Raw genomic sequence first — 144,179 nt, 5'->3', positions numbered from 1 at the left:
TTCATGTTATAATCTGGTGAAATTTGGTACACCCAGTTACACATTTGCTCTTTGAGGCAAAACATGGCAAAGAAGTCAAAATCCTCAGGCTCTGGAGACATTAAAAGACACTTACATGTTTAGGATGAAAGCTCAGACAGGCCTACAGACCGGGGACTCGATTTGAATGGCGCGGCAGGAGAGGTGATCCAGCGTCAGTTGTCCAACATGTCGGTGATGTTGACGAAGGTTCTTGCTGACATGGAGGATCTCACTGTAATACGTCGATCGATTACGGCGATGGAAATAAAATTCTCTGAGTTAGTTACAAGAGTGACTGATGTTGAGAAACGAATTGATTGTCTGGAATCTTTGGAGAGGGAAATAACTGCTAATCCGCCCACAACCAAAGTTGATTTGGAACATCTTCTTGAAAAGCTTGAAGATCTTGAGAATAGAAGCCGCAGGAATAACGTTCAAATTGTTGGAATTCCTGAGCATGAGGAGGGCAGAGATATGGTGAAATTCCTAGATGAGCTTTTCCCGAGTCCCAGAGTCCCAGCTCACAGATTTGCTGAGGGAGATAGGCCCCGATCGATTCTGGCCAGATTTCTGAGATCATCCGATAAAGATCTTATGTTGCACCAGGCGAGAAGCAAAGGGAAGCTTTCTTGGAAGAACCATAATATTTTCTTGTTCCCAGACTTTGCGAGTTCGAAGAGAGAAACGCGATCGGTTCAAGGAATGTAAGAAACTCTTACATCAGCGAAAGATCACTTTTGCTCCGATGTTTCCGGCCAAACTGAGAATAGAAACGAAGGACGGTCACAAAGTATTAACATGTCCCAATCAGGCGATGTCTTTTATTGAATCAATGGGTGAGTAAACCATTGGGTGTTTTTCATGGGTCGACTCGCTGTACTTACTCTGGCTTTTGAGGAAGCTGGGTGTCATTTTGGTTTCTTTTTTCTTTTTGCGTTGGCTCTGCCGAGTGGCTGGAGTTTGTTTTGTGAATAACACTTTTCCTTAAAGAAACTTTTGCATTGACAAAAGATTACTTTTGCATTGAAGTTCCTATCTACATGCTCACACAAATGATGTCTTTTATAAAGTTGACGGATTGTGTAAGTCATGGTATATACTTTTATGCGGCCTCTGAGTGAATTGACTCGACCATCCGGGGAACTGGGATGCTGGTTTTGTTTCTATTTGTATTGGTTCCGCCTAGCGGCTGGAGCTTGTTCTATTGAATAACACTCCTTTGGAACAGCTGTGGATTAATCTGTTCGTTCTTCGTGCTTATTCCTCCTGCTGGCTGGAGTTTGTTTTGTTGAGTATTTTTACGGGACATTGGAATGATTACGTCATCCGCTGAACTCATAACAGCTGGCTCACTGAACATTCGTTTGTCTGTCCGAGGAATCTGAACAGTTTTATATCAGCTGGAATATATTTTGTGGAAGATCACACCTTTGAGACAGTTCTGTGAATGAATCTACATGTTCTTTGTGTTCATTATTCCTATTGGCTGGGGTTTATTTTACAAAGTATTTTCTGTCTCAAATTTGTGAGGCAAAATTGAGCAATCCGATAGCAAAGTTGTCGTGGGGGCTCATGGGCATTCATGGACCTTTTGAGTTTAGAGGGATTGTCGCTGGTTGGTGCTTTCGTGCGCGGGGTTAATGCGCACGTTTTTCTTTTTCTCATTATATTGATTAATAAACATCTACAATTCAAATGTCTCAAACAGCCTAAAGATAAATTAGGGAGAGTCATTATTGTTTTCGCTGAAATTCAAGGACAAAGGTTGATTTTGGCTAATATTTATGCACCTAACGCTGATGATCAGGGCATTTTTATAGATCTTGAAGGGATGCTGCAAACCACTGGCACCCCTCATGATATAATATTGGGAGGAGACTTTAATCTTTTGATGGACTCAGTCCTTGATCACAGTGAAGCAAAAGTGTGTAAACCCCCTAGAGCAACATTGACGCTTCACAGGATGTGTAAAAATCTTGGTCTTATGGATATTTGGAGACTTTTGAACCCATCTGATAAGGACTATACATTTTTTTCATCAGTCCATTCTAGAATAGATTTTTTTTATATATCCAAATCTCTCATTTCATCTGTTGTTGATTGCTCAATTGGAAATATCTTAGTCTCAGACCATGCCCTGGTGAGTTTAGAGGTGTTGCCATATACAGAGAAAAAGAAATCATATAGTTGGCGCCTTAATGTGTCCCTTTTGCAAAATCCTGATTTCCAACAAATGTTAAAGACTGAAATCAATGTTAATATGGAGACCAACTGGTCCTCAGTATTCTCTGTGGGCGTGGCTTGGGAGGCACTTAAGGCTGCTCTTAGGGGTCAGATCATACAGTATGCCTCATTCACCAAAAAATCCAAAGCACGAGAACTTGTGGAGTTGGAAGGAAATATAAAAAATGCAGAGGCAGAGCTGAAGCGCCATTTGTCATCTGATGGCCTTAGAGAATTGATCCGATTGAAATACAGATATAATACTATTTTGTCACAGAAAGTGGAGTTTTGGCTATTCAGGGCAAGACAGTCATACTTTGAGTCGAGGGACAAATCAGGAAAACTTTTGGCTAGATATATATACCATTCCCTCAGTGAAATCTGCTGGTGGTGAAATATTTACCTCGGCCATTGATATTAATAATGCTTTTAAAGCAATCTACTCTGATCTCTATAGTTCCACGTCTTCGTCTACTGATGAAGATATAAGAAACTTTGTGGAACCATTAGATCTCCCTAAACTGACAACTGAGCAAAACAATTCTCTTGATTCTGAGATAACTTTGGAGGAGCTTGGTGAGGTTATTAAGGCCTTACCGGGGCCTGACGGCTTTGCCGCTGAGTTTTTCAAATCTTATGCTACAGAACTGGCTCCACTTTTATTAGAAGTTTATACGGAATCATTAAAGAATGGAAAGCTTCCACCAACCATGACACAATCCCGATCAGTCTGATTCTTAAAAAGGACAAAGATCCAAGCAAGTATAAGAGTTATCATCCAATTTCCCTGATCCTGCTAGACATAGAAATATTGTCAAAATTTTGGTTAACTGATTAAGTTATGGTATCTCTTATACATATAGATCAGGTGGGGTTTATTCGGGGCCGCAGCTCCTCTGTTAACATTAGGCATTTCATTAATATTATGTGGTCAGTTGCGAATGATCGGACTCTGGTCGCTGCCATCTCACTTGATGCCGAAAAGGTGTTTGATATGGTAGAATGGGATTATCTTTTTAGGATTTTGGAAATGTACAGGTTCGGGAATACTTTTATTGGGTGGATTAAGTTACTTTATAGACACCTGGTAGTGGCGGTTCAAACTAATGGATTAATTTCAGACAATTTTACTCTGGATAGGGGCACCCAGCTGGGTTGCCCTCTTTCCTCCTTATTGTTCTGTCTTGCCCTGGAACCATTAGCAGCCACGATAAGAAAGGAGGATGATTTTCCAGGGGTGGTGGCGGGAGGTGTGGCGCATAAGCTTTTGCTTTACACAGATGATTTTTTATTATTTGTCTCCAACCCTGCTAGATCTATGCCTTGCCTCCACAGAATTATTAATTCCTTTTCTAAATTCAGGATACAGAGGGAATTGGTCTAAATCTGAAGCTTTGTCTCTGACAGCGTACTGCCCAGTAACGGCTTTTCAGCTGGGCACTTTCCAGTGGCCCAAACAGGGCATTAAGCATTTGGGTATTTTATTCCCAGCAAATTTGTGTGAGTTAATTTTGACCCTTCAATAAAAAGGTTTTCGAGCGATGTGAGCAGGTGGACTTCATTACATTTATCTATGACTGGGAAGGTTAATGTTATTCAAATTAATGTATTCCAAAATTCATCTACCTGCTACAGTCTCTCCCTATAGATGTCCCCCTCTCTTATTTCAAGCAATTTGATAGCATAGCTAAGTCTTTCATTTGGAATGGTAAATGTCCCAGATTACACTTCAATAAGTTACATAGGCCGATTGACAAAGGTGGGCTAGGCATACCCAAGATTTTGTTTTATTATTATGCATTCGGTCTCAGATATTTGACTCATTGTTCACTTTCACCTGAGAGAGCCGGTGTTATGATAGGCAGACAGGCTATCCTTACAGGATGGAAGTCGGCTGGAGCACCCTCGTTTCGTGAGTGGTACGAGGAGATGGGCAGGGTAGCAGCATTGGAAGAGTTGTCATATAGAAGGCTAGGCAACATCGATTTGTTCATCAGGAGGTGGGGCGGCTATTTGGTCTTTTTGGAGGGCTCTCGGGGAGGGGCATTGGAGTGAGACATGTTGTTTTAAATGTGCGTGTTGTATACTTTTTAAGTTTTTATATATATATATACACATCTATATATATATATATATATATATATATATATATATTCTACAGTTTTATTGTCTGTTCGTGTGTCTTTGTCAATTGGCATTTGACCACTGGGGTATCTGTTTGTGTTGGGTGGGGGGTGGGGGGGTTAATGTTCGGGAGGAAGGGTTGTAAATAATATAATATGATTCCAAATATTCTGTTATTTTTTTTATTTATTTTTTACTATATATATATATATATATATATATATATATATATATATATATATATGTATGTTATATGGAATCAATAAAATCGGCAGACAGATCATTCTTAGGGGATGGAAGTCGGCTGGTGCACAGAGATGGGCAGGGTAGCAGCATTCGAGGAGATGTCATATTGAAGGCTAGGCAACTAAGATTTGTTCAATAAAAAAATAGGGCTGCTATTTGGCCTTTTTGGAGGACTCTCGGGGAGGGGCAGTGGAGAGAGAAGTGCAATTTCAAATGTGTGTGATTATTTTATATATTTCATTCCCATAGGTAGAATGGGGGAAAAAAAAAAAAAAAAAAAAATATATATATATATATATATATATATATATATTTTCAATCTCAAGTTGTGGGATATTTGTTTAGGGTCAGGGTGGGATATTTGTTTAGGGTCAGGGTGGGATTGGGAGGAGGGAAAGGGAATAATGGGGGTTATAGTTGATTCTATGAATATATGTTTTCCTTTTCTGTTTCAAATGTGTGAATAAATAATTTCTAAAGTTATTTATTACTACTATAATATAATTGCTTTGCCTAAAAACAAACATCAGAATTCAAGCAAACAGACTTCTACAGTTAAGGACAGATTATTATTGTCCCTCATATCTATAATCTTTGGAGACTGTCTACATTTCATGTTATTTCTAAAGACAGTTATTACCTTTATTAGAGAACTGCTTAGTGTAAAATAAACCTCAATTGTCTAGCAATACAGAATGTCACAGTAAAGGAAAGATTAGAATTGTTTTTGATAATCAAATTTATCATGTCCATGAATACGGCATTTGACGAACTTGTGTTTCCAAGCAACCAGCGTCATGGTTTACACAAAATCCACAACAGTTGCTGTGGCAAGCTACTTTGCATTAAAATAAATAAGGCGTAGATGCCGTACAGATGTTTACTTTAGTTTTTTTCCTTTGCTAGTCTTTCTGTCTTCTTGCTTCAGACCTTTTTCGCTTCTTCGGCAGTACAGCTACTTGAATCTCCGTTGTTAAGCACGATAATAAGTATGTTCCATTGTGTTCAGTTCGCTCTTCGCATCACCAGACAACAACACTGTGTGATACATAAGCATAGCCAATCGTATCTACATAGGTGGCAGCCAATGAGAGGGAGGATTCTCTTCTTCGACATTTAGCAAAACAGCGCAGGTCTTGTGATTTCAACATTCTTTAAAAATACTTTTTAAAGAAAACTTTTGAGTACAGTCTTCATCTAATGTGAGTGTACACCATTCAAATAAATCATCACAAAAAAACAAACAATTCATTCATTGTGTAAAACCTTTTTAATTAGCTCAATATTACCAAGTGCACCTTTAAGTCTTTACAATTTTAAAAGGTTTTGTCAAGACAACATTCCAAAATAATTGTAACTATACCTGTCCTGTCCTGTGCTGTGCTACAATACATATATGTTTAACTGTGTATAATACAGTATTCATATGTCATCTCTCAGTTTGATTGGCAAAGGTTTGGGCTCAGTGGTCATGTTACAGCACTAGGCCAATAGTCACACAGTCAGAGTATGGTTTTGGGGTTTAAAGTGCTAATTCACTATAAAAACAGCACTTGGTGAGAGGCAACAACTCATCTGGTGAGAAAATGAAGAGAACTGTGGAAAAACATGAAAAAAAAAAATGAAATTCAGGCAGGCTGTAGCAGGCCCAATAGTGTGGCTAAAACTCTCAAACACAGACACAGATGCAAACAGGAACATGCACCTCCCTTTGTACACAAATAAGTGGGCTTTGTAAACTACAAATAAAACCCTGGGCACTAATTTAGTGGAAACAGTGGTCTGTAAAGCAAGAGGAATACAAGAGAGAGGCAAGTCAAAGGAACAGAGCACAACTGCAGGCTTACAGAAGTATCCCATTTGTTTTCTCCGTAGTGTTTTGGAAACTTGTTTGGAAACAGTTATTATTTTTTGCAGCGTTCACCTTTAAGCGATCTTTACCAATAAAATTGTTACATTAGAAGCTGCATTTACTGTATGGCAAAATATTTTACATTCTACAAAACTACATGAAAGGTGCATGAGTATGCGTGGAAGCAATATGTGTGTTTTTTTTATCTGAACCCTTGTATGTTGTAAACATTAAAAATCAGAACCATTAATCAAAACTAGGGATGTGCAAAACTATTTGGATAAAAACAGTTATTCGGTGGGCTGTCTGAATGACAACTCCCTGTTAAAGCACCACCTTAATTTGCTATTTAAAATGAAAAAGCTAAAAATCTACATAAACTCAAGTCGACCTCACTGACTAGTCAGTTGTTGACCATCCTGACTAATCCCTACTAGAATCAGCTTTCAGATATGCACTTTGCAGAAGACTAGGAGGAAAGATGAAGAAAATGAGGTTTGTGGTCCACCTTAAATTGTATACACACATTTGTAAAGGATTCACCCAGTGTTCCATATATCTAAGACTCTAACTCAATTCTGTTGGGGATCAGACAAAATGTGACAGGACCAACTCATTGACATAATAATAAGCTAGATTTAATTCTGTCTTAAGGCCTTTGCACACCAGAGGCGACGCGATATTGCAAAACAAAATGTTGGAGAATGGCCCTTTCCAATAGGTGGCGCTAATCTTAACAGTTAAAACATATTACTAATTGAAACTATATTGATTATGTCTTATTGCCATATACTGTATACTTGTATTATACATTTGTTCAAAACCTTGCATGTTACAAATTAGATGTGATGACATCTAAACGCTCCAAAAGTCTATATAATTCACACTATACAAAGGCATTTTGATACAAAGACATAAATACAGATTGCACTTCAATTCACAGTAATAGTAATATTATTAATATTTGGCGAAGAAAAGCACAATGATGAGTTAGTTGTTGATTTGCTGCAGTGGTGTAGTCGGGGCTATACACCATATGTTTACTTTTTTCCCAGGTCTGTTTGCATATAACGACTTCTAAGGATTAATATTTGCGTATACCCTTGGTTTACCCTCTGTTTTGCTGCTTCAGAAGTTCATAATCTACTGTCGTTAGTTCCCTATCTGTCACTCACTCGACATTGTGTCGATGTAGTGACACTAGGGGTCACACTTGGGAGACTGAAACACCTCTGGTCTTTGATAAAAGGCCAATGAAAATTGGCGAGTGGCATTTGCATTTGCATACCACTCCCCCGGACATATGGGTATAAAAGGAGCTGGTATGCAACCACTCATTCAGATTTTCTCTTCGGAGCCGAACGGTTGATGTTCACTGAGCTGACTGTTCATTCACCTCTGCAGGATCTGATGGCGCATTTCAGCGGCTTCTCTCTCCTCTACACTGGTGCACTGCAAATAACCCTCCGGGGTGCTTCGGCAGAAATAACAGAGTATATTTCTCTAAAAGAGTATATTTCTCTAAAAGAGCGGCACACACGGAACGTCTTTTTAAAGATGTCTTTCCTGGTTTCGATCGTTGTCTCAACTTCTGATGGTCATGATCGCTGTCTTTCGTGTCTGGGCGCAACCCATGCGGCGACAGCATTCGTGGATGGATCATATTCTCATTGCGAGAACATGACCATGGCAACATTGCGGTCGTGGCTTGCTTTCGTAAGACAGCTCCCCACCTTGGTCATTCTACCTACGGGAATGAGGCCAGCACGGCTAGCACTGGGGGTGATTTGGGGACCCCAATGGGACCACCTCTGCCGGGTATCCCCCCACGGACCTCCCATTCCCCAGCACACTCATCTGCCCCGATCGGGCTTCCGGATGAGTCCGCCGGCTCATCTCACGGCGAGTTCAACCTCTTGTTCGGAGCCCACAAAGCTGATGAGCTTTCGAGTGCAGCATCGGAGAGCGGGCTCGTCCAGTCAGACACGGAAGCCTCAGCTGGGCTCCCCCCCTCGGGTTCGGTCGCCCAGTTGCAGGCTGACGCGGAAATGATGGACATGCTTTCCCGGGCAGCTGCGAGCATTGAGCTAGAGTGGAACCCTCCACTCTCCCCTGAACCCTCGCGGCTCAATGATTGGTTCCTGGGCTCGCGGTGCCACTCACAGCCACACCCCTCCCCAGTTCTTTTCTTCCCAGAAGTGCACGAGGAGCTGACAAGGTTGTGGGAGGCACCTTTTACTGCCTGGTCCTGATCTTTCAGCTCCCCCGCCCTCACTACCCTTGATGGTGGGGCGGCCAGGGGCTATTCGGCGATTCCCCCAGTGGATAAGGTGCTCGTGGTGCACCTATGCCCGCAGCTCCTGTCCAAGGCCTTAGGTTTATGTCATCCCTGACGGCCAAGGACTACAGTGCCGCTGGACAAGCCACCTCCGCCCTGCACGCCATGGCTCAAGTCCACCAAACCAAGGCGTTAAAGGAACTGCACGGGGGTAGTTCCGCCCCAGGATTGATGCAGGAGCTGCGCTCGGTGACCGACCTCGCTCTCCGGGCGACGAAGGTCACAGCGCGGTCTCTCAGGTGGGCAGTGTCCACCTTGGTGGTCCAGCAGTTCTCGGCAGTGAAGCAGCAGACGGAGGCTATCCGGCACATCCTGCCCCGGCACGGCTCAAGATCCTGCACCCCACCTGCTCGTCGCCAAGTGCGCCCCCCTGTGGTGACTGCACCGCCTCCGCCGCAGCCCACCCCTGCGGCACGGCCCTGGCGTGGAGCCCACCGGAAGCAGACGCCACCCATCTCACGGCCGGCCACCAAGAACCCGTGAAAGGCTTCGAAGCGCCCCTGAGACGGGCGACCCAGGGACGACGAAACCCACTGCTTTGGAGCTGGTAAACAGACCTTTCCATCCCCCAGTGGAGGGCCAAGATGAGAATCTTTTGTTGCCTTTTCATTTAATTTTGCCGCATGCCCAAGTGGCTCTGGTACCCAAGAGCTCAGCAAAAGAGCGGTTTCCTTGATCCCTGGGTCACATACCCGGTGTGCACGACCGTCATCATGACCACCATCCACCATTCCATTTTGGAAGGTTTGGCGCTCCAGCGGCGGTCTCCCCGTCTCTGCGTGCCCAGCTGTGGCACAAATCCACCCCCGATGTGACAGTCTCCACGGGTCACGAGGACAGGCCTCTTCCTCCCCCGTCCCAGGGTGTTCTTGGGGTGGTCACAAGGAGCCAGGTAAGTGCTTCGATGTCCCGAACTCAGCATGGCGTGGCACCTCAGGCTCCGCCCCGCCGGTACGTCCAACAAGATTGTCCCCTTGGTCCCCCTCACCCGGAGCTTGGCTTGCATTTTCCAACCTGTCGCGATGGCTGATCTGGACCATCCGACTCAGCTATGCGATTCAGTTCGCCAGGCGTCCGCCCAGGTTCAGCGGCATCCACTTCACCTCGGTGAAGTGCAAGAATGCTGCTACTTTGCATGCGGAGATCGCTACCCTCCTATGGAAGGATGCGATAGAGCATGTTCCTCCGGCCGAGATGAAGAAGGGGTTTTACAGCCCCTACTTCATTGTACCGAAAAATGGCGGTGGGTTGCGGCCAATCTTGGACCTGCGAGTACTGAACCGGGCTTTACACAGACTCCCGTTCAAGATGCTGATGCAAAAATGCATTCTAGCGAGCATCTGACATCAAGATTGGTTCGCGGCGGTAGACCTGAAGGACACGTACTTCCACGTCTCGATTCTACCTTGACACAAACCCTTCCTGAGGTTTGCATTTGAGGGTCAGGCGTATGAGTACAAGGTCCTCCCTTTCGGCCTGTCCTTGTCCCCTCGCGTCTTCATGAAGGTCGCAGAGGCAGCCCTTGCCACACTAAGGGAAGTGGGCATTTGCATCCTCAACTATCTCGATAATTGGCTAATCCTAGCTCACTCTCGGGACATGTTGTGTGCACACAGGGACCTGGTGCTCTCGCACCTCAGCCGATTAGGGCTTCGGGTCAACTGGGAAATGAGCAAGCTCCTCCTGGTTCAGAGCATCTCTTTTCTCGGCTTAGAATTGGACTCACGAACGAGTGCACACAGTCGTTGCTGACCTGTCTGAAGGCGTTCAGACAGAAGACAGCGGTTCCACTAAAACTGTTTCAGAGGCTCCTGGGGCATATGGCATCCTCAGGGTGGCCACTCCACTGGGGTTGATGCATATGAGACCGCTTCAGACTTGAGTCCCGAGATGGGCATGGCGCCACGGGACACATCGCATGGCCATCACACCGATCTGTCACCACCTCTTCAGCCCTTGGACCGACCTCACGGCAACGGTAGCATATGTCAACCATCAAGGCAGTCTGCCACAACTCGCCCACCGTCTCCTCCTCTGGAGTCAGCAGCACCTCAAGTCACTGTGAGCCACTCACATCCCGGGCGACCTCAACACTGCAGTGGATGCGGTGTCACGGCAGGTTACCCTCAGGGGAGAGTGGAGACTCCACTCTCAGGTGGTCCAGCTGATTTGGAGTCTATTCGGGCAGGCACAGGTAGACCTGTTCACCTCCCAAGAATCCTCCCACTGCCCGCTCTGGTACGCCCTGACCGAGGCACCTCTCGGTATAGACGCTCTGGCACACAGCTGGCCCCCTGGACTTCGCAAATATGCGTTTCCCCCAGTAAGTCTACTTGCACAGACCCTGTGCAAGGTCAGGGAGGATGAGGAGCAGGTCGCCCTGGTAGCACCCTACTGCCCCACCCAGATATGGTTCTCAGACCTCACGCTCCTCCGGCTTCGTCCCGTGTAGTGGCACGCACAAGCAGGTAAGTCCGGGACAGCTGGCCGGGTGTAATGCTTGCGCATAGTGCATTTCACCTCCCCTGAGCTGAAGACATGCGCTGTTGACTCCCAGTAGTGTTCACAAACTGTGTTCCCTGGATGATTTCTTCCGAGCCCAGTGGCAGACGAGTTTGCGGAGAAACTCGCAACCGGCTCAGTACACATGCTAACTAAGCCCTGTACTGGGGTAGGTGCTCCACATGTGGTGGTTCCCCATAGGTAACCCCATGCAACGTATATCTTCTGCTAATTCATTTCCCTGTTGGTAAACTGCGTCTTCCTTGGGCAGAAACTCCTCCCCCACAGGGTAGGACCTACCATGGGACTTCTCCACATGACATACTTCCGACAAAGCTCGGCAAGACCATGTGACGTATTTCCACTCAAAAAAAATTGCGTTCCGTATGAAATCAATACGCGATGCCTTTTGTCCCGTATTTTAGTCACACATCCAAGCTGTTGAGAATGTTTTCCAAATCGAGAGAAATGGACCTGAAACACACACACAGATGTTGCTTTACATGGACGCTACATTTGACAGAAACGGCTGGGGGAAAGATCAGTGACAATCAGTTGAATGTCTTCTGTCGTGTTTTCTGTCAGAAGCAATATCATTTTGTCAAAATCATATAGCATTCGAGTGCATGTTAATTGTTTCCCACCATTGGGATTTTAAAACACCAGTAAACGCACCTATTCATGACATGCCATTACATTTTATTGCATATGTCAGAGCTCGTTCTGGAAGAGAGAGAGAGGTAAGAAAAAGTGCATTACTGCATTTATTCAAAATACAAGTACAGTAGTACAGGTTTAGTTAAAACTCTTAACATGATTTTCTTACATTTCCCTTATGATAAACACTATTTACTGCCAAAACAACAACACTACTCAAATGAGAAGTACACTATTTTCATGTTAAGCCTTTTCTCTCCCTTTCTCTCTTCTTCCTGGCCATTGAATTAAAGCGTTTTCATTTTAAGTTTAGTAGGGGATGTTCACACTGAATGCGTTTTTGCATCCGTCCGAGCTGTTTTTCAATGTTAAGCAGTGTCTCATGCAGGAACGCCTGTAAATATGGGTAATTCCTACAATTCTTTGACATTTAAGTCCCCATTACAGGTGTGTGTGGAATTTACATTATATTGTTCAATTTCACCCTATTACAATTTTGATAGGCTTGTTAAAAAGTATAAAGACTTTTTATAATGTTACACAATTCTGTGGGCTTAAAAGGTGTCACTTCCTCATGTCCCAAAAACTTCATGTCAAACATCTGACAAATATAAATACTAAATCATTGGATTTCAATTTTTTCCCCACATACAGTTGAGTTTAGTGTTTCATTCTCTCGCTAACATGTATTCATTTGTGGTAAATGTGTCATTTTAACACTGATAGTGGAGGTTTTTTGTGTGTCCCTTGATTTATTGTGCACCCTGTTATGACATGATACCATGACCTTTCATTGAAGGTATATGTTAGGAAATGACATCACACAAATTGGAGGTGGACATCAGCCATTCTGCAAAATTACTTTGAGTTATTTGAAGTTTATAACTCTATTGTTTTATTTGTGTTTTCCTTTACTTTGTGGTGTTATTCATATGTGGTCAAGCATAATATGTCCACCCTATTATGGGAAGATATTTGGGAAATTAATATAATTGTAAAATACAGTTTTTATATTAACAGAAATAAAATCATAAATGGTTTACTAATAAGTTTCGTAGATATCAATCACAGACCATGTAGTGGCTCATTTATCCACTGAATGTCAACCCTGTTATTGTCCACCCTGATGCTGCCCATTTAACTGGTTGGACATCTGAATTGTTTAGTAAATTAGCTTGACTAGTATGACAAATACAATCTTTAATATGTCCCTGTAATGATTAAACTTTTAAATGTTTTATTCTTCAAAAGTTTCAAGCCAGAATGTCACCAAATTTTAGGAATGACTCATTTATGATATGTACAGAGTTGCAATTCCACAGCTCTCTATACGCAGATTACGCAGTCAGTAATCTTTACACTAACAGTAATGTACAGTCTATAGTAACAGACAACCCCCTATCTGTCAGCATGAACAAAAATAGAGAGATGTTAGTGAACCCAATAGCAGATTTTAATGATGAAGACAATCTACAAACAGAAATAGCACAAGACTTGATAAACAAAAGAACAACTTAGCTCAATGCCACTATGGACGAGACTAGACAAGGAATAACTAAACATGTCTAAATAGGAGCACAAATGAAGGTAGATGCAAAACAGCTGAACACAATGATGGAGGACAGGTGAGGATGATGACTGGGCATTTTGGAAAATGTAGTGCAGAAGGTGAATTCAAATTAAGAGTCTCTAGAAAACAGGGGAAAAAACAGAAGAGTTCGTGACAGAACCAACCCCCAAAAGGGGAGGATCCCAACGCCCAAATGAAGAGGATGGTACTGAGGAAGGGATATCAGGCGGGCGGACAAGAGACCATGGAGGATTGGGTGGACGATCAGCAGGCCAAGGTGGAGTCTGCAGACGATCAGGAGGCCAAGGAGGAGTGGGCAGAAAATTAGGAGGCCAAGGAGGAGCCTGCAGACGATCAGGAGGCCAGGGGGGTGACCACAGGGCAGGGACAGGAGGCCTGGGAGGTGGCCACAGGGCAAGGACAGGGTCAGGGATCCACAGTTGGTTCGGGGAGTTGAGTCTCAGGAGGCAGAGCCAAAAGTGGAGCATGCAGAGCCGCAAGAGCAGGGATTTGGGTTCCAAGAGGAGGAGCCAGAGGCGGAGTGGGCGGAGCCGTAGGAGGATCAGGGAATTCAGACTCAGGGGGAGGAGCCGTAGGTGAAGTGGGCAGAGCCACAGGAAGGGATTTGAGTCTCGAGAGGAGCTGGAGGAGGAGTGGGTGGAGCCACTGGAGGAGCTGCTGGAGGAGGAGCAGACGGAACTGCTGGAGTCATCATCTCTGGGGTCAGGAGTGCTGGCAGCAACTAGGAAATGGCCTCCGTGACCATGAACACAGGCAGTGATAGGGGAATGACCTCCGTGGTCATGAGCACAGGCAGTGCCTGGGGAGTAGGAGCCCTTCTTCTCTTCCAATTCTGGATGGCCATGAGCACAGCTGTGGGAGACACGGAAGGCGGAGCCGTGGGAGACACGGAAGGCGGAGCCATGGGAGGCTCGAGGGGCAGAGAAAGTGGTCTCCATTGAAGGGAGCTCAGAGACCACTGGAGCCATAGTGGCCCCCCCAAAAAAAATCCTCTAGGGCTGGAGCTGGCATGAAAGCTGGCTCTGGGACAGACAAGGCTTGCAACACTGGCTCGTTGGCCATGGCAGGCCTGGAGGGTGAGGTCGTGGAAGGCCTGGGGAAAGGAGCCGTGGAGGAGGAAGGAGCCATGGAGGGCTTGGAGGAAAGCTCCCTTATTCCTACCGTGAAGGCTGATCTGCTGAATAATAAAGCCATATCAAGAAACTGGGCCAGGGACCAGGGTCCAGGGGCTTTTGTCATAAGGCATAAGGGACCTTATGGGCTCGTTTAGTCCAAACCAAAAAAGTCCTTAAGAGCCACATCACTAAAGTCCACTAAGTCAGCCAACTCACAGAAATCAGCCACATAGTCCTCCAATTAACAATTCCCATGACGGAGATGCTGGAGCTGTTTTACTGCTGGGTTCATGTTGGGTCTAATCTTCTGTCAGCATGAACAAAGAGAGAGAGAGATGTAAGTGAACCCAATAGCAGTTTTTAATGATGAAGAAGACAATCTACAAACAGAAATAGCACAAGGCTTGATAAAAAAAATGAACAACTTAGCTCAATGCCACAATGAATGAGACTAGACAAGAAATAGCAGAACATGACGGTCTAAATAAAGGCACAAATGAAGGTAAATGCAGCTGAACACAATGGAGGACAGGTGAGGATGATGACTGGGCATCTTGGGAAATGTAGTGCAGAAGCTGAATTCAAAATAAGAGTCTCTAGAAGACAGGGAAAAACAGAACAGTCCGCGACACTATCTGTTCTATCATGTTGCAACGTAATAATGCTCAAGATGTGGCAAGGTGGGCTTCAGGATTTGTTTTATGTAACCCGGCAGCCACCTGCAGGATGTTTTGTAGGTAATCTGGAAGGTAAGTGTAATTATTTGCAAAATATACCCTCTCCAGATCTAACAGAATAGATGAGACACCCCTACTGCATGGTAACTCAGAATCAATGTAAACTGTTTTAAACTTAATTAACTAAAATATTTATTATACTTAAATGTTGTTTTTTTATTTGCTTTTTCTTTTCATAGGAGGGGGAAATTCAATTCTGTCAAATTCTCACATTCAGTCAAAAGTAATTAAAAAATTTTTTACACTAAATGAAATCAACAGCTTTGAGATTGTTTGAACTCCAGAATAAAGAAAAAAAAAATCTGTCACTCTTTGACTACACTGAAGAATCTCAAATGAAAATCAATTCAGTTCAAATTTGAGATATGAGGTGGACATGTTTTCTTTAGTGCTGGCTGGTAAGAGCAGGGGGGTCATTATACTGATAAATAAACATCTACAATTCAAATGTCTTAGATTAAAGATAAATTAGGGAATAAATTATTGTTTTAGGAGAAATTCAGGGGCAAAGGTTGATTTTGGCCAATATTTACGCACCTAACGTAGATGATCAGGGCAGATTTTATAGATCTTGAAGGGATGTTGCAAGTAGCTGGCACCCCTCATGATATAATATTGGGAGGAGACTTTAATCTTTTGATGGACTCAGTTCTTGATCATAGTGAAGCAAAAGTGTGTAAGCGCCCTAGAGCAACAGAGACACTTCACAGGATGTGTAAAAATCTTGGTCTTGCTGATATTTGGCAACTTTTGAACCAATCTTTTAGGGACTATACATTTTTTCATCAGTTCATAAGATTTATTCTAGAATAGATTTTTTTGTTTTATATCTAAGTCCCTCATTTCATCTGTTGTTGATTGCTCAATTGGAAACATTTTAGTCTCAGATCACGCCCTGGTGAGTTTAGAGATGTTGCCACATACAGAGAAAAAGAAATCATACAGCTGGCGCTTTAATGTATCCCTTTTGCAAAATCCTGATTTCCAACAAATGTTAAAGACTGAAATCAATGTTTATATGGAGACCAACTGGTCCTCAGTATCCTCTGTGGGTGTGGCCTGGGAGGCACTTAAGGCAGTTCTTAGGGGTTGGATCATACAGTATGCCTCATTCACAAAAAAATCCAAAGCACGAGAACTCGTGGAGTTGGAAGGGAATATTAAAAGTGCAGAGGCTGAGCTGAAGTGGCGAATGTCATCTAATGGCCTCAGAGAACTGACTCGAATGAAATACAGATATAATGCTATTTTGTAGCAGAAAGTGGAGTTTTGGTTATTCAGGGCAAGACAGTCATATTTTGAGTCGGGGGACAAAGCAGGGACGCTTTTGGCTAGATATATAAAGCAGAGAAAGTCTTTTTCTATCATTCTCTCATTGAAATCTGCTTGTGGTGAAATATTTACCTCAACCATTGATATTAATAATGCTTTCAAAGAATTCTATCTTGATCTCTATAGTTCCACATCTTCGTCTACTGATGAAGATATTAGAGACTTTGTGGAACCATTAAAACTCCCTAAACTGATGACAGAGCAAAAAAATTCTCTTGATTCTGAGATAACCTTGGAGGAGCTTGATGAGGTAATTAAGGCCTTGCCTACAGGCAAAGCTCCGGGGCCAGACGGTTTTGCTGCTGAATTATTTTTAGATCTTATGCTACAGAATTGGCTCCGCTTTTGTTAGAAGTTTATACGGAATCATTAAAGAATGGAAAGCTTCCTCCAACTATGACGCAAGCCCGGATCAGTCTGATTCTTAAAAAAGACAAAGATCCAAGCGAGTGTAAGAGTTACCATCCAATTTCCCTGATCCAGCTCGATGTGAAAATGTTGTCAAAAATTTTGGCTAATCGATTAAGTTATGACATCTCTTATACATACAGATCAGGTGGGGTTTATTTGGGGCCGCAGCTCTTCTGACAACATTAGGCATTTCATCAATATCATGTGGTCAGTGGCGAATGATCAGACTCCGGTCGCTGCCATCTCACTTGACGCTGAAAAGGCATTTGATATGGTAGAATGGGATTATCTTTTTATGATTTTGGAACCGTATGATTTCGGGAATACTTTTATTGCATGGATTAAATTACTTTATAAACACCCTGTAGTGGCAGTACAAACAAATGGACTAATTTCAGATTATTTTACTCTGAATAGGGGCATTCGGCAGGGTTGCCCTCTTTCCCCATTATTGTTCTGTCTTGCCTTGGAACCATTAGCAGCCGCAATAAGAAAGGAGGATAATTTTCCAGGGGTGGTGGTGGGAGATATGGTGCATAAACTTTTGCTTTATGCAGATGATATTTTATTATTCATCTCTGAACCTACTAGATCTATGCCTTGCCTCAACAGAATTATTAATTCCTTTTCTAAGTTTTCAGGATATAGGGTCAATTGGTCTAAATCCGAAGCTTTGGCTCTGACAGCGTACTGCTTTCCAGCCGGGCACTTTCCAGTGGTCCAATCAAGGCATTAAGTATTTGGGCATTTTATTCCCAGCAAAATTGTGTGATTTAATTAGAGTTAATTTTGACCCCTTAATAAAACGGTTTTCAAGTGATGTGGACAGGTGGGCTTCATTACATTTATCTATAATTGGGAAAGTTAATGTTATTAAAATGAACTGTATTCCAAAATTGAATTACTTGCTGCAGTCTCTCCCTGTAGGTGTCCCCCTCTCTTATTTCAAGCAATTTGATAGCATAGCGAAGTCCTTCATTTGGAATGGTAAGCATCCCAAATTACATTTCAATAAGTTACATAGGCCGATTGACAAAGGTGGGCTAGGCCTACCCAAGATTTTATTTTATTATTATGCTTTCAGTCTCAGACATTTGGCTCATTGGTCACTTCCACATGAGAGAGCCCCTCCTGGTTCTGTATAGAACAGGAAGTTCTGGCCCCTGTTTTGCCATTGCAGAGCCTCTCTTTCAAATTAATTGGAGAAGCTAAGTTACATCCTGTTATCTCACACTTGAACTCAGTATGGACAAAAGTGTCCAGACAGTTTAATTCAGACACTTTTTTAAATGTTGCCTCGAGCATGTGGCTGAACCCCAAATTATGCATCAACAAGTCCCCTTTTTGCTGGTCAGAGTGGATTGGGAGGGGGGTTACTACACTCGGTGACCTATATGAGAATGGAGTGTTGAGATCCTTTCAAACTTTGGTTCAACTTTTTGGGATTCCTAGATCTCAGTTCTATAAGTATTTACAGCTGTGCCACCTGCTCTGTACTGTTTTTGGGAGTGGTTTACACACCCCTAAAGCAGCAGATACTCTGGGAGTGGTGATTACTGCTTTTGGAAAAGGTCATGAGGCATCGGTGTATTACTCCCTGCTAATTCAGAGTCTGGGGGATGGAACTTCAACTTCTCTTAAGAGATTATGAGAGAAAGATCTAAACTTGGCATTAGAGGAGGGAGTGTGGGCTAGAATTCTAAAAAACTTCAAATCTGCATCTAGAGATGCAAGGGTTCGCCTTACGCAATTTAAGATTTTACATAGAGTCTATTGGACCCCTTCTAGATTGCAAAGGCTTGGTCTTAAAAACACACCCACCTGCTGGTGATGTCAATCAGAAGATGGAGACACAACCCATGTCTTTTGGGGATGTGTTAAAATTCAAGTATTTTGGTTGAGGGTCCAGAGTATTTTGAGCGATGTATTAGGTACTCAGATTTCATTTTGCCCCAGACTCTGTATTTTAGGTGATGGGGAGGTCATTGATTTAGGGGATAAGTACATGAAGAATTGGATCCTGGCTGGTGTTATGATAGGCAGACAGGTTATCCTTAGAGGATGGAAGTCAGCTGGAGCCCCCTCGTTTCGTGAGTGATACGAGGAGATGGGCAGGGTAGCGGCTTTGGAAGAGTTGTCATATAGAAGGCTAGGCAACATGGATATGTTCATCAGGAGGTAGGGCAGCTATTTGGCCTTTTTGGAGGGCTCTCTTGGAGGGGCTGTGGAGGGAGACATGTTGTTTTAAATGTGTGTGTTGTAGCCTTTTTGCTTTTGAACGTATACTTTCCATTATGTATTTCTAAATATTTTCTACTGTTTATTGTCTTTTTGTGTGTCTTTGTCAATTACGTTTGACCACTGGGGTATCTGTTTGTGTTGGGTGGGGGGGTTAATGTTTGGGAAGAAGGGTTGTAAATAATATAATGTGATTCTAAATATTTTGTTATTTTTTATTATTATTATTAATTATATATGTTATATGGAATCAATAAAACTGTTAATAATAATAAAATAAAAAGATATACAGGTATATATAATATTGTGAGTTTGGAGTGAAATAATAACCTGGACATTTCTTTGTGAGATTCAGCCCTACTTAACCTCAAATATTCAAATCTCAGTATTGCCTTAGAAGATATAATAAATGCGACCTCGTTGGGTTAAATGGTGTAGTGAAAAACATGATTTTTCTGTGAGGGACAATCACTTACTATATGGTGCATCTGCATTCTGCATATCATGAAACTTTTTAATTCCAAAAATTGACCTAAACATATGTGCTCTTAGGGCTGTGTACATCCATCAGTGTGATAGCTTGATTTAGCATATATACTTCACTACTACGAGGCAAAAGTCAATTTATTTTAATAAAGTATTTTGGAAAGGTTTGTAAAAGCACAATCCTAAAAAAACTTTTCTTAATATTTGGTGAATTGGGTTGGTTTTTAGTTGCGATAATGTTTTTTTAATTTTTAACAGCTTAGAAATGTGTTAAGTTTTAGGATTTGAGAGTGTCCATTAATGTTTATTTGAACTGGAGGATGGAATTTCAAGACATTTATGAACAAACTGGACTATAAAATCCCTTCCTTCTATAATGAGTTACTTATATAAAGTATTATATAAAGAATGCATAATAATAGAAAATACTGTTTATATTGCTAATTTTGAGTGTTAGTTTTAACCACATTAATTTGAAGGTAATAAAACTAGCCTACTGTTTGCTCCTGATGGAATATCTTGTGTTTTGGTTGTGTACAGTGCAAAATCACACAAAAATGTGTTTTCTGATAATGTACAGCTATCAGAGCTAAATTATATCCCATTGTAAACAACGATATTTTTCATTCAGAAAATAAATATTTTAAACTGTTAAAGCAAAAAAATAAAATAAAAGAAAAGAAAAGAAATACGACCAATTACAAAGCCACCATCTAATGATTCAGTGAAATCCTTCACCGGGACAATCGGATGCATCCACTGGTTTTTCACAAGTCACTAAGCATGTCTGGACAAACAAAATAAACACTGATAGTAAAATAAAATAAAAAAAAGTGAGTATTCAACTCCACTGATGGATAACTAGTTATCTCTCAGTTCAGCACGAGAATACAGGGGGAAAAAAGTCTGCAGTCTGCCTCCACACACACACACACAACCTATCTGCTGTACACACACTCTCAGCATAACACACCACACACAAAATGGTGCTGCACTATCCCAGAGACAAGAGTCCTTACAGAATAAAATTTGTAAATCCCCTACAAAATGCTTTAAAAGTTACTTAAAAAAGTGATACAAAGGCAAAGATGCCACAATACATATTTTATTAGAGATGTAAGAGAACTTGTGGAATATTTTTATCAAGTTGAATATAAATTAATCAAGTGTAATCAATGTAAATATAGTCATTTTATTCTACAATTATTTCTGATGGTCAAGCATGTATCTTACTGAGTGTGTCTGTGTAGAAGCCTGTGTGGGAATGGAATGTGCTCACATATGGTAAACTGCTCACATATGGTTAACTGAGTTTCCTGTTTTTGACACTAGAGAAAATATATTGTGAGGCCCCTCCACAATGTTTCCTGTCAACTTCTTAAAAAAAATAGACTGGAGTCACAGAACAAAATAATAGATAATAAGTGACATGTACGGAATGTATTAGCCACGACTTGGTAGATCATCTATAAGCGGGAAGAAACCCAGTTGCTGGAGTTCCTCTGCAGACGACTCAGCTTTTCTATCGCTGATAATAAAGTCTATCTTCTGGCATCAAAACCCCAAGACTTTGAGAGTGATTCTTCACAAAGACGGCAGAAGCCACCACAAATTGGCGACCCCGGCAGGACTGGAAAGGAGCAGAAGTGTGGAAGACCACAACGGGCTGGCTGGTCGAGCAACACAAACAGGTGGCCACCTAAAGGTAAGCATTTTTTGCTTATATAATTAGTTTGTGTTGTTTCCCAGAGTTTGCCTGTGGTAGTAAGGACTCTCAAAAAGCTCCTCCAAACTTAAAGAGAAAAAAGAATAAAAAGGGGTTTCGATTCCAGAAGAAATAATTTCATGCAATGATCTGTTAAATTACTGTTAAGAGGGCCTTGATGGATAACAGTAAGGTGGCTGTGGCTCAGGTGGTAGAGCAGGTTGTCCACTTATCATAGGGTTGGTGGTTTGATTCCTAGCCCACATGACTCCACATGCTGAAGTGTCCTTGGGCAAGACACTGAACCCCAGGTTGCTCCCAATGGCAGGCTAGTGCCTTGCATGGCAGCTCTGCCGTCATTGGTGTGTGTGAGAATGGGTGAATGTGTCACAGTGTAAAGCACTTTGGAACCACTAAGGTTAAAAAAGCACTATATAAATGCAGACCATTTACCATAAAAGCAGATCAAGTATAAGGAAGGCATAAGCCCTGCAGGTAACGCTCTGTTGTGTTGAGGAAGTGAATCACAGAGATTTTGACCAGGAAGGCAAAAATCCTGTAGGGCATTGCTTTTCACTGTGTAGAGGAAGTGTATCAGTGAAGAGCAGAACTTATGTCACTCAAGGTAGTGCAGAATAGGAAAAGTGTATGTGTATGTGTAATTGTCTGTGTCAGTGTCTGTGTGAGTATATCTGTGACTGTGGCTGTATGAGAAAATAAACTCTGTATCTTGTGGACTGTGAGTGCCTTCTGGACCATCATGTGAGTGTGACTAAACAGAGGGGCACAGTTATTGTTACACTTGAGGAGCGTATTAGTGTATGAACTCTAAATAATAAAGGGGAGAAGGATGAGTGTATAAACCCTAAATAATAAAGGGACTAAGAATGAGAGTATGAGCCCAAAAAGGGGACAAGTATGTATGAGAATAGGTATGTATGAGAATTTGAGCCCCACAAAATAATAAAGGGACTTGTATGAACTTGTGTATTGAAAAGTGAAGGTGAAACAAATTAGAAAAATTGTTTCAAGATATTGGCTTTGTAGATTATTGTAGTAGGAAATAAATTTAAATAGTAAGATATGATTTATCTAAATGAATGGTTATAAAATAATTTTTCATTCTTTGTATGCGAAGTAGAAATAACAGTGCTCAGCGTATCTAAGAAAAAGTAGCTGTTATTGTGGTTTGGCACTATTTGGATGCAGAATGATCCTAAAAGTAAACTGACAACATATAGGAAATTTGTACATGTATGTGGTATAATAATTATGACATGTTATAGAACAAGATAAGGGAAATTGGTTTATAAATGAATGAAAATAATTGAATTTCTTTTGGAAGATCATATCATTTGAACAAATAAAAATTGTTACAAAAATTGCTACATTTATAAATTTTTCCTAAAGATAGGGTTTGTTGTATTATTTAAAAAAAATGGCTGCCACTCCTGTGGACATATTAGGATTAAAATATCCATTGTGTAGAGAATTTATAGATGAGCTCTCAAGCAAATGCAAAAAAGAACCGAAGATATGACAAAATGGCCAAAGGTAGGGACATTTGATGTGGCATTGTGTGAGGAAATGGAAACGTTAAATTATAAAACTAAAAATAAGAGTAAAAAAAAAAGAGAAACAAAATGGAAAAAGAGAGAGAAGTGCTAGCACTGTTCAAAAAGGTAGGAGAAAATTATCTGAAAAATATAAGACAGGCAAGAAAAATACTGAAGGATGCAGAAAAAGAGATAAGTAAAAAAGGAGAGATCCTTGTAAACCACCTCCATATGTGCCCCCTGAAGATCAGCTCCCAATACTCAAGGGAACTGTAGAAATTTTAGGAGAAATGCAAACAGAGGGTCATATGGAGTTAGAAAAAGAAAGACAAATAAGGCTGGGGGTGAGACCGAAGAAGAGACAGGATAGAAAATGTGAGAGATACCTGCCTTTAGATTGTTATGAACAGGCACGGACAGCATTAGAGAAAATATAAGCACAGTATGAGGAAGAAACAGTATGTGAAGAAGTACCGTTAGGGCAAGTGAGAAGAGAAGAGGAGGAGATTGAAGCAGAAGCACAAGTAATAGAAGCACAAATAGATAGAAAAATTAAAGAAACAGAAAAATGTATACAAGACACAGATAAATTGGTGAGAAATAGAAGTAGACTATTGGACAGTAGGGAAAGAGAAAGTGAAGAGGAGTCATCATTTGATGGAGGAAGGTGGGCACAGGGAAAAGAGGAAGGCTTAGACCATTGGCATAGCAACTCCCCATTTTAATTAAAGGTACACAGGGACAGTATGTGCCTTGGGCTACACAGGACCTTGAAGGGCTGGACTCTCACCTCCCTGATATCCACAAGGGGGCTGGGAAGTGGATTAGAGAGTCTAAAAAACAAACAATAGGCAGACTTTTAGCTGTGGGGGACATTAAAGCACTCCTGGCAAAAATTGTAGGAGGAGCAAAGATGGAAGAAATCCTTCAAGAATCTGATCTGGACAGAGCTGTGGACTCTTATTACATGGATGGAACTGTTTTTGATGCATATTGTCCAGCAGTGTGGCAGGCAATGCATGCTGAGTATCCAACCAGAGTGGACACTAAGGCTTTAAAGGGGGAACAGCTGGGGGAAACAGAAAACCCAATCTCATATGTCCAGAGACAACTGAAAAGATGGAAGAAAGAAACTGAAGGGAATCCAGAAGGAGACCCATTAATGGCTACATTGTTTAGAAATGCTGTGATAGATGCCATGCCACAAGCTGTAAAGAGCAAGCTGGAGGACATGGTCAGCTTAACCTCCAAAACACACAAGAAGTTTTGTGACATTTGTGGTGGCTTCTGCCGCCTCAGTGAAGAATTACTCTCAAGTCTTGGGGTTTTGGTGCCAGAAGATAGACTTTATTATCAGAGATAGAAAAGCAGAGTCATCTGAAGAGGAACTCTCGCAACTGGGTTTCTTCCCGCTTATATATGATCTATCAAGGCGTGGCTAATACGTCACTGTTATCTATCATTTTCTTCTGTGACTCCAGTCTGTTTTTTTAAGGAGTGGACAGGAAACATCTGTTTGAGGGGCCTCACCATATATGTTCTCTAGTGTCAAAACAGAAAACTCAGTTTACCATATGTGAGCACAGGCCTCTACACAGACACACACAGTAAGATACATGCTCAGAAATGCATCAGAAATAACTGTAGAATAAAATGGCTATATTTACATTGATTATAATTGATTAATTTATATTCAACTTGGTAAAAAATATTCCACATTATTCCCCTTTGGGACTAACTTAAGTCCCACCTTCACTGTCTTTACCCAGCGTGCAGTTTCATAATTCAGTCACCTCAGTTATGGTATCTAGCTTCACTGCCAATGACCAGATTATGCAACTGCACTTTGGTGGAGATTTCAGAACCAAACATCTCCATATAAGTTTGATCAAGAATGGAGTAAAATATTCTGTCTCTATGCCTTCATTCAATAAATGAAACGTATAAGCATGTTATAAGCATGAGCGTGCAATTGGTTCAGCCTTGCCTGTGGTTGTCACAGTTATGTAGAGTATATCAACAAATTATTCATCATAATATTAAGAGTTCTTTTTTGTAGTGTAGATATCTTCAACCCAGATACTTTGTGCATCGTAGAGGGTCACCCTTTTGGGAGAGGTTAGGCTAGCACTTACACCCAGGGTGTGGCTCATCTTTATTCATCTTCTTCATCCTCATTTGAGGTCCTTGAATCCTCATCCAATGTTTGTGAATCCCAATTTGGTTTATAAAGCCAATCCTGATAATGTACACTTTGGTTACCCTCTAATATCACTCTCCCATTATCTTGACATCTTAGCATTTCCATTTGCTTAACTGTAGCTTTGATAACTAGTGATCTCAATAAAGGAAGTACACAACAAACAATAGCCCTCCTATCATTATTGCAATTCCCAAAAACATTCCCAATTTAGCAAACCATGCTCCCCATGCTCCTAACTTAAGATAAAACCAATCCCACATTTGATTATCTCTTCCAGCATTTGCTTTAACTTTGGTTCTTAAGTTTTTTAATTTAATCATGACTTCACTAAATGTTCCTCCCGGAGCAGTATTATTTGGTATAAAAGTACAACATTGATCTCCAAACATAACACATACACCCCCTTTGTCTGCCAATAACCAATTAAGAGCCTGCCTATTTTGCCATGTCATTCTACTTGTTTCATGTACTTGTTATCCTAATGCAGATAAAGCATCATCAGTGTAATTAATAAATCTCTGTTATAGTAAATATAATCGATCCATTCTGTGTTTTTATTTTGTGTGATCCAAATGAATATTGATTCAAACCCTGCTTTGACTTCATCTCTAGCCTTAAATTCATTAGGTATACCCCTGGGTTGACCAATTGAATCAATATACACATTAGGGTCTGTTTTATAAGCTCTCTTAGTTCTATTCTTCCTTCATGAATTTTCCTAATTCCCACTGTGTTATGGCAATTTCCTGGATCAGTCGTACTCTAACACATATTCCTTTCCATCCTTGTGGTAAGGAGGCCATAAGTCATTCTTTTCTACAGACCCAAATGAAGTCTGCTACCACTATTGTCTGATCTTCATATAACTCTATTGAAGGTAACGCTATAGTTTGATTTTCACATTCTTCTGGTTATATTATCATTCCCTTTCTTAATCCTTGTGTTTGAAGTACTGGGGTTCTTACAGGTACATTTGATTGCCAAGCATTTGTTTTGTCTAAGTACCAAATAGTAGCACATCTTCCCTTGAATTCTCCAAAATCATGAGTTCCTTCAGGCTTACTATAGCACTCATACTCTTGGCTATAATCTATATTGTACCATTTTGGGATTTCTACCTTTCCTTCTTTTATTTTATATCCCAATATCTACACCAATCTCCCCAATGTGGTTTATTAAATTGATCCTTAAGGATAGAATTACCTGAAAAAGCCAAACACTCAGCTGAGCAGTAGGGACTAAAATACTTTTGTCATCTAAAAAAGTTTCTATTAAATTCAGCACATTTTCGATAGTCATGTGGATTTGGCACTACTATTAAATTGTTTAAGGGTGATTTGGAGCACAGTAGGCAATTTTCCATACCTGTCTCTCTTGCTGTAATTGTTGCCCATTCGTACCATTCATTATTTTGCACTGTTTCCCATAAACTATCTAATTCATTAATTTTCTCATTACTATTGATTGTGGCTTGAGCTTGTAGTATCAGATGCAGTAGGTATGTGATGATCATCAGACATGCTATTGGACTCATTCCTTCCACTCTCTTGATTCTCTCTGCTTTGCTCAGCTCCTTGTGCATCTCTTTCTGAGCTTTTGACATTCTGCACTCTTTCATCCTTGTCTCTGGTCTCTCCTCACTTTCTTCCATATTGTCTGTTTCAAGTCTCTCTCCTTCTCTTTCCTTCCTTACTATGGAAACTTACATTAAGGAAGCACTTGTCTCCGGTTACATCCATTACTCCACCTCTCCAGCAGCTGCAGGTTTATTCTTCATGGAGAAAAAGGATGGAGGTTTACGTCCATGTATCGACTATCGAGGCCTGAACTCTGTCACCTTGGAATACCATTACCCACTGCCACTTATCCCCTCAGCCCTTGAACAACTCCGTGAGGCTAAGATTTATACTAAGCTTGATCTACAAAGTGCTTATAACCTCATCAGAATCAGAGAACGAGATGAGTGGAAAACTGCATTCATCACCACCAGGGGCACTATGAATATCTGGTCATGCCGTATGGACTTGCTAACACCCCCTCTGTTTTCCAGTCTTTTGTCAATGAGATTTTCAGAGACCTACTGAATCAGTGTGTGGTGGCCTACATTGACGACATCCTTATCTACTGTCAAGACAAAGAACAACATATCCAGCATGTCAGGACAGTTCTATCACATCTCCAGGAACACCAGCTATTTGTCAAGGCAGAGAAATATGAGTTTCATATTTTCCCAGGTTACAATATCAGCCACCAAGGTGTAGAAATGGATGTCTCTAAAATCACAGCAGTTACCGAATGGCCTCGACCTTCCACATTCAAAGAACTACAGTGATTTCTTGGCTTTGCCAATTTCTACCGCCGCTTCATAAGGAACTACAGTATCATTGCAGCACCACTCACGTCATTGCTGAAGGGAAAACCCAACAAGTTGCCATGGAACAATGGCGCATACCAAGCCTTCGTCTCCCTCAAGTCAAGCTTCACAACTGCTCCTATACTGAAACACCCCGACCCCAATCTTCCTTTCGCCATTGAAGTAGACACTTCTGATTGTGGGATTGGAGCAGTCCTGTCATGTCACGGTACACCAGGCAAGCTTAATCCTTGTGCATTCTTCTCCAGAAAGTTAAATTCAGCTGAACGAAACTATGATTTACACAGGAACAAGCATTATTCTATTGCCATTGTTTATTGATTCATGTTATGACCATTGCCTGTTTTTCTGGATTTACTGCTTTTTGGATTACCCTTTTTTTTTTTTACTGGTTGGACTGTCTATTTAGTTTATTGGATTTATCTGCCTGCCTTACAACTACATCTCTCTGATTGCTGTTTTGGATTGTTTGCTTGTGTCTCTTAATAACTTCCTGCACATGGATCCTAACACTGTCTCCATGGCCAGTTCATTACAGACAGATTGGTATCAAATATATCTGCATGTTTCTTGTGTTTATGCCTCCTATTGGCTGGAGTTTGTTTTGTGGAGTATTTTTTGCAGTACATTGGAAGGATTAGGTCATCTGCTGCACTCATGAACAGCCGGCTCACTGAGCATTCGTTTGACTCTCCGAGGAAACTGAATGGCATTTTTTTGTTTTGATATTTGTGCTGGTTCCGCCAAGTGGCTGGAGTTTATTTTGTGCAGGAACACACCTTCGAGACAGTTTTGAAAATGAAACTACATGTCCTTTGTGTTTATTCTGCCTGTTGGCAGGAGTTTGTATTATAGATTTTCTTCTGTTATGTAATTCTGTCTCACAAAATTTTTACAGAAGCACCGGACTTGAGCAATCCGATGGCAAATTTGTCACGGAGGCTCTCGTAGGCGTACATGGACTGTTTGAGTTTAGAAGGATGGACGCCGGTTGGCGCTGTCGTGCGTGGGGTTAATGCGCACGTTTTTCTTTTTCTGTTTGTTTTGTTCTGGGGAAAGTTTGGGGGTTGATTGTTGCACCAATGTGGAGTGTGGTCTTTATAATTTTATTTTTGACACAATCTACTTTTTCTAATATGTCAAAATATCAAATGTTAATATGAAAGGATTGTCTCTCTCTCCATGTGGAATGTGAATGGGTTGGGGCACACCATAAAAAGAAGGAAGGTTATTTCTTTTCTTAAATGTAAGAAATATGATATAGTGTTTCTTCAAGAAGTGCATCTTTATCCGCAGGAAGCTGAAAAATTTGGGAAACTATGGGGTGGACATATTTTCTTTAGTGCTGGCTCAAGTAAGAGCAGGGGAGTCATTACACTGACAAGTAAACATCTACTATTCAAATGTCTCAAACAGATTAAAGATAAATTAGGAAGAGTCATTATTGTTTTAGCAGAAATTCAGGGGCAAAGGTTGATTTTGGCTAATATTTACTAATATTATTTAAGTTGATGATCAGGGCTTTTTTATAGATCTTGAAGGGATGTTGCAAGCCGCTGGCACCCCTCATGATATAATATTGGGAGGAGACTTTAACAGTCCTTAAACATAGTGAAGCAAAAGTGTGTAAGCCCTCTAGAGCAACAGTGACGCTTCACAGGATGTGTACAAACCTTGGTCTTAAAGATATTTGGAGACTTTTAAACCCATCTGTTAGGGGCTATACATTTTTTTCCATCAGTCCATAAGATTTATTCTAGAAAAAAAAAATATTTATATATATATATATATATATATATTTATACTTAGATCTAAGTCCCTCATTTCATCTGTTGTTGACTGTTCAATTGGAAACATCAGTCTCAGATCACACCTTGGTGAGTTTAGAGGTGTTGCCACATACGGAGTAGAAGAAATCATATAGTTGGCGCTTTAATGTATCCCTTTTGCAAAATCCTGATTTCCAACAAATGTTAAAGGCTGAAATCAATGTTTATATGGAGACCAACTGGTCCTCAGTATCCTCTGTAAGCGTGGCTTGGGAGGCACTTAAGGCAGTTGGATCATACAGTATGCCTCATTCATCAAAAAATCCAAAGCACGAGAACTCGTGGAGTTGGAAGGGAATATTAAAAGTGCTGAGGCAGAGCTGAAGTGCCGAATGTCGTCTGGTGGCCTCAGAGAATTGACCCGATTGAAATACAGATATAATACTATTTTGTCATGGAAGGTGGAGTTTTGGTTATTCAGGGCAAAATAGTCATACTTTGAGTTGGGGGACAAGGCAGGGAAGCTTTTGGCTAGATATATGAAGCAGAGAGATTCTTTTTCTACCATTCCCTCAGTGAAGTCTGCTTCTGGTGAAATTTTTACCTCGGCCATTGATATTAATAATGCTTTTAAAGAATTCTATCTTGATCTTTATAGTTCCACGTCTTCATCTACTGATGAGGATATTAGAAATTTTGTGGAACCTTTAGAACTCCATTAGCTGACGACTAAGCAAAAAAATTCTCTTGATTCTGAGAAAAACTTGGAGGAGCTTGGCGAGGTAATTAAGGCCTTGCCTACAGGCAAGGCTCTGGGGCCAGATGGCTTTGCCACTGAGTTTTATAGATCTTATGCTACAGAACTGGCTCCACTTTTGTTAGAAGTTTATACAGGATCATTAAAGAATTGAAAGCTTCTGCCAACCATGACACAAGCCCGGATCAGCCCGATTCTTAAAAAAGACAAAGATCCAAGCGAGTGTAAGAGTTACTGTCCAATCTCCCTGATCCAGCTAGACATAAAAATATTGTCAAAAATTCTGGCTTACCGATTAAGTAAAGTTATGACATCTCTTATACATATAGATCAGGTGGGGGTTTTTCGGGGCCACAGCTCTTCTGACAACATTAGGCGTCTCATCAATATTATGTGGTCAGTAGCGAATGATCAGACTCTGGTCACAGCCATCTCACTTGATGCTGAAAAGGCGTTTGATATGGTAGAATGGGATTATCTTTTTAAGATTTTGGAAAGATACGGATTCAGGAATACTTTTATTGGATGGATTAAGTTAATGTATAGACACCTGAACAAACGAATGGATTAATTCCAGATTATTTTACTCTGGATAGGGGCACCCGGCAGAGGTGCCCTCTTTCCCCATTATTGTTCTTTCTTGCCCTGGAACCATTAGAAGCCACGATAAGAAAGGAGGATGATTTTCCAGGGGTGGTGGCAGGAGGTGTGGCGCATAAACTTTTGCTTTATGCAGATAATATTCTATTATTCGTCTCCTACCCCACTAGATCTATGCCTTGCCTCCACAGAATTATTAATTCCTTTTCGAAGTTCTCAGGATACAGAGTTAATTGGTCTAAATCCGAAGCTTTGACTCTTACAGCGTACTGCCCAATAACGGCTTTCAAGCCGGGCGCCTTCCAGTGGCCCAAACAGGGTTAGGGCATTTGGACATTTTATTCCAAGCAAATTTGTCTGATTTAATTTTGACCCCTTAATAAAAAGGTTCCCTGTCTGTCACTCACTCGACGTTGTGTCGATGTAGTGACACTAGGGGTTCGATCTTGAGAGCCCCAATCACCTTTGCTTAAAATAGAAAAGGCCAATGAGAATTGGCGAGTGAAATTTGCATGCCACTCTCCGCCCCCGGACATACAGGTATAAAAGGAGAAGGCGTGCACCACTCATTCAGATTTTTCTTCGGAGCTGAATGCATGTATTGTGTTCGTCCTCTCACCTTTCGCTTACGCTGCTGGATTTTACGGCGCATATCAGTGGTCACCCGTGCACGGTTGAGTGTTGTGCTTCCCCTGGGTGCTTCGGCGGCTGAGTCCAGGGGTGCTTGGAGTATATTCAAAAGAATATATTTCCCTCTAAAAGAGCTCGCGCAAACACTTGCCGTATTTTTAAAGATGTCCTTCTGTGTTTGCGCTACTGGATGTGGCCGTTATCTCTCACCTCTGGACAGCCACGAAATCTGTCTCGAGTGCTTGGGTCGCCAGCACAACGAGGCAGCTTTTGTGGAAGGGTTATGTGCTCATTGCAAGAACATGCACATCAGAACATTGCGGTCGTGGCTCACTTCCTTCTTCATGAAGCAAGGAGCCACTGCGGCTGCTCCCCAACCCACTCTGTCCTGGGCTGATGCTCAGCCGGCCAGGTTGGCAAGCACCGCGGGCGATCTGGATGTGGAAATGGGAGTGTTTTCGCTGGCTCAACCCTTGCAGACCTCCCATCCCCCAGCACGCTCATTCTATCCGGAAGAGCTGTCAAGTGATACAGGCGGTCCGCCTCAGGGTGGATTTAATGTGTCGTTGGCTTGCGACGAGGATGAGCTTTTGGTCATAGCATCACCGCCTACAGATGGTAGAGCACAGGATGAGGCGGACGCTGAGATGGCAGCCGTACTTGCCAGGGCGGCTGCGAATATCAGGCTGAAGTGGAACCCTCCACCCTGCCCTGAGCATTCACGGCTGGATGATTGGTTTCTGGGCTCGGAGCGCGACTCACGGCCGCGCCCCGCCCCGGTGCCTTTCTTCCCGGAAGTGCATGAGGAGCTAACGAATTCATGGAAGGCACCTTTTAAAAAAATAAAAATAAAAAGCTGCCTGTACATGCTTCGCGGGCTCGTCCATCCTAACTACCCTCGACAGCAGAGCGGCTAAGGGATATGTCGAGCTCCCCCAGGTGGAGTGCACTGTAGCGGTGTATTTATGTCCGCAGGGTGCGGCCACCTGGCGTGACCGACCAAGGCTCCCTTCCAAGGCCTGTAAGTTCTTTTCCTTATTAATGACAAAGGCTTACAAGGCTGCAGGACAAGCCGCTTCCGCTTTGCATGCCATGGCCATCCTGCAGGTCCACCAGGCCAAGGCGCTGAAAGATCTGCTCAAGGGAAGAACCAACCCAGGGCTGATGTAGAACTGCGTATTGCGACCAACCTCGCCTTACGGGCGATGAAAGTCACTGTGCGCGCCCTGGGCCAGACGATGTCCACTCTTGTGGTCCAAGAGTGGCACCTGTGGCTCAACCTTGTGGAGATGCATGACTCTGAGAAAGTCCGCTTTCTCGGTGCACCCATCTCCGAAGGGGGGCTTTTTGGCGTCACCGTCGAGGATCTCACCAGTTCTCTACAGTGAGGAAGCAGACCGAGGTGATTAAGCACATCTTGCCACAGTGCGACTTGGCCACCTTCAGGCCTCCGAAGTCCCGCACCCCGTCTGCTGCTCGCCAGAGCGTTCCCCTACAGTGCCGGCCCCGGCTCCCATACCATCGGAGCCCATATGCCGGCCTCAGAGAAGAAACTCCTGAGGGAAGTCGGCTCCACCTGCCCGTCAGCTGGCCCCCAAGAACTCTGACATGGTAAGTATTATATCACCGGGTGCCCTCTGGGCCATATGGTCGGTAAAACAGCAGTTTCCTCATTCCCTGGGTCAGCGCACTCGTGACGGCCAGGTGCTGGAAGGCTTTCTGTTCAATCAGGCGAATGCGAGTACCTCCCGTTCCCTCATTCTTCGTTGAGAGACAGCCGGTGAACAGGTAAGTGTGCTGGTCTCTGGAGTCGCTCGCCTGCCCCAGTCATCGGCCACTGTTGCAGACTTGTGAAGCAGCATGTCCCCCCTGGGCTGTCTTCCAGGTGGGGCGCCTGCTCTGCCTTGCTGCGAACCACTCTGCCCGGGCACGGTAAGTCCAGTCGTCCCCTAGGTGCTGCTGGCATGGAGTCTGGAGGCCTGGTTAGTGCTCTCCAGGCCCTCGATTCGCCTCGGCTATGCAATCAAGTTCACCAGACGTCCGCCCAGGTTCAGTGGCATCCTTTCCACTACGGTGCAGGGCGAGGGTGTCTCCGTCCTCCGGGCAATAGAGCCCATCCCCATAGCCAAATTGCGCAAGGGCTTTTATAGCCATTATTTTATCGTGCCCAAGAGAAGGGGAGGGTCGTGCCCAATCTTGGATCTGCGTGCTTTGAACGTTCAAAATGTTAACGCAGAAGCGCATCCTGGCATCAGTACGACATCAGAATTGGTTCACGGCCATCGGCCTGAAGGACGCATACTTTCATGTATTGATCCTTCCTCGACACAGACCCTTTCTTTGGTTTGCCTTCGAGGGACGAGCATACCAGTACAAGGTCCTCCCCTTTGATCTGTCCCTGTACCCTCGTGTCTTTACAAAGGTCGCAGAGGCTGCCCTGGCCCCACTGAGGGAGAAGAGCATTCGCATTCTCAATTATCTCGACGACTAGCTAATCCTAGCTCACTCGCAAGATCTATTGTGTGCACACAGGGACCTTGTGCTTCAGCACCTCGACTGACTCAGACTTCAGGTCAACTGGGAGAAGAGCAAGCTCTCCCCTGTGCAGATCATCTTTTTTCTCGGTATAGAGTTGGACTCAGTCATTCTCAAGGCACGTCTTATGACCAAACGTGCTCAGTCAGTGCTGACCTGCCTGAACACCTTCAGCCAGAAGGTAGCAGTGCCAGTGAAACAATTTCGGGGGCTCCTGGGACATATGCCATCCTTGGCGGCGGTTCTCCCCCTCGGGTTGATGCATATGAGACTGCTTCAGCACTGGCGACAGACTGGAGTCCTAAGGTGGACATGGCACCACGGCGCCCAGCGTGTGACCATCATGCCACAGTGGTCACGACAGATGCCTCGAACTTGGGCTGGGGTGCCATGTGCAACGGGCAGGCAGTCTCGGGTCTCTGGACAGGGCCCCAACTCCTTTGGCAGAGCATCAACTGCTTAGAGTTGCTGGCAGTATTGCTGGCCCTGCGGAGGCTTCAGCCGTTGATTCAGGGCAAGCATGTGTTGGTCCGGACCAACAACACAGCAACCGTAACGTATATAAACTGCCAAGGTGGTGTACGCTCGTGTCACATGTCGCAACTCGCCTACCACAGCCTCCTCTTGAGTCAGCAGATGTTGAAGTCGTTGCGAGCCACTCACCTCCCGGGCGTCCTCAACCATGCAGCGGGCGCGCCATCATGGCAGGTAATGCTCCATGGGAGTGGGGACTCCACCCCCACATTGTCCAGCTGATTTGGGAGAGATTCGGGGAGGCGCAGGTAGACCTGTTCGCCTCCCAAAAGTTCTCTCACTGCCCCCTTTGGTACTGTGCCTTGGTGCACAGCTGGCCTTGAGGGCCGTGCAAGTATACGTCTTCTCCAGTGAGCCTCATTGCACAGACTCTGTGCAAAGTCAGGGAGGATGAGCAGCAAGTCCTGTTCATTGCGCTCTATGAGGCGGCTGTATGCCTTGAAGTGGTGTCTCTTCACGAACTGGTGTTTTTCCCGTGGGGAAGACCCACAGAGATGTGCCGTCGGGTCTGTGCTGTCTTTCCTTCAGGATGGGCTGGAGAGATGGCTGTCTCCCTCTACCCTGAAAGTGTATGTGACTGCCATAGCAGCTTACCACATCACACTGGACGGGAGGCCCTCACGACAGCGCGACCTGATCAACAGGTTCCTCAAGGGCGCGAGGAGGTTGAATCCTCCTAGACCGTGCCTGATTCCCTCTTGGGATCTCTCTGTGGTCCTACCTTCCCTACATAGAGCCCCCTTTGAGCCCCTGGAGCAGGCCGAGCTCAGCACTTTGTCTCTGAAGATGGCCCTCCTGGTGGCACTCACTTCCATCAAGAGGGTGGGGGACCTGCAGGTGCTCTCTGTTACCAGCAAATACCTGGAATTTGGGCCGGCGCATTCTCACGTGATCTTGAGACCCTGGCCCGGTTACATGCCCAAAGTTCCCACCACTCTTTTTTGGGACCAGGTGGTGAACCTACAAGTGCTCCCTTCAAAGGAGGAAGACCCGGCCTTGTCGTTGCTGTCTCCAGCTCACGCCCTGTGAATCTATCTGGATCGCACGTAGAACCTTAGACGCTCAGAGCAGCTCTTTGTCTGTTTTGGAGGACAGCAGAAGGGGAAAGCTGTCTCCAAGCAGAGGCTAGCACATTGGATTGTGGATGCCATTTCTCTTGCATACCAATATCAGGACTTGCCGTGCCCCTTGGGAGTCCACTAGAGGTGCTGAATCCTCCTGGGCACTGGCAAGGGGGGCCTCTCTAGCAGACATATGTAGAGCTGCGGGTTGGGCTACACCCAATACATTTGCGAGGTTTTATAACTTACGCATAGACCTGGTTTCGACCCAAGTGTTACGCGGTAACAGCAGGTAGACCGGGCAGATGGTTGGGTGTACCACTTGCATTGCGCCTTTCCCCTTTTTTCAAAAGGTGATAATGTGCGCCTTTTTGTCCACAACAGTTTCCCGTATCCGGTGAACCCCGGACACCTCTTTAATTCTTAAGCAATGTTCGGTGACGAACTTGGCAGAGGAGTAATGATACCAGGCCCAGTACTCGTGGTGAGCCCGTGTGCTCAGTCTCAGTGCTCCATGCGTGGCAATTCCCCCTTGGTAAGCCCCTTAGGTGAACCCTGTGTTTCCCCTCGCCAGAGCATTCTCTGCCTCGGCCACTGTGGCTGCGTACCCTCTCTGTAGATAGGCTCCTCCGGTGGTATCATTCCATATGTGAACTTCCCCATTGTTAAGTCCATGTGAAGTATTCTCAACATGTTAACCTCCCTCCAGTAGGATGTGGTCTCCGTAGTGCTCTCCTTCCTGGAGAGGGAAGAGCACTTCCCAGCACTATTCTAGAAAGTGCTTGGCGGGAAATTGCTTAACAGCAAATCAGGAAAGGCAGCGCCGGTAGCCTACTTGGGTAAGTGCCTCCTCGCCCCCCCCCCCCTTAACGGGACTAGGGAGACACCTTACCTAACTCGCTGGAAGGTCACGACATGGTTGAGCGCTCGCTGCGAGGCACGCAGCAGCTTGCCCGTGTCCACTCTTCCATACCTCGTGACACAGTTCAGCGCCTGCGGAATTTCCTATTGGAACCCCTAGTGTCACTATATTGACACAACGTTGAGTGAGTGACAGACAGGGAATGTCTAGGTTACTGATGTAACCTCTGTTCCCTGATGGAGGGAACGAGATGTTGTGTCCCTCCTGCCGTGGCACTGAACCAGCCACTGACATGGCCGGGACTCTCTATCGGCTCCTCAGCATAAATCTGAATGAGTGGTGCATGCCATCTCCTTTTATACCCGTATATCCGGCGGCAGAGAGTGGCATGCAAATTCCACTCGCCAATTCTCCTTGCCCTTTTCTATTTTAAGCAAAGGTGATTGGGGCTCTCAAGATCGAACCCCTAGTGTCACTACATCGACAAAACGTCTCGTTCCCTCCATCAGGGAACAGAGGTTACATCAGTAACCTAGACGTTTTCGAGCACCATCCACCTGCTGGCTATGACAATCAGAAGATGGAGACACAACCCATGTTTTTTGGGGGTGTGGTAAGATCCAAGAATTTTGGTTGAAGGTACAGAGTTTTGTGTGTGACGTGTTTGGCACTCAAATTTCGTTTTGCCCCAGACTCTGTATTTTGGAAGATGGGGCGGTCATAAATTTGGAGGATAAATACATAAAAAATTGGGTTTTGACCAGAGTTATGATTGGTAGGCAGGTTATTTTAAGGGGATGGAAGTCGGATAGAGCGCCCTCATTCCCGGAGTGGTGTGCGGAGATGGGAAGGGGTTATAGTGGGGGTTTAATGTTAAATGTAATTCATTATATATATGTTGTGTTTTTTTCTTTGTGTTAAGTCTATGAATCAATAAAAATGTTAATTGAAGAAAAGCAAAACAAAAAGCAAAAATTTGTGTTCCAATTGACAATGGAAGTCAATGGGGTAAATTTTTGGAGGGATTAAAAGGCAGAAATGTGAATCTATTAATTTTATAAAAGTACCAACATTATTTCTTTTGTTAAAACTTGTGTATTATTTGAGCTGTAAAGTTGTTTAAATAATTGTTTTTGCAGGATTACGTCGTCATAGCAACAAAGTTGTAAAATTAGTTATAACTTAAAACAGATGCAGTTAGTAAGTGATTTTATCACACTAAAATCATGTTAATACACATATTGTGTATGTCTTGCGTTTATACTTTTGAAACAGTATTTTAACGTTTGCAGAATGGCCCCATTGACTTCCATTGTAAGTGTCTTACTGGAACACAGATTTGTGCTATATTTAAAGAAAAGGAGGAACGAGTCGAAATTAATTTTTGTGGTAATAAACATTGCGCCACAAATGCTGTCGATTGAATTTAACTTGTATTACATTTACATTACATTTATTCATTTGGCAGACGCTTTTATCCAAAGCGACTTACAAAAGAGGAAAACATAAGTGAATCATCTTAAGGAGACAGTGGTATGAAAAGTGCCATATTACAAAGTTTCACTAGCATCAGAATAGTATTCAAAACAGAATAAAGTGCAACAGGAATTTTTTTTAATGACTGGTTAAGTGCTCATGGAAAAGATGTGTTTTAAGTCATTTTTTGAAGACAGAGTGAGTCAGCTTCACGGATGGAGTTGGGAAGGTCATTCCACCAACGTGGTATGATGAAGCTGAAAGTCCGTGGAAGTGTTTTTGGTGCCTCTTTGTGTTGCTACAACAAGGCGGCATTCCTTAGCTGACCACAAGCTTCTAGTGGGTGTGTAGCTCTGCATAAATGATTTTAGGTATGCTGGAGCAGACCCAGTGACTGTTCTGTATGCCAGCATCAGAGCCTTAAATTTGATACATGCATCAACTGGCAGCCAGTGGAGAGAGACAAGGAGTGGTGTAACTCTCTTTGGTTCATTAAAGACCAGACGTGCTGCTGCATTCTGGATCATTTGCAGGGGTCTAACTGCACATGCAGGGAGGCCTGCAATGAGAGCATTACAGTAGTCCAGTCTAGTTATGACAAGTGACTGGACAAGCAGTTGTGTGGCATGTTCAGAGAGGAAGGGTCTTATCTTCCTGATATTGTAGAATGTAAATCTACATTATCTTGTGGTCTTTGAGATGTGGCCTGTGAAATTTAGTCTGTTGTCGATGGTTACCCCTAGATTTCTGACCAATTTGGAAGGCGTTACTGTAGTTGCACCCAGCTGCATGGTGATGTTGTGTTCAACAGCAGGGTTGGCTGGAAAGACAAGGAGTTCAGTCTTGGCTGGGTTGAGTTGCAGGTGGTGCTCCTTCATCCAGGCCGAGATGTCTGCCAGGCAGGCAGAAATTCGAGCAGTCACTGTGGTGTCGTTGGGATGAAAAGACAAGCAGAGTTGTGTGTCATCAGCGTAGCAGTGGTAGGAGAAACCATGTGCCTGAATGATGGGTCCCAGTGATGTGTATATAGAGAAGAGAAGTGGCCCAAGCACTGATCCCTGATGTACCCCAGTAAGTAGCTGATGAGGCTTGGATACCTCACCTCTCCAGGCTACCTTGAAGGACCTACCTGAGAGATAGGAGTTAAACCAGTCAAGCACAGTTCCTGTGATGCCCAGCGAGGAGAGGGTAGAGAGTAAGATCTGATGGTTGACTGTGTCAAAGGCTGCAGAAAGGTCCAGCAGAATCAGGACGGATGATCTGGATTCAGCTTTCACCTGTCTCAGAGATTTGATTGAAAACTGCCCTTTCAAGTGTTTTTGCCATGAATGGGATGAGAGAGACTGGTCTGTAGTGTTCTATTTGTGTGGGATTAAGTGCGGGTTTCTTCAGCAGCGGGGTTACTCGACCTGCTTGAATGTAGTGGGAAAAGTGCCTGTAATTAGAGATGTGTTAATTGTGTGTGTGAGTGCAGGTAGGATGGACCGAGAAATGGCCTGGAGAAGGTGAGAAGGAATGGGGTATTTTTACCTTATTAGTAAAAAATGTGGCGAAGACATCTGCTGTCAGTGATGTGTCAGGTGGTGGAGGGGGAGGGCAGAGAAGTGTGTTGAATGTTCTAAACAAGCTGCATCTGTGGTGATGTTGATCTTGTTCTGGTAATAGGAGGTTTTTGAAGATTTAACATTATCTGAAAGTTGCAAGCAGGGACTGATATTTACCTAGATCTGCTGGATCTTTAGATTTCCGCCATCTCCTTTCAGCTGCCCTGAGGTCAGTCCGATGTTCACGAAGGACGTCAGACAGCCAGGGGCTGGGTGGTGTAGCACGTGCTGGCCTAGAGGAGATAGGACAGATGTTGTCTAGACAGGTTGTTAAAGTAGAGCTTAGTGTGTCTGTGGCAGTGTTTACATTAAGCGTGGTAAATACATTTAGTGTGGGAAGAGAGGTAGAGATAGCAGTGGAGAGGCGTGAGGGTGAAAGAGAATGGAGGTTATGGCGAAAGGAAACCAAAGATGGAGGCTGTTTTACTGTAGATGGGAGAGTCATGTTGAATTGAACAAAGTAGTGATCAGAGGCATGTAAAGGAGTAACAAGAATATTTGAGTTGGTACAGTTACATGTAAAAATGAGGTCCAGCTGGTTGCCCAATCTGTGAGTTGCTGTGGTGTGTAGTCTTTCCAAGTCAAATGAGGCCAGGAGAGTATTCAGTTCAGTGGCCTGGGGCTTGTCTTGGTGTATGTTGAAATCACCAAGAACCACAAGTGGCCTACCATCCTCTGGCAAGGAGGACAGCAGGACATCCAACTCCTCAAGAAAGTTTGTCAGCTGACCTGGAGGGCGATAGATGACTACAACATGTATTTTTGTTGGTTGCATTGTAGTAATAGCATGGAATTCAAAACTAGTCTGGTTACATAGTGAAGAGTGTGGTGAAAAAGTCCAGTTGTTATGAATGAGCAAACCTGTTCCCCCACCCCTACCAGTGTGTCGAGGGTTGTGAGAGAAGGAGAAGTTGTTGGAGAGAGCAGCAGGTGTTGCTGTATCCTCTGGACGTATCCATGTTTCTGTCAGTGCCAGGATGCTGAGGGTGGACTGCGTGGCAAAGGCTGGAATGAAGTCAGCTTTGTTCACAACTGACTGGCAGTTCCAGAGCCCCACTGAGAAAGAGAGCGGAGCAGGTGCTGAAGTGCAAAGTGGCAGTAGGTTGTGTGGTTTGCGTTTGGTCTTGCATCTATATCATGTAAACAGTCTGTAACGGATAACAGGGATGTGCTTGAAGGCATGCGTTATTCGTGAAGTAGACATGTTAGTATATAGAGGGAAAATAAGACAAGAGATACAATAACATGATACTTAAGTGCTATGGTGAGTGGCGCCTTGTCGGTGTCCTTGCTCGGTGGACTCGCACAGGTAGACTCGCAGGTCTTCACACGAGGGCTTTACATGAGGGCTACCACTTCCGTGTCAGCATTCAAGTCAAATATATACACGATGATAATGAGCCGATCAATGAAAAAAAGCTGGACATGCCTTAATGCTACTTAGCACAACAAAGCTAGTCACGTGGTCAACCGAAACTAAGGGTCGTGCGAGGTGACAAGTGCGAGAACAAACGTGACTTCCGTACACCGCAAATAAATAAATTATGCTGCACTTTAGCAATAAATAATACTCTAAAACAAATGAAGCACTGTTTATAGACACTAAAAACCACAATAGTTTTACACACACTGGACAACCAACACTAAATCTAGCAGCGAATACCCTGGGACAAGTCAAAACAATATAGCACACACACACACCAACCCTCGTTTAAGCGACATGGGTTCAAGACAGTAAACAAACATCACAAGTTCAAGACAGTAAACAAACAGCACAAGTCTAGCAATGAATACCACTCTACAACAAAGTAAAACAATGAAATAAACACACTTACACGCAACTGCAGACTCCCGTAGATAGATCGCTTCTCCTGAACCCAGAATATTCGTTTAAGGAAAAGGGCTCTTTTTTGTAAAATATTCAGCATTTACCTGGTGATAAACATCCCATTCATTTTGTAGTAAACGTTCAGTTTCATGTGATTCATCAGTATTATTATCTATATTAAGGCAAAACATAAATCTTTAGTTAAAGTGTAATGGGGTGAATCTCATAAAAAGAAATATCCGCTTCATATTTCGCCCCATAATCATAAGAAAAATTAAACTGTGCTTATAAGTTATTTCTCATTTAAAAGAAGCCTATTTTTAAGGACCAATTACTATTTAGAGGTAAATACTATTACACTAATCTGGGAAATACTAAAACGTTTAATTTTAAAAATGTACAAATATGTCTTAATGGACTAATACAGGGGTTTTTAAACTGGGGTCCAGGGATGCTAGGGGGTCTGCAAAATTTGAACAATATCTTATGGCTTTAAAAATGGAAATATTAAAGCCAACTATTTAAATTTTGTCTTTATAATATCATGCTTACTATTTTTTCTCACACTGTATAAAGTACATACAAATATTTAAATGCCTTTATATTTAAAGGAGGGGATCATCGCATTTAGGGGTTCTTGGCATCAAAAAGTTTGAAAATCCCTGGACTAAAACAATGACTAATGAGAACCAAATTTCTCTCACTTCACTTGTCATAAACACTATCTACTGCAAGGAGAAAGACAATATTTTTTAAGTCTTTTCCTTCTTAGAATGGTATTTCAGCGCAAAAAGCTGTGTGTTATTCTCTAACCACCCGCAGTCTAGTTTAAGCAGGTGCAATCAGCATTGAAATTGTGCAGCATTTTGAGTACTTCAGTTATTTGTGCTTAATTCACATAAATTGCCTGGTGCAGTTTACATTGCGCTATTGCCGCCAGATGAAAGCAGGCGGTAAGATACATTTTATTTAAAAGAGAAGTTTGTGTACCTTTTCCAGTGATCGTGTCTGCAGTAATTAACCAAATAATGATCAAATGATGGAGAAGAGCCTTATAACCTGGCATACATTATATCCAGATGCGCAGTGTAGTCAAGCGTCTTTTGGCATGTTTAAAGAGATAGTTCCCCCAAAATGTTTTATTCTCTCATCATTTACTCACTCTCATGCCATCCCAGATGTGTACGATTTTCGTTTTTCAGCCAATCACAAACAAAGATTTTTAGAAGAATATCTCAGCTCCTCACAATGCAAGTAAACAGGTAGCAACATTTTGAAGCTCCAAAAAGCACAAAGTCATCATAAAATAATCAATGTCTTCTGAAACTAAAAAAACAGATGTTTTAAGTATAAATATTCACTTCCGACTAGCTGTTGTATGCGCATTCACGAGAGGGGCAAAATCACGTGACGTAAAGCGCGATGGCATGGGAAAAATGTTCGCTGCACACCCTCAATATTTTGAGTGACTCAATGGGTGTATTTAAATCCCGGTGAACCGTGAGCAGCCATAGCAACAGCCGCTCAGGATCACTGATAGGGAATCTGTAAAAAGTAGTCTTTCCTCCTGTGATGATGCACGCAGACGTAATCAAAGTCATTCTAGCAAGTCAGTCCACTGTCGGCCATCTTTGGAATGCTCCCGGGAGGCTATTTCCAGTCAAGCCAGTGCAGCTCCTGTCTACTTGAATAGAGGAAGACCAAAATCTCAAAAATGTTCGGTCAAGATTACGATCAAAGAGCATATTTTAAATCAACTGTAAAATCTGACAACACTGGTATCATAAATTGTGCTTCTTTACCTTATATTACGCTAAAAAAATAAAAATTTCTGGTTTGGAAAAAGCCATTTTTCTGGAATGCTAACGTGCATTCTCAATTTGATTGACAGGTGATGTCTGTATCTAAAAGGTGATTGGCTCTTTTACCTGTAAAGTGGGACTTCCTTTCTACATCCATTGACCATTGGACACTAGAGCTCCTTGGTTGGGCATTCCAGTTTCTCCCATTCATTTGAAAAGAAGTGGTCCGTCTCTCGTAAATAAAAAGTCTCTGACATAATCCAATGTTTTTCAGTAGGTTGAGGCATCCAGGATAAGCACACGGTAGCACTATTTGGAAAATTATTTTTTTATTATTCAAATCTATACCAAAACCATTTCAGCTTTGTACAGCATTCCTCCTATGTTGTAAATAACACTGCACTTCCGTACTTTTCACGCAAGTCTCAGTTCCAGCATGAACTTACCAACACGCTTACGTCACACGAAAGGCAGCATGAACTCAACCCCTTCGTCAACGTGCATACGACAGCTGGATGGAAGCGAATATTTATATTTAAAACAATGTATCTGTTTCTCGCCCACACCTGTCCTACCCCTTCTGAAGATATAGGCTAGATTCAACCACTGGAGTCATATTGATTACTTTTATGATGCCTTTATGTGCTTTTTGGAGCTTTGAAGTTTTAGTGCCTGTTTACTTACATTGTATGGACCTACCTTGAGCTGAGATATTTCATTTGTGTTCTGCAGAAGAAACAATGTCATACATATCTTGGATGGCATGAGGGTGAGTAAATGATGAGAGAATTTTCATTTTTGGGTGAACTTTTCCTTTAAGAGATGATTCAGGTGATGCTGTAGGTCCCGGCAGGGTGTGTCAGATTGTAGTGGACTGCTGCATCCTCCAGTATCTTACTCAGAATCGGCTCGCAAGATCTAAATTGCACATGCAAATTGCATTTAGCAGCGATTTTGGGGCCGCGTTTGTGCTGTTGCCTGATCTGCATAATTCCTTTAGTGAATCAGGTGCTAAACCAGCGCAGACAGTGCATACAAATAACCGGCACTTTTACTGGGTGCATTTCATTCTTAGTGAATTCCCCTCTAAGTCTTTAGTCCTAGTGCATAAGACAAGTAGAGTATGATATTTTTTTCTTCTTCCTGGTCATTGTTTTTAGTACATTAAGCCTTAAGCATTTTAGAATGTCCTTTGAACTTCATAAACCGGAGCATAATAAAACTGAGTGCTATGCATTGTGCGTATTTGTGTAACAAAAATACTGTGAGTAACTGAATCATTAGTGTTTTATTGGCATGTGTGCAGTACGGCCACACACACACACACACACACACACACAAATTGGTTTGTCCACTTTTAATGTGCTTTGCAGCTTTCTCACGGTTACGGTTTACAGAAGGTTTACATATTCCCGTGTCCAAGCACGAGCTGAGCACTGGCTTCAGCATGAGAACAGCACCGTTTCAGTGAAAAAGGAGTATATTTTTTCGAGCTAAACTTGCAAGACTTTCATCCATTTATACTTATAGTCTGTGATATAAAGTCAACACTAGTAGGCCTGTAGTTTATTGCCATTGCTGATCAATATCATTTGCCGCTGTTTTCAGTGAGATTTTTGTTTTCACTTCAGTTTTCCACTAACAACCTGGCTGTTAGATAGTCCCATTTGATAAACAGTTCCACCGCTCCCTATACGTATATTATGCAGTCTGCGTAGGGTACCAACTCCCTAAGGGGCACCATCTTACCCTAGGGCATCACCAGAACCCACCCCCAGAACTCTGTGTAGGGCATAAATTTGTCCAGCACCGGCCCTGTTGATAAATGAACTCACTTACTAAACCCTCAGCATCTGGTCTTTTTCAAAGAATGGAACACAACTGCCCTCTACTGATCAGAATCAGAATGAGCTTTATTGCCAAGTATGCTTACACATACAAGAAATATGTCTTGGTGACAGGAGCTTCCAGTACACAACAATACAAAAACAGCAACAAGACTTTTAAAAAATAATTAAAATTGAATACAAAAATAGATAAATATTGAAAAGAAAAAAGTATATACAGAATACACAATAGACAAATATATATATATATATATATATATATATACACACACACACACACACATACATACATACATACATACAGTTGTGCTCAAAAGATTGCATACCTTGGCAGAAATTGTGAAATTTTGGCATTGATTTTGAAAATATGACTGGTCATGCAAAAAAACTTTTTTTAATGTTCTTAAACGTCTTTTATTTAAGGATAGTGATCATATGAAGCCATTTATTATCACATAGTTGTTTGGCTCCTTTTTAAATCATAATAATAACAGAAATCACCCAAATGGCCCTGATCAAAAGTTTTCATACCCTTGAATGTTTGGCCTTGTTACAGACACACAAGGTGACACACACAGGTTTAAATGGCAATTAAAGGTTAATTTCCCACACCTGTGGCTTTTTAAATTGCAATTAGTGTCTGTGTATAAATAGTCAATGAGTTTGTTAGCTCTCACATGGATGCACTGAGCAGGCTAGATACTGAGCCATGGGGAGCAGAAAAGAACTGTCAAAAGACCTGTGTAACAGGGTAATGGAAATTTATATAGATGGAAAAGAATATAAAAATGTATCCAAAGCCTTGAAAATGCCAGTCAGCACTGTTCAATCACTTAAGAAGTGGAAAATTCGGGGATCTCTTGATATCAAGCCAAGGTCAGGTAGACCAAGAAAGATTTCAGCCACAACTGCCAGAAGAATTGTTTGGGATACAAAGAAAAACCCACAGGTAACCTCAGGAGAAATACAGGCTGCTCTGGAAAAAGACAGTGTGGTTGTTTCAACACACATACATACATACATACATACATACATTTACATACACATACACACATACATATACATACATACACACACTCACACATACGTAGTGCAAATCTAAATACAAATCGGTTATGTACAGTGCAAGGGAATGTAATGGCAGAAGAGGTAGGATGTGTTGGATAATCTAAAAAGACTAAGCTGTGTACTGCACATTAATTATTGCTCAAAGGGGCAGTTTTAACTGTTCATGAGATGGATAGCCTGGGGGAAAAAACTGTTCCTGTGCCTGACGGTTCTGGTGCTCAGAGCTCTGAAGCGTCGGCCAGAACGCAACAGTTCAAAAAGGTGTTGGGCAGGGTGACTGGGGTCCAGAGTGATTTTTCTAGCCTTTTTCCTCACTCTGGAAGTGTATAGTTCTTGAAGGGGGGGCAGGGGGCAACCAATAATCCTCTCAGCAGTCCAAACTGTCCTTTGTAGTCTTCTGATGTCTGATTTCGTAGCTGAACCAAACCAGACAGTTATTGAAGTGCAGAGGACAGACTCAATGACTGCTGAGTAAAACTATATCAGCAGCGCCTGTGGCAGGTTGATCTTCCTCAACTGGTGAAAGAAGTACAACCTCTGCTGGGCCTTTTTCACAATGGAGTCAATGTGGGTCTCCCACTTCAGGTCCTGTGGGATGGTAGTGCCCAGGAACCTGAATGACTCCACTGCTGCCACAGTGCTGTTTAGAATGGTGAGGGGGGGTCAGTGTTGGGGTGTTCCTCCTAAAGTCCACTATCATCTCCACTGTTTTGAGCATGTTCAGCTCAAGGTTGTTTTGGCTGCACCAGACAGCCAGCTGTTTAACCTCCCTTCTGTATGCAGACTCATCGTCATCTCGGATGAGGCCGATGACAGTGGTGTCGTCTGTAAACTTCAGGAGCTTGACAGAGGGGTCCTTGGCAATGCAGTCATTGGTGTAGAGGGAGAAGAGTAGTGGGGAGAGCACACATCCCTGGGGGGCACCAGTGCTGATTGTACAGGTGCTGGAAGTTAATTTACCCTGTCTCACAAGCTGCTGACTGTCTGTCAGAAAGCTGGTAATCCACTGACAGATAGACGTGGGAACAGAGAGTTGGTGTAATTTAGTCCGGAGAATAGCTGGGTGATGGTGTTGAAAGCCGAACTGAAGTCCACAAAAAGGATCCTTGCATATGTCCCTGGTCTGTCCAGATGTTGCAGGATATGATGCAATTCCATGTTGACTGCATCATCCACAGACCTGTTTGCTCAATAAGCAAATTGAAGGGGATCTAGAAAGGGTCCAGTGATGTCCTTCAGGTGGGCCAACACCAGTCTCTCAAATGATTTCATGACCACAGACGTCAGGGCGACAGGTCTGTAGTCATTAAGTCCTGTGATTTTTGGTTTCTTTGGGATGGGGATGATAGAGGAACGTTTGAAGCAGCATGGGACTTCACAATGCTCCAATGATCTATTGAAGATCTGTGTGACGATGGGGGCCAGCTGGTTAGCACAGGATCTAAGACATGCAGGTGAAACGCCATCTGGGCCCTGTGCTTTCCTTACCTTTGTTTTTTTGAAAGACGCGGCTCACATCATCTTCACAGATCTTAAGTGCAGGTTGAGTAGCAGGAGGGGGGTTGCAGGAGGTGTTGGTGTTTGTGTGAAGTGAAGGTCAGAGTGGGTGTGAGATCGGGCCTTTCAAATATGCAGTAGAACACATTAAGGTCATCAGCCAGTTGTTGGTTCCCTACAGGTTTGGGGGTAGGAGTCCTGTAATTCATAAGTTGTTTCATGCCACTCCACACTGATGCAGGGTCATTAGCTGAAATCTTCTTTTAGCCACTCTGATTTCCCTGTTCAGTGTGTTCCTGGCCTGATTGTACAAGACTTTATCCCCAACTCTGTAAGCATCCTCTTTGGCCTGATGAAGCTGCCTGAGTTCCGCTGTAAACCATGGTTTGTCGTTGTTAAATGTTAAATAAGTCCTAGTAGGAATGCACATATCCTCACAGAAACTGATATATGAGGTAACAGTATCTGTGAGCTCATCCAGGTCTGTGGCTGCAGCCTCAAAAACACTCCAATCAGTGCAGTCAAAGCAGGCTTGTAGTTCCAGCTCTGCTTCGTTGGTCCATCTCTTTACAGTCCTTAATACAGGCTTAGCAGATTTTAATTTCTGTCTGTAGGTTGGAAGATGATGAACCAGACAGTGATCAGAGAGTCCCAAAGCTGCTCTAGGGACAGAGCGATATGCATCCTTTATTGTTGTGTATCAATGATCCAGTATATTTCTGTCTCTGGTTGGGCATGTAATGTGCTGTTTGTATTTGGGCAGTTCACGTGTGAGGTTTGCTTTGTTAAAATCCCCAAGAACAATAATAACTGAGTCCAGGTAGTGTTGTTCCATGTCTGTGATCTGTTCAAACACGCGTTTGGTGCGATATACACACTCACCAGAATAAACGAGGAAAACTCCCGCAGCGAGTAGAAAGGCTTACAGTTAATAAAGAGCGCTTCCAAATTAGTTCAGCACATCCTCTTTAACGTTGTTACATCTGTACACCAACTTTCATTGATGTAAAAGCATGTTCCACCGCCTCTCGTTTTCCCCGTTAACTCAGCGATGCGATCCGCTCTGAACAGCTGAAAGCCCGGCAGATGTAATGTGCTGACTGGAATGGCTACACTCAGCCAGGTTTCTGTGAAGCACAAGGCAGCAGAGGTTGAAAAGTCCTTGTTTGTGTGGGTGAGGAGATGTAGTTCGTCTGTTTTGTTAGGGAGAGAGCGGAGATTCGCAAGATGAATGCTCAGCAGCGTTGTTCGTAAGCCCCGCCGACGGAGCCTGACTAGTGCGCCTGCTCGTCTCCCTCGCCTGCATCTCGGCGCGTTTAAACAACACAGCCGTGCCTCCGACTAAAATGTCAAACAAAACGTCTGAATATTCAAATTCCGGGAAAAGATTGATTGGTATATGCTGTCGAATGTTCAGCAGTTCATCTCTGGTAAAACTGACTGGAAAAAGATTACTAAACACAGGACAAACAAACAAAAACAACAAAACAATAGAAGCGCTCCACACCGAGGCGGCCATCCATGGCGCCATCATGATGTATAACTGATCATGTCTCTCCTGCGCCTCCTAATGTCACGTCACACTATACAATCACAGGATCTGTTTCCCTTTAACGTACATTCTCAGAGGCTGCGTCTGTAGTCAGAGGCAGGTTATATTAGGGGAATGGACGTTTAGCATTTAATTGGACACACATTTGTATATGCCCCTGAGTGCAAGAAAATGTCATAAATAACAGTATGTGCTCTGGTTTCCCAGAAGAAAAAGACTGTTATTTAGAGCCAGCTAGCATACCAGCTAAAGTTGTGAAAAGGATTAATTCTCCATTTTTACTACAACTAATGTCTGGGTTTTAATATCATAATCATAATAATCATAATCTTCTTTATTTATCACACATTATACATTTGCACATATACAGTGAAATTCTTCTTTTTCACATATCCCAGCTAGGCTGGGGTCAGAGTGCAGGGTCAGCCATGATACGGTGCCCCTGGAGCAGATAGGGTCAAGGGCCTTGCTCAAGGGCCCAATGGTGGCATCTTGGCGGTGCTGGGGCTTGAACCCCCGACCTTCTGATCAGTAACCCAGAGCCTTAACCGCTGAGCCACCACTGCCCCCCATAATATATATAAGTTTGAGAAATTTTGAGAAAACATTCACTCTTTGTCTTATGCCACTGAAAAAAAAACATTGATATTCACAATTATGGATAACATAAGGACTAAGGATTAGTCTGCATCCTTGGAAATTACTGTCAGTCAGTACATCATTTAAATTGTAAAATCGTGGGCAATTATCGCATGTTTAGTTAGATACTTACACTCTGATACTTAATCTGAACTGCTGAGTGTGCTGATGTACAATGGTGCAATGCTGCCACGTAGTTATTTATTTTTTTACTCAGTTATGTCATAAAAACAATATATTTTCTCGTAATAGCGAGATATTATGTCATTAAAATTACATCTTTTCTCGTAATAATGAGATATTATGTCATAAAAACAACATCTTTTCTCATAATAACGAAATTTAGTTTTACGATAATAACAAAAATAAGTTATGACCAGTGTTGGGTGTAATGCATTATTAAGTAATAAAAGCTATACTATGTAACTTTTATTGTTAAAAAATAACAAAATGTTTTTAATGAGTGCAACAAAAATCCATCTTCTAAACCATGTCTTTACCCAAATACACTTTGACAAACCTATAATAATAATTTATATTTTAGAGCTGTCGGGACGGATTTCGCAAGAAATTGCATACATACACTATATTGCCAAAAGTATTCGCTCATCTGCCTTTAGACGCATATGAACTTAAATGACATCCCATTCTTAATCCATAGGGTTTAATATGACGTCGGCCCACCCTTTGCAGCTATAACAGCTTCAACTCTTCTGGGAAGGCTTTCCACAAGGTTTAGGAGTGTGTTTATGGGAATTTTTACCATTCTTCCAGAAGCGCATTTGTGAGGTCAGACACTGATGTTGGACGAGAAGGCCTGGCTCGCAGTCTTCGCTCTAATTCATCCCAAAGGTGCTCTATCGGGTTGAGGTCAGGACTCTGTGCAGGCCAGTCAAGTTCTTCCACACCAAACTCGCTCATCCATGTCTTTATGGACCTTGCTTTGTGCACTGGTGCACAGTCATGTTGGAACAGGAAGGGGCCATCCCCAAACTGTTCCCACAAAGTTGGGAGCATGGAATTGTCCAAAATCTCTTGGTATGCTGAAGCATTCAGAGTTCCTTTCACTAGAACTATGGGGCCAAGCCCAGCTTCTGAAAAACAACCCCACACCATAATCCCCCCTCCACCAAACTTCACAGTTGGCACAATGCAGTCAGACAAGTACCGTTCTCCTGGCAACCGCCAAACCCAGACTCGTCCATCTGACGCTTTGCATTGCACTTGGTGATGTATGGCTTGGATGCAGCTGCTCGGCCATGGAAACCCATTCCATGAAGCTCTCTACGCACTGTTCTTGAGCTAATCTGAAGGCCACATGAACTTTGGAGGTCTGTAGCGATTGACTCTGCAGAAAGTTGGCGACCTCTGCGCACTATGCGCCTCAGCATCCGCTGACCCCGCTCTGTCATTTTACGTGGCCTACCACTTCGTGGCTGAGTTGCTGTCATTCCCAATCGCTTCCACTTTGTTATAATACCACTGACAGTTGACTGTGGAATATTTAGTAGCGAGGAAATTTCACGACTGGACTTGTTGCACAGGTGGCATCCTATCACAGTACCACGCTGGAATTCACTGAGCTCCTGAGAGCGGCCCATTCTTTCACAAATGTTTGTAGAAGCAGTCTGCATGCCTAGGTGCTTCATTTTATACACCTGTGGCCATGGAAGTGATTGGAACACCTGAATTCAATTATTTGGATGGGTGAGCGAATACTTTTGGCAATATAGTGTATGTCATTCGCCCGTGCATGTTGACATAATATCCGTACACAGAAAAAATAAGATCTGGCTACTGTAGCATGCATTTGGGAGTAGCTGAAGCTGAAAGTTTGTTGTCACAACAAATGAGAAAAATTGACCATGGATTATTCAAAATGGCAAATCTCCAGGGAATCACTTTGTAAAAACAAAGAAACCCTGAACAGAGCAGAGTCTACAAGCAAAAAGTAAAAGTGACAGAGTCCATGTAAAACCCAAATCAACATCGGATTGGCTTTTCAGAGGTGCCGACAACTCAGAGATCGAAAAGGATTTAAAAGCAACCCAGAGATGGCTTTTTTTCTTACTCAACAGGTAAGATATTTTATTGATATGGTTTATGTATAGTTGTGTAATCACACACATGTCTGTGTGTGTGTAGTGAAATACAATAATTATACTGTAATCGGTGCAGAACTTTTCACTTGCTAGCACACCTGTGTATTTTTCTTTATAACAGCAATAATTTATATAAAGAAATCCTTTAGTCCTAGGCTTGCCAAGGACATGCGAGTCTTGAAATTATGTTGACCACTGGTTGGTAACAATGACAATCTATAAATGTAGTTACTACTGTGGTCTGTTTGGCCAGAATATCCTACAGTTTTAAAAACTTTAAAACGTTTGGCCTTATCAGACTAGCAATTGTTATGTCTAATGTTATTGAACGTTGCCTGACTTTTGTAACGTAATTTATTTCAAAACATCAATGTTTCCAATAAGTCAAAACAACAGCATAAGATATAGCACTTACCTGCTCAGATGATATGTTTTGCGGATATCTGTCTTTTCCGTTCTTTCATTATTTATTTGTCTATTCACTCTGATAAGATGTCTTGTATTCATGCGTACACCGTATTCATGTGCCTTGAAACACATTCATACACGCAGAGGAGCAGAGCCGAAGCACATCCAAAACAATGTCCTTCTGCAAGACGCATGCAGTTTTATTTTTTAACCGTTAGAGGGCCAAAAGTTACATAGTGTGGCTTTAATTACTGTAAATTATTTTTTCATTGAAAAATTAGATTCATCAAATGCATCAAAATATCAATGTAAAGGCAATTTGGAGATAGGTCTGAAATTATTAAGGATAGATGGGTCAAGATGGAGTTTCTTAAGCAAAGGGTGAACCACAGCATGTTTAAAACTAGCAGGTACAACTCCATTTGCTAGAGAACTGTTAATAATGGCTGTTACAGCCGGGCTCAAAGTTACAAACACTTCCTTCAAAAAACAAGTTGAAACGACATCGGACTCACAGCTGGAGCATTTAGCCTTTGAAACAATATCAGCTAGCTGAGCAGAGGTAACTGGTTGAAAACAAGTTAGCGAATCTGTTGGTGAACAAATCAAAGGGGGATCATATGTTGATGGCTTAATGGAAGCCTTGATCTCCAAGACTTTATTATCAAAAAATTAAAAAAAGTTCTCACAGGTTTCCCTAGATGGAACAAGAGAAGGGGCTGGTAAGGGATTTAGCACTGAATCAATTGTCTTAAACAGCATTCTTGGTCGGTTAGCATTTTCAGTGGAGTTTTGAGAGGAATTTAGACAGCCTCTTTTACTGACATTTGGTAACTAGTTAAGCATGCAGTTAAACATTCATACGAGACTTGAAGTTTGTCTCTTTTCCACTTTCGCTCTGCCTTACGACACTCTTGTCTAAGAGAGCGGGTGTTATCATTTAACTAAGGCTGAGCGTTGCCCTTTCCCTCAGCTTTCCTGGGCTTAAGGGGAGAAACAGAGTCTATAGAAATGGAGCAGGATTTAGTAAAGCAGGGTGTCAGTATGAAGGAGGGTGGTGATAAAAGGACCTCCGATTCACTTATTGTGTGATCCTCACTAATATCACAGAAGCTCTTATCTTCCTCTCCTCCACATTGAGGTCCTTTATAAGCCCTATATTATGCTCGGAGTCTGGGTTCATGTCCTACAATTACTGACCAGTCTGGTGGAAAAGATTTTGAACTTCAGTGAGCTCTCCTAAAAAAAAAAAAAAAAAAAAAAAAAACAATAAATAAAAAGCATTATGAGAATAAGAATTAAATGTATAAAAAAAAGTCCAGAAATTCCAGGTTTATTAACAATCATAAATTCTCTTACCTGGGTATTCAATCACCCATGTCCCGCTTCACATCTGATGAGATGGGCCGTAAGGTTGCAAAGCTTTGACTTTATGGTGAGGTACCAGAAGGGCCAGTGTAATTTGGTTCCTGACACCCTGTCTCGAGGGTTGGAGGAAGAAATCCCCGGGACCATAGCTCTCTCGCAAGCAGTAGACATTTCATGCAACCTACCTGTAAGCTGGGAGGACATAGGACATGGACAGGAGGATACAACATTTCAGCCTCTGTAGGATGAAGCTAAGCTCACTGACCCGAATACAACTCATTATGTCATTCAGAATGACTACCTGTTTAGAAGTACCATCGACAAAGATGGAGGACAAAATCTACAAGTTGTCATACCTACCCAACTCAGAGTGCCATACCTGCAGTTTGTTCATGCCAACCCATTAAGTGGTCACCTGGGGCGTATGAAGGCTCTACGATGGTTGCTTGAGGTAGCATATTGGCCGGAGATGTGAAAGGACGTCGGAGAGCGTGTAAAGAATTTAATACGTGCCAACAGTACAAGCCACGGATCACCAAATTCGCTGGCAGACTCCAATCCACTTCAGTGGTCAAACCAGGGTTCATGCTAGGAATCGATCTGATGGGTCCATTTCCCAAAAGCACTCAGTGAACAAGTACCTGCTGGTAATAGTCATTTACTGTAGCAAATGGGTGGAGTTATTTGCCATACGATCTGCAAAGACCCCCTTGATTGCCAACATCCTGATCAAAGACATCTTTACACGGTGAGGAACTCCAGCGTACCTGGTATCGCACCGAGGACCCCAGTTTACTTCCCAGCTGCTAAATGACACCTGTAAGCAATGGGGGGGTAGTAAAGATGCATTACCACAGCATACAGTGGGCTGTCTGCCATTTGGCTATCTTTTTTAATATGGAACTCCCACACACTAACATTTCCTCTTCTCGCACTGTAAATTATCCCAAATGGAAATCCATTGATCTCTCTGATTTCACTGATTTTATTGACTAAGTTGTTTTTCTCCATCTGACCCTCTGGAGGACAAAATATCTATGTTAAATACTGTTCTCTTGTCTGGCTTGGACTCATTTGCTCCTATGAAATCAAGGTCTGTCTCATTTGTACGTTCCGCTCCCTGGTATAATGAGCTGCGCTCAATGAAGGCAGCTTGTCACAAAATGGAGCGAAGGTGGCGTCTCTAACTGGCCTGAACATACATCACCAGGCTTGGAAAGATCACTTGCTTGAATATAAGGCAGAAATTGTATCCGCCAGGTCCCATTATTTTTCTCAGATAATTGTCAATAACCAAAGAAATCCCAGACAACTGTTTCATACCATTAACAAATTATTAAATGTAATAGTTCCTCTATTGTGCCTGCTTCAACTCACCTTTGTAATAGATTTCTTGATTTTTTCAGCACCAAGATTGACAATGCTCGTAAATGCATTCTTTATGCTCCTGTCTCCTCTTCTCCTCTTAGTATTTCTTATTTCTCTGGCACTTCTTTCTCAAATTTCTCCTCACTTGACATGGTTTCTCTTGGTAATGAGGTATCACAAATGAAAGCTACCACTTCCATAGTTGATCCTATTCCATCTTGTTTGTTTAAATCATGTTTTGCCTTTTTGTGTCCTGTTGTCTTGAGTATAATAACTCAATGACTCCCTGTGCACTGGTGTTGTGCCAGCAGCATTTAAAACTGCTGCTGTAACCCCTGTACCTAAAAAGACTAACATGGACTTGGACGGTCTGAACAACTTTCGTCCCATTTCTAATCTTCCCTTCCTTGCAAAAAGTTTAGAACGATTTGTGGCTTCTCAATTATACACTCATCTCACTGTAAACAATCTTTTTTTTTATGGGTGACAGGGCCTTCTCTTCTTTTGCTCCAAAACTGTGGAACTATCTTCCCTCTGAGGTTAGACACGTTGAATCTTTTAGTATTTTTAAATTGTCTCTTAAAACCGACTTTTTTAGGGTTGCTTTTCTGTGATTATTATGTGATTATTATTGTATTCTTTTTTTTAATTGTTCTGATTGCAAGTTTTCTTTTTCTTTTTTGTATTTCAATGTATTTTTCTTTTTCTTTTGTATAGCGCTTTGAGATGCAACTTTTAAAGGCGCTATAGAAAATAAAGTATCAGTATTACTTCCACTGTCACTAACTGTTTTGTGGTAATTCTCTTCCTCGCCACTAGGGGGCAGCATCCTCAGGTAAGACAGTGAGGTTGACGATATAAGGAAGATAGAGGGAGGAGAAGGGAGGGTGGGTGTGTTTGGTTTTACCATTGTTGCCCATCTGAAGCCTTTATTTGAGGAACTTTAATGTTCTTAATCTCAAATAGCACTCATATTCATTGACTGTGTTTATGTATATGCTGTCCGGAAATATTTTATTCAGATCGGACTGTATTCACGGATTCCAGCCATTTCAGTTTATGGATTACTCCATTTGCTTTGGATTTCATTAGTTTGTGGATTATATTTGAACTCATGTGGATTCATCCTGAACTTGTGTGGATCACTCTTTGTTGCTGACGCCAGGCCTAATGATCATACGTTCGGATATGTTCGTGTGACGGACTAAAGACTATCGTTCATGGACATTAAGCATGCTCAGCGCTGGAGTAAAGGTTCCCCTTTCCATATTCTGTGTTCATTATTTTGCTATTGTGTTTTTTCTTTGCTTTGTTACTTGCATTGAGGGGACTGAGTTTCATGGACTCTGTTTTTGGGAAAGTTTGTGTTTGATGTTTGAACACTATATTTATAGCACATATTTTGCACCTTATGCTTTCTTTAATAATAACTCTGTTAAAAAGAGTTTTGGATAATGTCCAAAAACACAAAAAAACTTTTTCACAGACCACATCTCAAAGACCGCAAGATCATGTAGATTTACACTCTACAATATCAGGAAGATAAGACCCTTCCTCTCTGAACACGCCACACAACTGCTTGTCCAGTCACTTGTCATAACTAGACTGGACTACTGTAACGCTCTCATTGCAGGCCTCCCTGCATGTGCAATTAGACCCCTCCAAATGATCCAGAATGCAGCAGCACATCTGGTCTTTAATGATCCAAAGAGAGCACGTTACACCACTCCTTGTCTCTCTTCACTGACTGCCGGTTGATGCACATATCAAATTCAAGGCTCTGATGCTGGCATACAGAACAGTCACTGGGTCTGCTCCAGCATACCTAAAATCATTTATGCAGAGCTACACTTCCACTAGAAGCCTGCGGTCGGCTAAGGAACATCGCCTTGTTGTACCAACACAAAGAGGCACCAAAACACTTTCCCGGATTTTCAGCTTCATCGTACCACGTTGGTGGAACGACCTTCCTAACTCCATCCGTGAAGATGACTCGCTCTCCATATTCAAAAAATGACTAAAAACACATCTTTTCCATGAGCACTTAACCAGTCATTACAAAAAAATATAAAATTCTTGTTGCACTTTATTCTGTTTTGAATACTATTATGGTGCTAGTGATACTTTGTAATACAGCACTTTTCATACCACTGTCTCCTAAGATGATTCGCTTATGTTTTCCTCTTTTGTAAGTTGCTTTGGATAAAAGCGTCTGCCAAATGAATAAATGTAAATGTACTTTAACAATATCTCTGAAAAAAATCAAACCCAAACTATATAGTTAGAAAAGTAGAAATGTTAAAGGTGTTTTAGATTCATTTAATATAATATTTAGATTACTATTTGACTCCCCTGAACAACATTAACCTCAAATTTTTGACTGTCCACCAAAGCATTATTTCTGTGAATGGAATAAATTGTATGTGGAATCTCCATATCTCCGCTCTGGGTAGATTTAGGAAGCTGAAACCCGTTCTCCTGTGCTCATATCAGCCTCTGTATGGTGTGAATTTTAAAAGGATCATAGGAAGTCAAAAATTTAGCACAAAAAAAAAAAAAAAAAACTCAAAGGGGACCCCATTGAGATTTTTTGAGCAAAAATTTAAACTTCTTCCAACCTTCTTCAAATTCACACTATTGAAAGGGGAGGCACAGGAGTACGAACCTATTAAAATTGTATGTGGGATCGCCATATATCCAGACTGGGAAAAATTAGAGACCTGAAACCTGTGCTTCTGTGCTCATGTCAGTCTCCTCTATCTATGGTGTGAATGTCAAAAGGATCAGAGGAAGTCAAATGTTTTTTTGGTGAAAATTTCAACTTTCAATCTTTCAACTTTCAATCTTTTTCAAGTTTACACTGTTGAAAGGGGAGGCCCAAAAAAGCACAGGAGTGCAGGTTTCAAGTTTTCCAGTTTGAGGTTTTGAAGGGATTATATTGTTCGGGAGAGTCATAGAGTCACCTTAAAGGATTCTTAATCCATTATTTTATCTGAGACTTTATAAAAAATGATGTTCATCAGCCATCTGTTTTAAGAACATTACATCCATTCCCAGTGGGACCATCCCATTACCAATTTATTTAACCTTTTCGCACATGAGTTTCTACTGTACTAATGGACCTCCAGCATGAGTTCTTTAATGCGTGCTGTAATTTAAAAAAAAAAAAAATCTTACTTTACACTTCACAGCAGATGCACTGAAGGACAGATTATATCACAGCAGGTGCACTGAAGGTGTTTAGATGTTTATAATGACTGATTATGACAGATAAGATGCGATCGCGAATGTGCTTGCCAGCTATGCACGCCACCATATTGTTTACATGCAATGCAACATGGGATTCAGAGTTTGTATTAGAAGCATAGAAGGTTCTAAAAGCCCAGCCCTTCCACTTTCCCATCAGCGGAAGTGGTTAGAATGAGTGACGGATATAAAGGGAGAAGGCTCGAGTGGACTGACTAGTTTGTATATTCTTTGTTTGACGTCAGAAAACATGGCTGCATCAAAACAGTGTGCTCCGAAGGTAACGGCATTAAACTTTTACTTAGTGATTGTTTGAATATTTGTAACATATAAAAATAAATGTTGAAAAGATTATTTGAGCAGCTGGTTCATTAATAACCCCTTCAGTCCCTCATTTGCTGGTAAACAGCCGCTTCAGTCCCTCTTTTGCTGGTAAACAGCAGCAGGAATGCAGATCACACTGGTTTGATCGTACACGTCTGAGCCCAGCCTAGTGTAATCACACTGGTTTGATCGTACGTGCGAAAGGTTTAATGGTGCTGAAATAGATGTTTGGTGGACACTTTATGTAGATGATATATTATGATGAAAGCACTTATACAGCACTAAACACAGCCCCCTGATCCCATTGCACCTACTAACAAGTCATAAATACTTTTAACTTGCAAAACAGAGATGGTCCATAGACCATGTATTTGGCATCCATTAAATATATTGCAGGTGGGTTCTTAATGTCTTAACAGCACCAGCAAATGTCCACCAGCAAATTATTTAAATGGGCACCCAATACATGGTTCATGGATGTTTCATATATGACTTTAATTAACATTAAAAGTACATATGAATGACCAAACCACCTGTTTAACATCCAGCACACCCAAATAAACATATACATGTAACTTTAAACTCATAAAAATTTGTAATTTGCTTTAAAAAAAAATGACTGTCTATGAATCTGTTTGACAGCCCTTAAATACATTGTACATGGGCACTTCCTGTATGACTTAGAAATTTGGAGGAAAACATTATCACATTTTATTGATATGACATTTATTAGTATGTACATGTAAAATTATCAATATAACCTCCTTTACAGCACTTAGCATGCTTAATAGAACACATTTATGTAACTAATTAAAATGTCTAATTTGCTTTAAAAAAAAAAAAAATCTAAGTGTCCACCAGCAAATTATTTAATGGGGCCTAAATACTAGGTTTTTGGATAATTAAAGTGACTTTAAGTGTCACTGACATTAAATCTTTTGATGTTGAGGGGAAAAAAAACAACACTTTTTAATTAATAAAATTTACATATAATATTATCATTGAAACCTCAAGTACAGCACTCAATAGAACACATTTATCTAACTTTCAAGTCATAAAAATTTGTAATCTGCTTAAAAAAAAAGTCTTCCAGCAATGTATTCAATGGGGCCTCTATACTAGGTTTGTGGACAGTTCATTTAAGTGGCTTTACGTATCATTAACAAAATATTATTGATTAAATTACTTTATCAATACTCAAAATACTCAATACAACATATTTATGTGTAGAAGAATCAACAATAAGGAAGTGAGGTGGCAGTACAGGTAAATCAAGCTTTAATGGTTTACCAGTCTAACAAACTCAAAGTCTTTGTCTTTTCAGCTTCACAGCAATGCATTTACTCTTCAGCTTCACAACAAGGTATCTGCTCTAGCCTTAGTCATAAGAGACAACACAAACTCATAAATAATTAAGGTTAACAGCTATGCAGTGTTTAGCTCACGATCTGGCAAGTCTGTGTGACTGGGACTCTCTCTCCCTCGCTGGCGTGCTCGGCTGCCTTTTCAAGCCAATCTCCGTCATCACTGTAACGAGACACAGGTGTTACGTATCATTAATCACCAGGTGATGGCCCTTACCGCTTCCTCTCTCCCCAGTGACAGACACATGACCACGTGTCACACCACATACCCCCACCGCCTGACTCAGGCCTGGGCAACGTCTGGCCTGCCAACTCCCCCCCCCCATTCCTGGAGAGGAAATCAGCCACAACCATCTGTGGCCCCGGCCTGTGGACCACCTTAAATTTGAAGGGCTGAAGCGCCAAGTACCAACGAGTGATCCGCACATTGGTATCCTTCATGCGGTGCAGCCACTGAAGCAGGGCATGATCTGAGTGGAGGATGAAGGCCCGCCCCAGCAGGTAGTAGCGGAGGGTTAGGTCACCCACTTAATGGCAAGGTACTCTTTCTCGAAGGTGCTGTACTTAGTCTCTCTCTCAAAGAGAGCTTACGACTAATGTACAGCACGAGGTGCTCCACACCCTCCACCTCCTGCGAGAGCACGGCCCCCAACCCCCTCTCTGATGCATCCGTCTGTAAAATAAAGGGGAGAGGAAGTTAGAAGCATGTAAAAGCAGCCTGCCACAGAGTGCAGATTTCACTCACGTGAAAGCCTGTTGGCACGCCTCTGTCCACTGGACTGGATCTGGTGCCCCCTTTTTAGTGAGATCAGTCAAGGTGCTGGTGACATTGGAAAAATTAAGAACAAACCTTCTGTAATAGCCAGCAAGCCCTATGAACTGCCTCACCTCCTTTTTTGGACTTGGGACGGGGGCAGGCCGCTATCGCTGTGGTTTTATCAATTTGGGGACATACCTGCCCATGACCCAAGTGGAAGCCCAGATACCGTACTTCCACCTGCCCAACTGCGCACTTTTTTGGGTTTGCTGTGAGCCCCGCCTGCCTCAGCGACCTCAGGACGGCTCTCAGATGCTGCATATACCTCTGCCAATCATTACTGTATATAATGATATCATCTAAGTAGGCAGCGGCATACGCAGCCTGTGGCCGGAGGATCTTATCCATGAGGTGCTGGAACGTGGCGGGAGCCCCGAACAAACCAAACGGAAGAGTGATGAATTGGTGTAATCCGAACAGTGTGGAAAAGGCCGTTTTTTTCTTGGGTTAATGGAGTTAATAGGATCTGCCAATATCCCTTAGTTAAATCCAGTGTCTAATAAAATTGAGCTGCACCCAACCGATCGAGAAGTTAGTCACTTCGGGGCATTGGGTACACGTCCAATTTTAGACACCGCGTTGACTTTCCGGTAATCACCACAGAACCGGACTGACCCATCACTCTTAGGTACAACAACAACAACCGGGCTTGCCCAATCGCTGTGCAATTCTTCTATTACCCCCATCTCGAGCATTGACTCTATTTTGTCCCGAATCACTTTTTTCTTGTGTTTGAGTATGCGGTATGGCCGACTACACACTACCACTCCCGGTGGGGTCTCGATATGGTGTTGTATGAGGTTAGTCTGACCGGGAAGAGGAGAAAACACGTCTGCAAACTCTTTTTGCAATCTGGCCACCTCCGTGAGCTGGGACGGCAAGAGGTGGTCTCCACAAGGGACCGGGGTGAATGGATTGGCTTTGAACTTCACCTCTGGCCCGAGCTCCACCCTCTCTGGAACTACCGTCACCAAGGACACGGGGACTGCCTCTCTCCATAATTTGAGATTGAGGTGATAAATTTGACATGCCCCGCCTCTTTCCGTTCATTTAACTTCATAATCGATGTCTCTGACTCGCCATGGGGTCCTTGCCACTTCGCGAGTAATTTCGAGCTCGATGTGGGGAGTAATACAAGTACTTTGTCTCCTGGTGTAAATTCCCGTAGCTGGGCACCCCTAATATACAGCCGCTTTGTGTCTCTTGAGCTTGGAGAAAATTCTATTGTGACAACTGACCTAGTGTGTGTAGCTTTGCTCGAAGATCAAGGACATATTGAATTTCATTTTTGCTCTGGGAAGGTCCCATCTCCCACGCCTCCCGTATGACGCCAAGCACCCTACGGGGCCGGCGTCCATACAGGAGCTTGAAGTGGGAAAACCCCGTAGAGGCTTGTGGGACCTCCCTGACTGCAAATAATAGGGGGTCCAGCCACTTGTCCCAATTTCTAGTGTCCTCATGTACAAACTTACGAATCATGTTTTTTATGGTGCCATTAAATCAGAATGCGGGTGACAAACCCTGGTGTGAATCGATTTAATCCCCAGCAATTCAAAGTTCGTGTAGTGTGCGTGACATAAACGTAGTGCCCTGGTTGGTGAGGATTTCTTTTGGAATCCCCACCAAGGAGATAATTTTGAAGAGTGTCTCCACAACACTGCCTGCTAAGATGTTGCGCAGGGGCACTGCTTCTGGATATCACGTTGTGTAATACACCAGGACTAACAAACCGATATCCACGTGCTGACCGTTCTAATGGCCCGACGAGGTCCATGGCAATTCTTTCGAAGGGGACCTCGATTAGCAGTAACGGGCGCAATGGTGCTCTTGGGGTGGCCGGTGGATTCACCAACTGACATTCGCGGCATGTCGCACACCATCTGCGCACATCCCCTCGAATGCCCGGCCAATAAAAATGGGCCATTAAATGGTGTAGTGTTCTTTCTTGCCCTAAGTGACCCACCATAGGATTGTGATGAGCCGCCTGGAAAAGTGTTTCCAGACAGCTCCTCGGGACTAATAACTGGGTTGTATTTTTATGGGTTTGTGTGTCCTGCGTCACTCGATACAACCGATCCCTAATAATTGAAAAATACGGATATGTGAGGGCGACGTCAGACTGGAGTCGCTGGCCATCGATTACTCTCACTTGGTCAAAGGTGTGCCTAAGGGTTTCGTCACGTGACTGCTCTAGAGGGAAGTCCCCCTACGGGAATTCCCTAAGGATGGGTGGGCCCCGGCTCCGCCTCCCCAGCCATCGCATTACACATCACACACCATGTTTTTGGTTCGCAGGACCCATCCCACACAATGCTTTTGGTTCCCAGAATCAGTGGATGGGTGAGGCGGGAATTAACCGCGGCCTCCACTCTATGCTTTACTCCCCGAAATTGAATAACGGTAGTCACTACCGGGAATTTGTGAACATCCCCATGCACACACCTCACCATCACCTTGTGTTTTGTACCTAAATCCCCATCATAAACCAAGCCGTTGTGGATCGAGGTTTGATTACAACCCGAATCTACCAGGGCTTGGTATGTACGGCCCTTAATTTTTACCGGTATCCTGTACGTCCCTGCTTGACCGGGGGAAGACTGTGGCATGTCGGGGACCCGAATCCATGTCTCCACCTCCATCAATGGACACGACTCGGCTCCCCACAACTCCGACAGACCGGCCCAGGCTTCCCGGCTGCACCCGTGGCGGCAGACACATCAACCTGGGAAGGACGATGGAGAGGGGTAGGGGAGGGGGCCGGCGTATAGTGCAGCCCACGAAGGCAGGGCACTGGTTTGGGTGGAACCAATGCCCGTTTACGGGGAGCGGGTGTAGGGCAAGAGGGAGGAGAGGGAGGGGCAAGAGGAGGAGGAGCAGCAAGAAGGAGTGAGAGAGAGAGAACTGGACTGCGGCTCACCGGCTTCCAGGTAGGAATCCACCGATGTGGGGCGATGGCACTGAAACCATTATAGCTTCTCCAGCACCATCAGGTTGATAAGATCCTCCACGCCACGCCCTTCCTTGGGCAGCACCCATCTACGGCAGGCATCACGGAGCTGTTGGGCAAATGCGAATGGGCGGCCGGCGTCGCTCAAGGTGAGGGAGCGGAATCACTGACTGTGATGTTCGGGGCTCCGGCAACCCGCTGCAGGACAGCGGTCTTCAGCTTGACGTAGTCCAGACAGTCCTCAGCTGGAAGTTGCTGTGCCGCGAGCTGGACCTCCCCGGAAAGCAGCGACAGCAGGTGGAGGGCCCATTGGGTTCACGGCCAGCTGGAGGCGGTGCCCGACTGCTCGAAGAAACTCAGGTATGCCTCCGGCTCATCCTAGGGGCCCATCTTTTGGAGCGACAGCTGTGGCTTCATCACTAACTAGCTCCGCAAGGCCTGCTGATTCTTGGCTTGGAGATGCTCCTGGAGGCGCCGTCCTTGCGCAAGGAGGGCTTGGTGGTGGGACTCCTGGATGCCTTTGTCCAGCAGTGAGGTGTCCATGGCGACCAGTCTTCTTCCTTATTCCTGGGTTTCGGCACCAGTGTAGAATAATCAACAATAAGGAAGCGGGGAGGCAGTCCAGGTAAATCAAGCTTTAATGGTTTACCAGTCTAAAAACAGTCTTTGGCTTTTCAGCTTCAAAACAAGGTATCTGCTCTAGCTTTAGTCCTAAGAGACAACACAAACTCATAAATAATTAAGGTTAACAGCTTTGCAGTGTTTAGCTTCACGATCTGGCAGGTCTGTGTGACTGGGACTCTCTCTCCCTCACTGGCATTCTCGGCTGCCTTTTCAAGCCCATCTCTGTCATCACTGTAATGAAACACAGGTGTTACGTATCATTAATCACCAGGTGATGGCCCTTACCGCTTCCTCTCTCCCCAGTGACAGACACATGACCATGTCCCACTCCACATTATGTAACTTACAACTCATAAAAATGTGTAATTTGCCTTAAAAATTGTCCATGAACCATGTATTTGGTGGCCATTAAATACATTGTACGTGGGTACTTCCTGTATGACTTTGAGGGGGAACAAATCAACACTTTATTTAATAGAATTTACATGAAATATTATAAATGAAACCTCATGTATAGCACTCAGCATGCTAAATAGAACACATTTATGTAACTTGCAACTCAAACAATTTTCAATTTGCTTAAACAATGAAAGTGTCCACCGGCAATGTATTCAATGGGTTCTCAATACTAGGTTCATGGGCAATTAACATAGATGTCATATTTTATAATCATGATTACGTTTGTTGAATGCATCACCTGTTAAACACTCAGCATATCCTAATAAACATTTATCTAACTTACAATTCATAAAAATGTGTCATTTGTGTAATATTTAATGGGTGCAATTCTATTACACACCACTAGGGTGTTCATGCTCTGGAGGAGGATGAGTTCGTGCCCGGACTGGATTATTCATCTGTTCCGTTTACAACCTGTAAAGAGCCTATCAGAGAGCTGATTAATACTTTCACTGAACTGTACATAGACTCCGAGGAAGAGAATGAAGGGATCGAGGATGAAGCTCCTGATGACTTTCCTTTTCCGCTGCCTCCACCACCTGAATCGGAAGAACCAAATCACAAACCACTTACCTCTGTTGCAGCAATATTAGAACTACTGTCAGAAAATTTCACTTCACTAGAAATTTGCTTTGAGGAATGTATCAAGAAGGTGAGTGAATGAGATTCTCATACTGAGTTAGAGGGCAAAGGTAGAGCCATCGAAGATTGAATTACCGTGAAGACTGTGAATGTGACAGAGTCAAGAAAAAGCTAGAGCTTACTGTTCAAGATTTAGGCCAGTCCATGATTGATTGTCTGAAGAGACATGATATTCAGATCGATCACAAGCTCAAATCTCTTGTTTCTTTAATATCTATGACCATCCATCAGTATCCAAGTTCTTCTGTACCAACTTCTGTTTCCAAACCCAGAGATCAAACCTACAATGTTCAGTATAGTCACTTACTGGTTCCAGAAAGTGTTAACATTGCCATCACCCACCTGTGAAACTTGACTTTCTACATTTTAGCAACAGCCAAGACAAAGACCCAATCTTATTCATAGAATGCTGTGAAGAATACTTTGTGATTCGACCCCTCATGACTATGAGATACTTGCTTTTCTGACATCTGAGCTAAAAGATAAGATGCGCTAAGGATTGATGGCAGGCTGAGAAAAGGAATGTTCACACTTGGAAGTTTAAAGAAGTTATCTTGCACTCATTTTTGAGTGAAGACTATGAAGATTTAGCTGCAAGGAGATTACTTGAGGAAGCAGGGTGCAAAGGAGAGCATCAGGGATTTTGCATTCCATTACCGAGCCTTATGCTTGAGATGGAACAAAGAAATGTCTGAAAAGGAAGTTGTACAAGCTATTCTAAGAAACTACAATCCACGTCTAGCCAGTTTACTAAGAGGAACGCTGAGAGATGTGGGTGAACTAATAAGAATAGGAACCCAGATTGAGAGAGATTTTGAGGAAGCTAAGAGATACTGGAGCCAAATCAATGCAGGGGAGCAAAAGAAGAAACCTCAGTCTTCTAGAGAGCCTCAATCTAAACCTCCTCCTGCTAACACAACAGTCAGAAGGTGGCGAACATGTGATTGTGTACGCTTCCAGATTGCTACGAGGAGCAGAGAAGTCTTACTCTGTTTCTGAAAAGGAGTGTTTAGCAGTTGTGTGGGCTGTGGAGAAATGGAGACCATATTTTGAAGTGGTCACAGGCCATGCTGCTCTGACCTGGGTCTTCCAACACCCAAAGCCATCCTCACGTCTTACCCGCTGGACTATACAATTGCAAGGTTTCGAATTCACAGTCAAGCACTGAAAGGGACAGTGTAATGTCGTGGCCAACGTATTATCCAGAACCCAGGAACACACCACTTCACCAGACATGTTATCAGTAGTCAAAGCCACCAAATCCACAGAAATTCCAGCCAATTTACCTGTACATCTGACTCAAATTGCCACAGTGCAGCAAAATGACCCAGAGATTCAAGAGCTAATCAAAAAGGCTGATTCACAGACAATTCACGACCTTTCACGAGTTCAGTATGTACAGGAAAATGGATTTCTGTTTCGTAGCATACCTGTTGGTCAGATGGGACAGAAATTACAATTAGCTATTCCTGCAAGTCTTCATGGTAAATTTCTTCAGTATGCACATGACAACCCTCTAAGCAGTCTCCTGGGAAGACTAAAGACTCTTCTTAGGCTTCTAGAAGACGCCTATTGGCCAACCCTAAGAATGGACATGTGGAAGTACTGTAAAGAATGTCAGACCTGTGAGAAATATAAGCCTTCACTCTCAAAACTATCAGGTCATTTACAATCCACTCCAGTCGTCGAACCAGGTTACATGCTCGGAATAGATCTGATGGGACCTTCTCCAAAAAACACCAAACAAAACAAGCATCTGTTTGTCATAATCGACTACTGTTCCAAATGGGTTGATTTATTTCCTTTAAGAGTAGCTAAAGCACCTCAGATAGCCAGAATCCTGGTGGAAGAAATGTTTACCAGATGGGGGACACCCGCCTATCTTGTGTCTGACCGTTGGGCTCAATTCACCTCTTACCTCCTCAACTTAGTCTGCAAGCAGTGGGGCATAATCCAAAAGTTGACTATGGCCTATCACCCCCAAACTAACCTGACTGTGTCAATCGCACACTGAAAATGATGATAGCCTACATGGAAGACCAGCACTGACAGTGGGATAAATGGCTGTATGAGTTCAGGTGTGCCATTAACAAATATTTGCGTAAATAGTCATGTTGACACGTATGACTGACCTTTCTTTTGTAAAAAAAACTCAAATGATTTGCTACCTCTCACTCCTTCTCTTTTTAAATTACGATTTTGGCTTCATTTCTGTAATAATGCACTACATGCCGTGTTATCAGTTTGCAGCGCGCGCTCAGTGCTGAATGAACTTGAGGTCCAGACCACTTTCATTTTCGATGGGGGTGGGGAGGGGGGGTCACCAAAATGGGACGAGACAGGGCAAATTGGGGAAACTCATTTTTATGGATGGAAAATGGTCTTGCAGCATTTTATTCCTAGCATGTTACTACTATATATAATGGTTTCATGATAATATCATGGAATATCAATATTTCCTTTTAGAGTATTTCCTGTTACTCAGGTCCATCATTATCCCCGGTCTGATGCCCCAGATTTTGTAATACAATTCTACTATCTGCTGGCTGCAATGAAGAATTGCATATAAACATGGAGTATTTTGAGCTCAACTCTCTTCTAACAAAGAGCATTATGATTATGTTCTAAAGCATTTACACTTGCATGTATCACAAAACAGTTGATAGATGCTGCTAAGTGATGTATGAAAATACAATGTTCATGACAACATTTAAAGAGCCAACGTTCATCATGTTTTTGACAGTAAAAAGTATATTATGGCAACTTACACTGCCATTGTATGTCAAGTCTTTTGATTTAAAACATTTACATTCAGTTCGTTGCATAAAATAAAAACTCTGGGATTTTAGAGAGAGCTAAGTGTATAGATTAGCATATGTTGTAACTCCCTTGTTAAAAACAAACAAACAATAGACTGTACTGTATAGTTTTTAGCAGTTTTTTGGAGATAATTGGAAACTGGTATGAAAGGCTCCAACGATGTACATTATGGAAGGTTTCAATCCTATTTGACCAATACATTTCCATGACCTTTCCAGGCATTTGTGATTACTGAATATATATATATATATATATATATATATATATATATATATATTATTATTATTATTATTATTTATATTATATATATATATATATATATATATATATATATATATATATATAAAATTTTGAAAAGACCAATTTGTGAACCAATTGAATTTTTAAATTGTGAATTAACTGAATAAGAACCAACTCAAAAGAACGATTCACTGCCAACTGAGGATGACTGGTTTGCGAGCATGTTTAATTCTAAAAGATTTCATGAGCTGGACATACAAATAAGAATGGGCTGGTTTGAGTATTTCTGTAACTGCTGATCTCCTGGGATTTTCACACACAACAGTCTCTAGAATTTACTCAGAATTGTGCCAAAAACAAAAAAGTCTAGTGAGCAACAGTTCTGTGGATGGAAATGCCTTGATGAAAGAGGTCAACAGAGAATGGCCAGACTGGTTTGAATTTACAAAGTCTACAGTAACTCAGATAACCGCTCTGTACAATTGTGGTGAGAAGAATATCATCTCTGAATGCTATTCTGAGACGTGGGTTGGTGCTGTTTTGGTGGCACGAGGGGGACCTACACAATATTAGACAGGTGGTTTTAATGTTGTGGCTGATCAGTGTATCAGTTAAATTAAGAGAGAATCGTCTACATTTAAACAGCATCGTGTAAACTTGATCAAATAAATCTCTAACTTGCAACATCCTCCACTCGGGCAGCTGTTCCCGGGTTCTAGTGTCTGCCACATACAATCTCAATCAGTTCCGTAGTTCAAAGTCAGGGCACTGATCAGTGAGTCGGACATTTGACAGGCTGTCTCGATCACAAAATCATTCCAGTGCACTGAAACATTCGCTCCCTAAAAAATCTCTTATCGGAAACATCCTTGTTTCTTCTGAAGTCTCTCAAGTTGATAGAAGACGAGCACAAGTGTAAAACTATGAAGTCCAAGCATTATTTTTCTTAAATAAGAGATGTTGTTTGTAATGTCTTTCATTCATAATTACCATGAAAGTGAAACAATCTTTTAAATAATTAAGTTGTTATTTTTTTCTTTATGCCATTAATCTGTTAGAATAACACTACGTTTGAATATCTTCAACGAAAACGATAGTGTCATTCATACAGTGATGGTGCTGATTAATAACAGCTGCGCTACAATGTGTGAGCTCATTAAGGTGTTGCGAGTGATTGAGTCAGTGTCGCAATGTTCAGTGGATCAGTACCCACTGATTTACAGTAATTCTCAGTATTTATAAACTGCTGAACCGTTATGGAGGAAAAGAAACCGCAAACAGATAAAAATAATGAATTAAACTATAAATCTGCAAATATAAATCTGATTATTAGCCACTTTTATATAACATGAGTGCAGGGTCAGTCTGCACACACACTCAGTCACTTTAAACATGACCAGGCTAAGTCTTCCACACCTGCTCATCACAGCCATAGTGCAAATCAACCGTGTTGGGTGACAAATCAACTCAGAGTATATGATTGTCGTGAACAGTAATAACAGGAAAAAAGGGTAATCCTGCAATAACGGAGTTGAGACATCATCTCCCAAATATACAATTTTTGTGATTTGCATTACCCAAAATAACTCTGAAAAGAGGGTAATAGATAATGATGTCTCATTGCTTTTGAAGCTAGTATTGGATATAAATGTCTTGTTTTGAGGGCACTGTATCTCTGGTGTTTGTGTGTTCACTAGGTGGCCAGTATGTCATGACAGTGACAACAGAACAGATCATCATCTTTCTATAGAAGGCAAAAAATTTACATTTCTCAAAATGTAGATTTTGTCATTTTTTTTTTAGAGTGGTGCATTCTGCTGCAGTATATATACTAGTAAAAGTGTGGATCTTTTAAAACAAACAAACATATGATCATTATGATAGTATATCAGTTTTTTTTTTTTTTAAAGAACCACACTTTTACAAGTATTTTTTTTACATACATCTATATATAATGTTTTATTTTACTTGTGTTAATTACATGTGTCCATGATGTATTAAATAGCATATAGCATAGTCTGCTCACCTCATTTATATAAAAAAAGTAAAACCAGTTTAAAGAATAATAATTTTTTTTTTTAAAGTGCGGCCCGCGAAGCTAAAGGTATCCTGCTTTCTGGCCTCCCGGCTTTCCAAATTTGAGTACCCTGGTCTACACCATCCTTCTACTATGTGAAAATGCTTGTGTGTTTTTTTGTTGTTGTTTTTTTCACAGTACAAGTTTGTTTTTCGACACTCATGAAGGTAAATTGGACCTGTCAGATCACATTCAGACAGCTATGACACTGCACTTTTTCATGATACAAGCATTTCATTGTTATACGTGTAATTCTGCTTTATTTTTTAGGGTTTCAGCTTGTTAATAATTTGTTAAAATGTGTAGTTGACATGACATTTCAAACAGGACAGCTCATATTATTTTAACTGCAAGTTCATGACATTAAAGGAAATTTTTTACTTTTTAAAATTATTTTTTCACCCATTTTTAAGAGGCTTACTGTGATTAAAATAGTTGTAAACGCAATATTAAATAAAATTCACACACACACACATATATATATATATATATGTGTGTGTGTGTGTGGATATAGTAAAACCCTTTCCCCCATCCCAGTTTAACAAAAAATGTACTCACCTGAACTAACAAGATGGGTGAATGACATGAGAAGATGGTCAGAGGTGTCTTTAATGAAAAGATGGACAGTCAGGAAATATTCGTTTTGCTACAGGAAAGACCGTCATTTACTCAGGACACAAAGATGAATATGCACCACACACAGGAGTGGGTATGATGCAGTCCAAGGCGGCGGCTAAATCCCTGATTGAATAGACACCAGTGTCATCCTGAATCATCACAGCCAGGTTCTACACCAAGATACGCAGTGTGCTAAATATTCAGTGTTACGTACCCACAAATGACAGATGGAGACAGAAAAATTTAATTTCATGAGTCATTGCAGAACATATTAAACAAGAAAACAAGGAAATATATTATTATTTTGATGGGAGACTTTAATTCAAAGACAGGAAGGGATAACACAGGGAAGGAGCAGTTCATGGGCGTTGAAGGTCTGGGAGTTGCCAGCGAGAACGGCAAACTGTTCAGTGACTTCTGCACCTTTATCAGATTGGTGGAAGCATATTTCCACATAAAAGGATCCACAAAGTTACATGGATTTCTCCAGATCATCAGATGGAAAACCAGATTGACCATATCTGTATTAACAGCACCTTCAAACGTTCCATGCATGATGTACATTCTAGAAGAGGAGCAGATGTGGGATCGGACCACCATCTGGTTACAGGAAAGTTCTGGCTGAAACGTAAAATATATAACATACAAGCATACAAGTCAGGATCGAGATACAACACAGAGCTCTTGTGAAACCAGGCAATGTGAACAAACTTTCAGGTAGAACTGTCAAACAGATTTGCAGCTCTCGGAAATCCCATGCCTGAAGATGAAACTGTAGAGCAAATATAGGAAGACAACAAGTCAACATGGAAAGAAATGTGTGCAAAAATCCTAGGAAGGAGAACAAGGCAGCATGAGGAGTGGATTTCACCAATAGGGTTAGACAATAAGCAAGTTAAAGGACAGAAAAGACAGGAAAGCACTTGTAAATAAAAGCAAAACAAGAGCTGCAAAGACAGAAGCTCAGTAACTACGCAGGGACCAGTAAAGAAGTCAAAAAGAGCATTGAAGCCTTGGTAGAACAAGCAGAGCAAAATGCAAGACAGAACAATCTAAGAGAATTGTACTATATTACAAGGAAACTAGCAGGTGTAAGACAGATGACAGACCAACCTGTCAAGGACAGGGGGGGGGGGGGAGTTCTGTCCAACCAAGCCAAACAACTCGCTCAATGGAAAGAGTATTTTGAAGAGCTCTTGAATCGTCCAGCACAAGCAGATCCACCAGATCTACCTCCAACCCCAACATCATTACATATTGTTGGGCCTCATGTGCTCCGATAGGAGACAAAGGCAGGCCTACACACCATCATAAAGCCTGACTGAGGCCTGTAGGAACACTCAAAGCCTGATAACATGGAATCAGACACCAAAATCAAACAAAAGGAGACCAAACAGACTACAGATCCCATCAAGCCCGGGTCACTTTACACCTAGGTGTGAGATTCAGAAGGATTGAACTCTCAACTCCTATTGGATGAAACGCACAACAGTACACGTCCCTCAACCATGATGTCATCAAGAGTATAAAACCCCGGAGATTCCTCCTAAACTTTGCTTCCAGTGATGGTATGCATCGCGTCTAATTGCAGCCCTGCTGCTCCCAGGTGTAGCCTCGTTGCCCAAGTAATGTACACACCTGAACTTTGGCCATACAATCTCCATCTCGCTGGACGAGCCAAGATTCTCCATGTTCCACTGAGCACGCTAACGGATCCGAAGGAGACTGCCGAGCAATCCGCGTCTCACCCTTTTGCCTGCAGAAGTGAAGAAAGAAGATTTCTCTTCCTTCTTCAACCGAGTCGACTTTGCTGATATCTCCGCCAACCTGCCGAGAATCAGCCGCCGTACTGCCTGCCAACAGAGAGAGGAAACGGCCTCCCGTCATTGCCCGAGCTTTGATGAAACCGAGTCAGAGTCAAACAACGGATGAACACACATTCTACCTGTGTCCTCATGTGACTTGAGGTTTACATCTGTGCAGAGATAGATTATTAACCAGTCTCTCTGCCCACATTCGTGGCCACATTCTCTGGCCGGAAACCTTGCATGTCGTAATCTCTACGAGAGCCACGCCCTCCATTTTGTGCACTCCTTCCCTCCTTACACACACATATATATACCCACACACACACCTACTCTCCTTTCATGCATTATAGGCTTATCTGTTATCATATCTAATCATGTTACTGTTTAGTTTGTAGTTGGAAGTCGGAAGTTTATCGACTGCATTGTAGTGATTATTAATTGATATTACTGCATTGATAAACGTTGTTATACTTTAGAGAGAAGTGTTTTGGTATTGTTCTGCATGCACCTGTGCCAAGGGCTGGCAGGGGACCCGTAAGCCACAGGTCAAAGCCTCTCACCTGTGCGTTCGTGTCGGCATTATAGCAACTGTAACAAGCTATCAGAGCCACTGTGTCATGAGCATTTTTACTCCCCCAGTAAAATGAGTCGCCAATCACCCCACGTGGCCAGAGCTGAAGCTCCTCAGAGGGCAGACGACCAAGCACCGCAAGATGTGGTTGCCGCTATCCTCCGTCTCTCCACAGAGGAGAGAGATAACTTCAATGGCTACAATGTTGAGCTGAACTACATTGTAGTTGATTATGTCAACAAGCCAGTCGGGAAGCCAGAGTGCAGAATCCTGGACCTCATGGGCTAAATTTTCCTTCATCACCGCAGAACACAACTGCAAATCGCAGAGCACCAGGCCCAGCTCACACAGCTGCAGAACAGCTACCAAGCGGTGCAGAAGGAAAATCTCAGCCTACGTCAAGAAGTTAGGTGCACCCAAGCTGAGAGAGTCCGGGCACAGGAAGATAATGCCTGGATGCAAGAGGTAAATGAAACTCTGCACAGGCAGCTCAAAGCTGCCCAGCTAAGAGCAGAGTCAGATCAAGTAAGTGCAGCTGCTGACCTTGCCACCCAGGAAATGCACAGCACCACATCTGACATCGAAGAGGGCCCCCTCTTTAGCACAACCAGTAGAATTGTACCCTTTGTAAACCCAGGGACACACGCTAGGAGCAAAGCTGCCCCTATTGGTATAGTCTCTGACTTTGTCCTCCTAGACGCCTTTCAAGCTCCTCCAGCGGCCCGCTGGTTGGATGCAGGTGCCCCTCCTTCCAGTTGCCCCCCTCAGTCCGTTTTCAGTCACGCCACTTTGTGTTTCGACCAGATCGATTCCACACCACGAAGGGGGTAAAATTACTTCCAAGCCCAGAGTGGTGTGAGCGGCTCAAGAGCCCCATTAGCCAGGGAGCTGTATGCAACACGGGGCCGCCACATGTCGACAGGACACCATCCCCACCACGAAGGGGAAGAAGTCGTCCTCATCGCTATAGTGATCTGAGTGACTATGGTGTTTCGGATGACTCAGACGACCTGCGGTCATACCAACACCAACAACATCGACAACTCGAGTCCCTCGCAAGGGACAGCGCTTTGACCAGAGTAGTCAAGATTCAAACATTGATGATTATCTCAGAGAAATTGAGCACTGCCTTGTTGACTTACCTCATGCTTCATCGTGTGAAAAACTCAAGCTCATATGAGGAGTGTCCATGTGCTCATGGAAATGTTACTGACTGTTACCCGATACCGCTACTCAGCTCTGTGTAAAGCCCTACGTGAGGAGTATTCACCGTATACCAACAAAGCCTACGCTACCCTAGGCGCTTTCGCCATCGCACAGAAGAGGCATGAGCCTCTGTGCGAGTATTACAGATGCCTGAGAACCGCGTACTTCCAAGGACGTAACACACCAAGTCTGGAGGAACGGGCTTTCAAGTCTCTCTTCCTTCACAACCTCCACGAGAGCGTGTGATATAACGTCACAATGCACTGCAGAACGAGCAACCCTACCATGCAGGAAATCAGAAAGTACGCGCAACTGGCGTGGGAGACATGCGTGCGCCCTGCCCGAGGGCATGAAGGCAACGCCAGAGTCCTGGGGATCCAAGCCTCAGAATACGCAGACCTTGCGCTTGAAGGCAACGAAATGCCTTGCGTTAAGGTGAATGCTAGAACAGGACCCCAGAGGCGCCGATCACCCCGCCAGCAGGGTAGGCAACAGAACCAGGGGGGTGGTGACCAGACACACCCCCAGGGTCATGGCAGGCCTAAACAATAAAACATTCGCCGGCCGAAAGGAAAGGCGCGATTCGAACAAAAACCCAAACAAGAAGGTGGGTGGGTAGGAAAGGTTTCAAACCCCCTAAGAGAACAAGATTTGAGAAAGGAAATGGAGGATATAAGGAGATGCTTGACTGAGTTAGTAACAAAGCTTGACGTGCTCCGTTGTTCACCAGGTCCGTCGAACTCCTCAAAGGAACACGGCGCCGAAACCCCGTCAGTATGACTAGACGATGTACCCCTTCCCGTTAACACCAAAGTTTACTTCGTAGGTCGGGAAAAGGGGAACAGGGTCCAAGTTGCTCCCCAAAACAGTCACTCCTAACATGCCACACCCTCCTTTTCTGACCTTCTTGGGCGATCTGTTCCGTAAAGGCAACGCCTGACACGTGGGTGCATCAACTCCCACGCACTACTCGACACCGGTTCCAAAATAAGTCTAATGTGTTCTAACACCGTCGCAGAGGTGGCTAGAGCAAAGCTCTCCCTTGGCAAACTGTTACAGACAGAACTGCAGCGTAAGCATCACAAGCTACACGCAAGATAGATCGTCTATCACAAAACGGGCCGGATCGACATTATCTTTCAAGGGATGATGCTAATAGACCCTGTTTACATATGTCCCATTAATACGGAACCACTGTTAATTGGCCAGGACTTACTGAACCGATTGGCTCTGCTCATTGACTGCCGTCGTGGACACGTGGGCTCAGGTTGACATACTGAAACCACTTGGTCCAGAAAACAGTTTGTCAAAAAATCCAGCAGAGACAACGACTCCAATAAGAACAATTACAGGGCCTGAATAAAACCCTTCTGGGTACTATAGTCACTGTAAATTTGCACTCCGTTCTTATCAATAACACTTTGCACGCTTTAGGGACTTTGTCAGAGAAGACAACTTATGTGTGTATCGTTAGAGATCTAATGCAGGACCTCAGGGAAATTAGCTCCTCAGTCAACAGTCTGAGTGGTGGAAGGATTCCAGCTTACCTGGTCTCCCTAGACCTTGTCGAACAATCCTTAGATCTGCTACTATCTCCATTGTGCAATCCTCACAGATACACCTGGTATATAGTTTTGGCATTGGAATTCCAATCCATGTAAATCCTCAGAACCTCAAAATAGGATTTATCCTCAAATCTACCATCATAGGCAGAATATATACAGACTAAAGTCCATATTTAATGTTGGTTTTCAGAGAGGTAATGCACACATTCACCTCAAAACACCACCAACACTTGCCTACCATGATGAGGACCCCTCACTCTACCTTATCCCTAACCTTAACATGTGTACCAAGACAAAGGATATTCACTGGGTTTGTCCAAATGCAACCCCTTTGTTAGAGAGGTGACTAACTACCTCTGTGGCCTAAGAGCCGAATTCCCTGAACAAGTGTCAAGGTAGCATGTCCATCAAAGATGAAGGAATAGAGACAAGGGTAGAGCGAGCAGGCAATCACTGGCTCGTTAACACACTAGTCACCGAAGTCCCAATGTCATACAACCGCCATGATACAGCCACTAAACTAAGGCTACCAAACCAAACGGTGTTCTTAATGGTTCCCCAAGGAGCCACCATGCACATTGACAATATTGTCCTCCATCATCTCAACGTCAACAAACATGACGCAGAAATTGAGATCATGGACTCATTTAGAGGTCACAATCTCACCAATGATGACACCCTTCAACAGCAGCTTCAGGCTGAAGGGACGAAATTAGTGAAGTTCAGTCTCAAACCGACTGGCTTGACCCTATATTTCCTAGTCACATAAGCAGATCGTCATCTTACCGAGAACACCCTATCAGTTTGGTTGGCCTCTGGCTCCTCCTTAATGGTTGGATCATCGCAATTATTGCACACGCCATGTACAGGTACATTCAACACCTACAGGCCAGACTGGACTCCCTCCTCGTACAGCCGCGTTTTACACACCAGTCTGAGCCCATCCCACGTTAACCCCAATCATTTCCAAGGATAAGCCTTTTAACCTTTAACCCTCCTTTCCTCTAACATTTTGTTCCTAGTAACCAATGTCAGGTTCTACTTTGATTTTGTGTTATGACCAAAGAACAACAAAGGATTGTGTTACGGTTAATGCTGTGCCTTCCAATAACTTGAAATGTTTATGTGTGATGAATGTAGTTTTAGATTTAGCTAGAAGTTCTATGCCCAGATGTGCCTCAATCTCTGTCCAGATGATAAAGCCTCTGTGAACTCTAATGGACTGTGCAACCGTTTTCTTTCCTATCAGGATAACATGGACGGCGTGACCCACAGGTTACTGTGAACCGACAACAACTGTTCAGCCCTTCAGTTGCTCTAAAGATGCTAGACAACAACCAACTCTTCAGACCAAAGGGGGGAATGTTGGGCCTCATGTATTCAGATAGAAGACAAAGGCAGGCCTAACACAGTCGTAAAACCTAACTCAGGCCCACATACCAAGTCATAAATTTTACTGATAAAAATCATGCCAAAATCAAACAAAGGGAGTCCAAAACAGACTACAAATCCCATGAAGCCTTGCTCACTAAAGGATTGAACTCACAACTCCTATTCAATGAGGCACATGACAGAACGCACCTCAACCATGACATCATCAGGAGTAGAAATATCTCTGTAATGCTTCTGGGATTTGCTTCCAGCAACTTTGCTCGCCGTGTGTAGACTCAACTCATCGCTGCTCTCAGGTGTAGCCTCGTGGCACATGGAAGTAACGTCCGACTTGAAACTGTGGCCATACAATCTCCATCTCGCTGGACGAGTTGAGATTTCTCCATGTTCCACCGAACACTAACGGATCCGAAGGAGACCGCTGAGCAATCCGCATCTTCATCCGTTTGCCTACAGAAGTGAAGAGAGAAAAGATTTCTCTTCCATCTTCAATCAAGTCGATAACAGACTACAACTGATTCTCCGCCAGCCCGCCGAGAATCAGCAGCCGTACCACCCGCTGACAGAGCAAGGAAATGGCCTCCCATCATCACCCGAGCCTCGAGGAACCGAGTCGGAGTTAAAGGACGGATGAACACACATTCTGCGTCCTCATGCGATTCAAGTAAGAGGTTTATGTCTGGGCAGAGATAGAATATTATAGTGTGTTATTCTTGTGTATCAAGGTTATTGCTTGTACAGTTTATGGACCACCAAATCCGCTCATTGTGATTAATACTCAGGGTATTAATTATCATGAATGAGATTTGCTGTATTGTAGTCCAACCACATTGGACTGTTGTGCATTTCCGCCATCGCGGGTGAGATCGGCAAACTGAGTTTATCCATTAAAGAATCAAAGACCGCGTCTGAGTGATAAACTAACAGCTGCTTTCTCTCCCACGATCGCGAAACCGGCTTTGGGGCCGTCACTTAATTCTCTCTCTCTCGTTCTAACCCCCCACACACACGCGACCCCTCACAAACATTCTCGCGCACATTTTTGGCTAGTAGATAGCTTCGTGATAAAACTCAGCTTTGTCCCTAAGCTATCGTACAAGTGGATACACGAGGTAACTGGTAGACGCCATTGACTGGTTTCTCTCCGCCCACATTTGCGGCCATATTCTCTGGTCGGAAGTCTCGCGTGACATACTCACGTCCGCCATTTTTTGCGCGTCACTCCTTACACACACACCTTGTGTTATAGGATTATTCTGGTTTCCATATCTAATCATATCACTGTTTAGTTTGTAGTTGTAAGTCGGAAGTTTATTGACTGCACTGTATTAATTATTAACTGATATTACTGCATAAATAAACTTTGTTATATTACAAAGAGAAGTGTTTTGGTTTGTTTTGCATACACCTGTGTCATGCTGACGGGAAGTCAGTGCTCTGATTCAAGCCTTCATTCATTGTTTTTTTTTTCTGAAAATTGATATTCTTCGGATGTTGATTTTCCTAAGAAAACAATCTAATATTGAGACTGTTATACTATCTGGTTATTAGTCCCTGATCCCAGGGTGGTACCCCAGCAAAATTAATCCTTATTAATATTCTATTGATTTTTGATAATTATCTTTGATGATTGTTGACTTTGAAGGATCAATAAGCTAGTGTTAATTTTAATTAGTGTTTCATCGATGTTAACAATTAACGATTATCTTTGATAATTGATTTAAAGGATTAAAAAAAGCTAACATTTATTCTCATCAATGTTCTATTGATTTTAATCATTAATAATTATCTTGATTATTAATTATTGCTAATAACCAAACCCGCTCCTAAACGTAGCACACTACATTTACTGGAGCCCCATATGAGGTTTTAATGAGTTAGATTCAATTAATTAATTTAAATATTAATTAATAAAGAAATAATTATCAATTATTTCTGATAGTAACACTGATCTAAACAACCAGTAAAGCCCTACAATCCTATCAGTCTGGTCGCCCTTGGGCTCCTCCTTAGTGGTTGGATCATCACTGCAATTACTGCACACGCCATGTACAGGTACATTCTAAACCTGAAAGGCCAGACTGGACTCCCCAGAGCCCATCCCACAGGTTAACCCCAGTAATGTCTGGTTATTAGTTCCTGATTCCAGGGTGGTGCCCCGGCAATATTAATCTTTATTAATATTCTATTGATTTTGATAATTGATAGTTATCTTTGATGATTGTTGATTTGAAAGATTAATAAGGTAATGTTGATTCTAATAAATGTTCTGTTGATTTTAATACTGAACGAAGCCCCAACACCATCATCGATAGACCAACCGATGAAGAAATAAAGGTAATTTCTCTGCTAAATAATGGAAAAGCCCAAGACCCAGACTTTACTTCCCCAGAAGTATTAAAAGTGGAGCCCGAAATCTCTTCTAAAATGCTATACAAGCTCTTTGGCAAAACCTGGGATACCGGGGAGATACCTCAGGATTGGAAACATGGACACATTATTAAACTGCCCAAGAAAGGAAGTCTAATTGAATGAAAAAACTGGAGAGGCATCACCCTGTTGTCTATACCTGTTAAGGTTTTCAAAAAGATCCTGTCGGAAAGATTAATAGGCAGAGATTGACCGACTGCTGAGAGACTAACAAGCTGGTTTCCAAAGTGAATGATCATGTACAGACTAGATAGCAACCTTGAGGATGATCATAGAGCAGTCCCTAGGATGGAACTCCCCATTGTATGCAACCTTCATAGACTTCAAACAGGCTTTCAACAGCTTAGAAACACACTCTGGAGACTGCTGCAACCCCAACAGCTTTTTGACGCGTGGCTTGCACCAGTGAGCAGCTCCTGTGGTTGGATCTTCGAATGACACACAGCTCATATCTCAGAAATGCCACATGAAACAGTGCAGCGTGGCTATCACTACATATTATGTGCCCGATAACTAGTTGTCCAGTATGGCTCCGTTCACACAACACGGGTTTGCCGAAAATGCGGTTGTGAGTCCTGAAAATTTGCGGGTGTCAGTTCAGTTATAGAATGTGGTTGTCACTCTCGTAAATAACTGTCCTGTGTGTGAACGTACCCATATTAAGCACTTAAATACAGGACTGACAACCGTATCCTGCTGCTGTGTGAACGTGGCCTATTAGAGTGTTTTCCAGTGTCTTTGTTCAGTCGATTTCACTGATTGGGATTTTAGATGGTCTGCAAGTTACTTTTGTATCCAAGAGCATGATAGGTCTGGACCTTAATCTTTCTCTCTCATACACACACAATATCATAATTATACGACACAAATGTCACACAAGATTTATTAATAAGCACTGATCGGATAGAGAACATCAAATATTTACAAGACAAAACAACGTATAAAATGCAAGAATAAACAAAGCAAGGAGCATTGACCAATATGCAATAATGTTATGAAAAATTGTTCCTTTCGTCTGTTAAAAAGAGCCGATATAAAACATCAGGCTTTGTACATAAAACAGTTTGAAATATGCCTTATAGAATTTTAATGTAAATGTCCAAATACATACATATATATATATACATATATATATATATATATATATATATATATATATATATATATATATATATATATATATATATATATATATACACACACATATATATACACACACATATATACATATACATATATATACATACATATACATATATATATATATATATATATATATATATATATATATATATATATATATACACACATATATATATAAATAAATAAAATTATTCAACTAACATTAGGCAACTTTGTGCATGACCTTCAAGTATTGCGCATACAGAAAGATTTCTGACTCTGAATGAGTTTAAAAGTCGTCAGAGTCTGAATCGAGTGTGTAGGTCACAGGTTTGGTGGTGCGTGCCACTCGGCTCCTGGGAGCTGCAGATGATGTCACTACCTTCTCCTCCAGCTGAAAGCTGTCATCGTCCCAGCTTTTCACTTTCTGAAAGAACCAATAAAATCATGATTAAACCACATGACACTTCTCTTCAATAGACAACATAGCCATTGACCGAATCATCAATGAAAGCACCTAGCTGTAGGACATCATAAGCACCGGTACTTAAGTACGAAGTTGATCCTAAAAAATTATGTGATCGTGCCAGTCTTTCTACAGTATCGATAACAAAGACTCAAATTAAGTCAGCAAAGACAAAAATATTGTTGTGCATCAGTTACCACCAGAGAGAGAAAAAGTATATAAAAGATGTGGAAAAATGTATTTGTTTCCCAGACATACTAACTGCAAGAAATGATCCATTTCACTTTTAAACACTTCAGCACTTTTCAACAAAAAAAGCTGATTATCCAGGTATTCCAGGGCTTAAAGTGCATGAATGTACCTTTTAGAAAGTTAAGCACTTTAAGAACCTTGTGCAAACCCTGTTCACTTATCGACTACTGAAATGTTGGTATTGTGACCCCAATATTGATCGGCAGGAAGGTCGTGAAGTACCTTTCCAGCTGTGCTCTTTCCCTTGAGACGGGCCATGAGATTGCCGCTGTCAGAGTCACTGTCTGATTGGTCGCTGCTCAGAGCATTCTTCCTCTTCTTGGCTGGTTTCTTCTCAGCTACAGGGGGGGCCGTGCTGTCGGATTCACTGGACAATACTTTCACAGCGGTGGGCTTCTTACTGGCTTTGGCTTTTTTAGGAATTGTCTTGGACAGAGCATCAAAGATTGACAGCTGTTTTGTGTCTGCAAAATGAAAACCATAAATGATTCAGTGGAACTACATATACATGACTTTTTCTTTTCAAAAATTTTAAGGAAAATTATGAGTTTACATGTAAGTGAAAGTATATATTTTAGGTGCTGTTATTGGTTACCATTTCTTTTAGGTTTATCCACATTTTTTAAATCATCTTTTAGACTTCACTGGTTCATTTTAAAAGGAACAGTTCACCCCAAAATAAAAATTGTCACAATTCACACGTTTCAACCCATGACTTCAAACCCTTTCATATGCCGAACACAAAAGAAAAATGTATGAATATCACGGTCCATCTTTTCAATACAATGGCAGTTGTTTGTGACTCAAGCCAGTCCGGATGGCGCCCCGGCCTGAATCGGGCGGTGGAGGAGTGTGACGAGGAGGAGGATGTGTCCGGGCCATGAGGATCCACGCCCGGCGCAGAGTTGCCTAATCAGCAGGAGGGAGATAAGGGAAGAGCCGGGGACGCCAGGGAGAGAGAAGAGAGAGACGCACGCGGCCACTCTGTGTGTGTTCGTCGATATGTCATTATGTTTTCACTTCAGTGTTTGTGTTAAAGTCTTGTTGTTTGTTACTCTGGTTCCCAAATCTTCATTTCCTGAACTGTTACAGTATTATAAAAGTAGTCCATGCAGCTTTTATATCATATTCCAAGTCTTCTGGAGTTGTACGACAGGATTTGGTGAGTAACAACGTGAAATGTAAATCCATTCATGAGCAATATGAGAGATCGTTCACAGTGGCTCATGTTCTTTTAGTGTGGTTTTCCTTTTGTGTTCTGCATAAAAGTCAAACGGACAAGGAAAGCAAAAAGGAGGAACTTCTCGTTATTCCTCTATTGCCACATTTATTCCTTTGCTTAACAAAATGCTACATTTTTCTATGAAATGATTTGAAAATCTTTTATCATCATTTACTCATTGCTTTATTTTTTTTTTTTTGGCTATTTGCTCCTGGTTTTGTTTGCCATGAGACAGAGTTTCAAAATGTCTAAGTTGCAAATGAGAAAAGCACCATAGAGTGTCAATAAAAATTATCCATGCTTTTTGTGGGGTGTATTTTAGATCTTCCGAAGCCATGTGATCGCTTTGTTGCTGAAAGACTTAAAAGTTGGATCTGTTCTTTACACTATCAGCGTTCCCAACTGCCGAAACAGTCAGATCCCGAATTTGCCACCTCAACAAGCGTTACGAAAGCTTTGACAGTGATGTCAAAAACATTGTCGCAATTGGTCACATGACATGCAAGAGCCATTCTAAAGGCCTTTGCAAACTAAGCCATTCTCACCAGGAGCGAACATTCGCGTGGCAACAAAAGCGAACCTTTTTTTGTGTCGATTTTGTTTCTTCGCCAGGCGAACAAATGTCCTGACCCATAATATGTAAGCTTTAGATCACGTTTCAGAAGCCATTGCCGTTACCAGAACCAGAGCAACAGATGGCACTAAAAGCACAGAAAGCTGTTTTGATCACCGACATTAAACAGTGAAGTAACTTGAGAAAGAAACCCTGAACCAGCAGTGAGGATATTTATTTCATTTGCATCAAATGCCTTAAAGGAATAGTTCACCCAAAAATGAAAATTCTCATTCACACCCTGATGCCATCCCAGATGTATATGACTGTCTTTCTTCAGCAGAAAACAAATGAAGATTTTAGAAGATAGAGTTCTGTGAGGTCCTTGTAATGCACGTATACAGGTGGCAGATTATGAGAGCTGAATGGAAACAGCGCAAGGAGTGGAGTGGCATGATTTTGCCTGGAGTGAGGAGCGGGGTTTTAAAAAAAAAAAAAAAAAAAAAAAATCGGAGTGTCACTGTTTTCTCTTGCTTCAAGAGCGCTCCATCACGAGCACAACACCTGTTAACGGCCCTTAATGCAATAATTCACCACATGTTAAGCAGTGTTGAACACTATTGGCATGAAGGAGAGATTAACTATAAAGAATGTGATAAAAAAATAATTAAAGTCTAGTGGCACTTGGTAATATTTGACCTCCCGCATTAAGGTTACTTTCGCTTTCACTCTCTGTATTCTATTCACACTCCCTATTATTGAGGCATGCTTGCGGTAAAGCTCGAGTTAACTACCTGCTCGTGTCTCGTCTCTTTATTCCTCCATCAACTGACGTATATTAAAAATTAATGATGGGATGGGCAAAGGAGAACACGAGTGGGGAGGTGATTGCCACGATCAAAGGTTCATTGTGAGATCCTAAAAGATGTGTCCAGAAAACATGATAATCCATTCACATGTGGAAAGAAAATCTAAAAGGTCAGTAATACATATATCTCTGTCTCTCCCCTATTAAATATTTTGAATAATCATTCTAATCTAAGGCATCGCAATCTTAACTGTAGGCTATTTTGTCTCGCATTAAATAGAATTAGATAAGAACATTTAACGACCTAAAACACCAACTGAACTAAACAATGATAATATTACGTAGTTTGACTTTAATCGATTGCCATCTAAATGTATTTTAGTGCTGTAGGCTAATTTATGCGTTATATATTTGCAGTAGAGCTCGACCGATATGGGATTTTTGAGACCGATACTGATTTTAGAGGGGGAAAATTCACAGATTACTGATATGGTGGCTGATATATTTAATTTTTGAGCTGGAATGAAAACAGACCTTTTCTATGTGGATTGTTCACCGATTTTGCACCGATACGACTATGCAAAGATACTCAGAAGGCTTTCTTAAATATTTTAATCAAAGAATATTTGACATTATTATTATACATTGTCAACAAATTCTAGAAATGAACACTGAGAAAATAAAGAATAAGTAAAAATACAATAAATAGCTTAAAAAACATCAGTACTGTATGTTTAGTATCAGTCAAATGCTGACCATTAAAATAAAGAATAAATAAAAATAAAATAAATATCTAAATAAACATCAGTACTGTTTAATATCAGTCAAATGCTGACCATTAAAATAAAGAATAAATACAAATAAAATAAATAGCTAAATAAACATCAGTACTGTTTAATATCAGTCAAATGCTGACCATTAAAATAAAGAATAAATACAAATAAAATAAATATCTAAATAAACATCAGTACTGTTTAATATCAGTCAAATGCTGACCATTAAAATAAAGAATAAATACAAATAAAATAAATAGCTAAATAAACATCAGTACTGTTTAATATCAGTCAAATGCTCACCATTAAAATAAAGAATAAATACAAATAAAATAAATAGCTAAATAAACATCAGTACTGTTTAATAGCAGTCAAATGTTGACCATTAAAATAAAGAAGAAATACAAATAAAATAAATATCTAAATAAATATCAGTACTGTACAGAGTCAAGATGAACAGCGGCAGCGGTGTTACACTGTATTCTGCTATACAAGTTCAGGGGAAAGTTTCAACGGTGGAAAACCAGACTTTTAAATATTACATTTTGTAAATGCAACAACTGGAACTGTTCGGTTGAACAGTTGGTGAATACATGTTTACTCATTAGCTTCCACTCAGCTGACAACAATGAAAGTAGCTACGTGATTAGCTAGTTAGCTATACACTCGTTGTCACGGAGAGCAAAAGATGGACTTTACTTTCCAGCATTGTGTCTCACCAATTAGGTAACAACATAGCGTGAAATCAACACTCAGACACAATCCACCACCGCACCGTTGTCTGCTGAGCTGCAAAAAGATGCTCTGATGTTTACCTTTCAGTCTGCTACATTACTGACTGCACTGACAAACTATAGCTGGCTAACAGCAAACAGACATGAGTGACATGGTTGTCAGGGACAGGGTTAATGTTATATTAGTTATATTGAAAAGGGAAAATGATGGGGGTCATTGTTTATTAACTTTCCAGTATGTATTTCACAAACTAGTTAACTTTCAGAGACACCGCTGAACTCCGCCCTGTCTGCAGAGCCACCGTCAGTTCAGCTCTGTAAACAGGAGTCGGAGCCGATATATCGGTCGGGCACTAATTTGTAGATGAAGAAGCTCAGCAAACGCGAACAGAGAGAGGTAGATTTAACATTTTTTAATTCAAAAGCAAGTATTTCTAAAAGTGAACTCTGCATTAGACATATAGCTTTGATAGTCTTATCTAGATTTGGGAAAAAAAAAAAAAAAAAAGTGTAGAACATTGAGAACTTAATTTTTTCGTTCACAGAATTATAGGGCAAGGTTAATTAAAAGTGCAATAATAGAAAATAACAGGCAATAATATATAGGCCTAATAATGTTTTGGTAGTTTATTCAATTGATTTAATGTTTTTTTATTTATTTTTTTTTATCTAGTAATTTAATATATTAAATACAGAGACTGTTGCAGACATTACTCAAAAATAAGCTATAAAAATAATTTTATTTAGCCTTGGGCTAATGTTAGTGTTCCAGTAAATCACACTGTTGCTTTTCTTCTAGTATTGCGTATTTATTTTCATTTAATACATCATCTGGATGGAGGGCTGTGATATTGTACAATGGCAAGCAAACATGGAGCGGGGTTTCTCTAATCCAGGAGCGTGGAGTGAGCAAGGAGTGAGAAAATGGATAACCCAGAGTTGAGCTAGAGTGGAGTGATTAAAGGATGCTGAGCGTGGAGGGGAAATTGTTGCCGCTCCACTCACAAACTATGACGGGTGCCAGCACTTGGACGTCCAAGTCACATTTAGGCAGCATAAAAGTAATCCATGCGACTCCAGTCGATCAATGAATGTATTCTGAAGCTAATCGATGTTGGTGTAAGAAACAAGTCGATAATTACGTTTTTAACTTTAAATCGACGCAATATTTGTTACTGAGATGCGACTACCTTCACTAAATACTTTAATGGAGCTTTTAAATGATTGTGACTGTACCTGTATCTGCTTTTATGTCTGTTATATTGTTGGTTCATAATCTTGTTATATCAAGATCGTACTACTTGCGAGACTATTCTGGCAGGACTTACACTGCACGTACAATCAAACATTTCCTAGAGTACCACTGATACTACACATCTTGGATGTCTCCCTTATTTGACAATTCAGAGTAGGGCTGGGCGGTGTCTTAAATTATATCTCGATACCTATTGACGATATTCAATATATCTCTCAATAATTATGTATTTGCTCTAAAACGGCTTGTGTTTTTTGTTGTTGTTTTTTTGTTTTGATTTTATCAGAGGAACCATCATTTCATCCAAACAGCTATTGTAGCCAAGTAGATTAAATATTTTAAAGACATAAAATAAAAATCGAATAATTCATTTTTCATTAAATAAACATGGGAGAATGCAATTCAATAATTTTCATTGATATGCACTTTATATTTATATTTCATAAGCAATGATACATAGTAGCTTAATAAAAAACATTATTTACCTTCAAATGTTTTTACTGCGCAAAGCTACTTCACTGACTTATTTTTGAAACCCCAGTTGAACATTGCATAATACTAAATTATTACTGTGGGACATGTCAGGTTGATTATTATAATATAATTCTGAATTATCATTATTATTCTGATTATTAGATGTGCGTTATATTTCTGTTCTGTTTACTTCATCTTCACAAGGAGCTTTTATTTCGACAGAAAAGGAGATGTGTATTTGACAGTTTACAATGTTCTTCATTCCCTAAAATGCTATAATCTCCTTTTCTGTTATTCTGTGCCGCATTTGTAGATTTGTATTAATAACTTGTAACTGTTACTAATGTTTGGATTTGTGCGAATGCTTGAACCTGCATTACTTTGATTTCACGATGCATGTGAACTGAACAGAGCGCCGTCATGTGCGTGCACACAGATCAGCGCGTCACTGACTTGTTCTGAATCACACACAGACCATGTTTACCTGTCTTTGAAATCACAGCCTTTTGTGGATTAATAATCACATATGACCAACTTGCCATTTTAATGTTATTTTGTTTAACTGTGCAGCCCTGAAGGATTGTGAAATTAGTCTTCTGATGCGCTCTTTATGAACTTAAATGGCCAAATGATATTGGCCGATATTCAAGATATTGGTCAATTTTGCATCGTCAGCAAAATTCTCGATATTATCGTTAAAATTCGATATATCACCCAGCCCTAGTTCAGATCATGGTGCACTCCACTAATTAGCTAAATCAGTAAAATCAGGAGTGTTAGACAAAGGAGACATCAACAATGTGTATTGTTAGTGATACTCCAAGAAAAGGTTGAGAAACACTGATTTAAATTATGATACCTCTGCAACAGTTCGGCATAGAAACAAAAATAATTCAAAAGCTGAGACCTTCCTTTTCACAGTACAGCATAAATCTCAAAATGTGACCCTAGGTCAATGCGAAATAATGGAGCAAGTCACAAATGTTCCCGTGGTGAGAAATGAATTTTTACAAATTTTCCATGTAGTCTCAATTAATGAGGTTGTAAAAGCTGCAGGCATTACACATCATATTTAGAAAACTTCTGTTTAAAATAGTTTTAGATACAGCACAGCATGTCACATCGCACATCATTTAAACGTTCAAAAAGTATTTCATGTCAATAACCCATTTATATATTCTTATGACAGTAATGTTCTCCATTGCAGAGATAGTCAGTATGTAACTAATGAACTTCCTGTGCACTACAGAGCGGCTGATAGTTTCTGCAGGTGCACACAGGTGAGGAACAATATTCTAGTACCTGTTGCTTTTTTCTTCGGAGCAGCACTTGTCTTCTTTGCAGCTGGCTTCTTGGCAGCTCCATCAGTTGTTTTCTTAACTGCCTTCTCTTCAGCCTTTGGTGGAGGTTTAGAGAGCTGCTCTTGGTTGATCTCAGATTGAGCTAGTTTGGAAAACAGTTCACAAATAAACCAACAGAGATAAAAACATATCAGATGATCACCAGATCTCCACCAGACCTAAACTAGGGCAATGATTATTTGGCTGACAATTAATTGTAAAACAAATAATTGTGATTATGACGATTAACTGTCCATTTTAGGGCTATGACGATTTATTGTCTCTTTAAGGGCTTTCATGATTACTTGTCATATAAATTGTCATATTTTTAAGGTGTACTTTTTTCTGCATGTGTGCTTCATACACCTTAAGTCATTTTTACATATTTAACTTGAAATGTATAAATCAAATAATAAAATAGGGATAAACTATGATTTCCATTTAAGGCTTTAAAAACTTATGAATGACATGAAAAATAATGTTTTAAACATCAAAATATTTCTAAATACTTAAATTGTGTCTCTTTTTGGTGAACTTTAGTTGTCAGTTTTACTTTTACACTTAAACTCATTTTACACATTTACATTTTATAAAATTATAACAAAAAAATTAAATATAATTTTTATATATATTTTAATGGATTTATATTATATTTTAATTAAAATACAATATTGATTCAAATAAAGATATTTCTTAAAAATACAAAAACTACGAAAAAAAAAAAAACTGTAAAAAGAAAACACTGGTGCAGAGATGAGTGATACTTACAGCTGGGCTGTTTCTCTGCCTTTGGTTTGCTGGTCTTTACAGAAGCTTTTTTCCTGAAAGAATTATGCAAGTTCTTTAAAAGCCATAAGAGCAGGAGAAATCCTCAGTATTAGTGAAGAATCTTCAGGAAGTTCTTACGGTATCGGATGTGGAGGGGAGTCCATGTCACTATCGGGTGCAGCAGTGGGTTCTGGGTTGAAGGACTCATCCTCCTCAATGACAGCACGCTTCTTCTGCTTACTGTTCTTCCAGTCATCAAACTCATCCTCACTGCTCGACAGACTGTACCTCTTTTCAACCGTAGCTGCAAGAACACACAAAAATTATGTTGAAAAGTTAAAACTAATAACTTGAGCCATTTTCAAATTTACTTCGGTTTCAGTTTTCTTACAGGGCTCCTCCACCTGCTGACCAATGAATAAGCATGACTTTTACAGTCATTTATGATTATAAGGATTAACAGATTTTTAGATTGCACTCTAAAAACTATTTCTAGCCAATGTAAGGCTCTATGAAATCCAATATATTGGATGACGTGCTTATATAAAAAATGAAGTGCTTCTATACAATGGACTTTAATAATGTTAAGCTTTAAGGCTGGCAAGTGACCATTGTATACGCAGGACAATCCACGGTTAGGTATGCACTAAACGATTTTAAAGCACTTCGCTTCATATGGTTCTTTGCCTCCACTTCATGCATTAAAATAACGCTTATCCCTTACATTCAAATATAATTATTACCGATATCACTTATTACATTGAAGAAATTGCAACAAATATATTACTCAAAGTAAATGTAATTTAATTTGACACGTCTAGATTAATTGAGCTTTTATTTTATCGGAAAACCGAATGAAGCACTTTCAGTTTGGGTTTTTCTGGCAACAGATTCTCAACTTCAGATAAGCAGTTTGCTTTGTACCTTAACATGCTTATTAAACCGCAATGACTGCAATTGAATTAGATAAACATATGGTCTGAATGTGCTACGCACTTCAAGGTTAATGAGCGCTCTGTTGTCTGTCATCTATTACACACACAGCGCTCGTGATAATCGAGGATTTATCAGTGTATGAGCAGGCAGCTTTACACATTCACTTTGAAGCGTGCAGCACATGCAGATTACATATTTATTTAAATCTCAGCTTTTTGTGGTTTACCCACACTTGGACATCTCAATTTTAAATTTGATTATTTGTGCATCCATACATTCATTTTATCCCAAATATGTCCAAATTCTGTGATATTTTATAATTAATTCTGTTATGACTGGATTCTGCTTTTCCTTCTGTGTTTTCTGCATCAAGGAAATCATAGGGCTCTACTAATACAAATATTTTAATGCTGCGCTAAAATAATAGTAGTAGTTTGTCTTTAAATTCATGGACACATTTCATATTTATATTGTATTTTGAGTAATTATAACAGTTAGAAAATAAGAGTAAACAATCTGTAAATAAATCTGCAGAAATTTAGTTATTCACATTGAACAATTTAAGAACAGTTCATTTTTCAAGGTTTTGCATAGTTTTAAAGCACCAATTAACAAATAATGTTTTGATACCTCACTTTATAAACATATTGTACGTGGTACATTTATGACAGATCACTGAACCTCACTGACTGACGACACGTGTGTGTAAAATGTTCACCCTTGCGTTCTCTCTTCTCTCTAGGAGCCACTTCCTCAGGGATGACATCAATGTCAGACTCCTCTTCTTCATCTGACCAGGGGTGGTTCTTCTGCACTGGTTTAAAGGGCAGGGTGGACTGCTTGCCTGATTTAGAGCCTGAGACATAGGCAAGATTAAATATTAGGATCATGCAACACACGTACCTAAAGAGTTCTCAAAACTATTCCCATGTCTGTGGGGAAAAGCAAAGCAACACTGTATGCACATGGGTTTTATAGAGCACAACAGAAGTAAAAACGTTTTTCCATTAAGAAATTGAGCAATGTATAAACTTTAAGACGGACCTAACATAATGCAAGATTAAGCAATGATATAGCCTTCCCAAGAAGCCATAAATCAGTGAGATTTTAACATCAAAAAAATTGCAGAATTCCTGGGGAAAGACTACACTACCAACAATCCTGTAATCACAGAAGTTTCAGATATCATGGAGAAACTAAGAAAATATCAGTCCTCCAACACTCTCAACATATATAAATATACAGTATACTGTATATAACTGAACATTTTTACAATCAATCGTGTTAATTAACTTTAAGCTATGAGAGTGTTTTTAAAGATTTCCTTTTAGTGGCATACCCAAAATTAAAGGCTTACAACTCCAAAACAAGACCAAAGAGGGTCAATTGTTTGGTATCATTTTAAAGAGAACTTTTCAAATTTTTAATGATATAGATTGACAAATTCTAAGACTCTCAGTTTAAGAAACTGCAAAATATTTAGCCAAAAAATTAACTTTCTTTTCTTATTTTTCTGATTTGACATTATATATCTAAGGATGTAAATAAGGTGGCTCCGAAAAACTGCTCGTTTTGTTCCCAATCAGGTCACCTGTAAAAGAGTAGCATTTTGTGTTGATATGACAAAGCAATCAAAAGTTATAGAATTACAAATATAATTTATCATAATGTCCAAAAACACCTCCATGCGTCCAAAAGCCTCTCCAAACAAATAAAACATAATAATTGTACACAAGATCTAATTACACATGCAAATACAACAATGGCTACTGGTTTGCTCTTTCTCCAAAGCATGCAGGCACGCATAATGAGATCTTATTTAGTTTCACTGTGTCATTTGAGTCATCATTAAGTCATGTACTTGGCGCAATCTCCTGGTGGTCATATGCAATTAGGGTGAACGATCCTCTCTGCCCATATTTGGATGACTTCCACCTCTAATTGCAGATATTTGAAACCTAATACAATTGGTTTAGCGTTCCATGACACTGGAAAACGTACTACATAATTTCCAATTAAGTCATCTGACCCAGTAAAGCCAATGTGCTTTTAAAAAAATAGGCTGGTTGTATTAGACTTTTTGAGAACTTTCCAATTACATATGGCACATGGCTATTTGATCAGTTTGCTGTTTTTACCAATTACAATAATATGTGCAGTGCAAAATTATTAAAAAATTATCAAAATGGAACACTTCCAATTTGTCTGCAAATTTCAAAGCACTTCAGATTCAGGTTAGGTCATATTGTCTACATGCATTGTAAAGTAGAGCTTCTAAGCTTTAAAAACGATACATATGTTGTGTTGGTAAAGACTGTAGTTATTAATATTCTGATAATTTTTCTTGGCAGACCCTTTAATCTCACTAATCATTGGTTTGGTTCAAGGCTTTGAAATGCCTATAGAAAATAAATAGGACTGAAAAGTTAAAAAAAATAAAATAAAATAAAAAAACCTCTATACTCCCTAGACCTCCAATTTATATGGTTTTTTGTTCTCACTCTTGCCTTTAGCTGCAGGCTCTTTGATCTTCTTGGAGATTCTTGCAGTCAGTCCCATCTCTGATCCGTCAGCTCCAGTGCCTGCTTCATCATCAAACTCCATCTTCATCACCACACCACCATCCTCCTTCTGAAAACGGACAGTGAGCATTCTCAGGCCTTTGATCGGCAAAGGACAAAAAAGCTGGAAAATGTACAGAACAAATACTGTGGCACAGCAAACAACCCCAACAGCTTTGAATGTCGCTTAGTCTTCGTTTAAAAAAAAAATAAAAATTGTTTTGAATCTTTTGTTTTTAACTTGAGAAACTGGTCATACCACCCACCCCTACACACACCCACCTTTGCAGCTTTGCCTCGTTTGGCTCCCTCCTTCTTGACGGCCTGGTCCTTCATGGTGCTGGTGATGCGGGGGATGACGCGGCGGCCCTGAGGGGTGGGCATAGTCTCATTCTTCACCTTCACCATCTTTGATCTCCCTGCTTTACTCTTCACCTGAGTCACCACATTCACAGACTCCAAATCCTTCTGCTCCACACGCTACACACAGAATCAGCAATAAATTTAAGAAATCACTAATTAAGACAATAAAACGTTTAAGACAATAATAAATACATTACTATTGAACACTTTAAGGTTATCAGTGAATAATTATGTATTTCACTCTGTTCCCCACACAAAGTAATCATATAGTTCAGAAGACATACCACTTTAACGCTGCTTTTGTGGAGTTTTATTTAACTTAAACTTATAATCACGGTAACATCTATTCCATTGCTAGAAGGTTATATAGATTTGGAATAATATTAGGGTGTGAAATACTGAAACTTTGATCAAATTGGCACATTTTCACATGTGAAGAAATAGTTTTCATGGCAATTTGGAGAAAACAGGAAGAAAAAAAACTAGTTTAATTCTTGAGGGTCAGAGAAAGGGTGGGGCTAAACTATGGTTGTTTTTTCACAGAAAAATAAATAAATAAAATTTTACCTCAGGGAATAAATTTAATGATATCAAAATTTTAAATTTCAATTAAATTGATTAAAAAGGAGTATAAATGTATAATACGCCTCCTTTAACAGTATTCTTGATCAAGAGAGTTCTGCGTGAGGTTTTACCTCCAGCTCCTCAGTGAAGGCAGCGAGATCTTCTCTCCACAGATCAGCAGGAGCTTTCCTCTTCAGTGTGTTCAGCTCGACCAACTACAGAAGAGAGCGAGAACATTTAAGTCCAGTCTTATCAAACACCAACTCAGCACTGCATCACAGACTCAATGTTCACCTTCTCATCCCTCTGTCTGCACAACTCGTCTTTCTTCTCTTTAGTGAGGAACCACATGGGCATGCTGAGCAGATAGTTATAATCAGGACCAGATGTCTCTTCCTCTTGTTCCTTATCGTCGTCACCATCGTCCTCCTCAGCTTCCTGACATACACACAGCAAATCACCTGTAACCTGCAACAGTATGGAAGTGAAGGATTTCATTGGATAAACACATGTATTGTGTGGCGTACCTTCTCCTGAGCTTGTTTCCAAGCCTTCACAGGATCTGAGTCATAGCCCATCTGCTGAAGCATACGAATGAGCTCCTTCTTGGGTTTATTTTCTAAAAATAACACAAAGTCTTCATAATTAGTCTTAAGAGGCCTATTTGATTGGTTACAAATGTGTTATTAGGACCTGCAAAAATATATTTTTTTCTGCTGGACCAGTCAAGCCATTAGTTCAGATTTTTACTTGGGCACTTGAGTATTTATACTTGGACCCACAAAAAAAAAAAACTATTTTCATCAGAAAAAAACATACTTCTCATTTAATATCAAGTTATATATATATATATATGTAAACAAACCTATTTCAGTGTTGCCCCTATATGCATTCTGCATGCATTCCCCTACACACTTTCCTTGTGAATATTAATGAGCCTTCACCTGTCATCTTAACCATATGTTTTGGAGTGCATTTTGCCCAATTCAAAAGCGGAATGAAACAGCGTTACAAGGACCATTTAGTAACATGGCTCAATGGATAGAGCAGCGCGAGTGCAGAGCAGGTGCTTTAACTCATGCAGATAATTAATCAACAGCGCTAGATGCTATCTGGATCAATTATCAACACAGCAGAATAAGAGAGGTGCATGAGCACAGACACATGCGTTTATTTGCAGACTAGTAAATATGCAATATTATTGGTAATTGCATGGATGCGACCAAAGCAGGTGCTGGTGCCACATTTACAACGGGCCTTTTGAGGGCACAAATAAACCCTGCTGTGTCCCAGGTTAAAATTGAGTTCGACACCACTGTTTTAAGCTATTCCTCCACCAATACACGTTAATACTGGTCCGGCATTGCAGGTTTGCGCACACAACAGCACCGCTGCTGAAAAAAAAAATCTTAGTGGAAACACTGCATTTACAAATACTTTGAATTTCTAACTACATAATTATCGAACTATGTGATCATGAAAATTATGATTTCATACTTTTTTGCTGGAAATCAATTTTACAGAGCAAAACATTAATGGTTTGTTTAATGCATCACAATAAATTTTGACAATTACAACAAAACTCTATGCCTGCCAACCAGATAACGTTACCAAACGAACATTTAAATCAGCACAATTCACAGCAACAATAAATGAATCACAAAACCAAATATTAAAGTTAGCAAGGCATAAAAACACATCATCTGATGAAGACTCTAAATCAGGATGCATTCACATATGGAATAAATTAATTATGGGTGACTGGGAACATTTGCTCTTTCGTGATGCATCTATACAGCTGGTATCAGTGCAACCAAAGTATTACGGAGTGCATCTTTAAACGATCAAAAACCAGAACCATTAAATGGAATTGGTACTAGAATAGTTACTATTCCCATCCCTAATTCCAAATAAAACATACAGAGTTTGCAGTTTTATACTACAGGTGTTCAGAGTACACATTGGAACAATGAAGAGAAACTGTTGAATAAATAGACCTTATTCACGTTAGCACCATCTTTTATTTTTAATGGGAATGGAAACAAGGTTGTGAGGGATAGATTTGCCATCTCTTCAATGGCACTCACGGTAAAAAGCTCCTAGATCACATATGATTTTCCACAACTCATGTTATGTTGTCTGGAGTTTTTTTGTCTACTGAATGTTCTTGGAAAGATGTTTCAATGTTTTGTCCGCGGAACAATCCAAAAACACTTTAAACTGCAGTATAGCCCATTGACGAGACAGTACATCTATCCCTCGCAGCCTCATTGTCAAAAATCAAAGATGGCGCTGCTGTGAATAAGGTCTATAGAGTAGAAGAGAGCAACAGAAAAAAAAAAGAGAAAGAATGAAATATCATGGCACATCACACCGATGACCAGCTTCCCCTGAATCTTCTCCAAGATGAATCTGGCCTGGTTAGAGAGTCTGGCGTTCTCAGCTCCCAGCATTCCAAGCAGCCAGTCCTTCCTGAGCACGTAATACTTCATCCGCAGCTCAAAAAAATCCTTCAGGACGACCTGAACAGACTCATATTTCTTTAAACTGCCCACATGATCAAACAGCACCTGTGTGAGGATGACAGAGACCACAGTCAGCTGTAATGATAGGATTTCATCAAGCTAATGCAGTGTTTCTAGGCCTGTTGTGATAATTAAATAATCATCTGATCGCGGTTATTTGATCTAACGATTACCGTGCACTTCAAATTCCAATCAAATTTTACTGCCCAAATAAGGGAATATTAAGCGAACGGTGCATTTGTTTGACTTGTTCAAATGAACTCTGACCGTCTCAGTGAGCAAATCTACTGAAATACTCTCAAGTGCCCATTCACTCATGTGCCATCTGCAGTGAAAGTCATTCACACATCTGCCTGAAGAAAGATGCCTCTCTTATCATTCTTGTCTGTATTCTGAACATCAACACTCTTTTATAAACATATCTTTGCAGTAGTATCAGTGTCATCTTAAATTACAATAACAGAGTGTAACCAGCTCATATTATGGCCGTGTTTAACATGTTAGCACATTAGCGTCATGAATTTAGAATCCAAACAAGATAAATTAAATATTACTTTAAATCATCAGAGTGGTTAAAACAACTTCCTTTACTGACCTCATGTAAATTGTACTCTATAGAATGAGGTATAAGGTAATTGATAATACATTTTAAATGTCACATTAGTTCAGGTTTTACAGAGCGTCCTCATATTTAAATGCTCCTCTAAACGCCTCCCATAGCAGTGTGGCGGGTGTCTGAAAGTCCGCAAACAATATACAATTGCTCGGCTGTTTAGAACTTCTTTTTACCGCTGAACAAAAAACATCTTCTCTGGAAATATATTGGGGCCTTTACACATAACAAGTCAAACCAAATTTTATTCTCAATATGCAGTGAAATATCTTGCTGAGCAAAAGATCAATCTTGGGATTTTAAGTATCAATATCAGGACTGTTCAAAGAAAGATCACTCAGCCCAAAACCCTATTATTATTTTAAGCCATACATTTTGTTTTACAGGTTAAATATGGCAAAATCCTATACTAATGTACAGTGCGTAACAGAAGTTTATTCACACGAGAACATACACTGTTTTTGCTTTCGGCGTGAGCCATTGTGAATGAGATTCTCATGCATGTGCAAAGGAGAGCTATGATCAAAGTCAAGATTTTCACTGAAATATTTCTTTACATTTTTAGCCTTCTCTCACCAAAACCAACTGTATGCCTTCAGATCAACTGGAGTATGATGTATGATCACATGGATTACTTTAACAAGATGCTTTAAGCTTTAAAGTGAGTCACTATTAACAGCCATTGTATGAAAATAAGCAACCACATCTTTCTCTCGTTTCACAAAATTACCCTTTTGCTTTCCACAGAAAAAAATCTGTCATATGAATTAGGTAAGACATGAGGGTGAGTAAATGACAGAAATTTCATTCCGAATGAACTATTCCAGTTAACCATGTAAATCTGACAGTCCTACTCAAACAATAAAGGATGCATGTTGTACTGTACGTGGTGGGTGTATATTGTTCACCATGGAGTTACAGGTGAGCAGGTTCTGTAGTTTGAAGACTTTGTGCAATCCGGTGGCCTCGGCCTCTCTCAGCCGATCCTCGGTCATCTTAACGACGAAACGCACGGTGGTGTCTGTGTGATACTCTTTATAGTCTGTGATGAGAGGAGGAACTTTGTCCGAGCCATTCAACATCACCTCCAGCACATTCTCCTTATACATCTGATGGAGACACAAGCTATGTCAACAAATCAAAATATATATCATATGTTCCTGGTCTTACATTAAATCATTTATTTTTGCACATTCATTCCATTATTGCAATGTTTGCATATTTTATCCTAACAACTTGCTAATCACTTTCCAAAATACTATAGCTTTCTAACTGTTTGACTTAAATTCAGTCTCTATCCATTTGTTTAATGCTAGTTGATAAATCAGAATCAACTTTATTGCCAAGCATGCTTACACATACAAGGAATTTGTCTTGGTGACAGGAGCTTCCAGTGTACAACAATACAAAAACAGCAGCAAGACATATATAATAAAAAAATTAAAAAAATAATTATACACATACATACAGACATACATTCACATGGGTAGTGCAAATCTAATACAATCTGTTATGTACAGTGCAAATGTTTTTTTGTTTTTCAGAGGAATGAAATGGCAGAAGAGGTTGGATGAGTTGGATGAATATAAGAAAGACTAAACTGTGTATTGCACATAATTATTGCTCAATGGGGCAATTTAACTGTTCAAGACATGGATAGCCTGAGGGAAAAAAAAAAAAAAAAAAAAAAGTTCCTGTGCCTGACGGTTCTGGTGCTCAAAGCTCTGAAGCGTCGGCCAGAAGGCAACAGTTCAAAAAGGTAGTGGGCAGGGTGAGTGGGGTCCAGAGTGATTTTACCAGCCTTTTTCCTCACTCTGGAAGTGTACAGTTCTTGAAGGGGGGGCAGGGGGCAACCAATAATCCTCTCAGCAGTCCGAACTGTCCTTTGTATTCTTCTGATATTTGATTTCGTAGCTGAACCAAACCAGACAGTTACTGAAGTGCAGAGGACAGACTCAATGACCACTGAGTAGAACTGTATCAGCAGCGCCTGTGGCAGGTTGATCTTCCTCAACTGGTAAAAGAAGTACAACCTCTGCTGGGCCTTTTTCACAATGGAGTCAATGTGGGTCTCCCACTTCAGGTCCTGTGAGATGGTAGAGCCCAGGAACCTGAATGACTCCACTGCTGCCACAGTGCTGTTTAGAATGGTGAGGGGGGTCAGTTTTGGGGTGTTTCTCCTAAAGTCCACAATGATCTCCACCGTTTTGAGCGTGTTCAGCTCAAGGTTGTTTTGACTGCACCAGACAGCCAGCTGTTTAACCTCCCTTCTGTATGCAGACTCATCGTCATCTCGGATGAGGCCGACGACAGTGGTGTCGTCTGCAAACTTCAGGAGCTTGACAGAGGGGTCCTTGGCGATGCAGTCATTGGTGTAGAGGGAGAAGAGTAGTGAGGAGAGCACACATCCCTGGGGGGTACCAGTGCTGATTGTACAGGTGCTAGAAGTGAGTTTCCCCTGTCTCACAAGCTGCTGCCTGTCCATCAGAAAGCTGGTAATCCACTGACAGATAGACGTGGGAACGGAGAGTTGGTGTAATTTATTCTGAAGTATAGCTGGGATGATGGTGTTGAAAGCTGAACTGAAGTCCACAAAAAGGATCCTTGCATATGTCCCTGGTCTGTCCAGATGTTGCAGGATATGATGCAATTCCATGTTGACTGCATCATCCACAGACCTGTTTGCTCAATAAGCAAATTGAAGGGGATCTAGAAAGGGTCCAGTGATGTCCTTCAGGTGGGCCAACACCAGTCTCTCAAATGATTTCATGACCACAGACGTCAGGGCGACAGGTCTGTAGTCATTAAGTCCTGTGATTTTTGGTTTCTTTGGGATGGGGATGATAGTGGAACGTTTGAAGCAGCATGGGACTTCACAATGCTCCAATGATCTATTGAAGATCTGTGTGAAGATGGGGGCCAGCTGGTTAGCACAGGATCAAAGACACACTGGTGAGACACCATCTGGGCCTGAAGCCTTCCTTGTCTTTTGTTTCCGAAAGACGCGGCTCACATCATCTTCACAGATCTTAAGTGCAGGTTGAGTAGCAGGAGGGGGGAGGAGGGGGGTTGCAGGAGGTGTTGGTGTTTGTGTGAAGTGAAGGTCAGAGTGGGTGTGGGGTGTGAGACTGGGCCTTTCAAATCTGCAGTAGAACACATTCAGGACATCAGCCAGTTGTAAGTTCCCTACAGGGTTGGGGGTAGGAGTCCTGTAATTGAGTTGTTTCATACCACTCCACACTGATGCAGGGTCATTAGCTGAAAACTTGTTTTTCAGCTTCTCAGAGTATCTTCTTTTAGCCACTTTGATTTCCCTGTTCAGTGTGTTCCTGGCCTGATTGTACAAGACTTTATCCCCACCCCTGTAAGCATCCTCTTTGGCCTGACAAAGCTGCCCGAGTTCTGCTGTAAACCATGGTTTGTCATGGTTGAACTTTAAATAAGTCCTAGTAGGAATGCACATATCCTCACAAAAACTGATATATGATGTCACAGTATCTGTGAGCTCGTCCAGGTCTGTGGCTGCAGCCTCAAAAACACTCCAATCAGTGCAGTCAAAGCAGGCTTGTAGTTCCAGCTCTGCCTCATTGGTCCATATCTTTACAGTCCTTACTACAGGCTTAGCAGATTTTAATAATAAAAAATAAATAAATAAATAAATAAATAAATTAATTAAACTGCTCTAGGGACAGAGCGATTTGCATCCTTTATTGTTGTGTAACAATGATCCAGTATGTTCCTGTCTGTGGTGGGGCATGTGATGTTCTGTTTGTATTTGGGCAGTTCACGTGTGAGATTTGCTTTGGTAAAATCCCCAAGAATAATAACAGAGTCCTAGTATTGTTGTTCCACGTCTGTGATTTGATCAGCCAACTGTTGCAGCGCAGCATTCAAACACGCGTTTGGTGTGATACACACTCACCAGAATAAACGAGGAAAACTCCCGCGGCGAGTAGAAAGGCTTACAGTTAATAAAGAGCGCTTCCAAATTAGGACAGCACATCCTCTTTAACATTGTTACATCTGTACACCAACTGTCATTGGTATAAAAGCATGTTCCACCGCCTCTCGTTTTCCTTGTTAACTCCGCGATGTGATCCGCTCTGAACAGCTGAAAGCCTGGCAGATATAACGCGCTGTCCGGAATGGCTTCACTCGGCCAGGATTCTGTGAAGCACAAGGCAGCAGAGGTTGAAAAGTTCTTGTTTGTGCGGGTGAGGAGATGTCCGTTTTGTTAGGGAGAGAGCGGAGATTCGCAAGATGAATGCTCAGCAGCGTTGTTCGTAAGCCCCACCGACGGAGCCTGACCAGTGCGCCTGCTCGTCTCCCTCGCCTGCGTCTCGTAGCGCATTTAAACAATACAGCCGCACCTCCGACTAGAATGTCAAACAAAATGTCCGAATACTCAAAATCCAGGAAAAGATTGACTGGTATATGCTGTCGAATGTTCAGCAGTTCATCTCTGGTAAAACTGACTGGAAAAAGATTACTAAACACAGGACAAACAAACAAAAACAACAAAAGAACTGAAGCGCTCCACACCGAGGTGGCCATCCGTGGCGCCATCATGATCATAGAATCAGCGCTAAGAGCATTAGCTTCATAGGAATGCATTGTTTGTTCAATCTTGTATGTGCCAAATGTGTGTTTACTGTAAACGGCCTTAAAGCTGATGTCATTTCTATCATCACCAAATGAAATTGCCAAAATAAATCACTTTCAAACAGATTCCAGAAAACCCGTCGTGAAATGTTTGTACAGATTGTCCCGCCCCAAGCTCTCAACATTGGTCGAGGCAATGTTGCAATGACACTAGATGGGCCACACAAACAAACAGCAGAATGTCAAATCTACATACAAATGGCTTACTTATGGTTGCCTCAGCATTAAGCAGAGCCATGAAAAAAAAAACAGCTTTAAGACAGACTTCACAAACCTGAGTCCAGGTTTTGACAGGCAGCTCGGTGATCTCAATGGTGGTGGAGTCAATGATGGCCACCTCTCCATTATTCACATACTGATTCCTTGTCAGTTCTTCAATGGTGCCTTTGAAGCCCCTAAAGCTGGGCAGCTACACGTTAATGGGTGTGACATTAATGTTAATATATAAACATGCTGGTTTATAACAATGTGTTTGGAAAAGTGATATAAAATAGACCCAAAGAGTATTTGGACACTTAACATATGAACATCACTGAAAGCACACTTTTGATAAACATTTCACAAAAATAATTTTGTTAGGTTTCAAATGATGAAGAATGAATACCAACATATTGTGTCACATTCTGGTTGTCAAACAGTATGCATTCAACATTTGCGTGCAGCTGATAGTAAATTATGAGCTCAGCTGCTGAAATTTCACATGGTTCATTAATATTCTTGATGCAATGTACATACAATTGCAATCAAAATTATTCAACCCCCCTGACCAGCAATACGTTCTGATGTGAATAAATGGTCAAAGTTTTTAATACACATTTGAGTTATTGAGAACAAGAGTTCAGAGTTCAGTTTACCCAAATTTAAAAATAAAAAAATAACTACTTCTCTCCACAAATGTCATGTCAAAAATATTCAACCCCCAAAGTCAATCATTTGTGGAGCATCCTTTATCCTTAATAACATCAAATAAATGTTTCAGGTAAGTGTTCTCAGGCTTCGGACACCTCTCTTAGAATTTTTACACATTTCTCATGAGCAAAAGCTTCCAGCTCATTGACATTCTTTGGTTTCTGTGCTGCCACTGATTCCATGAAATCCCAACAAAGATTTTCAAAAGGATTTTAATGATGGACTAAAGGGGCCATTCAAGGACATTCCACAACCTATCCCTGAACCAGATTTTGAACAACTTGGATGTATCCTTGGTGTTACCGTCTTGCTGGAAATTCCAGTGATCACAGAGCTTCAATTTACACACTCAAGGCATCACATTTTTGCCAAAATGGCCTGATACCTGAAAGAATCAATGGCGTCAGTCACATAGTCAGGATTTCCATTTCCTGCAGCTGCAAAACACCCCCATAACAGGACTGACCCACCTCCATGCTTGACTGTGGGGATGGTGTCGTTCTTGTCATCACCTTGTCATCTTACTCCAGACGTACTGCATGGGTCTAAAACTAATTTTCAGTTTAGTGTCATACGTCTATAAAACCTTCTTCCAGGACTCCACAGGTCTTTCCAAATTCCTTCTTGAATATTCAAGTCAACATTTCCCTTGGTGAAGTTTTGCTTTTTACTACACCCAAGAAGGTTGCTGTTGTACCATATTTAAAAATGTATGAATGGTGCTGCCAACTTTGTCTATTGGAAATTGAAGTGCCTTGGAAATGTACTTTTAGCCATGGTATTTTCTTGTGTAATGAAATAATCTCCTCTATTGGCTTTTGTGACAGCTTATTTTTAATTGCATTTTTTGCATAGAAATACATTTTTGCTTACAACACTAAACTTAAATTTTAAAACTTAAGTGCATTGTAGATGGCTTAATTTTGTTTTAAAACAATTACTTGTGTAGCCTTACATATTTAAGAAACAGTTACATGCAATAGGGGTTAAATAATTATGACATGGCTGTATAAAAAAAAAAATAAAAAAAATCCTGCTATTTAGAAATATTAGGATATATATATTTTCACACTATGACTACAGTCTCTGGGGGGGTTGAATAATTTTGATTGCAACTGTATATAGTTCTCATCAAGCCAGACAACTTTCATTATTATATTCAATAGGTCCACCGAACAGGAAGTCGGCCATTTTGGATTTTTTGAATATTGCAGTCTCTGAACTTTTCAATGCTTCAAGGGGATTCATGAGATTGTCACTACATTCAGACAACATTATGCCAAGACACTGAAGATGCTAAATTGCAAACATATTTTGATATATCGAACAGTGTTGCCATTGCGAGGCATTAAATTAATGGCGAAAAATGGGAAACACGAAGTCTCTCATATCTTCTGTGTGCAATGTGTGATTTAGATCAAAATTGAGATGTGTTTAATTTTAGGGGCTAAATCACATGGATTTGACTATTTTGGGTCACTGTCATAGCGCCACCACCTGGCAGCAGGAATTGTAGCTCTTACAACACACTTTAAAATAGTCCTCTTATATTTACCCAAATTGCTTCAAAATTGTTTAGAATAATGTCAAATGCATGTGTCCACCTTGCATTGTTTTCCAAAAGCCACCAGGTGGAAATGACCAGTTATGCTTGGGCCCTAATACTTGAAAACCATGAACAAATCCATGCAAGATTTTAAAAAATGCCACCCAGGCTAAATTAAATAGATACTTTTTTTTTTTTTTTTTTTTTTAAGGTGTTAGGTCGCCACTTGATGTCCAATGTAAAATCTGGTTGTTGAAGCAAAACCAGTTGAGAAGCACTGCTGTAGTGATTTAGTAGTGCTGATAGTTGTTGTGTATGTTCTGTTAAATAAGTTTATATTATCTGTTTGTATTTATGTTTCATTAAAAATAGCTTGGCGTTACGTCTTTAACGCAGTTATATTTAATGCGTTATAGCTTTATTAAAAGATCAAATCAAATCACTTTTATTGTAGTTAAAAAGTTAAAATAATACGGAAGCAGATCATGTAAATAACAGCGCCTTTTCTATGAGTTGCGTGAATGTCCCGATCTAAGGGGGAGAGATTGAAACTACACCCGGCTGATGCACACACTGTCTCGGGGATGCATGTCCCTCGAGCGCGCATGCTTAATGCAGCTAGATTATAACGTGATTGCTCGCGACTTACTGAATCATAATGTGTCACTGTGCTTTTCTTATCATGAAGGAAATTTGCAATACGCAGCTTTATTAATAAGAAAGTGAAAAGGAAGGTGAGAGCGGGTAGTCTTCGCCCCATTATACACTGCAACAAAATACGTTTTTGATTTGTTTTTGTTTTGGCTCGTTTTCCCAATACAAATATCAAAAACTCCTTTAAAAAGAACATACATTTTCTTTAGCAGCTATATTGTAGAAGAAATTTTTTTTTATCTAAGAATGTTGAATACATTAAAAATACAAATATTTTAAAATGTCTAAAAATCCTTAAAAAAAAAAAAAAGAAAGATGCATTCACCTGAGCAGCAGCATATAAGATATTTAGACTTGCTTTTAGAGAATAGATCTTGAATATAAGTATAATTTGTCTTTACTGCAATTACAAAAGTATAACCAAGTGAAAAAATACACCTATATAAAATAAACTTGTATTTAAGATACAGTCTCTTAAAGCAAGTCTAAATATCTTATATGTTGCTTCTCAAGTAAATGCATCTTGTTTTAAGGATTTTTAGACCATTTTAAATGGAAAACAAGACAAAAACACTTGATAGCAATGTGATTTTTGTGCAGTGAATTTCCCTTTAATTGTCATTTAGAGGTATTTTTAAAAGATGATTTTGTCCTCTTTATTGTTAGTAAGCCCATTTAATACATCCTTTTAAGTTGGGGCACAAGCTGAATAATCAGTTAAGAGCTAATCGTTGCAATAATTGCCAAATAGTTGAATAATCGTTCTAATAATCGTTAGATTAATCATCAAAATAATCGTTAGTTGCATCCCTATTTAAAAGTAATTTGCTGTGTTGAGGCATTTCATTATTTGACAGTTATTACAACAGCTATCTGAGGCTACCAGAGCCCTTCAAGTGTCAGAAGCGGCCAGTAAATAAACACACATGACAAGGCGAACATGAATAACCCATCTATAATGATTATAAGTTCGTTTTAAGCTATTCCTCCACCGATGCACGTAAATACGGGTTTGGCGTTGCAGGCACCGCTGCTGAAAAAATCCTAGCAGAAACACTGCATGTTGATAGTGAATGTGCTGAACTCTACCGACACCTGTGTGAACATCATTCATCCACAAAAAAAATCCCCAAGACACCAGTTGATTTCAGGTCATTGAGCAAAAATCGCTTAGAAAAGTGAAGTTTTTGGTTGCAGTTGCCACTTGCTTTGAAATATGTAATGAAATGGCATTATAAAAATATGGCTTAAGTGTCCAAATATTTTTTTGGGGTCACTGTACACACATTAACAAAATGTTGTTTCCTCACCATGGGAAGTGGCTCTTCTCCGTTGAGCAGGCGGTGAATGTTGTTGATGATTTCCCGTACATCATAGTTCGGCATGCGGCTGGCCCAGCCGGTACCGATGCCCTCGGCACCGTTGGCCAACACCAAAGGTATAATAGGAATGTACCACTCCGGCTCCACCCGCAGGTTATCGTCATAGTTATACTTCAAAAGGTTATCATCCACCGCAGGGAACAGCAGACGTGTCAGCGAACTGAGAAACGCAGTGGAAGGAGATTTACACTTTAAATGTAGTGTACGTAATATGAGGCATGCAATTTGAATTTTTGTTATGTTGGCAGGATATGTAGTGTGACCTGTCAAATCATAGATTTAATGCCCAGATCTACAGATTAAATATGAACAGAATAATAACTATGGAGATGATGTATGTGGGACTGTGTGTGTACCTGAGCATGGTGAAGATGTATCTGGGGCTGGCCGAGTCTTTTCCTCCATGCAGACGTGTGCCGAACTGACCCAGAGGTTGCAGCAGATTCAGATTGTTACTGCCCACAAAGTTCTGAGCCAAACCCACGATGGTCATCATCAGAGAAATCTGTGAAAACACATCTACATGAGAAAAGTAGCAAGAAATTAAAGGAGCTGAAGTTGATCATTCTTGATCTATGGACAGCATTGGTGACATACTGTTGATTACACAATATAAATGATTCATTGCTCAGTTTGTAGTAGTGATGCACAGAAATTAAATTTCTTTACTGAAACTGAACATTCTAGACACACTGTTGGGAATAAAAAAAAAAAAACATTCGGCCCAAAGTCTAATTTAAAATAATCAAACCCTAACCATTAAAGATGCACCAACTACACATTTTATTATAAAATAATATTTAAAACATATATTTCATGTGTTGCATATTAAGAAAAACTTTTACTACTGACAGTAATTCCAAATCTTCAGTGAACGTGAAATTAGTTGTATTGGTACACGGTTTTTTTTGCACATTGAATGTGGACCTGGAATGGATTATTTGTGATGTTTAAAAGGTATCATTCTATAACCTAACCTTATATTAAATATGAAATAGTTTGACTATAATAGTTGCATTCACATACGGCCTCTTCCAGAATATTACTTACAATTTCCAGTTTAGAGGTCGTGTGTGAACATGACCCTTTTGAAAATACTGGTAAATTTTGCTCTGGCAATTTTCCTTTGCGAAGTTGTATCATTTCCTATACATTTCATTATTGATGGTATGTGTGAACAGCACATTTGGTACATTTACCAATAAAGGCAACCCAATGATTTTCCTGTAATTTACCTGGTTGCATGTGTGAACAGGGCTATTGTTTAACATTTTTTTAGAAAATATCTTTGAATTTGTCAATTGCCTGAAAAAAAAAAACCTTGTCCCCTTCATCTAGTACAGCACTTTTACAGTTATTTATGCATTTATTTTTTACTCGTTTTTTTCAGGTCAAGAATTAGTGCAGGGCCTAACAAGTGTGCAAACATGCAAAACAAAATAAGTAATAATTTAAAAATAATGTATGTCCCTTTATTTCATTTCACTGGTGATATCAATGTTAAATACTTGTATTCTGAAAATAGGTCAAAGTTAAGAGGAAGAGGAGGCTGCTCAAATGTGCATGTAGTTATTTCCCCACCATATTGAAAAAGTTCATACACATTTTAACTAGTGCAGGGTATTGATACAGGGCCTGGGTAGCTCAGCAAGTAAAGATGCTGACTACCACACTTGGAGTCGCAAGTTCGAATCCAGGGCGTGCTGAGTGACTCCAGTCAGGCTTCCTAAGCAACCACTTGGCCCACTTGCTAGTGTGGGTAGACTCACGTTAGGTTAACCTCCTCATGGTCGCTATAATGTGGTTCTCGCTCTTGGTGGGGTGCGTGGCGAGTTGTGCATGGATGCAGTGTAGAATAGCATGAAGCCTCCACACGCACTAGGTCTCTGCAGTAACATGCTCAACAAGCCACGTTATAAGATGCGCGGATTGACCATCTCAGACGCGGAGATAATGGAGATGCATCCTTCGTCACCCAGATTGAGGATTCACTACGCCACTACGGGGACTTTGGGAACGCATTGGGAATTGGGCATTCCAAATTGGGGAGAAAAGGGGAGGGGAAAAAAAATTAACACCTTATTTGTATAGGATTAGATATAATATTCTGACTGTACAGTAGAGCACTTTACGGAGTTGAGACATAGCTAGTAAAATGTTTGTTTTCCACTCCATAACAGATCTCATTTTTCTTTCATCAGGCTCCTAATGATTTAGGCCAAGTTATCATTACTGTGGTTTTCAATGTAAATAGTCCTTTCTTTAACACCTGCCACAGTTGCAGTCAAAATGTATAATACATTTAAAATTATAACATTTCTGTTAAATTAACAGTTACTGCCACTGATACACTGTATTTTAAAAGGTAATTTTGTAAAAATCCAAATAACTTCACAGATCTTTATTGTAAAGGGTTTAAACAATGTTTTCCATGCTTGTTCAATGAACCATAAACAATGAACATGCACCTGTGGAATGGTCGTTAAGACACTAACAGCTTACAGATGGTAGGCAATTAAGGTCACAGTTATAAAAACTTAGGACACTCAAGAGACCTTTCTACTGACTCTGAAAAACACCATAAGAAAGATGCCCAGGGTCCCTGCTCATCTGCGTGAACGTGCCTTAGGCATGCTGCATGGAGGCATGAGGACTGCAGACGTGGCCAGGGCAATAAATTGTAATGTCCATACTGTGAGACGCCCAAGACAGTGCTACAGGGAGACAGGAAGGACAGCTGATCGTCCTCTCAGTGGCAGACCACGTGTAACAACACCTGCACAGGATTGGTACATCTGAATATCACACCTGTGGGACAGGTACAGGATGGCAACAACAACTGCCCGAGTTACACCAGCAATGCACAATCCCTCCATCAGTGCTCAGACTGTCCACAATAGGCTGAGAGAGGCTGGACTGAGGGCTTGTAGGCCTGTTGTAAGGCAGGTCCTTACCAGACATCACCAATAACGATGTCGCCTATGGGCACAAACCCACCTTCGCTGGTCCAGACAGGGCTGGCAAAAAGTGCTCTTCACTGACGAGTCACGGTTTTGTCTCACCAGGGGTGATGGTCGGACTCTGCGTTTATCGTCGAAGGAATAAGCATTACACCGAGGCCTGTACTCTGGAGCAGGATTGATTTGGATGTGGAGGGTCTGTCATGGTCTGGGGAGGGGTGTCTCAGCATCATCAGACTGAGCTTGTTGTCACTGCAGGCTCTCTCAGTGCTGTGCATTACAGGGAAGACATCCTCCTCCCTCACGTGGTACCCTTCCTGCAGGCTCATCCTGACATGACCCTCCAGCATGACAATGCCACCAGCCATACTGCTCATTCTGTGCGTGATTTCCTGCAAGACAGGAATGTCAGTGTTCTGCCATGGCCAGCGAAGAGCACATCTGGGACCTGCTGGATCGGAGGGTGAGGGCTAGGGCCATTCCCCCCAGAAATGTCCGGGATCTTGCAAGTGCCTTGGTGGAAGAGTGGGGTAACATCTCACAGCAAGAACCGGCAAATCTGGTGCAGTCCATGAGGAGATGCACTGCAGTACTTAATGCAGCTGGTGGCCACACCAGATACTGACTGTTACTTTTGATTTTGAACCCCCCACTTTGCTCAGGGACACATTATTCCATTTCTGTAAGTCACATGTCTGTGAAACTTGTTCGGTTTATGTCTTAGTTGTTGAATCTTTATGTTCATACAAATATTTACACGTTAAGTTTGCTGAAAATAAAAGCAGATGAAAGTGAGAGGACGTTACTTTTTTTGCTGAGAGATAATATATATACACACACACACACACATAGTGCAAATACAAATCTTTTATATACAGTGCAAAGGAATGTAATGGCAGAAGAGGTAGGATGTGTTGGATAAATATAAAAAGACTAAACTGTGAATTGCTCATAATTATTGATCAAGTGATCAGCTCTGCACTCTCATCTCTGGAGAGCTGATAGCGGGTTGAAGCAAGCTCCAGAATTACACTAGAATAGAGCAGATCACCTGTGCAAGCTTCTTCGATGTCTCACGCCACTTATGTGAAAAACAGGCTTCAACTGCACCACGCAAATGCTTTTAAAGCATATCAAGCCCTAGATGCCAGCTTCGGTGTGTCATGCATGTCATGTTTGTTTAATTATGTCATTGGCATTACATTGTTTAATGTTCATGTGAAAGATTTAAAAAATTGATTTAATGGTATGATTTATTGATTTTAGTCTGATCAGTGGTGTATGTTTTGTGATGCTATTGACACCAAAAATAAAATGTCAAGTTGTCCTTTATAAATAAAATAATGTCAAGATGTTTAATTTTATGTGTGAAAACTGAATTGAAAATTTTAATATTTTGCAAGTTGGAAAAGTAAAAAAAATTGAGGATGACCCACTAGTCTGTGGACTAATTCACAGTAGTTTTAATATGCTTGTCATCAGGTGAAATGTTCCTCCGGTGCCATTATTAAGACATGTTTTAAGTGAACATAACAAGCAAGTATCTTTTTGTGAGCTGCAGTGCTGAAAATAGCAGTGCATCATAATACCTGTGCATGCTATGAGTGTCAACAACAGAGGGGCAAAATCTATATTTACTGTGGTAACTTACTGCATGCCACAGATTGTCCATTAAGCTTAAATTGTATTAAACCTAAAACATGATTGTGATTTGAAATATTCACCCCCCAAAATATCTATACATCTATCTATCTACAAGCAGCAATTACTGGGGCTAAGCATGAAAACAGCAGAGTAAGCAGCTAAGTATGAATAGCAAAAAAATAAAATTAGAACAAAATCATAATTTTAAACAAAGCAGTTTGAAAGGTATTTTTAGATAACCATTTTTTATAGCCTTTGACCACTAGGCGGGCCCCAAATTATAAGGTCAATAACACCACCTGATTACAATTTGTATTACGGGAAACAAACTTAGGAGAGATGAAAAAGGTGAGAAAGTCATAGCAGTTGTTCCAGATGTAAATTTTAAGTTCATTTGTTAGTTGTATTTAAAGCTTTTCTTTTTTCTTTTTTTTTAAGCTTAAAGTAACAATTTCAAGGAAAATGTAGAACATTTATCAAACAATTTGTGCAAATTAGCTTCAGGAAAAGTGACATGAGCTGAAAGGCAAGAAGTTTGCTTCCCTGTTTTACAATACAATATAACTTTTTACCAATAGGTGGTGCTGTCACCAAATTTATGTGGTGCAGTCAGGGTGTGGAGAATGACACAGTTTCATATCAATATGTTAAAAGCATTGAAGAGGTACAGTCTCAGATGCTTTTTGTTGTCTTGCCATCTAATTAATTCGTGCACTATTCAAGAACAGTTGAGTATCAAAAAGCTTTTAAATACTTTGTCATGAGTGTCTCTAGATGAAATGTGTCATTTTGTGTGAATCGGTCGTATGACCTAGGAGTTCGAAAAAGCAGGTTTTTCAGAAAATTCGAAAATGGCAGATAATCTTATGGTATGCATTCTACTTGGCATGAGGCAAGGAAGAGGAAAATGCTATTTTGTTTCCAAACAGTTCAAAAGTTATTAGCATAAACGTGTGTAAATTTCAGACTATCCTCTATTAGTGTGCACAACTTTTTGGGCTGCCATAGACTCTCAGCCAGAAATGACAGAATAATAACAACAACACTAACAGAAACAATAGGTGCCTACACACCTTCGGTGCTTGACCCGTTTAAAAAAAAAAAAAAAAAAAAAAAAAAAAAATCACACACACACCAAAAGCAATGTGAAGTCTCTTTCACATACAGATGAGACAATGTATGGAGCACTGTCACTGAGTGGAGTGATACGAGTTCTCACCTCTCCATGATGATAGGCTGACATCTCAGCCACTGATCCAGCCAACTGAGCGACCTTCACCTCTCTCTTATCATTCCTCTTAAAACAACAGAACAGCACCTTCCTCTGACCCGGCTTCAGACCTGACACACAAAACAACAGACATTTTATTTCTCTGAAACAAGAGTTTGCTCATGAACTGCATGTACTTAAAGTTGGCATGCAATCAAAATTGACCCCATTTATTTTATTAATGCATGTTATTGGTCTTATTGTGAACGATTCATCCATGCATATTTGCTATTTTATAAAAAAGGAACTTTTTAGTCAGTTTTAAACCCCGCTCCTTCAAGAGTCATGTACACAAACCTGGCATGAATGCAGAAGTGGGTTATTTTTGGCTGTTTAACTCACAAACATCTGTTCCCTACCCCAAACAACCTGGCTTATGGGCCTGCTGGCTTATATTTAAATTTCCAAGAATTTGTGATTGTGCTAAAGACATTTCACATCTGAATACTTCCAGAGGTGATCACTACTGAACACAACGCGAGTCGGATGCATCTGGAGTTTATTCATATTTTTTTTAAAGCAGGTATCTAGGGATGTACAGCACAAGTAAGTGTTCTTTATTCTTTATATTGTGTATCGTGATTCAAAACATTGAAATATTGTGATTTTTACCAGCTTGTTTCTCATTAATTTGCATTGGGCTCCAGCCTCATCATAAGAAAACACAGTGATGTCCAGTGCGTGTTTGTGGGGTGGTTATACAGTAGATTGATGTCAGTTAGATCATTGTTCGGTTCTCAAGTCAGTGGGTTACAGTGTGCCTCTGTCGACTGCAAACTCGCATTCAGGTCCCTGCTCCACATTTGTTTTTGGTTTGATAAAGTATTTCACTCAGAAAAATATCACAATACGGAAGAAAAGATAGCAAATTTTCATTTCATGACGACTTCAACAGAGCTGTAATGTTGATGTACGTCTCTCACCGTCCACTAAGCAGGGAATGGACCTCTCATTATCAGAGTTGGAGAACAGCACCAACTCTTTATTGACAAAGTCATGGTAGGAGAGGGACGTGGTCTCCTGTCCGTACAGATACTCCTGCAGAAAACACAGACATGAGATGAGGCTTCCTGATGGCAAAAAGAGCTCAACTCCTTGTCTCAGCACATCTCTATATTGAGGTACCTCAGGCAGGTTGTGTTCTCTGCGCTGGCGTCTGTTTATCATGAAGCTGGTCAGCCATTCCTTCCTCTCCTCCACCTTCTTCTTACTAAAGGCCTGAAAACAGACAAACACATCACACACATCCATTTAAAAAAAACGAACATTACGCAATAGCTGCAACTAATGATTTATTTGGTAAACAGGTATTACTTGGGCTTGGTGATACAGAAAAAAAAAAAAAATATTCAGTCTTGACAATATTCATTTGTTGATATTTATTTGCTCCAAAATGGCTTAAGAGTGATTATCTTCAATCAGAGAATCCATCATTTCAACCAAACAGCCATTGTAATGAATTAAATTCAAAATGTTTTGAAAAGGACATTAGAGAAGACAGTTGAGTAAAAATTTAAAATGCTACATAAACTTGATTTAATCATTTCATATGTACCAATCTAACAGTGCACAGTAATAAACTGCATTATTTACCTACATATATTTTACCAAAACATTTGAACTATATGAAACTCCAGAGACTTCTGGGAATATTTGAGTGTTGACAAACAAACAGTCGAATCAGATTTGAAATCAATTCAATGAAAGACAGTTTGAACTGATTCACAGAAATGCTTTTCTACTGAAGTTTTGGTTCTCTCAAACTCACAAGCCATAAGGCAAGAAATCTTTGCAACATTTACGATGTTGCTTAATTTGAGTGATTCCCAAATGTATATGCAGTTCAGCCCTATGTATTACATCGGTTTTTGTTTATAAATCAAAACAAAATTATCCAAAGTCATTACTTTATTAAAGCTGACAAAGATATATTAATAAATACAGCAGTATTATGATGTGGTTACCAGGGTGATCGCCTCATCATCGGCCGGCCCAGAGTACTTAAAGGGGATTCGATGCCTCGCCATATCCGAAAAATACTCTTTGGCCTCCTTAGATGTGCTGGTACCCAAACCTGCAGACAGACAGAAAACTACACGTGACAACCTCGCACATTTAAAAACCACTTTAAACCTTTAATTGAAAACACCTCTCTTGCACACCAGCAGTCTTGCAGTCTGTGGCTTCTTCATGTCACACATGCAAACTGATGAGGGCAGAGTAAAACGATGCTTTCGTTTATTGGCCCACCGATGTGTTTATTTTTTTAAAATTAATTTTACCCCCTTTTCTCCCCAATCTGGCACGCCCAATTCCCACTACTTAGTAGGTCCTCGTGGTGGCACGGTTACTCCCCTCAATCCGGGTGGCAGAGGACAAGTCTCAACTGCCTCCGCTTCTGAGAGTTTAAACGGCCTGGATCACCTGCTTGGATTGTCGTCATGATTTGTGAACCAGAGGAACTTTTGATCCTGATACTGAAGTTTTTGATTCTGGCTGATAGAATACGCTCCAGAGGAAGATATTAGATGAGCGCTCAACGGGAAGAAAACACTGGATTTTCATGAAGTTCATGAATGACATCCGTTTAAGAGATATCTGCATATGGTATATGATATTAGTTTTATTAATATTAGACTTTATCTCATTAGACAAGATAGTTAAAAGTTACAGGGAACTGTTGAGGAGAGAGAGGGAGAATGAAACAGACGAGCACTTTAACATTATGAGCTCAAACGCATCTGCCGCGGCTCTGATCTGCAGACCGTTTAAATGACACACCAATCTATTATTGTAGTAACACGATGGCAGGTAACAACAAAACAAACCGTGACTGGTAGTTTACATGTCTCAGTCGCTTCACATGCAAGCAGGTAATTTTCGGCACCCTCAAAAATAAAAAAATAAATAAAAATATTGGCCAAACGGGAAAATTTATCGGTCGATACCGATCATTTTTGTAAAAAATTTTTTAAGTGAGATCAGGGACTTTATGCATAGACTTAACTCTGTTGGTATGATGCCTTCAAACAGGTCATGCATAAAATCTGGAGGAAACCCTTGTACAGTGTGGAAATGAGAAATTCTCTCAAGAACACAGTCTCTCTTTACTCCGTACAGGGAATTCTTCAAGATGCTATTTGTGAGTTTCGATTGTCCTCAGTGGAAACACTCCCTCTTTGACCTCATGCTTGTCAATCTCGTCAACTAGCTAGGCAAAACCTGCAGAATTTATCAACATTTTTGCGATTAACATTTTTATTGATTCATCTATTAGAAAGGAACAGCAAAACACACAATATATATATATATATATATATATATGTGTGTGTGTGTGTATAGATGTGTGTGTGTGTGTATGTATATGTATGTATGTATGTATGTATGTATATATATATATATATATTATACATACATATACACACATACACAGAATCAATATTTAACCCTACCTATCCACCCCATACCCAACAACACCCCGGTGGTCACAATTATAGACACACAACAAACAAAAATATAAATAAATAAAAATAAATTAGTCACACACATCCCTTACACCTCTCTCCACTGTCCCTCCCCGAGAGCCCTCCAAAAAAGACAGATATTTGCCCCATTTCTCCCCAAACATGTCCAGACTCCCCAGTCTTCTGGATGACCCCTCCTCAAGAGCTGCCACTCTGGCCACCTCTGAACACCACTCCTGAAATGGAGGCGCTCCAGCTGACTTCCAACTCCTTAAAATAATCTGTCTGGCAATCATAATACTAATTAGGACCCAGTTTTTCACGTGCTTATTCTCCAAATTAATGACTTCCCCATCTCCTAAGATACAGAGTCTGGGGCAGAATAAAATTTGAGATGCCAAAACCTCACAGATAAAACTCTGAATCCTCAACTAGAACTTGAATCTTAACACATCCCCAAAAAACATGGGTTATGTCTCCATCTTCCAATTGATATCGCCAGCAGGTGGGTGTGTCTTTAAGACCAAGCCTATACAATCTAGAGGGGGTCCAATAGACTCTGTAAAATCTTAAATCGCATAAGGCGAACCCTAGCATCTCTAGATGCAGATTTGATGTTTTTTTAGAATCCTAGCTCACACTTCCTCCTTCAATACCAAGTTTAGATCTTTCTCCCATAATCTCTTAAGAAGTTGAAGTTCTGTCTCCCAGACTCTGAATTAGCAGGGAGTAATACACCGATACCTCATGACCTTTACCAAAAGCAGTAATCACAACTCCCATAGTATCTGCCGCTTTAGGGTGGTGTGTGCTACTCCAAAAACAGTACAAAGCAGGTGGCGGAGCTGTAAATACCTAAAAAAACTGAGATCTGGGAATCCCAAAAAGTTGAACAAAATTTTGAAAGGATCAACACTCCATTCTCATACAGGTCACCGAGTGTAGTAACCCCCCTCCCAATCCATTCTGACCAGCAAAAAGGGGACTTGTTGATGCATAATTTGGGGTTCAGCCATATGCTCAAGGCAACATTTAAAAAAATGTCTGAATTAAACACTCTGGACACTTTTGTCCATACCGAGTGCAAATGTGAGATAACGGGGTGTAACTTAGCTTCTCCGATTAATTTGATAGAAAGGCTCTGCAGTGGAGAAATAGGGGCGAGAGCTTCCTGTTCTATACAGAACCAGGGAGGGGCTCTCTCAGGTGGAAGCAACCGATGAGCCAAATATCTGAGACCGAATGCATAATAATAAAACAAAATCTTGGGTAGGCCTAGCTCACCTTTGTCAATCGGCCTATGTAACTTATTGAAATGTAATTTGGGACGCTTACCATTCCAAATGAAGGACTTCACTATGCTATCAAATTGCTTGAAATAAGAGAGGGGGACATCTATAGAGAGAGACTGCAGCAAGTAATTTAATTTTGGAATACAATTAATTTTAATAACATTAACTTTCCCAATCATAGATAAATGCAATGAAGCCCACCTGTCCACATCACTTGAAAACCTTTTTATTTTAGCGACCGGAGTCTGATCATTTGCCACTGACCACATGATATTAATGAAATGCCGAATTTGGTCAGAAGAGCTGTGGCCCCTAATAAACCCCACCTGATCTATATGTATAAGAGATGTCATAACTTTACTTAATCGGTAAGCCAAAACTTGACAATTTTTTTTTTTTACATCTAGCTGGATCAGGGAAATTGGACGGTAACTTTTACACTCAATTGGATCTTTGTCCTTTTTAAGAATCAGACTGATCCGGGCTTGCGTAATGGTTGGCGGAAGCTTTCCATTCTTTAATGATTACGTATAAACTTCTAATAAAATTGGAGCCAGTTCTATAGCATAAGATCTAAAAAATTAAGCGGCAAAACCATCAGGCCCCGGAGCTTTGCCTGAAGGTAAGGCCTTAATAACCTCAAGCTCCTCCAAGTTTATCTCAGAATCAAAAGAATATTTTTGCTCAGTCGTCAATTTAGGGAGTTCTAATGGTTCAGCAAATTTTCTAATATCTTCAGTGGATGAAGACGTGGAACTATAAAGATCAAGATAGAATTCTTTAAAATAATTAATATAATGGCTGAGGTAAATTTCACCACCAGCAGATTTCACTGAGGGAATGGTAGAAAAAAAGACTCTGTTTTATATATCTTGCCAGAAGCTTCCCTGCTTTGTCACCCGACTCAAAGTATGACTGTCTTGCCCTGAATAACCAAAACTTCACTTTCCATGACAAAATAGTATTATATCTGTATTTCAATCGGGTCAATTCTCTGAGGCCATCAGACGACATGTGGCGCTTCAGCTCTGCCTCTGCACTTTTAATATTTCCTTCCAACTCCACGAGTTCTCATGGTTTGGATTTTTTGATGAATGAGGCATACTGTATGATCCGACCCCTAAGAACTGCCTTAAGTGCCTCCCAAGCCACGCCCACAGTGGATACTGAGGACCAATTGGTCTCCATATAAACACTGATTTCAGCCTTTAACATTTGTTGGAAATCAGGATTTTTGCAAAAGTGATACATTAAAGCGGCAACTATATGATTTCTTTTTCTCCATATGTGGCAACACCTCTAAACTCACCAGGGTGTGATCTGAGACTAAGATGTTTCCAATGAGCAATCAACAACAGATGAAATGAGGGATTTAGATATATATATAAAAAAAATCTATTCTAGTATAAATCTTATGGACTGATGAAAAACGTATAGTCTCCACCAGATGGGTTCAAAAGTCTCCAAATATCTGTAAGACCAAAATTTTTACACATCCTGTGAAGCTTCACTGTTGCTCTAGGGGGCTTGCACACTTTTGCTTCACTATGATCAAGGACTGAGTCCATCAAAAGATTAAAGTCTCCTCCCAATATTATATCATGAGGGGTGCCATCGGTTTGCAACATCCCATCAAGATCTATAAAAAAGCCCTGATCATCAACGTTGTGCGTAAATATTAGCCAAAATCAACCTTTGCCCCTGAATGTCTGCTTAAACAATAATTGCTCTTCCTATTTTCTCTTTAATCTGTTTGAGGCATTTGAATTGTAGATTTATTTATCAATATAATGACTCCCCTACTCTTACTTGAGCCAACACTAAAGAAAACATGTCCACCCCATATCTTCCCAAATTTTTCAGCTTCCTGCGGGTAAAGATGTGTTTCTTGAAGAAACACTATATCGTATTTCTTACATTTAAGAGGAGAAATAACCTTCCTTCTTTTTATGGGGTGCCCCAACCCATTTACATTCCATGTGGAGAGAGACAATCCACTCTTATTAACAATTGACACATTGATATAATAATTAAAAAAAAATTGTCTGTCAAAAGCAAGGTTATACAGACCACATTCCCCATTAATGCAACAATCAAACCCCGAACCCCCCCCACCCCGAACAAAACAAACAGAAAAAAAGAAAAACGTGCGCATTAACCCCGCGCACGACAGCACCAACCGGCGTCAATCCCTCTAAACTCAGAAGGTCCATGTATGCATACGAGAGGCCCCGCGACAGCTTTGCCATCGGATTGCTCAAGTCCGGTGCTTCTGCACAAATTTTGTGAGGCAAAATTACGTAACAGAAAATGCTTTGTAAAACAGACCCCAGCCAACAGGCAGAATAAACACAAAGAACATACAGATTCAGGTGTATGGTGTGTTCCTTAACAAAACAAAATTCCAGCTGATATCAAGCCGTTCAGTTTCCTCGGACAGACAAACAATGTTACAAATGTTCAGTGAGCCAGTTCACGTAATCATTCTAATGCCCCAGGTCGATGCCGATAATAAAAAAAAAATAAAAAAATAAATCGGCCTCTGCAATATATTGGTCGACCACTACTTTTGTTTGCCATCGGACTACCACAGGTGTTTGAAACAAACCTTTGTAGTATTTGATCTTCCAGGATTTCAGGTTACTCTGTTTTTCCTTCCACTCATTGAACTCTGGGATACTGTAGAATGACATCTCATGCTTCTTACCAGACACCTACAGAGAGGGCAAGAAATCTTGAAAAATGAATCCGTTTCATCTATTTTTTTTTCCTCCCCCTATTCTCCCCAATTTGGAATGCCCAATTCCCAATGCACTCTAAGTCCTCAAATCTGCGTAGTGACTCGCCTCAATCCGGGTGGCGGAGGACGAATCTCAGTTGCCTCCACGTCTGAGACAGTCAACCCGCGCATCTTATCACGTGGCTTGTTGAGCGCGTTACCATGGAGACATAAGCACGTGTGGCGGCTTCATGCTATTCTCCACGACATCCACGCACAACTCACCACGCGCCCTACCGAAAGCGAGAACCACATTATAGCGACCATGATGTGGTTACCCCATGTGACTCTACCCTCCCTAGCAACCGGGCCAATTTGGTTACTTAGGAGACCTGGCTGGAGTCACTCAGCACACCCTGGATTCGAACTCACAACTCCAGGGGTGGTAGTCAGCGTCTTTATTCACTGAGCTACCCAGGCCCCCCCGTTTCATCTATGTTAAACATTTATGAAATAAAGATCTGATCATGGTCTTCATCAACTCTCAAGTGTACTTTGTTATAATGTGTGATGGTGTGGATGTTTGATATTTTGTGTGATGGTAATGAAATATTTCAATGAAATCTTTGGACTCACTAACACAAGATAGCCAACAGTCAATTAACCATTTCAGAATAAATTCTCACATACTAATCAGCTCAATAACACATAATAAACCAACTATTAAATTATCATTGTGATGTAAAAATCTGAAGATTTTTTATTTCTGGTCTGCAAACAGGCATTTTCAGGATAACCAAACAGAAACTTAAAGTAGTAAAAAAAAAAAAAAAAAAAAAAAAAAAATTGGGCACATACTACATATTTTAAGAAAATGATTTTTTTAATAGTTCTTTGAAAAGTGCGGATTACCCGGATTTAAAACCTAACGTGTGTAACTGTGTTAGAGTACTTTAAACCAAGAGTCTTCAACATGGGGTCACCGCAGGGGATCCACAAATTATTGCTTGATCCACCATTGGCATTTGTAATAATCACTCACGCGCACGCGAGAGTATGAATTTTAGTCTATCCACTGTTGAAGTCCTTCTCAGCTGCATGCCAAATCTTAAAGTGTGAATAAACAGCGCTAGTCAGAAGAGCGCAGCCCGGATAAACCCTTCACACGACCACCGCTCATCACAAGCCGCTCAATGAGCGACACACATCAGGTTTAGCAGCGCTGCAGTGGAGGGTCGCGTGAGTAAAACATGTCTGCTTTGCGTTGGTCGTGCTGAGCGGTTGAGCAGATGACAGCCTACAGTTTTTATTATTATTATTAGTTGCTTTTTGCTTTTAGAACTATAGCTTACTTGCCTGGTGATTATCAAGCTGGCATACGCTGTCTGTTTTTCTTTGTCCGTTTGTCTGTCTATCTATCTGTCTGTCTTTTTCTTTTTGGAGGAGGTTTGGCACAGTGATTAACAATGGGAATTAGAAATGTCACTTCATACAAAAATATTGCAGACCCCTGCTGTCCCTGCTGAAAAGACCAGCTAAAACCAGCCTAAGCTGGTTGGCTGGTTTTAGCTGGTCGCCCAGCCTAGCCAGGCTGTTCAGTTAGCTGGTTTCAGAGGGGGTTTGAACACTTTTTAGCTGGTCAGGCTGGGAGACCATCTAGCCTCCCATCTTAAACCAGCTTGGCCAGGCTGACCAGCCAAGACCAGCTAAAAAAAATAAATAAATGAATAAATAAATAAAAAAAGGTGTCCAAAACCCCTTTAAAACCAGCCTGACCAGCTACTGTATGACCAGGCTGGGCGACCAGCTAAACCCAGCCAACCAGCTAATGCTGGTTTTAGCTGGTCTTTTCAGCAGGGCATCATTTTATACAGGGGTGTAAAAAAGTGTTTGCCCCCTTCCTGATTTCTTATTTTTTTGCATGTTTGTCACACTTAAATGTTTCAGATCATCAAACAAGTTTAAATATTAGTCAAAGATAAAACAAGTAAACACAAAATGCAGTTTTTAAATGAAGGTTGTTATTATTAAGGGAAAACAAAATCCAAACCTACATGGCCCTGTGTGAAAAAGTGTTTGCCCCACCTGTTAAAACATAAGTGGTTTATCACACCTGAGTTCAATTTCTCTAGCCACACCCAGGCCTGATTACTGCCACATCTGTTCTCAATCAAGAAATCACTTAAATAGGACCTGCCTGACAAAGTGAAGTAGACCAAAAGATCTTCAAAAGCTAGACATCATGCCGAGATCCAAAGAAATTCAGGAACAAATGAGAAAGAAAGTAATTGAGATCTATCAGTCTGGAAAAGGTTATAAAGCCATTTCTAAAGCTTTGGGACTCCGGAGAACCACAGTGAGAGCCTTTATCCACAAATGGCGAAAACATGGAACAGTGGTGAACCTTCCCAGGAGTGGCCGGCCGACCAAAATTACCCCAAGAGTGCAGCGACGACTCATCCAAGAGGTCACAAAAGACCCCACAACAACATCCAAAGAAGTGCAGGCCTCACTTGCCTCAGTTAAGGTCAGTGTTCGTGACTCCACCATAAGAAAGAGACTGGGCAAAAATGGCCTGCATGGCAGAGTTCCAAGACGAAAACCACTGCTGAGCAAAAAGAACATTAAGGCTCATCTCATTTTTGCCAGAAAACATCTTGATGATCCCCAAGACTTTTGGGAAAATACTCTGTGGACTGAAGAGAACTTTTTGGAAGGTGTGTGTCCCATTACATCTGGCGTAAAAGTAACACCGCATTTCAGAAAAAGAACATCATACCAACAGTAAAATATGGTGGTGGTAGTGTGATGGTCTGGGGCTGTTTTGCTGCTTCAGGACCTGGAAGACTTGTTGTGATAAATGGAACCATGAATTCTGCCGTCTACCAAAAAATCTTGAAGGAGAATGTCCGGCCATCCGTTCGTGACCTCAAGCTGAAGCGAACTTGGGTTCTGCAGCAGGACAATGATCCAAAACACACCAGCAAGTCCACCTCTGAATGGCTGAAGAAAAACAAAATGATGACAAAATGAGTGGCCTAGTCAAAGTCCTGACCTGAATCCTATTGAGATGCTGTGGCATGACCTTAAAAAGGCAGTTCATGCTCAAACCCTCCAATGTGGCTGAATTACAACAATTCTGCAAAGATGAGTGGGCTAAAATTCCTCCACAGCACTGTAAAAGACTCATTGCAAGTTATCGCAAATGCTTGATTGCAGTTGTTGCTGCTAAGGGTGGCCCAACCAGTTATTAGGTTTAGGGGGCAATCACTTTTTCACACAGGGCCATGTAGGTTTGGATTTTGTTTTCCCTTAATAATAACAACCTTCATTTAAAAATTGCATTTTGTGTTTCCTTGTGTTATCTTTGACTAATATTAAACTTGTTTGATGATCTGAAACATTTAAGTGTGACAAACATGCAAAAAAATAAGAAATCAGGAAGGGGGCAAACACTTTTTCACACCACTGTAATTATTTCAATGGCTTTGCAATGTAAACATCATGAACTATGGTACCATAGAACCATACATATTTCTTTGGCATAACACACAACTCAATTTTATACAATATGTAACGGGGGTCCCGGCTCCATCTCCCTACCCTGTTGGGTGCTACGTTCAGGAGCAGGTTTGGTTATAAGCAATAATGAATAATTATCAAAGATAATTATCAAAATCAATAGAATATTGATATTGACATCCGGAGAACATCGACATTCCAAAGGAAAACAATGAAGGCTTTGAATCTAAGCACTGACATCCCCTGCCAGCCTTTGACACAGGTGTATGCAAAACAAACCAAAACACTTCTCTTTAAAGTATAACAAAGTTTGATGCAGTAATATCAATTAATAATAAATACAATGCAGTCAATAAACTTCCAACTTCCAACTACAAACTAAACAGTAACATGATTAGATAATGGTAACAAATAAGCCTATAATATATGAGAGGAAGGTATGTGTGTATGTGTGGGTGTGTAAGGAGTGACGCGCACAAAAAGAGCGTCACGCGAGGTTTCCGGACAGAGAATGTGGCCGCGAATATGGGTGGAGAGAGGCTGGTAAATGGCGTCTGCCCGTTTAGCGCATCTCCGCTTGTTCGATAACTTGGCGATAAAGCTCCGCTTTGTCCCCAAGTTATCTACTAGCCAAATGTGTGTGCGGGTATGTTTGTGAGGGGTTGTGTGTGTGCGGTTAGTACGAGAGAGAACAGGGTAACTGCATCAAAGACGGTTTTCGCCATCGTTGGGGGAAGGCAACTGTTAGTTTATCACTCAGAGACGCGGTGGACGGCTCGTAAACCATCCCACGGTCTTTGGTTCTTTAATGGATAAACTCAGTGTGCCAGTCTCACCCGCGATTGCGGAAATACACAACAGTCCAACGTGGTTTGACAACAACACAGCAAATCTCATTTGTGGTAACAGTACCTTACAGTAATACCTTGAGAATTATTAGCAGCAATGAGCGGACTTGGCGTTCTGTAAACTGTACAAGCAATAACCTTGATACACAATAATACACTATAATAATCTACCTCTGCCCAGACGTAAACCTCGAGTCGCATGAGGACATGGGTAGAATGTGTGTTCGTCCGTCGTTTGACTCCGACTCTGTTCCTCCAAGCTCGGGTGATGATGGGAGGCCATTTCCTCGTTCTGTTGGCGGGCGGTATGGCGGCTGATTTTCGGCGGATTGGTGGAGAAAACAGTGAAGTTGACTTGGTTGAAGAGGGGAGAGAAATCTTCTTTCTTCACTCCTGCAGGCAAATGGGTGAAGATGTGGATTGCTCTGCGGTCTCCATCCGTTAGCATGTTCGGTGGAACATGGAGAAATCTCAACTCGTCCAGTGAGATGGAGATTGTATGGCCAAAGTTTCAAGTCGTACGTTACTTCCTTGTGCAACGAGGCTAATACCTGAGAGCAGCAGAGCTGCGTCTAGACACAGCACGTAATGTCGCTGGAAGCAACGCCCAGAAAGATCTCAGAGGATTTTCTACTCCTGATGACGTCATGGTTTAGGGGCGTTCTGTCGTGCGCCTCATCCAATAGGAGTTGAGAGTTCGATCCTTCAGAATTTCACACATAGGTGTAAAGTGAGCAAGGCTTCATGGGATTTGTAGTCCGTTTTGGACTCCCTTTGTTTGATTTTGACACAGTTAGACTTTATGACTATGTAGGCCTCAGTCTAAAGCCTGATTTAATCACGCATGTGAGCCTCTCTGCACTATCCTGTAACCGGAGCTCACAGCCCTGTTGACGGGCAAGCACAGATAAGAGCAGAGCGCAACTTCAGGCTTCAGTCACTCCACACACATCCGTGTCCCACATTATAAGTACTACATATGCTTCTTAAGCAAGATGAATATCATAAGGTTGCTGCAACTGAAAAGCATAAGGACGTGGCTGGCATTAGTATAAAAAAAACAATAAAAAAAACATGCATCTTAAAAAAAAATATACATCGATTTTTACGCATTGCATCGATGACATCATATCATTGGTTATTTGATCCAGATCAATGGATTGTTACACCCCTACAATAGCGCGAGTTGGGGAGGGACTATCTAATTGTTCAATCAACAAGACCAGAGCGTATATGAAAGCTGTTTGAAAACAGTTAATTTTTGCAATTCTGTTTGGTGACGTAGATATTAAAACACATCAAAAGATTGGGAAAGAGACAAGCCCAAAATACAGAAAATGTCACTGCAAACACTTCAAATTAGGGGGGAAAATTAATAAAAAAAGGAGACGCATTGTAAAGCTATGATCCATTACACTAGCAAGAATTATTATTATTTTTTTTTTTATTTTAGAAATGAGTTTTTAGTATTTCTTTGAAGGTGAAGATGACCAGTGTTGGGGGTAATGCGATAAAAGTAATGTGTGTTATGTAATAAAGTAACGCGTTGCTTTTGTACACCTCTACTGTCCCTGGGCCAAAAGTAACAACACTTTACTTTCCATAAAAAAATAACTTAAGTTACTTTGAGTAATGCAATACTCTAATGAGTTACTTTTAAAAAGTAACATTACCCAACAATGAAGATGACAACATGTTCAGCGCTCATGTACCTTGATAATGGGGGTGATGAACTCCTCCAGGAAGTTGTGCTGCAGCAGTGAGGGCCAGTTATGATGGATGAAGTTGATGAGGAGACCTTTAATATGAGACCCGTCTTGATCCTGCACAAGACACAATCACCCAACGTTACGACATCTACAACACGCTACACCCATCACATGTCCTGTCCTGGAGTCTGACCTGATCTGTCATGATCATGAGTTTTCCGTAGCGCAGGCTCTTGAGTGACTCGGGGTCACTATAGTTCTTCCTGTACTGCAGACCCAGGATCTTTATGATGCTGTTGATCTCAGCATTCTCCATGATCTACAGGATCAATTCATGTTAAATGAAGAGACAGAAGATACTGCAACACATTTTGTTAATAAAAGGGTCTCAAGTAATATGACGTTGAATGTGATGTAGGCTTGAATTAAAAGTCCATGTACCTGTTTGTGTGATGCCTCCCGCACATTGAGCATTTTACCACGCAGAGGGAAGACCCCATAGCGATCACGTCCCACCACACCCAGACCAGACACGGCCAGAGTTTTGGCCGAGTCTCCTTCGGTCAGGATGAGAGTGCAGCTGGAGGAATTCTTCCCACCTGAAAAAACCGAACCATTACCTGAAAACGACTTCATCCAAATACATGGACATAATTATATTCCAATGAACACTAGAAGGTTGTATGCAACCTTCTCTCATGATGGTCTCACCTGCGTCGTTGGCGTCATCCAGCTTCGGCACTCCTTTAATCTTGGTGTGTTTGACAGCAGAGCATTTCTTATTGAGTTGAGTCTGAGCTTTAAACTTCACCCAGTTCATGATGCTCTCCACAATCCCACAGCCATTAGCCTACAGAAGAGACAAGAGTTTTACATCTACAGAAATGGAGAGTGGGATCTCATCGCAGGACACTAATGTGGCTCATTCGCTACAGGGTCATATTATAGAGAAAAATCCTGTTTTTAAATTTGACAGGTCTGTCAAGGAATTTGTTGCAGAAAAACAGCAGTGCTTTGCATGTCTCACCTGTTTGATGAACTTGTCACTCAGAGAGCAGGTAGAGCCAAAGCTCTTTTGCTGTAGAGTCATGTTCTCTTTGGTTTGAGAGTCAAAACTCGGGTTCTCAATCAGACAGTTCACAAACAACCACATGTGGTTCTTCACCTGCACACATACACACAAATCACCACTTTACCTCTTATTGATTGCAAAAACAGTGACATGAGGACATTTAGAATGTCTTCTTTTCATTGTTCAATCATCTGGGTGTACCTGGAAAGGTTTGACGGCCACTCCAGCCTTATTCTTCTTCTTCACCACTTCAATCAGTTTGGACACAATCTGGTCTGTAACGTAGTCAATGTGTCTGCCGCCCTGAAACACACACAACATTATTACCATGCTCCAGACTAAAAACAATGACTGGGGGAGCCAGTGGATTCTAAAATGAAATATTCTGGAGCTAAATGACTCAATATAGATGGTAATTCAGAAGGACTGTTGTCCATTTTTTGGGCTCTATCCAGTGTTGGGGAAGTTACTCAAAAAAAACCCAAAAAAAAACCACTACAAATAACTACTTCTCTAAATTGTTACTGAATTACTACTGACTAAAGTAATTAGGAAATCGATTATTTCAAGTTACTTTCTAAAAGTTCTCGTTCTTTGTTGCATTCAAGTCGTACACTCATCATCACACTTTTCTCCCTCACAAAGACTCATTAGGGGACACGCCCTTCAGCTGATACAGAAACGCAAACAGACGTACATATGGACATAATTCATGATAAAAATGTATTCTACATAATATTTTAGAAATATGTGTAACCCTAGTATTGTACTAGTGAAGCCAGTAACTGTAATCTGATTACAATTTAAAATGTAGTCCATTAAACTACTTTGTCTCAAAAGTAATTCAATTGACCCTTTGCTAAGCTCTGCCCCCTTTAGTTATCATTACTCACTCAGTTATTCAGAACTTCCAATAAGAATGAACAGGAGATTGCCATGAATGGTGTGGTTTTTGGCTAAATATTTTCATAAACTGAATTGATATTCCTACGTGGACTGGAAGAGTGACACTATAAAGCACATTTATCTGACGTTTTTTGCAAAAGAAATAGTTAAATTACACAATTTGATTGAAAACTGTGTAGACTGCGAATCAGAATTGAGGCAAACAATTATAAGTCACTTGAAAAGAGAAAAACATCATTTGATGCGATTACAAACCTCATACATTAGTGTAAGTGAACAGAACTGATCATAACACACTCACTTTAACTCTTTATATACCTTTACTAAGACCTGAATCAATACATGAATTTACCTTAGAGCAAATGTAGATGTCCTTGTTGATGTTATTCATGTTAATTTGAGAATGAGGGCTGACACAGATGAATCTATAGCACGCTCTTCTCCAGATTCATTTAAAGAAAATCGGATAAGACCCAACACAGGTTAGCAGTTTGAATCAGATTCACTTTCTCAGCAAATCAGCTGTTAGTGAGCTCACAACTGGGAGTACAGACATTTCAAAATAAGAGTCCCATCTGTATTTCGTGCTTCTTTATAATTAAGTCACGTATTGTATAACCGATTTTTTCTTCTTCTGGTAATTATTGATTGGGATTGGAGTAGCTCAATAAACTGCATCTTGGATTTCATTCAATTTGCACTCTTGTAGTCTCTGTGTCTGGGCCATCTGGTACCAGTAAAAGACTAAGGCAGTATTGTAAAACAATTTATTTCCTCATACACACACACACACACACACACACACACACACACACCGTGCATCCGGAAAGTATTCACAGCGCTTCACTTTTTCCACATTTTGTTATGTTACAGCCTTATTCCAAAATGTAGAATTTTGAGGAAAATAATGAATTTAATCCAAACAATACCCCATAATGACAACGTGAAAGAAGTTTGTTTGAAATCTTTGCAAATTTATTAAAAATAAAAAACCACATGTACATAAGTATTCACAGCCTTTGCTCAATACTTTGTTGAAGCATCTTTGGCACCAATTACAGCCTCAAGTCTTTGAGTATGATGCTACAAGCTTGGCACACCTATTTTTGGGCAGTTTCTCCCATTCTTCTTTGCAGGACCTCTCAAGCTCCATCAGGTTGGATGGGGAGCGTCGGTGCACAGCCATTTTCAGACCTCTCCAGAGATGTTCAATCGGGTTCAAGTCTGAGCTCTGGCTGGGCCACTCAAGGACATTCACAGAGTTGTCCCGGAGCCACTCCTTTGTTATCTTGGCTGTGTGCTTAGGGTCGTTGTGCTGTTGGAAGATGAACCTTCACCCCAGTCTGAGGTCCAGAGCGCTCTGGAGCAGGTTTTCATCAAGGATGTCTCTGAACATTGCTGCATTCATCTTTCCCTCGATCCTGACTAGTCTCCCAGTTCCTGCCGCTGAAAAACATCCCCACAGCATGATGCTGCCACCACCATGCTTCACTGTAGGGATGGTATTGGCCAGGTGATGAGCGGTGCCTGGTTTCCTCCAGACATGTCGCTTGCCATTCAGGCCAAAGAGTTCAATCTTTGTTTCTCATGGTCTGAGAGTCCTTCAGGTGCCTTTTGGCAAACTCCAGGTGGGTTGTCACGTGCCTTTTACTGAGGAGTGGCTTCCGTCTGGCCACTCTACCATACAAGCCTGATTGGTGGAGTGCTGCAGAGATGGTTGCTTTTCTGGAAGGTTCTCCTCTCTCCACAGAAAAACGCTGGAGCTGTCAGAGTGACCATTGGGTTATTGGTCACCTCCCTGACTAAAGCCCTTCTCCCCCGATCGCTCAGTTTGGCCAGGCGGCCAGCTCTAGGAAGAGTCCTGGTGGTTCCAAACTTCTTCCATTTATGGATGGAGGCCACTGTGCTCATTGGGACCTTCAATGCTGCAGAAATTTTTCTGTACCCTTCCCCAGATCTGTGCCTCGATACAATCCTGTATCGGAGGTCTAGACAATTCCTTGGACTTCATGGCTTGGTTTGTGCTCTGACATTAACTGTTAACTGTGGGACCTTATATAGACAGGTGTGTGCCTTTCCAAATCATGTCCAATCAACTGAATTTACCACAGGTGGACTCCAATCAAGTTGTAGAAACATCAAGGATGATCAGTGGAAACAGGATGCACCTGAGCTCAATTTTGAGTGTCATGGCAAAGGCTGTGAATACTTATGTACATGTGATTTTTTTCTTAGTTTTTTATTTTTAATAAATTTGCAAAGATTTCAAACAAACTTATTTCACATTGTCATTATGGGGTATTGTTTGTAGAATTTTGAGGAAAATAATGAATTTAATCCATTTTGGAATAAGGCTGCAACATAACAAAATGTGGAAAAAGTGAAGCATTGTGAATACTTACCGGATGCAGTGTATATGTATATATATATATATAAATAAATAATATATAAATAACACACACACACACACACACACACACACAATTGAGGGACTATTACGCAAGGTGAAAACATTCATTGATGCTCAAGGATACAACACACTACTATATGCATACTATATTTTATGTAATTATCTGTAATGTAGATTTTGAAGAGCAGTATTAAATAAAAATCTTTTATCTCTTATATTTGTATAAATTATGAAAGGGGTGTGAACATTTGAGACAAAAGGGAATGCAAACTTATCTTCAACTATATACTTTATACTGTTTATTAAACCTCCGATTAATGGGTTATCTAAATTGAGCAATTCTGTAATTTGGTGACTAAAAACAGCCATTTGGCTCCTTAATGTTTCAGATTAGGAGCCAATGGCTCCTAGGTCATTTTTTTTAGTCTGGAGCCCTGCTACATTGACCCGCTCACTATTCTAAACAGCACTGTGGCAGCAGTGGAGTCATTCAGGTTCCTGGGCACTACCATCTCACACGATCTGAAGTGGGAGACCCACATTAACTCCATGGTGAAAAAGATTTTATAGGCTTGGTTCTTAAAGACACACCCACATGCTGGCGATGCCAATCAGAAGTTGGAGACATAGCCCATGTTTTTTGGGGATGTGTTAAGATCCAAGATTTTTTTTTAAAGATTCAGAATTATTTGCGTGACATTCTGGACACTGAAATTTTACTTTGCCCCAGACTTTGCATCTTGGGCGATGGGGAAGTTATAAATTCGGGTGACAAATATATAAAAAATTGGGTTCCGACTAGCGTGATGATCGGTAGGCAAATTATTTGAAGGGGATGGAAGTCAGACGGAGCGCAACCATTTCCAGAGTGGTGTGCGGAGATGGGGAGGGTGGCGGCTTATGAGAGTATGATAGATGGAAGGCTGGGGTGGGAGGACTTATTTTTCAGGAAGTGGGATAGGTATTTGGCAGTTTTGGAGGACTCTAGGGGAAGGGATGAGGAGGGAGATGTTTAGTTTAATTATGTATATTATATATTTTATTTATTTGTATTTTTTATTTTATTGTTTGTGTGTGTGTATTTTATGTGACCACAGGGGTGTTCTTTGGGGTAGGGTGGGTTGGTGTTTGGGGAGGGATATTAATGGGTGTTAAAAGTTAAATGTTGATTCGGTGTGAATATGTTGTGTTTTTCTCTGTTGTGCTTTCTTTTTAAATCAATAAAAAATGTTAATTACAACAACGAAAAAAAAAGAACAGTCAGGCCAGGGCTCCAGACTAAAAAAAATGACTTAGGAGCCATAAGCCCCTAAACTGAAACATTGAGCCAAATGGCTGTTTTTAGTCACCAAATCACAGAATTGCTCGATTTAGATTGCTGTTCAGAAACAAGATAGAAAGGGGGCCTGGGTAGCTCAACAAGAATAGACGCTGACTACTATACCTGGAGTCGCAAGTTCGAATCCAGGGTGTGCTGAGTAACTCCAGTCAGGCTTCCCAAGCAACCAATTGGCCCGGTTGCTAGGGTGGGTAGTCACGTTGGGTTAATCTCCTCGTGGTCGCTATAATGTGGTTCTCGTTCTCGGTGGAGCGCATAGAGAGTTGTGTGTGGATGCCTTGGAGAATAACGTGAGTCTCCACATGCACTAGGTCTCCGCGGTAACACGCTCAAGCCACGTGATAAGATGCGCGGATTGACGGTCTCAGACGCGGAGGCAACTGAGATTCGTCCTCCGCCACCCGGATTGAGGCGATTCACTATGCCACCATGAGGACTTAGAGCACATTGGGAATTGGGCATTTCAAATTGGGGAGAAAAGGAGAGAAAAAAACAAAAGATAGAAAGCTGAAGAAAAGACAGCTGATAACCCATTAATCGGAGGTTTAATAAACAACATATATAGTTGAGAAGTTTGCATTCCCTTTTGTCTCATAAATGTTCACACCCCTTTCATAATTTATAGAAGAAATAAGATTTTTTTTATTTAGTACTGCTCTTCAGAATCTACATTACAGATAATTACATAAAATATAGTATGCATATAGTAGTGTTGTCTTTTTGAGCATCAATGAATGTTTGTGCCTTGTGGGTAATAGTTGTGAACAAGTCCCTCAATTGTCCTAAGTGTCAAAAGCTTGATCTCACATATATATATAAATTGCGTTACAGTATTGCCTTAGTCTTTCTTTACTGTTACCAGATGGCCCGGACACAGACACTACAAGAGTGCAAACTGAATGAAATCCCAGATGCAGTTTATTGTGCTATTCCAATCCCAATCAATAATTACCAGAAGAAAAAAAACGTTAAATACATGACTTAATTATAAAGAAGCCTGAAATACACATGGGACTCTTATTTTGAAATGTGCACTCCCAGTTGTGAGCTCACTAACGACTGATAAAGTGAATCTGATTCAAACTGCTAACCTGAGCGCCTGAGTTCAAACCCTCTGTTCTTTTCGGGTGATTCATGAAAAAGATCCGGTTCAAAAGAATCATTTGTTCACGACTCTCTCACGCTGGGTTTGTTGTTGCGTGCGGTGCAGCGAGCTCATCAGAAACAGAACAGGTGAAAAGTGGCGCGAGACACACTGGTGTGCGCTCTAAAGATGTATTCAATAACTCACAAGATGATATCGGATGAAACCGCATATGAACGCACACAACCCGACCATCGCTAAAGGCAACTAGATTTGAAATTGACGCAATCCAGGGCTCAAAGCTAAGGATTTTTTGCACTGGCCCTGCAGGCACAAGAACAGTTTTTCCCCTCAGGCTATCCATCTCATGAACAGTTAAAACTGCCCCATTGTGCAATAATTACATGCAATACACAGCTTAGTCTAACTTACACAGCTAGTTTAACATATCCCATCTCTTCTGCATTACATTCACTTGCACTGTATATAACAGATTTGCACTTGTACATACACTGGCGGCCAAAAGTTTGGAATAATGTACAGATTTTGCTCTTATGGAAAGAAACTGGTACTTTTATTTACCAAAGTGGCATTCAACTGATCACAATGTATAGTCAGGACATTACTATTACAATTTGGAAAAAAATGTTCAGGACTTCTTAAACTACTTCAAAGTGTTCTCATCAAAAATCCTCCACATGCAGCAATGACAGCTTTGCAGATCCTTGGCATTCTAGCTGTCAGTTTGTCCAGATACTCGGGTGACATTTCAACCCACAATTCCTGTAGCACTTGTCTAGTCTTGTCGGGCACTTCTCACACACCTTACAGTCTAGCTGATCCCAGAAAAGCTCAATGGAGTTAAGATCCATAACACTCTTTTCCAATTATCTGTTGTCCAATGTCTGTGTTTCTTTGCCCACTCTAACCTTTCCTTTTTGTTTTTCAGTTTCAAAAGTGTCTTTTTCTTTGCAATTCTTCCCATAAGGCCTGCACCCCTGAGTCTTCTCTTTACTGTTGTACATGAAACTGGTGTTGAGCGGGTAGAATTCAATGAAGCTGTCAGCTGAGGACATGTGAGGCGTCTATTTAAAGACTCTGATGTACTTATCCTCTTGTTTAGTTGTACATCTGGCCTTCCACATCTCTTTCTGTCCTTGTTAGAGCCAGTTGTTCTTTGTCTTTGAAGACTGTAGTGTACACCTTTGATGAAATCTTCAGTTTTTTGGCAATTTCAAGCATTGTATAGCCTTCACTCCTCAAAACAATGATTGACTGACAAGTTTCTAGAGAAAGCTGTTGCTTTTTTGCCATTTTTGACCTAATATTGACCTTAAGACATGCCAGTCTATTGCATACTGTGACAACTCAAAAACAAACACAAAGACAATGTTAAGCTTCATTTAATGAACCAAATAGCTTTCAGCTGTGTTTGATATAATGGCAAGTGATTTTCTAGTACCAAATGATCAATTTAGCATGATTACTCAAGGATAAGGTGTTGGAGTGATGGCTGCTGGAAATGGGGCCTGTCTAGATTTGATCAAAAACGACTTTTTTCAAATAGTGATGGTGCTGTTTTTTACATCATTAATGTCCTGACTATACTTTGTGATCAGCTGAATGCCACTTTGGTGAATTAAAGTACAAATTTCCTTCTGAAACAGCAAAATCTGTACATTACTCCAAACCTTTGGCCGCCAGTGTACGTGTGTATATATGTGTACACTGTATTTCTGTTGTGTATTTCTATATATACTTTTTTATTATTATAACTATCTCTGTCTTGTTGATGTATTGTTTGTGCACTGGAAGCTTCTGTCACCAAGAAAAATGAAGTAAGCATACTTGGCAATAAAGCTCATTCTGATAATTAACTAACACTTCCTCATCAGATACCTGAAAAAAAATGTAAAAATACATATGGACACAGATTTAAATTGCTACACACATTTGAGTCATACTTTAGTTGCAGACTGGAGCCCTGCATTATTTCAGCACATGCTTCTATAAAAAGTGCTTCATTTACAGTATCTGAGAATGTTTAAGATGTTCACCTTAGTGGTGGCGATGCTGTTGACAAAGCTGACTTGCTGGAATCCTTTATCACTGAGGGTAAGACACACCTCCCAGCGCTCGTTCACGCTCTCATGAACAATAGTCAGTGGAGAACCGGTCTCATCCACTTTCTCCTTCAGATACAGGTCCACATAACTGCGGAAACCACTCACCTGAAAGATACAGACACAAACTTAAATTAAATCCATCAGGATGTGTTCATTTACTTAAATAAGCAGTCCTTCACTCACAGGCAGTTTCTTGCCGTTGAGAAAGACGCGGACGCCCTTAGAGGCACCAGCGATGTCATATGCCCTTCGGGTCAGCAGTGAGACAGTGTCTTTGTCTAAAGCCTGCATCTTAAACTTCGCCAGGTCAGGCTGGAACGTGATGCAGGTGTAGTCTTCACCATCAAAGGGTTTGATCCTCGACTCGCTGGCTCGACCCATGTTATCAAACCATGTCTTGGGGGCAAAAAAAGGTTTGAAACATTTTTACTTGCTTGGATCATAAAATGCAGTCTTATCCAAGGATGTCAAAAGTCATAATACATCGGTCAAATCAACACAAAAAATAAAAAATAAAATCGATACAGTAGTACAATTAAAAAATAATATTAATTAAAAACAGTGCAACAATACCAGTCTTTCAACGGTATTTAACCAGTGGTTTGAAAGAATTTCAGTGGTGCACAGAGCAGGAAATTTGAGGCCGACAGCGTCCACTGTTATTTTAACACTGGGATCGGCCAATACTGATCTGATATTTATTTTTAAAAAGCCCTTCAAGCACTGTTTACTTCAGTACAATTGTTCATGTTTTTACTTGTCTTTTCTTTGTCATTTTATACTGACAGTTTTCTTGTTTAAAAGAACAACTTAAATTGATTGAGAAATGATTGAAGGCTACATTACATTGTTTGAATTTAATTAATTACTCACCTTTTAATAAAGGAGACAAAATTTCACTGGTCAACTACCATCATTTTGGTATTGTGATAACAATAATAGAAACAGTCAATATTAGAGAATCTTTGCAAGCTTAACCAAAAATACAATTCTGTGGTGATGTGTGCGTTCAAATCCGTTTACCTGTTTGAAACACTGTTTTGACTCTCTGCAGGCCGTCTCTACAGTGAACTTAATACTGAAGATGTTACATAGCTTTGCTCCGTATCCATTTCGACCACCTGATGACAACACAAACTGTTATTACACGTAAGAGCATGAGCCCCTCATCTCAGTCCATCCACTGCCAGCAGGACAAGCTCACCTGTGACCTTCTTCTGGTCATCGTCATAGTTACTGGAGGTCAGGAGCTGACCAAAGATCAGAGCCGGCACGTACACCTTCTCCACCTTGTGCTCAACAACAGGAATTCCTTTCCCGTTATTCCACACACTGATGGTGTTGTTTTCTCTGCACACACAAACACACTGTGTCACTCACACGACCTCTCCATCCACACCACTGACCAATCAGAGCACGAGCAGTACTTACGGGTCAATGTTGACCTTGATGCAGTTCATGTTCTTGTCCCTCTGTTTGTTATCCGCAGCATTTACTGGGAGAATGTGAATAAAAGTTTTAAACTCCAGATAAAACTCATCCGAGCACGTCTTCGTTACATGCTAATAGGGCTAAAATGAATAAATCTACATTATAGACAATGTCAACAGTAAAAAATTGTCAAAGCATGTTGTTTTGCGATGCCGCAATGGGAAGACGACACAGCTTGCAGAGCAGATTCAACTGAATTAAACTTTTCATTAAAAACCTGAAGTATTTCAAAGATTCAAAGTTTATCTTGTATTTATTGCTAGTTAGCACATGTCCAATACATCATCTTCAGGCAAAAGTTGAATACTTTAAACTGTTGATAAATCATCACATTAATCAGTCAAATAGTCAATGATTCATTCTGAAAATTCTATAAAAAAGTCGATTAAAACATGAAAGGTTAGTTGCACCCTACATGTAAAAAATATTAATTAAACCATATGACAAAACTTACCCAGAATCTCATCAAAGATCTTATAGAGTCCTGGCACATATGTCACGTCTCTGCAGTTTATTCCCACATCCTCATCAAACACCCACATTTGCTAAACAGGAAGGAGAGTAAGTTTGGTGACACAGCATTTCAAATGGATTTATTTCAACTCAGAACTTAAATAATAAATGAAACAATTTACTGCTACAAAAATTAACCTTTATTATACAATACAAAGTCACATTAAATAATTGTAGAAAGTTAAACTGTATGACTGGCTGACAGTGGGGTCTTTTGTCAGTAGAAATTTCATGGAGGCAATTTCATTTTGTTATCCTCTCACTGCGAACCACATTTAGGAAACATGATTTATGCTGCCAATACCATTGACATTAAGACAATAATATGATATTTCAGAAAATACTAGATTTGAGCACATTTTGGAAGGGTGACATTAATTAAAACAATCATTTATAACATGCCATAAAAGGACTGTTTACTGTTATAAGTTTTAGTACATTTACAGAATTTGCAAATGCAATTGTTGTACGTAGTAGTAGTAGTAGTAGTAGTGCAGACTCCATAGATTTTTCTATATTGTGTATATTGAGATATGCAAATATCCATGTGTGCGGTGTGTGCGTATCTATCAGTGGGCAGGACTTGAAGAAACATGAACAGGGTTGTTCTGGTATTGAATTTGCTGAATTTCACTGAAGTTTTCAATGACATCGATTACGCAGCACAGACCACAAAACTTACGTAACCCATTTGAGTTCTACTGAATTTTTTATTTTATTTTTTTACCATAAAGCGCTATGGAGGAAGTCAAACATCTCAGATGGACAGACAGCTGACATTCTAACTCCAACTGATGAAGAAAACTGCTTAAACACTGTGTCATGCACCAAAATAAAGGGTTTTAAAACAACACATCACCACACTTAATAATGATGTTAGATATTAGGAAACAAACCACCATGTTTGCCTTCAGATACTCCTATTCTCTACAGAGATCACATAATTATTAACCTCTTAAACTATGGACCGGCTAGCGGGTCCAAAGGGGGTGCTTAAAATGCTCAAGTCCCCATATACATAAGTCAGGCATATATAGTATCATTTGAAAGCTTAGAATCTGAACTTTTCAGATGTAACCATCACTTCAGAATTTATGTTAGTTAAAATAACAAAATAATGACTTAAACGATTCACGTCGCAAATAAGCACCACCTAGTGATTATGGTTGAAGTATTAATATGAATATAATAGTCTTTAAAATAGCACATAAATAGACAAATCATACATCAAATGAAAGCTCTCAGTTTCAGTTTTTTTTTTTTTTATGTAATACCACAGTTTTAAAAGATTTTCAAAAGAATCACAAAGTGAAATATGGTATTTGTAAGACATCAAACGTCTCTTTTATGCACTAATAACTGCTGCTGTAAGCCCTGAATAGAAGTTCTCTAAAAATGAGCCATTGTTTACTTGTCTGTGAGCTTGCATGTGTGAATAAACCATTGTTATATCTTAAATCCTATTCAGACGGGACTAGTTTTCCCTGAGGAGGTTAGGGAAACTCGGGTTTCACAGACGTCCTTTGTGATTTTAATCCTGTCCGAATTTGACAAGTCTGTGTTTTTCCTCACACAACCTCTGTAAAAATTCCAGAGCAAATTACCTACTGTTTTTTGGCTAACTCAAGGGTGCTCTGAGAAATCTAATCCCATCCGAATGCGAATGTCTGTGATTGCTGATACTGAATTTTCACAACGCTTCTCATGTATTTTGAACTACGTGAACCACCGTTGAGATCGTACTCATGTGCAGCAATCTCCTGCCTGCTGCGCAACTTTCAATTTGGATGTAGATTATTTTGCCATCCAATTAAAAAAAAATTCCTAATGCCTGAAGGTACCACGTTCATCTGTACAAACAATAGTACGCAAGTATATACACCATGAGAACACCATCCCAACTGTGAAGCATGGGGGTGGCAGCATCATGATGTGAGGGTGCTTTGCTGCAGGAGGGACTGGTGCACTTCACAAAATAGATGGCATCATGAGGAAGGAAAATCATGTGGATATATTGAAGCAACATCTCAAGAAATCAGCCATGAAGACATCAGCCACCCGGCCCCACTCTCTCAGCAGCTGTAATCGAAACCCCCTCGCAGCTGTGGTAATTCAGTTTTTAAAACTAATTCCAGGGTAATATAACACAAAGAATTTTTTTTTAAATGTACACAATATTTTAAAAATGTATAATATCAAAGAAAAATGTGAGATTTACGCTGATAAATAAGGTGGAAACGTGTCACAGTCTGTGAAAAAGGTCTATTATAACAGATAAATGGCATAAAGAAATAAAGCAGTGTATTTTAAACCTTTTAACAACTGAAATATTTAAAAGATTGTTTAACTTTCACAGTAATTATGAATGAAAGACATTACAAACAACAGCCTTCGTGAAGCCTTCACAGCCCGAAAATTCTCCTGCCCTCAAACAAAGTGCGTTGTAAGCTTCATTTAACATATCACATGTGGCTTTGACTTACAACTGAACATTAGCCCACTTTGTAGAAAATACCAAGAGATATATCGTGCGTCACCATTCAGCCTAAAAATACCGAGATTTGATTTTTGGTCCATATTGCTCAGCCCTACCTCAATCTGATAGAAAATTTGTGGGCATAACTGAAAAAGCGTGTGCGTGCAAGGAGGCCTACAAACCTGACTCAGTTACACCAGTTCTGTCTGGAGGAATGGGCCAAAATTCCAGCAACTTATTGTGAGAAGCTTGTGGAAGGATACCCAAAACATTTGACCCAAATTAAACAATTTAAAGGCAATGCTACCAAATACTAACAAAGTGTATGTGAACTTCTGATCCACTGGGAATGTGATGAAAGAAATAAAAGCTGAAATAAATCATTCTCTCTACTATTATTCTGACATTTCACATTCTTAAAATAAAGTAGTGATCCTAACTGACCTAAGACAGAGACTAATTTCTACGATTAAATGTCAGGAATTTAAAAAAAAAACTGAGTTTAAATGTATTTGGCTAAGGTGTATGTAAACTTCTGACTTCAACTGTATATAATTCACAGATAAGTATTGTTTATTTAATTGGGTTTACTATAAGCAGCTACTTCTATAAACTCATGTAAATTTTACATTAATAGGCTTTAAAAAAAAATGTATAATTAATAAATTACAATTTTATTAAATAATTGTTTAAAATAAATGTTTAAAATGGTAAGTAATTTTAAATGTAAACTAATAAAGTCTAAAAGATACATTAATTTCATCACCTAAATTATGTTTATTATGTTGGAATTCACTGCCCAACTCAATGAAAGAATGTGCACAACGCACGTCTGTTTGTTCTTCCTTCAGGTTACCATAGTAATCTTAGTAAGCGTGCACCAGTTTTTTTAGTGACTGTCTGAACTGTCTATTTTCAATCGCAGTTGGCTTTAACAGGAGATGCCATAACCATCGCGGTTTTAATATGCGTGTTAAGTTGAAGTTCAGTTTTGAAGACACTGGATTCTGTTTGATTTATCTGTGCTCTGTCTATCTGTTTGAAACACACGCCTGCTGTATATGTGTTGAGTCCACTGCCACACGCGCCTGGTGTGTGTGTGTTTGCTCCTGTGAGAAAGCCACGATGCTCCGTAATGTTGTTGCTGTGATGATTCATGGAGCATTCTGTTCAACTCCGAGTCGGAATTTCCATCTTTCAACTGGGGAAAGTGCAACAGAATGACACTATGTCGGATTTTAACTTGGAAACTCATGCGGAAATCTTTAACTCCCATTTTGTCTAGATGCAGGTGTGTTACATCACCCAGGGCAGGGAGGTTTACAGTCAGTGACAAACATTCACTTTTAATAAATAATATCCATTAATGAGTTAAAGTTCTTACATTAAATTATAAAAAATGAAAAAAAAAAAAAAAAAAAACGTGTTTAGCAAATGTTTTGCAGAGACAGGTGTTCAAAACACAGTTAATTACCCACTCTTTTGATTATCATAACGATAGCAGCATTGTATATAGTGTGGTTGCTATTAGACATCTCGGACAATCAATGTACCCCTGAAAATCACAATGTAATCAATATCAACATTAAAAATAAGCTCCCTCTTTGACACGTTTGCATTTATTTGTCAGGTAATTGTCACTAAATTTTGAATTAAGTGAAAAGTCACATCATGCATGATCACCATTGATCATCGTTTTCATGATCGATCATTGCTGCCACGTCCGAGTACCCGAGTACTCATGTCTATGCCTATAAAGAGAAAATTATATAAAAAGGAAGAAGTTTTCATTTATAAAGCGTTTCATTGATAAGTATAATTCACTAACTGGATTGGATTATCCAGAAAATAGACATTACAATATCGCTATTAAATATACAAGTATAATTTAACTGATTTTCCAGATAAATTTGACTATATTGTGATACAAGATGCCATATTGTCCACTCCTACATAACAGTCGCCTGTTTTCTCTCACATTAGTGTGTTTTAGCATGTAATGTGATGTTTAGTTCATTACATTTGTAAACATTGCCCAAAAAGCATGCGTCTCCACAATTATTCACTTAAAATGATTGTTGTTCTGTCTGGATGGCTCATATTGGTAGTTTCTAATGGAGAACCAGAAACAGTCCAGCGGCGCCCATCGGTTGCTCAGGAAAAGTGTGGCTAGTCATGCCAGTCTGATCTGTACCTGAGTGACAGGCTCCACAGAGCCGATGTAGGTGTCGGGACGGAGCAGAATGTGCTCCAGTTGAGTCTTCTTCTGATAGATCCGCTCCACAGACAGACGCTTGTCATCCTTCTTCGCCTTACTCAGAGCCTTATTCTCAAACAAACTCTACAAGACAAACATTCATGTTACACTGATTATCAGAAATTCATCAATGTGTCCTAACAAGTACACTTTTAATTGGGAATAAACTTTTATATTGTCCAAAGGAGATCCCTCACAAAAAGTCAGTAATGTCTTACTCCGACAGTAAAACCCTAATAATGTAATACTCTTGAATACTCCAGGTTCAGTACAAGTTCAGTTCAATCCACAGCATGTGTCATAATATTGATTAACACAGAAATTATTTTCTACTCGTCCCTCGTTTTCTTTAATAAAGCACAAATGTGTGTTCCAGTGAGACACTTACAATGGAAGTCAATGTGGTCAATCTGTAAACATTAAAATACTGTTTCAAAAGTATAGACACAAGACATAAACAATATGAATTGTTTATAAGTTTCCACAGATGTGGTTAGTAAGTGATTTTATCACAGTAAAATCATGTGAACACACATATTGTTTATGTCTTGTGTCTATACTTTTGAAACAGTGAGTATTTTAATGTTTACAGATCACATTTCTGTCTTTAAACCCTCCATAAATGGACCCCATTGACTTCCATTGTAAGTGTCTCACTGGAACACACATTTGTGCTTTATTAAAGAAAACGAGGGACGAGTAGAAATTAATTTCTGTGTTAATCAATATTATGACACATGCTGTGGTTTGAACTGAACTTGTACTGAACCTGGAATATTCCTTTAATGAAACTGCTCCTAACATAAAACTAAATTCATAATACAATATGAAATGTAGACTAAAACAACACAATAATACAGAAAGTCAAACTATATCACCTAAAATAAGCGTGCATTATAATAGTTTATAACTTTAACAAAGAACACATGCGAGTTTTACTAGATCCTGCGGATTAAACAAACACGAAACATTACTTTAAAATACACAATTTATTAATTCCCACACGTTTATATAAACACATGTCTTCACAATGATTGCGATACGTTGAATAACGATGTCTTATTCCTTTTTATTTTAAATTTTTAAACATGTATTTACCTTCAGCGGCCCCTCTGTTCCAGCCATTTTCAATGTGCACCTCAAATAACCTTTAACAGGATCACAATTCAACTATAACCCAAACAGATGTGCCTTCAGCGTCTATAAAACACTTGACGATGCCTCAAATGATTATAATTAAAGATATGGACGTCTGATCTGACGAAATAACACACGCGCGATTGACCGATCTAACTGCTTTTCACATTTCAAATCACACACACTGCCCTCCCGCCAACACCACTGGCCAATCGCTGTTACGAGTGGGTTGGGTTTTTACACTCTTGACCAATGGTGTTACAGAATTTCAGTCACGCTCCTCCTACTTTCACAGATCCAATGATGTCGGTTAGAATTTTTGTCAATTTTTTTATTATTTTTTTATTAATGCTTACAAAACTTTTACAACAATAGCCAGGAGGTATATTAAAACAAACAACAACAACAACAAAAAAGACAAAAAGAAAAAAGAGAAATAAATAAACAGTTTAAATACAAAAATCAAATTGTTTACATATTTCAATACACTTTAAAAATAATGGTTTATAACCACCATACTTACATTTATGAATACTAAACTTTGCCAACAAAAGCAGCAAATTAATCAAATAATATTCCTTATGAAGAGACATGTCATAACTAAAAAAACAAAACAAAAAACGAATAACACGTTTTCAAAACAAAGTTGAAAGCTGGGAATAATAATAATAATACATGTTATTTATAAGCGCTTTTCAAGACTCTCAAGGACACTTTACATACATATTCAAGTTTACAATAAGAACATAAAAGATACAATTCTAAAATCACAAATAAAAATATGATTAATCATAAAAATTAATACATTCATAAATATAGGTTATTTGTAATAAGCCAATTTAAAAAGGTGGGTTTTGAGGAGAGACCTGAAAGTGGAAAGACAATCACAATTATGGATACCTGGCGGTAAAGAGTTCCAGAGTTGTGGAGCAGCACTGCAAAAGGATCTGGACCCCATAGAAGTCAGACGAACTGAAGGTTTCACAAGAGAGAGAGAGGAGCAGGATCTGAGAGTACGGGTAGGAGAATATATGAAGAAGATCTAGAAGATAGGAAGGTGCTAGGTTATGAAGAACCTTAAAAGTCAGTAACAGAATATTGTATTCGATACAAAATGTAATAGGAAGCCAGTGAAGTTGTTGAAGAATAGGAGTTATATGGACAGAGTTAGAAGTTTGTGAAATAATCCGTGCAGCTAAGTTTTGGACCAGCTGTAATTTATACTGAAGTTTTTGTGGTAGACCAAATAGAAGGGAATTACAATAATCCAAACAGGGCATGACAGAGCAT

General features: G+C 40.7%; 1 protein-coding gene across 2 annotated transcripts; it reads right to left on the bottom strand.

Annotated features, from left to right (window-relative positions):
* Positions 1-81,037: 81,037 nt before the first annotated feature.
* Positions 81,038-143,058, bottom strand: LOC127423030 (DNA topoisomerase 2-alpha-like). 2 transcript variants are annotated; one of them, XM_051667007.1, is made up of 35 exons: positions 142,851-143,058; positions 141,690-141,836; positions 136,961-137,051; positions 136,447-136,510; positions 136,220-136,365; positions 136,039-136,136; positions 135,199-135,411; positions 134,947-135,120; positions 127,352-127,453; positions 127,106-127,243; positions 126,790-126,928; positions 126,520-126,677; positions 126,272-126,397; positions 126,082-126,192; positions 119,889-119,994; positions 114,489-114,598; positions 113,650-113,742; positions 113,448-113,562; positions 112,474-112,595; positions 107,007-107,155; positions 106,579-106,810; positions 102,434-102,568; positions 98,406-98,606; positions 96,734-96,929; positions 94,887-94,978; positions 94,654-94,797; positions 94,491-94,574; positions 93,715-93,912; positions 93,379-93,556; positions 91,590-91,727; positions 90,074-90,239; positions 89,936-89,988; positions 89,130-89,270; positions 82,231-82,472; positions 81,038-81,717 (listed from the first exon to the last, which is right to left on the bottom strand). In XM_051667007.1, the coding sequence occupies exons 1-35, from the start codon at positions 142,875-142,877 to the stop codon at positions 81,580-81,582; spliced, it is 4,767 nt and encodes a 1,588-aa protein (XP_051522967.1). In that variant the 5' UTR covers positions 142,878-143,058; the 3' UTR covers positions 81,038-81,579. The 2 variants fall into 2 exon arrangements, with proteins under 2 accessions (XP_051522967.1, XP_051522968.1); XM_051667008.1 differs by having other exon boundaries at positions 93,379-93,502.
* Positions 143,059-144,179: the final 1,121 nt, after the last annotated feature.

The sequence above is a fragment of the Myxocyprinus asiaticus genome, chromosome 32, assembly GCF_019703515.2.
Source record: "Myxocyprinus asiaticus isolate MX2 ecotype Aquarium Trade chromosome 32, UBuf_Myxa_2, whole genome shotgun sequence".
In the NCBI taxonomy this organism is placed as follows: Eukaryota; Metazoa; Chordata; class Actinopteri; order Cypriniformes; family Catostomidae; genus Myxocyprinus; species Myxocyprinus asiaticus.
The sequence above is the reverse complement of the archived record's forward strand: the minus strand, read 5'-3'. Positions and strand labels throughout refer to the sequence as shown.

Bases quoted from the DNA above. Each gene is read 5' to 3' on its own strand.
- LOC127423030 (XM_051667007.1), bottom strand. From the start codon at position 142,877: ATGGCTGGAACAGAGGGGCCGCTGAAG. The intron at 135,121-135,198 runs GTGAGTGAAGGA...TGTATCTTTCAG, and splicing joins TCAACGGCAAGAAACTGCCT to GTGAGTGGTTTCCGCAGTTA. The intron at 94,798-94,886 runs GTACGCCACACA...TGTGTATGTCAG, and splicing joins GGAAACAAGCTCAGGAGAAG to GAAGCTGAGGAGGACGATGG.